Consider the following 144,179-nt stretch of genomic DNA (forward strand, 5'->3'; position numbering starts at 1 on the left):
CTCTCTGCTGGTAGTGAAAGGCCACAGTTAGGTAACACTGAAGTGTTCTCTTCTGCAGGCTGAACAGACCCCAGTCCTATCAGCCTTTTATTCTAGGAGAGGTGCTCCATCTCTCTAATTAGCTTGGTGGCCTCCTCTGGACTTGCTCCAGCAGGTCACTATCCTTCCTGCAGGGAGGTCCCCAGGGCTGGACACAGCACTCCTGGTGGGATCTCACCAGAGTGGAGCAGAGGGGCAGAATCACCTCCCTGAACCTGCTGGCCACACTTCCAGACAGGCAGGTGACACATTCTTAGAGAAGCACCAACAGAAGGGTTGCTTGGTTTCCAAGTCAGGCCATCGGAGTACTTGATGGACACTAGGGAGAGAGACATAGATTAAAATGGAATTACACATGGTGAAACAGAAGTAGTTTTTCATGAGTCTTTTGCTCACTAGTTAATTATTTTGTAATGTGGAGGAACTGACAGCTTTTGAGAAAGATGTCATCTGATTTGCAACTGCGAAACCCTGGCACTGCAGGCACCCTCTCACTCTGGAGCTGACCCTGTCCCACTGAATGCTGTGAGGCAGCCTCCTCTCCACTGCCTCCCGGTTGTTTCCACACCCTGCACCTTAAGAAGCTGCCTAAGCCTTTCTTTCTGTCAGTACAACTGGCAGTAAATATGCCAGGTGAACTGTGTACTGCAGATTTTTTTAGGCTGTATTTTTCCTTCAAAACTTCCAGACTTGTTGGGAGACCATTGCTATGGGGATGAACTTGGGCAGCAGCTCCTGTGATTTTCAGTGTCCTTGTACCTGGAGGAGCGGGGCTGCACAGGAGGGGCACTCGGTGGGGACGGTGTCTGTCACCTGTGGCACACGTGAGGAGGGAGCTGATGGTCCCCTGCACAGCCACATTAGTGCTCATCTGGGCAGGGCTCCTGGGGAGAGCAAGGAGCTGCCCCCACGCCTCACCTTCGCTCCGACACGATGGGAATCCTGAAACGGTCAAACCACTGCCAGGAGTGTTTGCATGCCATTTCAGAACTCCAGCATTCGGTGTTAAAAGGGTTAATTAAACACTGAAAGTGGTTTCTATTTCCTTCTTTGCTTTAGGTCAAAATGAGTCTGGAGTTGCTGTCCACAATGGCAGAATATATTTAGTTGGTGGCTATTCGATTTGGACAAATGAGCCTTTGGCATGTATCCAGGTGAGCGATTTAGGTGTCTTTTAAAGTCTTTTCCAATAATCTTGCAAGTATAAGTTCTGCACAGTTGTTATTAAAAAAGGAAAATACATGTGAAGAGGAGAGATTAAGGATATTTCTTATGCAGCCACTGAACCTGCATAAACAGAGAGGAAATACTGTAGAAACTAAAAATATTTCCAGATGAGCCAATAGATGCAATTTCTCTAAGATATTCCAGTAAATCAGGGTTGAATTGTCTTTCCTTTGGCAAGGTTTGGTAAAATAATGTGTATATATTCACCAGTTACACAATTAAGTCCAAAATTAAACGGGTTACAGAAATGGATGATGGGGCTAAGAATTTTTCAGCCCATATTGGGATTTTTCTTTTCTTTCCAAGTTGTGTTTCTGAGGGGCAGCCAGAGTTAACGAGTTCTTCATTGACCAGGTGCAGTCAGCCTGCTACCTGCCCTTCTGCTTACTGCCTTAAAGCTTCAATGGCAGTTTTTTGATCCCTGCCCTAGGCAATAGGTTCTTCTACAAACTCATCTGCTCTCATCTTCTATAAAAACAGCTCACCCACAGATCCATGGCTTTCAGGTATTTTGGTAAAGAAATTAGGAATTCTTATCTTTCTGCATGTTTCTGAGTGAAGCAGTTCTGCACCACAGCCACTGCTTTGTCACCAGCTGGGCAGTTAAAAGCAGAAATGTCTGTTTATATCTCAGTTTCTGCACTTTTGCTGATAAACAACATTTTTATTAGCTTCCAACTTTTTGGATTTTAGAATTTCACCTCCAAACTGTCCCATAAGACTAGAAGTTAGGCTTAGCATAAGAAGGGGGTGTATTGCGTTGCCAAGCTGCTGGTCTTACATTGAACACTTAGTAGCATGAATTTGTAAAGAGTAAGATAACACAAGATAAAAGTTAAAGGCATGTTCTGGTCACTAGTATAATTGTGTTTTAGCAAGTTGTTGGATACCACACAAAAAAAATTCTTGGAAAAAGTCATTTAGGCTGGCGTGGATATAGCTGACATATAATGTTTTGATGGAGTAATTGCACTGTGTAGAGGTAGCAGCTGTGCTCCACCAGTGGGCTCGTTTATAATCAACAGGTACTCTGCAGTATTGCGCCCGGGTTTTAATATGGCTTAGTGACAAGCAAAAATAATCCTGGGATCTTGCTTTCTTAAATGGACATTTGTCCACATCCCCAGACTGGTTGTGAACTGGCAGCCTGCCTGACACAGTCCCCACATAAAAGGGGAAAAGAAATATAATGAGTGATTTGGCAGAGCTGAGTGTGCTGTCCTTTCTCAGCTGTTGGCAGTGTGCCTGGCTTTAACCAGCAAAACTAGCCCTTTTATCTTCCAGTTGAGGAAATCTGAGGTTGCTCTCTCCTTTGGAAGAAAAAATTACATTTTTCCTTTAAATTTCTTTACGTACTTTAAGTCGCTTATTTATTTGGCATTCCCATCTTCCACAGACCTTCTGTGCCCCCTAAATACCTTGGGACTGACAAATGATTTGTGCTCTGTGCTAACAGGAGCCCTTCTGTGCAGAGTAACCCATGTGCACGGCTGCACTTTCTCCTGCCAGCAAGCAGGATCCAATGTCATTGTTTGCTCCTGAGTGCCTGAGCACTCAGGTTTTGGGTTGGGTCATGAGAACAGCAAATGGATCACCAGATCCTTAAATAATCTAAAAATTACCTGAAACTACCTTTACGCTGGGATTAATAGTAAATACATGCGGTGGGTGCCCGCAAATTTGTTTCAGATTTCTTCTGTGATCCCAAAAATATTTTGTATGCTTTGCCATGCAGGTGCTGGATGTTAGCAAGGAGGGGAAGGAAGAGGTGTTCTATGGGCCTACGCTCCCCTTTGCTTCCAATGGAATAGCAGCCTGCTTTCTTCCAGCTCCTTATTTCACATGCCCCAACCTTCAGACTCTGCAAGTGCCTCACCACAGGATCGGCACGATGTGACACATTCCTTGCGCTTCACGGAATCGGAAGTGGAGGAGGAAAACATCAAACCCCACAGGGTTTGACAGAAGGGTTTCCCTGGGTCAGTGGGAAGAGTCAATCCACTCGGGCTGCTGCTTTACCATCACACTTTTGTCTTAAGGCCAGATCCCAGCGGGCAGGCAGGGAGCCCCAAAGGCCGCGCGCGGTTTCTCTGCGGGGCTCAGCGGTGGCAGCGATGCGTGAGCGCCGTGTGCGCTTCTGCCGGCGGCCACTGGCTGCGTCTCCTTCATCTCCTTATGCAACCTCATCAGGCATTTGGATGCTCTCAGCTCTCCCTGGGCCGCTGCTCTTTGGAGTCTGCACATTCAGTTGTTCACCAGTGGCGCTTTCAAAGACAATAAAAAAGCTCTGTTTGTGTTGACAAAGATGATATAATACTGTGCTAATTATGCAACTTACTCAATACCTTTGGCAAAAAGAATAACAAATGTGTTGACTTCCAATTCCGAACTCCATCGTTTACAGTTTCTCATTTAATAATACTTCATTTGAAATTTAAATACTTCAAAACAGATTAAAACAAAAATAAAAAACAAACAAGCCCTATAGGATAAGAGGAACAGATAAAAATTGTCTCAGCTGAAAGGCAAAGAAAATGAAGCCTCACGGTTAAACTCAAGTCTGAACTGATTGTGTTTGTCTGAGACTCTAAAGATTGTTTGGGATGTCATTTACCAAGGTCTACTACCAAATAAATGTTACCTTCTGTCATATGATCAATTCTTCCTGACAGCTGCAGTCTTTTAATGGTGGAGATCAGGCTCTTTACTGCATAATTAAAATGTGCCATTTACTTAATATTTTTAATATCCAGTTTGCAAGGGGTCACCACATTTACAATTATCAATGAACAGTCTCATTTTGTCCAACATATGGTCCCACAAATCACTGGTCTCCAGAGGCTAAACAGGTGTGGAACAATGTCAATATTTATTTATTTATTCTTTCAGTTTATATAGCGTGTCTCCATTCCACTCTCCAGGCACATGCCAGCTCACAACAAATACTCTAACCTGGTGTATTTTGGCTTTGCTTGGCTACTGCAGTCCCTGTCTCTTATCTCTGTGTTTTATTTACATATTGAACAAAAATGTCAATGTTTGTAAATATTAACCAAGCATGTAATTAAATCTTTCTCTATTTCTGATTTATGGATACTCTGCACTTCTCTGCCTTACCTACTGATCAGCTCCCTGCCACTGTGCTGCCTGAGCAGACCTATCAAATTCCTGCTGATGCTCCTGCTATTCCACATGAGGAATGTGCTGCAGCAGTAGCCTGTGCCTGCTGGACAGGAACAGGTTTGACTTCATCCAGTGAGCAGCAGCACTTTCTAATCAAAACTATCTTTTAAGGGTCTGATTACAGGGAGGTAACTTTATTATCATTTCTGTCTCCCGCTGGGCAGTGTACTGGTGGAACATCCCCTTTCCTTTTCCATACTAATCAGTTTAGAATGTTTTATGGTTGGGTTTTTTGGGTTTTTTTTTGGTTTTTTTTTTTCTTTTTTTGCTGAGCTTCCTCACTTCCCCTGCCTCGAGCAGAGCTGCAGCTGCACAGTCTTTGCCTGGCACACTGACTCGAGTTGCTAACACCATCTCACTCCTGGGCACAAAGCACACCTTTATCTAAGCAGCACTTTTCTCTATGCTGTGTGGGAGCTGGATAGCCTGTACATTGAGACACATTTTAATTTCTTGGTTTAATTTGTTTCATGTCCTGGAGATCTGCATGCAAGGGACAGCTCTCTGAACAATACATTTACAGAAATTGTTTTCCTCTGTGGGCTGCAGGGCCCAAGCCAGGCAAGTATACAAACTTTGACTTAGGTGTGGCTTTCAGGGACACAAACGGAGTGCATGTCTCATTTTCAAGAGGAGAGTGGCTAAAATAATCAAAACCTGTGCAGGGGCTTTGAGTCTCATCCCAGAGGTGCCACACCAGGTGAGTGATCCGCTTTTGTTTCGGGGGCAGAACCAACACTTCGGTTTGTAAAGCCCAGGGCACTTCTGGGCAATTGTGCCAAGTGTGTTTTCTGTGTCTCAGCTTAGTTTGGAGACTTTTATTCCTAGGTCTCATAGCTTACTACAGCTGTAGCTATGGAATAATTTCTAAACTGCTGCTTCTGGAGAGCAGGGGGAGGGATTAGGATGGATCAGGACAACTGCTGAGCAGCAGCAGAAAGTGGCAGCAGTGGCCTGGGTTTGAGAAGCAGAGGGGGGCAGCTTCCTTATGCAAAGCAGCATGTGCCTCTTGGTTCGAGGTCTGAAAGGCAAGAAAGTTGTTTATCATGTTTGTTCTGCCCTTTAGACACTTCTACTGCTCTGGTTGTTGTCACCAATTGTCTGCACTGTGAATGGCAGTTTCAAACAGCTGTGCAAGTGCATTATATTGGTTAGGGGTGCCTCTGCCACAGAGCCTCAGGACAGCACATATGCTCCTATTAGTGTCAGGATCCTGCTCTGGCTCTTAATCATCAGGCTCCACTGATTACAGAGGTCTTTCACAGCAGCCTCTTAGTCACTAAAGTTTTTGTCACACTTTCCTATCTGGGTCTTTCTGCTTTTGTTGCAGGACCTACAGGACAGATGGAGGGTGCTTTGCTGCACCTGAAGTCAGAAAATGCCTCATAGCCCTTGCCAGATGAGCAAAACCCAGTTAATTATTGCCAGGTAAGAAAAGAGTGTGGATGCAAAGAGCAGACAGAGAGCACCCTGCTGTGGCTGAGGGGTCTCAGCTGGAAGGAGCAAGGATGGGAGAGCCAGGCTGGCATCACCTGCCACCTGCAGCTGGGCAGGACTCCTGCAAAGGCTGCCTGCTGAGCTGAGGTTTCTGAATCATCACGTCCTCACTCTGCCAACCTTCCATTGAATGTCTCTGGCTTCTCAAACTGCCATGGCTGCAGAATCCTGTGCGTGACCTCCTGATCCACCTGTGATGTTTTAAATTTTGTACTATTTTGGGCAGGCATATGATTCTGAACCTAACCTTCATACCTACCCAGCCTGCTGGTTTTGGTATGTACCTCTGACACAGTTTAGCTCAGGTTTCCACACAGCCTTAAAGCTGTCCAGAACAAGAATATTATTCCATGCTTGCTGGTTCTGTTGCCAGAGTCTGATCATCACAGTGGGAGAGCAGATGCCAGCACAAGTCATTTATCCAGCTAGGAGTGTGCAAGGTAAAGGGACAAGTTGAAACCAGTGAGAACTCACTACGGCTTCAGGGAAAGAGGTGTTCTTACCAGTGAATAATGCAGCAGTCACTGACTGTCCTGTTTGAAAAAAAAGTGCAGTTCTGTGCCCTGAATTCCTTAGATTTACACATTAAGGCTATTTATATCTGCAGCTAAGACTTTTGGGACACAAGGTCTTGAAGAGCTGTACTGAAGAGCTATTCTCTGATCTTTTTCAGGCCACACCCATAAAGAATAATATTCCATCCTTTATATAGCTTTAATTAAAGTATATAAATATATACTTCACAAGCAGCAGCAGCACCATAAATATATATACTTCACAAGCAGCAGCAGCAGCACTAACAGCCTCTTCTGCCACTTTGGTGTCTCTTGAGCATTTCACACCCAAGTGCTGACTAAAGGAACACTCACATTTGATAAGCCAGTGTGCAGCAGTTCTGCTTCTGTACAGTAATGTTTTTGTAATCTTTTAACTTCTAGATGTAGTTTATGATTTTCTTCTTAGTTTAGCAGCTTTTGAGCCAAGCTACTGACTTTCAGAAGAGCTGAAACTTCTGTAACTCTTTTTCATCTAAATTTTGCCTTCCCCAGTTACCCTCCCCCAAACCTGTACAGACATTTAGTACATCAGTTGCAGAATGGTGGAGAAACAGATAATTGAATATTCACACATGCAGAAACAACCCAGGCAGAATGTGGAACAATGTGGAAACAGGCGCGAAAAGAGGCGGCATCTGTTTATTGAAAATTAAAATGTGGAATAAATTAAGAGGGCAAGGTTAAAACGCTTCATCTGCAGACAGTGTTTGTAAGGGAAGAAGACTGCAGGAAGTTTAGCACATAGATTGTGTAGAAAGGACTTAAGCAGTTCTATTTTTGCAAAATGAGGAGTTTTTTTCCCCTTCCAAGGACATGTTATAAAGGGATAAAGTGTCCACATAAAGAATGGTTTTCCAATAGAGATGATTATATATAGCAGTTTCACAGTAATGCCAGAATTAAAATGCTTAAAACGTTAATGTTGCAATGCTTCAAGCGCTGAAGAACAGAGTAAGTATTTTTAGCAATACTCTCAATTCATATAAGCAAATGCTGTGCTAATTTTTCCACCGGTGCCTCTGCAGGTCATGCTGGGCCTTTCTAAAACAAATAATGAATTTATCAAATTTGCATTTTTAATGCCTGTTTTGGTGTCATTCTGCAAGGAGAAGGGTAGAGCCAAGATAGTGTTTGATGGACTGGGAAATGCAGTGAATTTGGTTGTAATGTGGAATTACTCTGCTGGCATTTCCAAAGGCCTGTAAAGCTAGCACATCTATGCATAGAGGATCTGAGCTTTTGCTTTTTTTTGTTGTTGCTGTTTTTGTTCTGTTCATACCTTTGCACTTTGTACATTAGGCTTACAAAAGGTTTATCACTTTAAAGCTGCTCAAGTAGACAAAAGCCATATCCTAGTCATTCATCATAAAACAAGCTTAATTATGCTAGGACATATTGACACTGCATCAGATTTTTAATCTTCAACATAATTTTATAACCGTTGCTAACAGATGGGCTGATTACACTGAATTTGAGTTTTAAGTAATAGTTAAAAATTCTAAAATATGATTAAGCTGGAAATACCCATTGCATACCTAATTTTCAAAAAGCTTCTGAAAGAAGAAAAACCAGAGTGCAGTAAAGCCTCTTTTTTGTTTCCTGAGGGAACTATATTGCATTTAAGTGCAGAGTTATCAAAGTTCCTTAGATGAACAAGCAGTTAATGCTATTGGCAGCTCCTCTTCTGTCCAATTACAACCCATAGGCCAGGACCTTATTTTTTCCATGGGTCTGTTGCTCTATTCCAGCATAAAAGATGTGAACTTTTCTATTTCAGAACCTCTTTTTTATCAAAACACATATCCTCCCCCCTTTTTTTTTCATTGAAAATTAAAGCAAAGAGTAATTAAAAATAGGATGTTTCTGCTCTTCAATAACAATAACAAATGTAGAATTCTTATGAAACAGAAGGACAGCTTTGTGGGACTAATGGAAGTCACATGTGAATTCTGAACACAAGGTAATTTTTTTCATGCTATCTTTTTAAGGTTACTAAAGGAAAGATAAGCCAGTTTTCCCTCTGTCTGCCATTGTTCATCATGTGCTGGACATGTGTTTCATATCACAGGGGTGATAATGGGTCAGAGGTGATTGGTATCCTGAATTCTGGAATAGGGGAAATACAAAGATTAAATACTGTCTATTTAGATCTCAATTCTATACATTGCAGAAAAAAAAGGGTGCTTAGTATATATATACACACACATCACAAAAATGTGTCCTCTTATATTCTGGAACAGTCCTCTGGCCAAGGAGATAAGTGTGGAAAATTCTGGCAAGGCTCATGATGGCTCAGTTTCAGGCAGGTCTCCCGTCACCAGTATTAGCATTTCTAAATGAAAGGACACTGGTCACAGACCGAGGGCAAGAAAAATCATACTGAAATTAATTTTTATTTTAAAAACTCCACTGACAAACACTGATTCTATAGTTATGAGCAATTCATTATATGTCTACTAGTTTTGGCTGGAGTGGAGTTAATTTTCTTCACTCTATCTTCATATAGACGTTTTTGTTATTGCTGAGCAGGGCTTCCACAGAGCCAAGGCTTTTCTGCTTCTCATAGTGCCATGCTGGTGAGGGGGCTGGGAGGGGACACAGCTGGAGATGGACATGCTGTCCTGGAGATGGCTGAGCACCTGCCTGCTCTGGGGAAGCAGTGAATTTATTCCTTGCTTTGCTTTATTTTCATGCATTCCTATTTATCACTTTTGTACCCTCCCCATTAAATTGTCTTTTTCTCAACCAAGGAGTTTCATTCCTTTTACCCTTTGTCATCCCACTGGTGGGGGAGCAGCTGTGGGCCGGGGTTAAACCATCACAACATTCAAAACAGCTTAATACCATAAAATTTTCATCATATAGATGGGTTTGAATAATGAAATTTCTCTGAATTAGGTACTCTAGCTACAATTTTATTGTCAGGATCTTTTCACCACCCATTGCAGAATTTACAGCTGCAGGAAATGTTTGTCCATGCAAGCAGTGTTATTTTTAAACAACATACTGGGAGACACCCTTGCCATCCTCTGAGTAAAACACCCCTGCAATGAGTAGCAATCTTCAAATGAGTGAGGTTGCTTAGAACCTCATCTTACCTGACCTTCAATATTTCCAGGGATGGAGTGTCTACCAACCCTCTGCGAAACCTGTCCCAGTGTTTCACCATCCTCATAATAAAGAAAATTCTTTCATATATCCAGTCTGAATCTACCCTTTTTTAGACCAAACTCTTCAGTGTAAAATACTATAGTAAGATTTAATTTAAATAATGTTTATTGCCTTAAGCAGCCTCTATACAGACAGCATCTAATAAGATTTTTTTTTTTTTTAGCTTTTAGGTTTTTTCCTACATTTTAGTCAAAACCAGCATTTTCTTCATTCCTTCTCACTGGTTTTGGACTGCTGTTTGGTGTATGCTTGGTAGGTCAGCATAAACTAGTACTCTGCAAGTCGTCCTCTCATTAATATTATTGGAACTATCAGTGACATCTGCAAATGTCTGTACCACCCATCAGATCCCCCATTTGGCACTGGTTGATGACTATGATGCAAAATGTCTTGTTTCTGTTTGCTTTAACTTTGTGACAAAGAAGAATGATATTTTCCAAACTGTTTAAATTAGCTTCTCATGTGCCAGGAGCTGCTATGCATTTACATAAAGTCCTGTTGCTTTTTCAGAAACTTCCAGCCACTATTGATAGTATTAAATATGTCCTTAATAACCTACTAAACACATCATTAAGTGCTTCATTGTAATATCTGTTCTATCCTTTAAAATCACAGTTTTTACTTTCAGGAAGTAATACTACAGTCAGACATCTGTGTGGTAGGACTCAAATTTCAAAAGCATCTCAATTAATTTCTCTTGGAGAGGGGTGTTTTTAATTTTTTTCAAAAAAGCTTTTCAGAAGTAGAATCCCCCTGGGATGAATAAAACTCCCAGGTACATAAGCTTATGAGAAGCTACATGCAAGTTCAATAAGTTACTTTCATAATGAAAAGAACCTCCATGTTCTTCACTATTAAGTAGCCTAAAGAGGCTTTTAGTTACTGCATTATCTGAAGTACTGATAGCTGATTTAGGCAAGAAGATTATCTAGTTCGACTTGATAAGATTACTGTAACGAAAGGGAAGCTGCTCTGAACAAGATTTTAGGGATTTTTCTGGAGCTATTAGACATAAAAATAATTTTTTCCTTCCTGTTAACATTGTAAAATTAAAATATGAGTGACTTTAAAAGTAAGAGCCTGCTCACTGGTGTGGCCATTAATGGCAAACCTAACCCACTCCAAAGTCCAGTAAGTAGTTTCAGAAATTTTCAGAAAGCTTTGGATTATTGAGGGAAGTGAAGTGTGGATACCATAGCCATCAATGAAAGTTTCCTGAGGACTTTGAGAAAAAAAAATAGAAAAAGTTACAGAGCTAGATCCACCCTGCAAAGACCCATAACACAGCAAAATACTTGAAAGATCCAACTTTCTCAGCAAACAAGAATAATTACTAGCCTATCATCAAACGATGAGTATTTCAATTAGAACTCTGTCCTCTCTTCTTTTTCCCTCCCACCTTTCACACCTAGTATAAGTGTATAACTAATAATGTCATGACTAATTAAAAGACCATTGGGACCCCTGGAAATTATAAGGCAATTTTAAGAACATAGCATTGAAAAGGAAGGGAACAGGAAATCTAAACCTGCCTTTTCTTATATTACCCACAAAGAAAACAGAGAGGTTTTACAATGGAATATGAAATACTGAAATGTTTTAATAAAGGTGAAAGTTAAAGACAGCTATATACATTCTGTGCAACATAAACACATTAAAAAATACTCTCTCTTAACACAAGCTTTATCACACTGGCACAACCCCTGGTGAATGCACTGCATTCAACAAGTTGAATACTCAAGAGCACATGTTTTTCCCATTCTACTAAAATAATAAATTAGAAATTACAAAATTATGATTTTCTTAAGAACAGCCTGAATAAGATTTTCAAAAGTACACTATTTAAGAGGGACAGGTCTCATTCAATGGACTAAGTTGTGAAATTCTTTGAAATTCTGTCTTATATGTTAAATATATAGGCTCTGTTCTTACAGATACTGAATCTGTAAGAAATTAGCTTTCAATCTTTCTATTGCTATTCATCAGGATATCGAGTCAATCTTCAAATGCATTACAATAATAAAATACCAAAGGTTTTTTTTTTCAATTAATACATAAATTGGGGGGAAAATGGGGAACAACCACAAAAATTGATACATGTATTTCCATTGTAAAGATAAAGAGCTTGTCTAGTTCTTGTTGTAGTCTGCAGTTCTTGTTGTAGTCTGTAGTTTTAGGTACCAACAATGTCATAATGTCCAAGAGGAAAGGATTAATAACCAGCACATTACTGATCTGTCTCATTTTCCAGTTTTTGTATCTCATTTTGTCCAGCCTCTGCAAGGTGAGATAAGAGTCTCTTATACGCTTCTCTGTTGGGGGGAAAAAAACCAAAACATATAACATGTTACTTTAATAATCTCACACATCCTAGGAGTAAAAGTGTGTAATTCCCAAACACATTGTTTAGATATTGAGATATTAAAACAGTTTAATGTCCCCCCACCTATTCAGCTGCTTTTTTGCTGTGACTCTTTAGCATGGCCAGATCAGAGGAAGAATAGGGACTGCACTGTTTACAGCTAGAAGTGTAGTGGAGCTCCTTAGAAGCCTAATTGTTTAGTAAACTGCTCTGAAATACAAGTTCCTTATTTAAAAACGTGGAGTTTCCAAGGCCTGGATGATATTAGCATTCAGCTTTGATGATGTTTGCTCTCTCATTTCTGCCTAAGCAATCCCTGGGACTCTCACCACAGCGCAGTGATGGGAGCCCCTCACACTTGGGTGCAGCCCAAGCACTGAACCAGATTCCGACCACCATCCTCAACCAAGGACAATGACTGTTAAAATAAACCTGGAATTCAGAAGGGAACTGTCACTCAACTGGATTTGCCAGAAGAGTGCATATGTGTTGATGAGACTTTTCACCTTAAGTTCATTCTAATACTCTCCAACCCAAACAATGTAATTATTGTTAAAGTACTGCCTCTGACATTTAGGTCTTTTCTAATTATAGATTTTTGTCATGAAATATTAACTTGAGCAAACAAAACTGCAGTTCTCATACTAGTTCCTTGCAATTACAACACTGGACATCACCACTATAAGCATTTGATGCAAATTCTGAACACCTTACTTCTTTTATAGATACAGATTTGCACTTTATTGTCTACAGTAATTGCACTGAATATGTTAATATCATGTTATTTAGAGTCTAGGACCGAAGAGAGAAAATCAGGTGTTCTTGAAGAGAGAAAATTAGTGTTCTTACAATAAAATGTTTGTGGAACACCTCAGGCTGCTGGGTAATGCAGCACATTCTAAATACAAATTACTAATAGAAAACATTGACAACAGATTAGCTAATATGTATGGCTTAAGTGATGAGGATAAAGGAAATTGAGCTCTTCAGTAATCTCCAAGCATGTATTTCAGGAAGCTCCAACAACCTGCATGCTTTCAGCATTTTGTAGATAATGAGATGAATGTTACTATATTAATAGTATTTAGCAAAAGAAAAACAAGCAAAACTTTTAGCTATGAAACACATTATCAAAGGATGAAAAAAAGCAGGTTGTGTGGAAATCCTACATATAACAGTACTTCAGGCTGATCCTGGGCAAATTCTCTTAAATAAAAGCAAATGCAGTTGTTGGCAGTGGATAGTAAAAGGTGAATAATATAATTACAAATTAATTAAATACATTTTTCATTAAATGGAAGATGATACCCTGTGAGTACCCTTCAGTGTCTCATAAGTTATTCTTGCACAATTCTGTCTTTTGGACTTGTTATAGCCCAGGCCCTGCTGACACACACCTCAAAACTTGCCCAGTGTGAGGCATGAGTGGATTCTCCCCTTTGAGTAGTCCCAGGATGTGCAGCAATGCCAACACTGGGGCCAGTTCCTTGCCCAGACCACAGGAGAGTCATGGGCAGCCTTCCAGTGAGCAGCACTGACAGGAAGAGCCCTTTTGGCTCAGGTGCCCCACCAGGCAGAGCTTCCTGGAGTTCTGTAGCACTACTTGCATAGATGCTGAAAGGTCAGTGCAGCATCTGCACCCAGACACCACCATCCCTGCAGAGCTGCTCCCCTCCTCTGTCATTTTCTCCTAATGCCAGATGGATTCAAGTGTCAAATATTTCTGTCCTGAGTTCTTGGGGGGCAAACAGAGGAATCCTGAGCCTGCTGTGCCCATCAGAGCCAGCCTTTCCTGGACACCCACAACTCTTCTAATTTTAGATTATGAGAGAGCTCTTGATATTCAGTTGGGGGTATTTATTTTCCAAGCATCTCAGACCATACCTGATTATAGCATAATTTCACATATGACCCATAGTCCTCTAAAACAGGGACTAACAGGAAAATTGTTTGAGTAAGGAATTCTTAATTCTGTTTTGCAACATACATTGTAGAGACAACCTGGCTTGACAAAAATTCTACTCTGGTCTGTGGACCCTAGTATCAAAACATCTCTGGAAATATTTAGCAAATATAGATGGCTTTAAACCATGACAGGCTTGAGTTAAGGGAGATTTCTGGCTGAAAACACTTAAAAATAACTCATTTTTGGGTGTCTGTGCTGCTGTCTTACGACTGCTTTCTTTCAACAGAATAATCCTCTACTAGTCATTGTCAAAAATAGTATTAAATGAAAACCAAACCTCTGTGCAGCATTTCTTCCAAGGCCTTGTTTGTGCTCAGAATCCTTCAGAGACTGTGTGATTGTGGGAATCAGGCTGGTAACTAAAGTCTGATCCAAGACTGCCACTGTCTCCAGTATGCTGAGAACCCGGTGATCATAGACAGCAGTGTAGTCCTGGATGAACTGCCTGGGGTACACAGGGGCATTTAATGCAGGGTCAAAAGAGATGCAGAGAACATGCCAACAACAACTGTACAGCCTAATCAGAACAAACAATCTGGCTGCATAGCAGTTTTCACTTTGTTACACTGGAATACTCTACCTGGAATACTTTCTCTAAACAAAGGATGGTTTTGAAGCCTAATGCTAAAAATTCCACACATTTATTTTCAAGTAATTTGGCAGATTCTGCTGCTGTTTCACCAGGACTGCCTTGTTCCTAATGTGTGTGAATGCAAAACTAAACCATACATTTCTTATTTAGTAAATAATAATTGTAATAAAAAGACTAACAAAACAAGAGTTTTAGATTCAAATTTGCAGAAACAATGTTGGCATTTCTTATAAAGCTCCTCTGGATCTTAAATAGGGCACATCATTAGATGGAAGCACATCCATTTGCCATCCTGAGGACCTGAGGACTTCAAGGCTCACAGATTACATTCAAATCAAAATTAGCACCCTAGGGATGACACATCCCATGAAACTGATGTATCAGATATAGACTGGCATTCCCACAAACACCAATTCTTTTTTCAGTGAGTCTCTCTCAAGGCTTTCACCTAGACCTAGCCCGATACAGCAGCAGTGCTTAAGGTTTGCAGAATGTCTGTGAGTGCCAGGCCATGCAGCTCTGCTACTGTATCCATGCAAGACACAGGATTCATTTTGTACAGCTATGAAATAAGAATAATTTACATTATAATAATCTGTTATTGTCACAAAATCTAATAAAAAAAAGTTAAGCTTGTTATGTGAATTTTAGCTGCACTTCAAATTCAGAACACACATCTTTCACAGCACCATCAGCATTCCTGAGGAGTTTTTCCCATTGCAGGAAAAACTATATGCCTCTCAAAATAGTACCTCATCCATGAGGAAGCAGGTATGCCTCTCACTTCTCTTTTTCTGCTCTGGCTTTTTGGCAAAGCTGTGCTCAAATCCAGTGCCAAAAGTACCATTACTAAAATACCATAAACAAGCAACAATGCAGCATGTTAGGATAATTAGTTATTTTAAGAAAACATGTTTGCTGTCAATTGGCTTGCAGCAGCTTTGTTGCCAGTTGGCATATTTTCTGGTTACCTAAATACAGAAGTCAGCTGGGTGGCATGTTCTCCTCCTGACCCTGCTTGGCAGCCTTCTACCATGTACTGTACAATGTCTGTAGATATTTTTTTAACTGCAAAAGAAAAATCACAGGATTCACACAGAGCTCTTGAACTGGCCATCTGGAGGATGTCTTTCATGAAGACAAAACATTTTAAATGAGAAAAAAAAAGGTTTAATATTTCTTTGATGCAAGTGAAATGATTGTGAGAGCACTTAGTTAGATTGGCTATAAAGAACAGAATGAGTCACGGGTTTATGCAAAAGTCTTATTTTCACCACCATTATCCTTTAAACAGATTTTTAAATACACTATGGTTTTTTTAAGTTAAAGCCAAGAGATATACATTTAGAGGAAATAGAGGTTTTATTTAAATCTAAGTTCTGGTTATATTCTTTAAACACTCCTATTTGATTCAAAAGATAGGTAGTCACAGCATTATATTCTGCTCAAAGCTGTGTGGATCTACTCTGTAATTTCAGTGGTGCAGATTGTTCTGAAATGCACCCTAACTCTTTTTTTAAGGGAAAAAAACCCTAAAAACCCCAACAACCTCTCCCACTATTTTCTCAATAATTGTTTCCAAATAAACACCCAAGTTGCAAGATGCAGCTCTTCCTTTATAAAGGTGGAACTGGGCTGCAAGGACTTTTCTGGAAGGGAGTGGCAGAGCCCTGTCCAGGCAGGCAGGGAGCTGGTGGCTACAGCAGCCCAGGACTTCTAGCTCATTGCAAGGTGAGTGCTCAGCTTTTAGCAGATATGGCTTTGATGGCAAAAGGGGGAAGAAAATTGGTGATGGCTGAGTCAATTTCCTAAGCACATCTTGTCCCTGAAACTATTACAGACCAGAATCAAACAGTACTTTATCAGAGAAAATTCCCAGGAGAAGTCAGAGGTGAATCCAAATTTTGCTTAACGCCTCTCCAGCAGCAAGAAATGGAAATTTTGAGCTCAGGTACATTCATTATACAATGTGGGGTGAAAAGAGTGCTTCATTCTGTAAGTACCTAAAAATAAAGATGTTCTTGCTACAAAACAAAGCATGCTAAAAGAAGAAAGAAGACTCAAAGATAACTTCAGAGAGCAACATGCTACTTTTAATCCATTTATAATGCCTCTAGGGGAGAACATAACTAGTCTTATTTGGTCTCAAAACTTTAGGTGGAAGAAAAGTTCCACAATTGCTAATGGAGGAGATTATATGGGAAGGATAGGGAAAACAGGAAATGCCTTCAGATTCCTGAGAAGCTGACTAGTTCATTAGAGAGTTAAATGAGGCAGGATTTCTCTGCCTGAGAGGCAGAAGTCCCAGACCAGTTAATGAAAAAAAAAGCCTCATCCAGTTTATCTGGCCAGATTGTTTTATTCACCTCATCTGAGAGTCTTAAATACCAGGATGAAGGATGCTCAGCAGTGCAGAAATCTTGCAGGCGTGGAGAGATGTACTTAAAGCAAACAAACAGCTCACCTTGCAGCTCATTAACCAACACCAAGCACTTCAACACAGCTGGGAGAACCAAGTCTGTGTCCCACAGTTCAGTGCTCTGGGTTCTCTGAAGTACTTCAAGAATGAAAGCAAGAACAGAGGCCAAGCGAGGAGGTGGAGCATGCCCTCTGAACTGCAGGTAGTATTCCCTGGGAAGACAAAGCAAGCCAGAACAAAGTCTATGATTTGGGGTTTTTTTCCATGTAATGCAAGCACCATATACCTTAAAATAACTGTGATATTTCAGCAGGAGGCCTATTACATAGATTTCTATCTTTATCTAGGCTTAAATAATGGCTTCTATTTATCTTAGTCGTAGCAATGACTCCCAGTTTGTCAGAGAACAGTGATATCTTCTGACTCTTCTGTTCAGAGAGGAGTGAGAAATAAGAGCCATCATAATTACAGTTTAAAACCCAAGTGTGACTATTAAAAGCTAAATACAAAGGTAGCTTCATAATATAATTGAATTCATGAAGGAATGAAGATTCTAAAATCCTAAATCAACATGCATAATACAGCTGTTATTTAATTACATTATTTAGCTTTATGTGCTTTTGCAAACTCACAAGCATACTTGTGGTAACAGCTCTGCTGTTACACTGGTACTGTTATTTGATTTTTATAAACAGTATGTTGTAACAGGACAGCCAGTGACTGATTTTGTTCTGTCAGAATTAACACAAACATCTCCAATATAAAATCTGGCACAAGGATAAAAGGTGACCTGTCAATCTGCAACAAGAGCAAATTTTAACATCACACACATGGAGTGTTCCAATTTTAACACATTGATTTGTTCATTTTCCACGAAAGAATACAAGAATATGAACTACTGTTGGTTTGGCACCACAAATTAATGGAATCTGAAGACAAAAGGTTTTGCAGGTGAAAGAGAACACGGCATTTATTCATCAGTCAGCAAGAGCACTCCCAGAACCTTCAAAAAACCATTTTAAGATATTTAATATTAGGTACTGTTACCTACTCAAACAAGGCACATATGTTGGCTGAACAATGCATCAGATAAAAACCAGCATCCTTATTAAAAGCTCAGTAAAGAGTGTTTCTACAACTTTCAAATGAAATGTGACTTTCAGAGCTCTGTGTACTTCATTGCACTGCTTCAGAGCACTGGTGTGACTTGGCCAATGAAAGCTGTGACACTCACAGTTCTTGTATCATGTGGTCTAACTTGATTATTAGCAACTCTGAAATCTTCTGTCTCATTAATTACTCTGAGAATTTCCCACAGGTTTTTTTTGTGTGTTCTTCCACTACAACAGCTCTGTGAGCTGGGTAATACAATCCTGATGGAGTTTCCCTTCCCCTCTGCAGCAGCAATACATTCATTGCTTTCATATGGCAAAGTGGTGAACAAACTGCACCTATTTGTGTACAGACCCCATGACTGCCTCATGACCACCCAGCACTTTGCAAACCAGAGTGCTGCTCAGTTCTAACACATTCTTCCCAGATCACTAAGGAATGTTTCACATCTTAAAGATCCCCAAGTGCCATTACACCTTCAGAACTTTCCACTCTTAATCCCCATGTTCACACATGCATGCACACATTCAAAAATAACTTTAATAAGATGACAAAGTTTGGGTATCCAAAAACATGTCAGAACTAAGATTGTGAAATCTTAATTGACTCCCTTAATAGGTGATAATACAAGCTTTACTTACAGGATTTCCTCTCATATTTACCCAAGATTAGCACTGACATTATTTTTCTGATCAACATGTATACCCACTCTTCAACAAATAAAGATCCAATTACCATGGATATAGGCCTGTATTTGAGGGGGTTTAAATCCTTTCCCAACACAGAAAAAAAGTACAGATTGTTCACTACTCTGCAGTACATAAAACCAAGTGTCAGCCTCTCAGCAGCAGGAACAGAGATTTGTAGCTGCTGTTGACATCATGCGAGTGGTGACAGTGCAGTGATCAATCACCGTCTCCTGCCTCTCTGTCTTCCTCTTCCCAGTTTTCCATGTCCCCTGGGCAGCTGGCACACCTGTGCATGCCCTGACACTTAGAGAGCAACAAGGTCTCCCATGCACAGCTAACTGTGGCAGCTCTCAGCACTACAACTCTGTACCCCTAAATACAGCTTGAGACACACGTGTGATGATGTCCATTGGAGCATAATTAGAAAAGGATTTGTATTTCACGTGACCTGCAATATTTTTTGTTGTGGTCTAGGACTTTTATCCTTAATTAATCTCTCATAAATCTTTCTGATTTTACTCTTCTGATATATAAACACTCTTCTTCCTTTGCTCCCTGCCCAGCAACTCCCAGGCTCTTCCAAGAGCCGCACCATCAGCTGAGAGGAAAGCAGAGGCCTGAGCTCATGAGCTGTTTGTGAAATGTGAATCTGAGGCCTGAGAGAGTGATGATTTATACCCACTGCTCCTCACCTGAGGACCTGCAGGGTGGTCCTGCGGAGGCGGAGCAGCTGGGGGGCGCTGATGGAGCTGCCCAAGGCAGTGAGCAGGGGATGCTGCCCAGCACCGGGCACGGCCGGGGACGAAGGCAGGAATCGTCCAAAGTAATGGCGAATGATGCTCCCAAGGAGTTGGTTTAAATAGGCACCCTGGGTTTGGGACTGACAACATATGAAGGACAGGCCCTGTGGAAGAAAATTTTAGAAAGTGAGGAATTAAATAAAATTTAGCAATACAGTTGAATAAATCTTTAACAACTGTATGGTAAACACTCACTACATGCTGTGTAAACTGCTGCACACAGTAACTATGCCAGACAAATAAGCATCGCTGATTTGCTGCAGACATGATGATCTGCAAATGAAGACAGAAGCAGGCCAGGCTTACAAAGCAGAGAAAAATCTTTCACTAGACTAATATATTGGAAGATAACCTTTGGGACATGCAAGCTCCCCTTCAAATTCAAAATAAAACTGTGGCACTTCTGCACCCAAAAGCTTCTCATTTCTGTTTTCCATCCTGTACATGATCTAACAAAGTATGTTAATCAGGTAAGATTTAAGATGGGACAGGAAGAATAAAAACCTCATCTGCTTGTAAAGGATTGTGTGAAATTTTTGTATAAATGCTACAGCAGAAAAATGAGCACTTAGAATTGAGCTCCAACAAGAAAAGATTTGCTCATAGTATGAACAAATTAGGGTAAATTAAGCACCATTTATAAGGGATTTAGAGGAGGTTTTAAACTCTGTTTAAGATAAGGCTAAAACTGCTGTGATTTATCCAATATAAGCTATATTGATCCAGAGAAAAATCTATAATGAAAGTACTTGCCCAGAAAGTGCTTATCTGAACTCCACCTGTAGTTTTAGAACATATATATGGTCCATCTCTGAAAAAAAGAGTATTCTTACTGGAATGGGTTCCCATAAGAGAAAGTTAAGATCTTGTTTCCTTCCCCCTCCTCTGATTACTGAGAGCAAGAACAAATCACTAAGAAAAAAATAAAAAGGTCCAGTGATCTCCTATCTCAAGGGTCACAGTCAGCAGCACAAACAGAAGCCTCTTGAGAACTCAGTTTTCACAATAGTTTTGTCCAACAAGAATAATTGTGTAAAACAAGGTCAAGCACAGAGCTCCCTAGACAGCAATTTCAACAGTACTTCAAATTTCCATTAGCATTGCAATCCAGACTCTGGTTTTGGTAGGAAGAGTATCTGTCTGAATATTTATGGTTGCTGAGGTAAACTAATGCCCCTGATATAGGAATGAACAGATCAAGTCAAGCTGTTTTTGCTCCCCAGCTATGGAAAAGGTGAATTTCTGTTGCTTTTTGTATTAAATTCAAAAAAACCCATTTCTTGACTCCCCAAAAACATTTTCATCTATACCTGTCTGTATGAACATGACAAAACATTCAGGGAAAAAAAAAAAAAGCAGACTGAGGCATAGCTGAGGGTCTTGAAATGCTGAGTTCCCACTTTTGGTTCCACAGTAAACAAATACAGGAAACATGAGATTTCAAGAAATGAGATGTCTGAAGACCTGGTGGCTCTCTTGAATGCAGATTTGGCTTAAGGGTTTTACCTCACATACTTTTGGGGTTCCTTGATAATTCTGGCGAATCTCAATGACAAAAAACCACACTTTCTGAACTGAGGCTTTGAGTAAAACTTCAGATTTTCTCCTCCTTTTGTGTACACAGAGTAAATTATTGTAGAAAAAAGCTGCTGCTGTATCAGAATTCTTAAAAAAAGAAGTCAAGTGATACTTCTTGGCAAGTAGCAGACTTAGAGACTGTTAGAGATGACAGATTATTTAGTGTATAAACTTGAGTGTTTGATGTTTTCAGTAAGATATTGCAGCAGGCATAAAGAAGAGTTGCCTGTGCTTTCTGCAGTAAAGCTCATACAGAAAGACAGAATGCACTCCATAATCCAAATATTAGAACTGGCACTCTTAAGACTCTAGACTGTTTTTAACACTAAAAGAACCCAGACATCTATGACAAAGTGTATTAACTTATTGGATAAAAGGGACACAAAGAACTTCACAACCTTAGAGAGGATACCTGCAGGAATACATGAAGGAGGCAGCACCTCTGAAGAACTAACAATGACAATTGCTAAAATGAGACAGAACTGAGGATCAACAAATGATACACAGTATCAAGAAGACATCAGTTATTAACTAGTAAGAGTTACTGTTTTTAAGAATGATTCTAGACTTATTAAATGGTTGCAATAAAAAGAGAATATTAGAATTCAGATATCTGAGGGAATGCTAATTTTTTGCAGGTCTAATAATTTAATTTCAAAGTGAACCAACAAACCTAGCCTGATCCTTCATAAAAGCATTTTCATTTTTTGGGTTGAAATAAATTGATTTGGAATCTGCATCCCAAAAGTTAGAAAAGAACATGGATTTCTCTCTTGGACAAAAAGGCCTACTGACTTTAGGTCAGCACTGTGTTCTTTATTTTGGACTCTTCCTTTTCCTTACAAAGTGCAGAGAGCAACAGAGCTGCACAAGGTCTGACAACACCATATCCCAAGAGGCACAAGGCATGAGTTACCAGCACTGCACAGTAGGTGCAAATCTCCAGCTACAATGGCAAAACACCCGAGGCAGTGCTGGCCAAGGATCTGATTGCAAGATAATCACACAGAAATTTCTTCTTTTAAATCCCACCAGTAATTAAGTGAGATAAAGGAAGCTGCTGTTCAAATGAGAGAAAAAAGAAACACACATGCAACTGGACTGCAGTTCTGGACCAGAGATTTGAAATCAATCACATCAGAGCCCCAGGACAATCCCTACAAAGCAGATGGACTTTAAAGGGTTGATAGAGTTGTTTTCTTTTCTTTAACTATGCTCTTCAGCCATCTTCTGAGGTTAAGATTAAAAAAAAAGGACATTTTAAGGGGAGCAGAGAAGCATGACATCATCTGCTCCTCATTTTAGCAGAAAGGCAATGGATTCCTGTGTGTGTTCCCTGCAGGAACCTTTTGTGGCCAGAGCTGCCTCTTCTGATTTATCTGTGTATCTGTAAATCACCTGTGGAGAGCAAAGAACCGATTAGTGTGGATTACTGGAACTATTCACTGCAGAAATGCCAAGCTATCTAATGATGACTTACACTGCAAGTCCCACTGTTGGAATAAATCTGCTGTCCACCAATTAATGTTGTACACTTCCTATTAAACACATATTATAATTCACAAAATGTACTAATAAGCTTGCTCAACTATCAGACCACAGATGTGGCTCATGGGAGGGCTTTCAAGGTTTGATCTCCCACAAATGCTGAGCCTGCACAGAGCCATTAAAATCACTGGGAAGTGCATGGGCCAAGCACTACTAGAATGAAGCTCTTTTGCCATTCTCAGTATTTAGACAGAAATCAACAAATCTTCTGTATTTGGACTAATACTGGATTAATACTGATAAATCAAACAGTAATTAATACTGATAAATCTTACCTTCCCTGTCATTATGTATACAGTGCTTATTCCATGCACCCACACTGTATTCTGCAAGATGGATTTAAACTAATATTTCTTCTCCAAAACAAGTTTCTTGCACTGCTTCAGTCTTTTCCCATATTACTGGTAAACATTTACTAAAATTCTTCCAAATCATTCTCCAAGAAATCCATCAAGAGCAATATCGGTCTGAAACTTTCTATGATAGATGTTAGCAATACACTACCACACAAATCAACACAACTTCTTTTTGCAGTAGTGAAATACCTACAGTTAAATTTTACATACCTCACTATTTGATAATTAGGAACAGTCCCATACAATTGTAAAATGGCTGCTCATTCACATTCTTTGTGCTTTACTTTCCCAAGTCAGTAATTCAAACAAATCTGAGGGCAATTTTTATATCTCAATAAAAATCTTTCTTAGGTCATCAAGTATTACCAAAACACATGTGCAGTGAAAGAAATAGTATCCAGACAGTAACCCTTTAGGCAAGATAAAAAACCAAAAAATAGCTTAAAAGTTGCTAGAGCTAAGCTATTTTAGCAAGGCAGTATCAGTGACTGAGTTTGAAAACAAAATCTTGATAAGCTCCCTGTACAGTAGAGACCAGACCAGCTGCCCAAAATCTGTCAAAAGGCAGAGATATAGCCCAAAGTTCTATATAAGCACAAACATAACAAGTAAACACAGTCAGTCTGAACTGATGAGAGAGAAATGCAACATCCAGTCTTAATTAGTGCCTTTGACAATTGTGTGTGCTTGTGTAAAATGAAGCAAATAAATTTGTTGGTTTGGGGTGGTGAAGGAGGGTGAAATACAGCCATTGGTTCTGATGAATTGTGTAGTAATAAACTACACAGTGTGGAGAGAAGGAGCTCTGTATGCTGTCCTAAAAGATTAAAATATTCAGGAATTCTATGGAATTTCATAAAATTGTTGCATCAGTGGATATGTAAAATAAACTGCTAGTAGGACTGACCTCAAAACCCTTTAAAACCCAATAAATGGATCAAGTAAACCAGATTAAGATTAGCTGTTAAATTACTCTGGAAAGAGGGATTTTTTTTCAGGTCATTTCTAGCAAAACTAAAATGTTTTCTGAGATCTGAAGCAGGTTTTTTGAGCAAAGCAGGAAAAGCCTACACTGTAGGAACTGAAGAAAAAAAATGGAGCCTGGAACTTTTCAGAAGACTAAAGAAACAAAAATTAAAAAGGAAAGGCTGCTGAGGAGAAATTCCACTCAAGGGCTTTTATACTTTGACTATGAATAAAGAACTCACATGTATAAGAGAATGCTTTGCATGGTCTCCAAATTCCTGTTTCTTTATTTTCACATAACTGTGAAAGGATTAAGTTGTAAGCTGGAGTATGAACAGGGACAGATCCACAGAACAATGCTTGTCTAACATTAGGGTGAATTAAGGCTCCTGCCCTAAAATAGCAGTGCTCTACCCCCACAAATGAGCACCAGGCACAGGGCAGCTCCCCAAGAGTGGCCTCATCACACATTGCACCTGCAGTTTAGTTAAGTCAAGGTGAGGTTATTCCCAAAGAATTCTGTTTCTCCATCTTCCCTTCCACATACACTGTTTTATCACTTTCTGATACACCCCTTTGGGTTTCTGGGTTTTGTTTGCTTTGTGAGGCAAGTTACTATTTGGCTCAAGTCACAAATTGCTATTCACAGAATCATTAAAGCAAATTAAATGAGAATGTGTATTGGGGTGAAAGGGAATGAATGCAACTTTAACCCAACTGTGAAAAAATAACTTCAGATGTCTGAGAGTGCCGAGAATCCATTCAATCTCAAATGATCTCAGAAGAGGTTTTTTGTTGTTGTTTTTAAACTGATCTTGAAATATTTTGTTTTGAGTTGATTCGAAATTGTAATTTTCCCACTTTTCCACATAAAAGAGGAGGAAGTATTTTTGAATAAATGAAGCATTTTCAAACACTTAAAAATATTGGAACCTTGCAAAGACGAACAAAAAATTAATAAAATACAAAAAGTGTCATATTGAAACAGGAACAATAACTCCCCAGAAGTGTTTATCAAATTAAAGAATTACTTGTTTTCTAGAAGCAGTGTTTGTCTAAAATATTTTGTCACACAAGATCATCTAGCATAGCTGGAAAGCACATGGACAATGCAGCAGACTGATGAAGAGTACAAAAGTGAGGTCTGGAAGTCAGAAACTGGCAAATAAAACAGGAAACAAGGGTACACAACACTCAAGACTTCAAAACCAACTCAAGTGGTTTCATCTGAAGGCTACATCTGTCTCTGCAGGCTCCAGAGAAACTGGCTCTACAAGAGAAATACCAAATTAGCAAACAGACACTCACAGTCCATGCTAATACCATTGTCCAGATGGCCCTACATGTACACAGCTTATGAAAATACCTACAAAGCAATAAAGCAAAACACTGTGCAGAGCATTGCACAACCATATTCACTTCCCTATGACATGCCTTTGATCACAATGAGCTGCTTTTGAAACTAATAAATTCCAGTGATGTTTACAATGTCACCACTGCATTGTTTCACAATGCAATCCTGCAAAGTAGTGAGTTAAGACTTCAGTCAAAATGAAGACTGAGAGAGAAGGGAAAATGGTAAGCAAAATAGACACAAAGATTTACAAGGGAAACATGTCAACTTATTTATTTTCAAAATATAGTCTTTTCTCTTTCTCACCAGCAGAAATTAGTGTCTTCCTACAGCATCAACAAGCCTTACAGAGTTTCAAGTGTGACAGGGTAACTGAGAGAGGAGTAGGACAAATAATAGGGAAGAAGGCTTTAGTCATGCAATCCAAAGCAGCAGGAACCTGATTTAGCAAAACATATTCTCCGAGTATTAAGACAAACCAGTGGCATGATACACCAAGGATTTTCTTTTGTTCCCAAGAGCAACAAAAAAAGGGGTAAGTCATTTATAACTATCTACAGTTAGCCAAGTCAAGGATGATTTAAAATATTTGTTCTGTCATCTTAACAATTTTCTCACTCCATATTATGATTACTTGATGCACTGTTTGAGAAATCTGTCACACTGGAGACCAGTGTAACCAGCAGGTTGGCTAAATGTTTTCCATATGCAGTGATGAGACCAGAAGCTCTAAAATGTACCACAGCACAGCTGCCTGCAATGAGGAAAGCCAAATGGGGGCAATTTTCCTTTCACTTCTATAAGAAGAAAAAAATTTCTCTTACTGCTTCAGTAAATTCAGTCAATGCTTGTTGACTAAGGAAAAAGAAAAAATCCTCTGCAAAATTAATATTTTCCTGAAGATTCATTTGTGTGCTGATAATAGAACTGAGATATTTACCTGGAGATAGAGAGGCAGGCTTTCCTGAATGGCAGACAGCAAGGCCACAGGCAGCTCCTTGTCCTGCTGGAGCACAGAGTGTGGCAGCAGTAAGCAATCCACAATGCGAAACAAGAGTTGCTGTGCCTTGGAAGTAGCCAGTATTGGTGCACAGAACTTTACCAGACATCCTGTTGAAAAAAGTTAAAAAAAATCCCAAACCAATTTACAGTTAGTAAAAAAAAATTAAGAAAGCCTTAAGAAGCAATTATGTTAAATTAGATAATCTGAGAGTAGCAAAAGCAACTGAATTGTCTCACTCCTATGTACTCATTCCATGGCATCCTGCTAAAAAATCCCAGTCAAAACAACTCAAAAGTCCATTTACAGTTCAAAATAAAATACTATATTGATTCAACACAACACAGTTACAAGTTTGTAGGCAATTGAAGATGTTTTAGGAAAAGTACAGCAATGCTAAAGATAGGATGAGTCTCTTAGATCCCTGCAGAAAACTTAATTAAACTTGATCCATAACCCTACTGCAATCAGCACACGTGCACTTGAACATTTACCTTGCTGTGTGCATTCATCCCTCTTGCAGGGAAATGCTGCCTTTGCCTTCCCTTTATATTTGTCTAATACCACTGGGGCAACACGACATCAGCAACTACTCACACAGCAATTTAATGTTAGCAAAACCTTAAATATCCTTCAAATTGCATTTCATTTCAGCAGATTAAGAAGAACAAGGGGCAGCCAACTCCATTAAGTCTTGCTAGTTTTTTGTGAGCTCTCAGTTCACAAACTGAGAGCCTCAGAGAACATCTTTCTTGTTTTCAGCACAATAATGCATCACTTGCTCAGCTTTCAGCCAGTTTTTGATTGTTCTTTTGACTTTCAGAAAAAAGAAGTAAAAAGGTGTTGATATGTAAATACCCCAACTTTGAAAAACATCTTTATTGCAGGTGAGGTGTATTTTTTCTTGAAAAACTAACTCCCTACTCAGAAGTGTTAATACTCAAAACACATTAAATAAAACAAGATTCTTATGTAGACATTTTCAACTTTATATATTATTAGAGGCAGGAAGAAGTTTTCTGGGTTGAAAATACAGGAATATCCTGAGGAAACATGTTTAAGACTTTGAAAATAATGGAACATCAAAGTAGGCTGTTACAAGATATTATTCATCTATAAAAGTCATTCATTATCATCTCTAAAAACAATGCAAAACAACATTAATCTTATGGAGTGAAAGAAAACACAATGATCAATCATAGAGAAAGAGAACGATCACCTAACAATACTTCTAATAATGTTGTCTAAGCTTCCTGCTTTGAAAGAAACATGGTAATTCCAGCTCAAAGTACTCCTTCTATTATCACTGCTGTGATGTATGGGACAGTACAAGACACAATCTGACTACGGACAGGAGGTGTTTAGATTTGTTAAGTTTTGTGCTTTGTCCTTATAATTTAACAAGCCCACAGAATGTGAAGCAGTGATTGAAATATACTTGATTTTTTTTTTTCCTTTTAAACCTTCTTTACGTTTTCTTAAATAAAAAGGACATTTTCTTGCACACAACAGCATGATTGAAGATTAGTCGTTTCCTACAGCAAAGAACAAAAAGGACAATACCAAACTAAAAAAAGGAAAATACCAATCTAAAATTACTTTCTAAGGCTCCAACCCACATTTGGGTATCTAAGAATGTTTAATTTTATATACATCCCGTGTATCAAAGTATGCTGATCTCACAATATAAAAATTGAGTATTTTTTAAAACTCTAATTCCAGTACATTTGGTGCACTTTCTGCATCTTGGTCATGCTTTCCCTGTGCTCCTTAGAATCATGATGTAAACTGTGTGTGCATGCAAATCATTATCTCTGTTTTAAGATACATAAGGTTTACTCTGTTTTTAAAAGTAAGTGGGTCAGACTGGCACATTTTAAAGCACTCTTCTTTTGCACCCTATTAGTGATTCCACGTTTAATGAATAAATGCTAGAATTGCATTTTAGTAAAGTACAGAGTGCTTGTCAAAGAAGGAGTTCCAAAAAAGAAGTGAAGTACATACCTAAGCCTACTTGGCCACTAACATAACTCCACTACATAGGATGTAGCCTGTAATCATACTGCTTATCACAGAATATCCTCAGATGAAAGGGATCCACAAGCATCACCAACTCCACCTCCCAGCCCTGCACAGGACACCCACCAAAGGTCCCACCATGTGCCCGAGAGCATTGTCCAAGCTGTGACCACTTCCCTGGGGTCGATCCCCCAGTGCACTTTTCCAGTGCTCAATCCCCCTCTGGGTGAACCTTTTCCTAAACTCCCTAAAAACATAGTTTTAAACACATTACTCCTCCACATTGGCCCTAACAAAATCTGCCTGCAATTTGCTGAACTCTACAACTCCTTGGCTGCACTTCCACTTCTACCATAACTATACAATGATTGAAAAAACCCATTCAAATCAGTGACTACTACAGTGTTTTCTTTGGTGAGTCAGGCTATGCCCCATAGTGTGGATACCTAACACCAAAGCTGCACGTTGTCTCAATCCACATGGCTCAAAACTTGGAATTCTTTCAGAAGGGTGTACACCTACTTTTATGTTCCATAGGAAGAACTCAGAGTTCATCACTTCTGTTTAAAATGAGTGGGCAGAGGAAGGAAACAATAAGAGACCTCACACAAAAAGATTTCATGACCCTCTCTGGGAAGATCAGATCCACTGTGGGTATAAATTGCTGTAACTTCAGGAACTGCTACGACTTACAACAATCCTCACTACAGCTAAAGAGCCAGAAACCAGCTCTTGTCACTGTTTCTGGGTTTGTTTAGGTAAAACAGGTGGTTTTCAGTAATGAAAGATACAAAAGCATTTTACTTTTGAAAATACTGATTTGCAGGGGTAATTAAAAAAAACCCCATAAACAAAAACCACAAGGAGGTTAGACATCAGGATCTAGAGAAAATCTAACTGTAGCACTGGTAACTTTGTTTTTTCGAACATTAAACAGTATAGAGAAAAAAAAAATGCGGATAGCATAGAGGGGAAAAAAGTATCATAAGTTTATTTTACTGATTCTTTAAAACTATTTCCTAGAAGAAAAGAGGTGTAAAATAATTACCTATGATCCAGTATGTAAGCTGCAGACCTTCTGGAGGTCCTTTTGCCTTCAGATAGGGTTTTACGTACTTTAACACATCACCCAAATACTCCAGAGTCTTTGCTACCATGGCAGATTTCTCAGGGAGAGTCTGAAGACCACTGTAAGTTCTACCAACAGCCTGAGAAAACACAAACATTGAAATAAATATAAATCAGTCTCTCATGAGACTTTTGTGAGTAATTTCTTTTATAGCACACTAAATCTGATACTTAGTCTCTTTGCACTGAAATTGTCTTATGAAAATAACATGGGGTAGATGTACAGTACCTTAATGAACTGGACAAGAGCATTTTTTGGGTCTTGCTTGAAAACTGACTGTCCAACATTAGCCTTTAAAAGAATGTTTTCTACTTCTGAGAGTTTAAAAATCAGTCTTGTCATTTCCGTCAGCTGCTCCATGTAGGCTTTTCCTGATTATTACAAGAGAGCAATCAATAAATACAGTATACACTATTTAATTTAGTCCCAAAATAATGAAGTGAAGCATTATTTTAAAATATCTAAAACACAAGTATTTGGCAGCCAACTGCATCTCTCCAGATAAATAAAACAATTCCAAACCAGTTATTTTTCTGATATAATTTATAAGAAAATACAGAGTTTTAAGTATGGCTTAAGGTGATGTTTGTTTTTTTTTGAAATCCACAAAATGTGTATGAGAAATAGTGACTGGAAGACAAGTTCTACAGATAATTAGAACTGCATTGGTTTTAGAAGAAGGGATAAAGTATTGCTCTAAGAAAGCAAAGTATCCAGTGTAAAAAAATGGGAGAATTAATTGCAGCTAGATTCCCCCATCCCTCCCTTTTTTTTTTCCTTTTAGGCCATTCACAGCATGATTTCTGACTATTTACTTCAGATTTTCATTTTTTTTTGGAGCAGTTTCTCCATGGGGGAAAAATAACTTGTCTCCTTGGGAGCAAGTTTTTATTCTTTGCTTCCAAGGAAACAAGCTCTTTTATCTTTGTTTGTGATAAATTTGTCATATGCAGAGCAGGCAAACTATCAATAAATAGCACAAGCAGTGTAAAGAAACACATTTTGTAATTAGGTAAAAGTAAAGGAATACAAACAAAAATACATTTTGTAATTAGCTGAAAATGTTTGCCAGCTTTGCAATATAGCCCCGTTACTGCAAACATGAGGGAAATGTGAGCACTTACCAACTGTTCTCTCAGCATCTGTCTTGGCCCAGGCGCCACTTGGTTGATCGAGGAACATTTGCAAAACGCAGCGAAACCACGAACGCACTGTCAAAGCTTCATAGGATGTATAGCCCATGCTAGAAAAAGCCTCACACAGTGAACTGTGGAGGTGGAAGAGAAAGAAAAAAGGTACAGAGATCTAATAAAAGTAGGCAGAAAGGTGACAGAGTGTGTCACTTGGCTGTAGATGACATATACTCTTGTATATATGTTTTGGCTACAAAAAAACAGAGGGATGAAAATCCACACAATGGGAAATGCCTTACTGTAACAATGGATGATTTGACTGTGTTATCTAAACTGACAATGTACAGTGGTGGAAATAGTTTATCTGAATCAGCTGGGAACTTCATATTGACACTGCTCACGCTGCTCCAGCCTTTCATATAAAGCCAGCCCAGGTGTCCCATGCTACTCTGAAGTCTGCTTAGTTCTAACTAAGTCTGCTTAGTTCTAACTACATTAAAGATGGAGAAGAGAAAGCCTCCTTTAGCAAATAAAGATATGCCATGCTCTAAACAGATGCAAAAGGGAAACATAAAAGGGCACCTTGGAGATGAGAAAGGAAACTGCTGTACTTGGCAGTACACTTACAGACATATTCATTTAGGTATGTATACACACACAGGTATATCCATTTCCACATAAACATGCTATATATACTTTCAAGGAGAGGAAGGTTTAGGCTCTACTGCAGAAGAAATTCCAAAGCCCATGTGCATGTTGCCAGAGCTTGCACGGTGTAACAGTATTGGAAACAAAATAATCTTTTTACTTTTTAACTGAGAATATTTGATGGGAAAATTATCAGAGCACAGTAACCATGAAGCCTTAAGACCACAGCACTTAGATACTTTGATAACTTTTGCTATAGAACTGCCTAAGGTAAGTAAGCACATGAATCACGCTACAAAAGTCCTTTCAAGACAACAGTGATACCTCCACATTCTACTAAAAATATCTTACCTTAGGTACTCGCTGTCATTTCACAAGGAAGCTGAGCAAGGATAACAATGTATCTATGTATGCATTGATAACAATATGTCAGGTGCTTAATGAATGTTGGTGACAAATACTTAAATAACTGCTTTCAAACACCTACTTGAGTGAAGAGAATTGGTAATTAACCTTAAGACCTAAATAATACCAAAATTCAAGTTCAGGAGTCAAAATTTTTTTCTTTTCATCTCACACAAAGAGCAACAAAACTCAAAATTATAAAATTCAAATTATAAAAGGAATTTAATGTGCCTAACTCATACTTCATTCAGCACATGTTAGGTATGTGCAGCCTTGAATGAAACTCACTCTTTAAAAAACATAAAGGAGAAATTTAGCAGAAGATTGAACACTCCTTTCCCAAGTTCCAAACTGAAACACAAGGAACTAAATTCAACCTTTTCTAACACCTCCCTGCAAGAAGGCCATAGCCTCATCTTTGTCAATCACACTTAAATAATCTTTACCATATCCTGATTTACAGTTACTGTCCTTAGTACACTACGTACCCTAAAAATGTGCAACATTTTTCACTTTCAAATACAGCCCAACACAGAAATATTCCCTCTTTCTCTCTCATTTCTCACCTCCCCTGCTTCCAAAACCTGATTCAGAAGCGGGCATGGCAGGCAAAAAAAAAGCACACAACAAAAACAACCACCACCCATCCATCTTAGATTCACAGAGGCTTACTTAGTGAAAATAAAATTTCTCAGGTATATAAAAATGTTACTGGATTGTCTTGGGCAATCTGCACTAGCTGATCCTCTTTTGAGAGGATGCAAAGAATCTGCACTGTTTTAATCAAACATTACATTCTGAAGCAAAATTTTCCTCCTAATGAAGGATGAAAAGGTGATGGAAGAACAAATAGTCACAACTTTTCACCTGTTTTCAATTAGATGACTTAGATATCTTGACACCAGCTGAGGCCACACCATGTCATCCCACCCAAAGAGCCGCATCATCGACAGAACAGGCTGTGGCTGCAGATCTGACAGGGCTTTGCTGGGTATATCCAAAGCCAAGAGAGTAAAACCTGTTTTTAAAGAGAGAAAAACATGGCACCATTTTAATAATTTCTCAGTAAAATCTCTGTTCCACAAAGAGCACTGAAAATTAATTACAATTACTAATGTGCAGTCTGGAAGTACCAGAAATCTCAGTTAGAACAGGGCAACTGTTCTTACAGTGATTGTTTGTATCCACGTTAAAAATGTAGTCTCTATCCCAAGCAGTTTGTAAATCATCAAGACACATGGGTGGCAAAGGAGGAAAAATAGATCCTAACACATGCAATTTTAAACAGATTCACAAAACCACAGTTTATAAATCCTGAAGGCATAGTTTTACCACCTCTGCAATGTCTTAAAACCTCCTTTTTCATCTTCTTGACTTCCTTTTCTTACCTCCATCCACTATATCTTGCCCTGTATACTTAAGTATTACTGTGTTTTACAGGGTTGAGTTTTATTTATTTGTTTTGTTGTTTTTACACACTTCTCACAGTGAAAAACTGGATCTGCAAAGAATTCACTCAGTAAAAGCTGGTACCTCTCTATTTTTAGAAGACTTTCATGTATCAAAAGTTACCATATAAATAAAGCACTACAGAAAAAATTTACTCTTGCCAAGGATCTCCATAAAACTGCTGCAGATCTAGAAACTGGGGCAGTACTTTGTGCAGAATTTTGGTAATGAAGCATAACCTTTTGCTGTTTCTGTTAATTCCACTGTAGATTCTGTATCCAACAGTACCAGAATAAAAATATAATGCCTTATTAATACTGCAAATGATAAGTGCATAAAAACTCAGAAATTTGATGTAATCTTAAATGCTCAGCAGTTATTAGGTTACAGGAAATGAGAAACATCAAATGAGTCAGGAAAACTCACTTTGGAGGGCAATGAAAAAGGGGCTTATTAGTTCCCAAAATCTCCAATTCAAATAAATATAAACTTGCATGCATTGACAAACTGACTTTAAATTAGACAGAAAAGGCTAGTTTTATTGTTGTTCAGAAACAACAATAAAGTTGTTTTAATTAACAGTACAGGGACAGACTACCTTTAGCCATGAAGGACTTCCCATTTCCTTATGTGCCTCAGAATAAACGATAAGGTCATACAGAGTCCCCATTCTGCCTTAGGTGAGGAAACAATTTGTGCCAGCCTTCTTCCAGATTATCACCTCGTTTCTGCAGCATCAGCCTTAGGAGAGGCTGGGGAGAGACGGGAGGCAGAGCAGAGCTGTGAGGCCCGGGCTGTTTGCCTGGCAGGGGGAGCAGGAGAGCTGTGACAGCTGCTCTCCCTCTCCTCTGGGCTGCAACCTTAAGGCAAGAAGCTCAAACAGCATGGGAAAGGTTTGCCTGTCTCTGTAGTGCTACCTTACACATCTCTATAAAGCAGGTCACAACTGCACTCCTCTCCTTCCCAGAGGAGTTTATAATAGCTTGCTGCTCTTGCTATTTCACTGTGCTAATATAAAATAGAAAAAAATCTATGTCACTGTAGGAAATGAATGAAAGTTTTGACATTAACAACCTTCTCCTTTGATTTGTATTGCTGTTTCTCACACATGTTTCAGCAGTGTGAGACCACTACTGTTGCACACTGCCTCTTTCATTAATGCTGCCTCCTAACTACCACAGAGCTGCTTCAAATGAAGGGTCTTTTAGGTTTTCTATTACCATCTCAGTACTCCTGAGCTTGTAACTTTATCTAATTCATATCATGATGGGAAAAAATATTTTATGTTTCACTCTTCTGAATTTTAGTTAACTGGATACAAGATTTCATTGTAACTGCAGAATGCCATGTTAGCTACTGATGTGAAAGATCAAACTGGGATATCTTTCTATTCACTGCCAAGCTGACTCGTTGCATGTGGAGTTCACACACATATGGAATGTTGTACTTCAAGATTAAAAGCCTTCAGTGCAAAGCATGACAAATAATTAGAATGAATCATTAATAGTTTTATGACCACAAACATAAAGATTTGTCAAGAAGCAACAGTCAAGTAAGCAACCTTTTAAAAATTGCTTTCAAATGAAAAATATTTTAGAAAATTTAGTTTGAATCTCAACCATTATGAACAGTTCAATACAAATAAACGTCTACAAAAACAAGTAAATTCTGAATATAGTGAAAAACAGTATCCTTATTTATACTGTATAACACTTGCATGTTGATTATAATTTGTGACTAGTAGTGAAAAAGAAGTCAGGCTTGTGTAGCTTCAAACCCCTTTGGCATTCTCAATGTGTTTGTACCCTATTAAGGAACTCAACACTACAATACTTCCTTCTGTCAAAACATTTAGCACAGATTCTTCTTTTTTCATTTATACACACTTAAGTTACTACATGGAAGGAGAAATATCCCAAAGTACAAACTCCTTGAAAGTTTGTGACCCAGAGAATAGCACCAAACCCAGCAGGTCGCAGGCAGGGTCAGTGCTAACCTGCAGCAGTATCAGCAAGCTGTGGGGAAGGTGGCGTCTGTGACATTCTCTGGCTCTTCAAGTAGGGAAAGAAATTTCTCCAGAGAGCACTGGCGACAGCAAGGTGGTGCTCTTTAGCCACTAATGGAAGCTGTGCATCTGGGGCTGTGTTTCCCAGCTGAGGTCCCTGGCTTACACGTTCGTGCAGGCTCCTAGGGAGAAACAAAAACAATGTTTCCGTACAATAAATGAAAAATTCACATCTTTTTAAACAGTATTTACAGCTACTTTAAACTGTAGAGTCTGAGAACGGAAGGATCATTTTGAGCAATTAAAGCCTTTACGCAAAGACATTATGCATCCTAGTTATTTGATGGATGAATGATGGCATATTAAGCACCATAAAGTTAATGTTAATTACTAATGTCAACCATTAATTATATGCTTTTTAATATGTCAGATCAAAATGAGAAATTGGCAGCTTTAAAATTAATATCTGCATTTTGCAACCGTTAGCATGACAAGCAAGTCTGCTTCCAATCGAAAGGCAGGTGCTTCTTTAAAATTTCTGTCACTAGGATTCTTAGGATTGAGTTGTGTACAGCCAATAATGGCAAATGATTTTGATCAATTGTAAAGCTTCCTTCTGAAATCTACTTCTCACTTGTACAATCTCACTAGGTACGAGGTTAGATAAAAGATTCATTTTATCCTGATGCACTGCAGACAATTAGGTTTGACAGCAATGCCCACAGCTTTGTTAGTACAGTAAAGACAAAAGTTACCACTACACATAACTCCCATCTCTTCCTCAGACAATGTGGCATGAATTCAATAACACACTCAATTTTCTTTGATTCTACTAGTACAATTCCTGCTACTTAATCTAATTTGGAAGTTGTGACTTTCTAGAGGTTTAATAGAGATATGTCTTCGGGGAATCAATGTTCTCTGAGAAATGGGGAGGGGGACATTAATAAATTTGTCTGGTAGAGCAGGAAAGGAGGCATTATAGTAGCAGGCTGATCAACTAAATAACATGCTTATTAAAAACAATCTGTAGGAACGCACTATCATTCCTGTTCCTATTTATCTTCTGGTCAACCCAATTGAGATTGTACATTAAAGCACAAGCAGCATTATTACATTTGCTTTATTAAATTCTATAAACAGCACTGTAAAGTCAGAGTCAAGATATTTATAAGATAATGGCAAACTGCAGAGGCATCGAGAATTGCCTTAACACTAACATTTCTAGACTACAATGTTTTTTTCTTAACTGCCATTCTCACAATAGCAACTGTTTCACAAAAATCTTCCCCTGGATCTTTATTTTATGCTTACCCTAATTTGAAATAGACCAAAACAAAAATAGAAAAAACTCCAGCTTCTAGTTCCCTTCTGGGAACGGAGGAAAATTATGAAAGAATTACACAACTCACAGCACTCATTAGGACATCTGAAATGGAATAATTTTAAATAAAGAGTAGGTTGGCTGCAAGGCCTTCCCGTACTACAGTTGATATTAGAAGCGCATCTCATTATATCAAATTAGTATCCAAAAATTCTGCCCAACACATAATGTAAAACATAAAACATAGTGGCTGTCAAAGGTAACGATACCTTATGCCTGCCTGCAGGCATTCATTAGTTTCAATAGGACAGACAGAGAGAATTGAGTACCAGATACTTTTCGAATGGCTACATTTAACAGACAAGGAAAGGTATGCAGCATTAGGAGGAATCAAGGATTTCTTTGAGAGATGGCATGAGTCCAAACACAGGAGCAGAAGCCAGGAATTCTAAACCCAACATTTATTCCCTCTGTGGCTTCACATAAATCATACAGCCTTTGTTAGCCTCAGTTTCCCAGCCATGATATTTGGATAGTGAGACAGCTTACCCTTTAAGGATGCTGTGAAAACAATCAATGCTTAGAAACTGAGGATTATATTCAGTATGCCAGTTGGTATTCCTATTTACAAGGCATATTCTCCAAGTCAACATGAACTGAAATAGAAGCAAGATTAGCATAAAGAGTCAAGCAGCACTTCTTTGGGAACATCCCCTCATGAAAACAGGGCAAAGAAAAGGGTGTAGAAACCGTCAGGTGTAGAGGTCAAATGATGAGATGGTAAAAGCAAGGGATAATACAATAGTTTAAAAAAATTATTTTTGTCTATTGCAAAAAGAAAAAGTTTAACAGTAAAAACAAAGGGCTTTTCTGTTCTATTTTGTTAGGAAAGGAAACATGATGCCTCATAATGCAGAGAATAAAACTTCTGGGACCAAATTCTGCCCTACTTACACCCAGACTACACTGTAAAACTGCACAAAGACCTTTTTCTCTCCTCTAAATTGCCTCTCCAAAGACGGGTGCCTTGCATCTCCTTTAGCCATCTATGCAAAGTAGAAGGGTGTACAGACTTCCAAAGTAAGGTAATATATCTCTGTGTCAGTGGAAGGGCAACACGTACAAATCACTATTTATGTTTATTCATAGTAACCTACACAAATGCTGGCAATAAGGTAAATGCTTGGAATAGATGGAGCATCAATATATGCTGCAGCTGAAGTAGCCAGCTATTTCTACAAACTAGCACATTTTTAACCCGACTAAAATATGAATAAATGCAATTTTAATTTTTATACAGATTTCTACTTTTTTCTAACACTAGACAAGCATACCATCAAACATTACTCAATTTCTAAAACTTTATACATTTGATTTTCTATTCTGCTAAGAACTCAGGAACCACCAGTTGCCTTATTACATTGGTAATAATTTGGTGTGGTTTTTACTTCTTTTAAATAATGAATTTTCTATTTCTTAAAAAAAGGGAAAAAAAAGCGTTTTGTTTTTTTTTTGTTTTTTTTTTTTTTTTTTTTTGTTTTTTGTTTTTTTGTTTTTTATTTTTCATTTTGCAATCAGATCAAATAAACCCTGGGTTTATTAAAGAAGGGAATGCTTGTGCTACCTGAATGAGGATTGTGCTGGATGTGTAGGTATAATAGTAGCATACAGGATTATTTTCTATATCCTACACCTAGAGTAAAGAATTGCAGCCATTTATCTGGATGTAGACACTGTAATCATAAAATATGCCCTTGCAAGCCTGCATTACTAAAACAGAGCCGAAGTTTGTCAAGCCAGAAGAGTAAACCACAAAACTCATCAGCCTGCCTGTATAATGGAAACTTTCAAGTCACTACTAGTCTGTAATCTGCAATGGATACATAATAACATCCAGACTTAATGAAATGTCATTTAATTTGATCTAGAAGGGTTCAGAACTCCCCAACATGAGAGAAGACCTCTCTCCTACCAGCACTGCCAGGGGCTACCACCCTCAGGGTTTCACAGGCTGTGAATACAGACATTGGTTTCTTCACAGACAGTATTCCCAGCTCCTCAACTCCCAGTCCAAGGCAGGCCAGCCACAGCATCTACAAATCTCAGCTGCCCAGTACAGCCTACATTAAGCTCAAGAAAGTCTTCTTAAAGGACCTGAATGACCTTTTGATGTTGAAACAAATTAATAATGAAAACCCACCACCTGAAGGATCAACACGCTTGGATAAAACTAGGGAATTGGGAAGAGATATATGAGTATTTCTAAAATGGTGAATGGTTTTGATGCATAGAATTTCAACTACAGTCATCAGTTATTTCCAGAAAAACTCAGGCAATGTGAAAGGAAGCAAAGAACCATCACAATCAGATTCAAAGAGAGGTAGTAAGTGCTTTGTGCCCTTTGCAAATCAATGGAACTTGCACAATATTTAAATTTTGAAATTTCCCTTCCAAACATTCTCCCTCTTTTATATCAGTATAAGATTACCAACACAGTTCATGGAATCACAGAATTGTTTCAGTTGGCTGGGACATTAAAGATGATCTATTTCCCACACTACTCCATGGACAGGGACATCTCCCACTAGACCAGGTTGCCCAAAGCCCCATCCAACCTTGCCTTGAATACTTCTGGGGCATCCACAACTTTTCCGAGCAACTCCTTTCAGTGTCTCACCACCCGCACAGTAATTTCTTCCTAATAGGTAAGTTAAATTTCCCCTCTTTTAGTTTGTACCCATTACTCCTCGTCCTACCACAACAGTTCCTGATGCAGAGTCCCTCTCTGGCTTCCCTGTCGGCCCCTTCAGACACTGGAAGGTTTCCATGAGGTCACCACACAACCTTCTCTTCTCCAGGCTGAACAGCTCCAACCTTCTCAGCCTTTGTACAGGAGGTGCTCCAGTCCTCTTGTCAACTTGGTGGCCTCCTCTGCCTTTGCTCCCACAGGTCAGTATCTATTCTCTGCCCAGATCCCCAGATGATGCCATGATTGACAGCTCAACCAGGGCTTGGGCATGGCCTGGGGGTGGAGGAGGGCACTGCCTCACCTTTAGCAAAGCCTGGCCTGCCCCTCCCACCAGACACAGACACTGGGATTCCAAGGTGTTTCAAAACATCCAATTTCTGACAAACAGTGTGACTGTGTTCACAGGGGTCTTAGGATGAGGGAAGAGATGAGGATCTCACTCCATGTTTCAGAAGGCTTGATTTATTATTTTATTATATATATTGTATTAAAACTATACTAAAAGAATAGAAGGAAGGATTTCATCACAAGGCCAGCTAAGAATAGAAAAAGAAGGAATGATAACAAAGGCTTGTGGCTCGGACAGAGAGTCCCAGCCAGCTGACTGTGATTGGCCATTAATTAGAAACAACTCCATGAGACCAATCCCAGATGCACCTGTTGCATTCCACAGCAGCAGATAATCAATGTTTACATTTTGTTCCTGAGGCCTCTCTCAGCTTCTCAGGAGAAAAAATCCTAAGGAAAGGATTTTTCATAAAAGATGTCTGTGACAAAGCAGTACACTCAGCTTTTAGCAATCAAACAATATTTATCAAACAGCATTGCAGAATTACTTAAAAACTACTCATTCAATTTCACTTTCTTCAAATGCCATAAAACACCAATACTTCTTTAATACTTCTACTGACTTCTTCCTGTCATACCACCAGAACTGCTATTTACAGTGACCAGAATTGCAAGCAAGGTTTCAGCAGAAGCCACACACATTTTCAGTAATTAAATCTATCCAAGATGAAGTTGAAAAAGTTCATGTGCCCTCCATACACCTTTGAATATTGAGTATGAGTATTCAACTAGTTGACTATTATGTCATTTAATTGCATGTTATAGAAAATTGCAACTATAGCACCTGTTTCATCGATGCCTGTGGATATCAACCCTCATGTTAACAAACTCACTGTTCAACTTCCACTCAGTAATTTGTTCACAGGCATTTATTTTTTTGTTTGTGCTTCAAATATGCAGTTGACACCAAATACATGTAACACTTCTGAACCACAACCATTTCCGATACCATAAAATATCATACAAAGTGTAAGGAAAAACACACTTTTAGAGTGAGTAAAATACTTTTATACAGGACTTTTTAAAACATTAAAAAATAAAAACTAGTTTCAATCTGAAGTATAGTACTGGCACTCAAAAAGGCAAAACCAAAATGGCTGCATCTAGGTTCAAGTCTGCTTTCAATGCAGTATCCTAGCACTGTGCCAAAATACAAGTAACAAACTGCAGGATCCTACCTCTTACAAATGCAGATTCATGCAAAAGAAATGGATCTGGATTCACAAAAAAGGCACACTAACTGCATGGTGGTGCAGCTCAAAGAGTGGTGGCAAGTCACAGATTTGGGTTTCAGGCATCTCATGATAAAGGCTTTTGGCTCTCTTTTCACTGAATGACTGTGGCCATCTGACCTCATGTGTGAAGAGGTGAAGCTCCTTTCTCTTGGCCCCAGCTATGAATGCAGGTGTGCCAAGTGGCAGAGCTCCGCACTGAACTCCTGGTTATCAGCATGTTTAGTAAGGGCACTGACAGCATGCTTACAAGAATTTTAAGTGCTAGAACATCTACTTTATGGTCTCAAAGTGCCTAAGCTGGATGCTAAACAGCTAAGATCTATGAAAACAGCCTTAATGCCTCTGGGCACACGTTTTGGTACCCATGGAAGCTGGGTGCTTAAAACAGAGTGACCTACACGCTGTCAGACACTTCCATATTTAGTCTGTTTCAGTGAGACATGCATGAAGGAAGGTGACTAAATTCTACCCAAGTCTGATTCAAACATCCAAGCCTTCTTTTAAATCTGTTTCTAAGCTCTCTGGGATACAGTTTATTTTTTATAGCCTTTTATATAGCACCCAGTATACTGAGTCTGGTATGACTGCAGTAGGAGCTCTTAAAGTGCACAGAATTTTCACCCACCTTTGTGGAATTAAAAACTACATTTCAAAAAGCTAAGCAAAACAAGAAACTTAAGACCAAACCCACATTTTCCCATCCATTAAAAGAAACATTTGGAAAAAGATCTCACAGTTTATATAATGTGTCAGCACTGTGGAAGCCATAACAATAGCACCACCACCACAGAGCTGTACTGCTGTACAGCAGAGTGTATAAGCAGAAGTGGAAAAATCATGACACAATATCATCAAAGATCAACATACCCCTATCAGTTTAGTACTTATTAAATTATCTTTTATTGTTCACCTTTCATTTTAATTTGCTTCAAGAAACCATTTGTTTAAATGTTTACTCAAAAAAGGAAGTCCAAATAACATGCCTGGTTATGAATGTGTATGATGATTACTGACTTATGTGATGGAGTAGGGAGGGCTAACTAGGGAAGTGGGATGTTTCTCAGAACTCTCTATAAATAGGAATTTTATCAAATGCTTAAATTCCCTCACGGTGCTCAAGTTCTTTATAGTGGATTTGCTCAAGTTCTTTATAGTGGTGTTGTATAGTAATACAACACCATTAGTATCAGCATTACAGCACACCTTCATCAGGAACAGGAAGCACACACAACGTGATGTCTCTTAGATGTTGGATGAGATCCAAAGGGATACAAGGATGTAATGGTTAAAAAGCAGGGCACAAACAGATATCAGACTCCTGAATAATAATTCCCAAACTGATCACTTAGTCAGATCACCCTATTTTGACCAGAAAGTTCCCTAGATGCCTGCAACTAATCTACACAAAAGCCTTGAGCTGAGCATCTGATTCAATCTCTGTCTACTGGGGCCCAAAAATTTGATCACGACTAATCCAAACCAAAAAAACCAGGCAGCTTGCATAAGGTGCAGCAGTAGCTACTTGTATTTTCAAACACAGAATACACTTTTCTTTATGTAGCAACCAGTGAATCACAGCATCAGGGTGGAGGGAAGCTGGGTCCAGTTTTGGTGCTATTTTGGGCTCTGCTTTTGATTGAGTTCTATGTTACTAGATAAAAATGTGAAACCAATTACTGGATAAAAATGCGAAATCCTAGAACAAGGCATGGACACTCTTCTCTCCCAGTATTACATACTAATCACTAGAGAGCAGATATCATCACTGCAGCTGCTGCCTGTGATTTAAATGACAAACAAACAACATAACTAAACAAAACCCCAAGACACTTAAGCACATATCTTCAGCAGCTGGGCTCTGCAAGTGGTTCCCAACACACAGATTTCTGTTTTCATGACACTAAATCAGATGTCTGTGGGCCCACCACACACGCTGGATTCAATCCTTTACATTTTCTGTAGGTCAACAGGAAACAAAATCCCAGAGAGGAGGCAAGAGTGGTTTGTTGCACAAGATACATATACTACACGTGTCAAATGTGTTGCTGGTGAGCTGGACCTGTTACTGTAGGTCGTTAACCATTGTATCTTGGAAGACCCCTACATCATTTGAGAGCAGGGTTCTTCCAAGTGCTGGCAACCTTTAAGCTCACCTGAACAGAGCTGTCAGGCAGACAGATACCCAAGAATAAAAGGTCAAAAGATGCCAACATCACCACAACACTGTAGAAAGAAACTGATGCACAGAAAATTCCACCTGAACAGGAGGAAGAACTTTCTTATTGTATAGGTGACTAAGCACTGGATCAGGTTACCCAGAGAGGTTGTGGAATCTCCCTCACTGGGGATACTGAAGAACTGCTTGCACACAATCCTGTGCCATAAGCTCTACAATGATCCTGCCTGAGCAGGGAGGTTGGACCAGATGACCCCACTGTGGTCCCTTCCAACCTGACCCAGTCTATGATTTCAATTACCACTGCTTCCCTGTAAAACCTCAGCTAAAAGACACTCTACCTTTCTCCACCCAAACCTCTCACTCACACTGTGCTTGTTTGGTTTTTTGCCACACACACATTAGGAATACATCACCCCCAAACATCTTAAAACATATTTTGCATTGTGTTGCCTTAATTGAAAAAATGTCTTTTAACAAAATAAAAAAGGCTACAGATCTTTTCAATTTACCACACATCAATCATTGCCTATGTAGAAGCAGATCACATACTCTTTCTTACTGAAGATACAGCAGGTTTAAATAGAGCCATTCCACTTCTTCATTGGTGGTATAAATCTTCAAACCTCAGTGGAAGAGCCTAGTATATTCCTACTGTTAGTGAATCATTGACAGAACAGACTCAACAGTTAAGAAGATTCTAATGTGACAATTTATATAAGCAGAGTAATTAAAGTATATTAGAAATCCAGATAATCTCTCCCAATCAAGCCAATGAAGGGCAGCCCATGGGCATTCAAATTACACATTGCAATTTAGCTCAGGGTCACCTTCCCAAGTTAAATAATGCCAACAGAAAATGCCTGCAACAAAATGATTCTTACTCATAACTAAACCTATTCAGGAAATGACGTAAAGCCTTTTGAAGATATACACATTTTAAGAAGTTTAAACCACTTTAAACCACTACTTTTTTCCTTCTGCTGATTGGAAGACTAGGGCCAAATTTAATTTCTCAGACATTACTTGAAATATTCACTAAAACATAGGGAAGAGAGTAGAAAATGTTTCAGATCCCTTTACATGTTATAGTGAAGTAATATTTTCTTATATTACCTGAGAGGGTGTGAAAACAGATGATGCAAGATGTAGTAATTAATGAATCACTCTACCAAAAGATAAGGAATTTAGTGCTTATGATTTTTTAAATATTCTCATAAGCAGTTTTTTTTACTGCTTTTAATTTTTTTTTGTTTCATGCATCTTCTGCAAATCAGTCTATAGATTACACAATTAAAATTAATCAATTACATTTTGACATAAAATTAAATCAAAACCAGTATATATAGTTTTCCAACTTTAAGGTTACAAAAACAAAGCAAACAAAAAACTCCCCCACAAAACATAACCATTGCAACTGATCCCATAATACACAAAAAATAGCAAACATACACTATTCAAATTTTAAGTCCAAGTTTCTAAATTTTTCAACACACAACTGCTACTTCTTTACAGAAATACAATTCAAGAAATGGGTCTCTGTCTGAAACTAATACAGGGGAATTTGCTAGATTTATGTTCTTCACTGAATTATTTATATTTGGACGTAACAGAGCAAACAGTATGTACCACAGAAAAAAAAACTGAACTGGAAGTCTCAGGCTTCTAAGACAGCCATTTTTTCTCAGCAATATGAAAACAATAATGTGCTATGATACATAACCAGCAAAGTTCTCATTGATTAAAGGATCTTCCCAATCAAGGAGTCACTAAAACTGGCAAAAGCAGCCATGACCTAATCCTCTTCAAAATTTTCAAACCAAGCATTCAGAGTAAGGGATGTTAGTTTGTCAAACTGAAACATTTCTGAACACAGTAATCCCTTGAAACTTCAAATATTCCTTGGGAATTCACCTTCTGGACTTTTAGAAAGAAACTGCACATTGGTGTGACAAAGACTCAAAATCTAGGTGTCATTCATATAGACTCCTTTACTTTTTTTCCTACTGGATGGCAGAAGTTGCACAAAGGCCAAAGTGGTACTAGCCCAAATATTCCTGCCCTTCACTGAAAAGCAGTGAAAGTTCCCAAGATACCACCTACAGACTTGGCAGAGATAAGAGAATAAAAGAAGACAGTATTTTTGAACCCATGAAATTGCAGGAAGAAATGTGGTTATTCTTCAAAGAGGAAAATGGGTACACAACAAATTCAGTAGAATTTAACTAAGAAAGAAAAAATAAATAAAACACACAAATGAAGTGTCAAGCAGAGACAGTTCTCCCTACTACATTACACCACTTTTATCCCATTCTTCCTGCAGTGACCTTTACCTCATGCACTTAAAACAGAAGAGAGACTTGGATCCTCAGTGAGACTTGCAATGATGCAGGCCAGAGAGATGACATAATCATGAGATGCAGATGTATACTCCGTATAAACACTAAGAAGAACTTTCCACTGATTGCTTGATCAAAGTCTTACAAAAATGGAGAAATGGGTCAGCAGTCTACCTGAAGCAACTCCTACTAAATTACAAGAAACAGCAAGGATTTGGAGAAGAACTACCATAATATAATCAGGGACAAACTAAAGGAAATCAACCTTGGAATTCTTTTCTACTGACTGGATTCTCTTTACTTTAAAGACATGAAGTACAAGTGTCACCAAAATTCTGATTTTATAATGTGTAATATTAAAGATGGGGCAATAAGTTCCAATGATTTTCCTATGCATTTAACATCAGATTTTAGAGGAAAGCTATTCATTAATGTATTAATACAGAAAATGTCAACAAATCTTGTGTTGCTCCTTCAATCCACTGATTCATAGATAATTTGTGGATGAGGAACACTAGAAAATGTTTTTCTTAGTTACTCCAAAATGTTCTTGTGTATTTCTTTTAGAACACATATTTTTCCAAAAGCATCCACTATTTTGTAAACAATTAAACAGCATAATAACCTCATAGTTAACCACTAATTCATTCATCAATAAATTGTTTTACCCATTTTTTGAATGGCTAGGCTTGATGATTATTCCCTCTATATGCCTAAGTGAAGAAATGTCTGAGGCAACAGTTGCAAGACCACACTAATAAATAAAAAAAATTTTAAAATTAGAAAAATTATTTGCCCATCAAGGGACTCATCTCCTGATATAAAAGATTCTAATCTTCACTGGGATTGAAAGTGTTAATGCTGTGAATAAAATATTTTCAACTGCAAGTGAATCATGTGAAGATTATCAATATAGCAGCAATGTAGAGAGGTGCTCCAGCAAGGTTACAGAGTTTAATATAATCCTCTCTATAGCTAAGCACAGTAATAGAGAACCCTGCGAGCACTGTGACAGCATGTTGTGTGTGCTCAGTAATACTTTTAAAACACATGGGGAGAACAAGAAATCCCCAACATCCTTACCATTCTCAAAGACAAAGTAAAGATATTAACAAGAACAGACACACAACTCTAAAACACAAAGGTACAGAAAAGCCAAACATTCAAAGCTGCAGAATATTACTTAGCACTTTCTCCTTAACCCTTCTCAGAGGGTTTAACTGCAGCACAGAAAAGACAAGTTGTTATGACCGTAATTTAAATGCAAGCAACAGAGCCTGAGCTTGCTTTGTCTAGGTCTGCTGTGGGGGAATATTACATCTACCACAGCCACCCTAGCAAATTTGTGTTAGGGAGCTGTTTCCTTTTCCTAATCACATTTAGAAAAGATAAGGTTGCAAGAGCAGCAAAGACAACGCAACCTGTGTTAATTCAGTGCAACTAGTTCACATTTCAGATTGTGGAATATTGTTGGGAAAAACAGACACCAGATTTGAGCCCAACTGCAATTTTCCTTAATTACCTTCACTGGTGTTCAGCCATGCCAGCTTCTCCCCTGTACTATGCAGGCACATGCTAAGATTGCAGTTTCCTGTGTCTGCAATGCAAAATACAAACTGGAAGGGACAAGCACACAAAGTGACCCTCTGCTGCCCCAAAATCTGAAGTCCCAGGAGAGAGTGTCCAGGTACTCATTTTAGCATAAGGGCTTAGCCATTCACGGATCTCAGCCAAGTAGTCTCTCCTAGATTCTGCACTATTCAAGGCACTGGGAGTCATCTTGTTGCTTTAAACAGGTGCTTGCTCAGTTCTTTTGAATAAACAACAGAAAAAGTAGAGATAAAAAGACATTTAGTTTCCCTAAGCAGACTTTCAGTATAGGTCAGACATAGAATTTTTTAATCCACTGAAAGAGCAAAGAACAATAAAGAAAAAAAAATGTAACAAGCTGCATTGAAATCGATACTATTCTAGGCTGTTGCATTCCCTTTTTTTAGTTCACGTATATGCAAAAATCCCCACCTAAACAAAATTTAGTATCTATAAGTCATTGCCATACCACAGAACTTAAAATAGCTGCAATTCAATTTTTAAAAGCCTTATTTTGAATAGAAATCTTTTGCAACACTGCAATTAGTTTTATTAAGACAAAATTCCCCAATAAATTCCCTGTCACCTCACAAAATTAGAGTTCACAAGAAATACTCATTCACCACTGATGGGAAGGAGAAGACTTACAGAAATCATTTGAAGTTCTGTGATCTGCCCTGACCATGAGACACTTCAGCCTTTGGTTTTGAAGATTTTGTTAATTTCTTTGTTAAAAAAACACTAGTAATCTTTTATTGAAAATATTTCTTAGAGAACTGAAAAACTGTCATTACACTTCTGTAACTTGAAGTTACCAGGGACAAAAGTTTTTTCTTTTATTTTTTTGTTTTTTACACAGGATATTTTGTTTCCAAGCTATTTTATATCTTAAAGTACTGGGAGCCCAGATCACTTCAGGTTATATTTATTAAAGTTCAGACTTTATTAGGAACATAAATGCTAATATCTGCCACAAAGGGAACAGAAAGTGTTAACTGTTAGGTGTTTATATGAAAAAACACATCACTGCTGGTACCATGATTCTTCCTCCTTGCCATCAGAGCAGAACAGCAAAACAATGAAAGACTCAAGGGTCACAGCTAATAAATTTAGCACCATTTGTTCCTTGTTAAAGAGTAATAAAATAATTATTTCAAAATAATTAAAGAAAGACACACTTCAAAATAATCAAAAGAAAGGTCCACTCAACTACATCAAGACCTTCTGAGTGAACTCCTTGCTTGCAGAAGCTGACTGCCCACAACCACGTCCAGATGGCTTTTGAATATTTCCTAGTATGGAGACCCCACAATGTCCCTAGACAACCTGTGCCAGTGCTCAGTCACAATGAAAATAAAAGTGTTTGCTGATGTTCAGAAGGACTCATCAGTGACTCTGGTCTTGTCGCTGGGCACCAGTAACAGCCTGGCTCCGTCCCCTTCACACCCTCCCCTCACATAGTTCCATTTATTGATAAAATTCCCATTCACCAGTCCAGGCTCTCTCAGTCTTTCCTCACAAAAGAGATGCTCCAGTCCCAAAAACCTCTCTGCAGCCCTTCACTGGACCCTATCCAATATATCCATGTCTCTCTTGTATTGAACAGCCCAGAACTTCACACAGCACTCCCAGCTGTGGCCTCGCCATGAGCAGAGGGGAAGGGTTCACCCCTGCAGCAGCTGGTAATGCTCTGCCTGCTGCAGCACAGAATGCCACCAGGATTCTTGGTGGCAAGGGCACATTTCCTGCTGAAATCCCCAGTGAAGGCATATGGAAACTTCCACATCACTATAAAATGACTCATATATGAATATAATTTATAGTGAGAATCAGAATGCCAGATTATCTGAGAAACTGAAATGCTGAACCGAGGAGCAAATGTTTTTATAAACCATGTCACTTAATAAACAGACAAACTGCAGGCTGCAAATAGGTATCTTTCATAAAACTCTTCCATTTAAGCAGTACTTGTAAAGTTCATCATACTTTAAACATTATGTTAAACAGAATTTCCATTTGTATTTTGTCATTTGTTGGGGTTTTTTGTGCATTTTTTATTAAAAGCTAAAGTCACAGAAAAAACCCTTTTTGGAAGGGACCCCCGGAGGTACAACCCCTGGCTCAACGCAATGTCAATCTTCAATAAACCAAGGAGGGAAATTCTAAAACCTGTCTTAGAAATTTGTTCCAATGCCTGTGAAAATGTTATTTCTAACAAAAACTTCTTTCCTCACAATCTCAGTCCATTGATTCCTACAACCTTTGTGATGAATCTGATTCCATCTTACCTACTACTCTCCTTTCCTAAGGATGAAAAACTCATCTTTCTCTGTCTCTCCTTGTAAGAGCATTTGCTCCTGCCCCTTAATGATCTTGTTCATCCTCTGCTCAACTAAAATTGGTATGTCAATGCTTTTCTTTTACTGGGAACACAATATGCTGCTTACTTATACAACATCATTTATTTGAACTGTATTCCTGCAGAACACCAGGAGGGCAATGAAATGTAGCGGTCTATAGCTACACAACAGCCCAGACTCAGATACAACATATTTTCTGAATTTTTACAAGCTAAGTCTTTTTTACCAATTCCTTACTGTCTTTTTTTCTCAGAAAAAAATTTCATGAGAAACAATAACTATATAGTGTGATTGGAATGCCAAGAAATGGTGCTGAAAGGCCAGCACTGAAATCCAGTTTTAGGTAATTTCCAAAATCCTGCCTTTAGCTCTTCTGTGGGACTCTGAGATCAGCAGCAGCTGACAGAGAATTATAATATTGGGACAGGTTCATCTCTTCTCTAAACTATTGTTTACACTTTAAAAAGTAATTTGTTACACAGTACAGATGGCTGAAATAAAAATTGATGCCTAAAGGTTGAGCCTAAACAAATAATTTCTTAAAATTCAGACCCCAGTAGTTAATCAGACTCTCAGTGTTGGATGGACTCCCCACACTGGGGAAGAGACACCCACACTGTACTAAAGTGGAACTTTCTTTCAGCTAACAGTGTTTCATTCAAATATATTGAAAGAAAACAGATAATTTTGAAAGTTTACAATCTTAGAAATGTGATGGTAAAATTTGGCTATGCAAAGGTCATTAAAATTCTTTTTAGCCATGCTATAAAACATTTTAAAAAAATAAAATCCAAAGTTCAACAAATTGTGAGAAACATTCATTTAGGACAACTTCTCCAACGTCTTCCATTATCTAGCACAGCTTTAGAAATGCAGTTTCCCTCACTGAGCATGTCCTCACCCAGGCTCAAGTACAAAGAAGCAAAGACAAACTGGTAAAATTGTTATGCTGGCTGCAGATATTCATATGCTGAGTTGGTGCCACCTCAGTTTAAATTTTCTGATGGGATCAGAGATGTGAAATGGACTCTGAGGATAACTGCACAAAGTCCTGAGGAGAGTATTAAAATATTAAACATTAAACCAAACACTGAAAACAAACCAACTAAAAGTACTACTACCCACAGTTCTCTCTTCAGATATTCTGAAATAATTTCCAGTAACAGACCTATCTTACCATTACACCTGTAACACTAACAGTATTATCACACACCTCATTTTTAAGGCAGGAAGCTTGAAAAATACTTCAAAAATACTCTTAATTTAAAACAAGACTGTAACAGAGAGAGGAACTGTAGTTCAAATGAAGTTTTTCTTTTCTAAAATGAAACTCTCTTGCTCCAGCTTCTCTAGCTGTCTTTGCAAAAAACCAAAACCCATATGCATATGGATGCCCTCTAACAAGTTGCTCGGAGTCATACACTGTAAGTGGTTTAGGAAAGTCTTCCTCTCAAGAGAGAAAACAAATTTTGGAAGGCAGGGAAACTTGTACTTGAGATAATGAACTAACTTGTTTCCAAATTCCAAAACAAAGTATTTCATTTCCTTCTTGCAAAATCAATTTTGTTCCTTATGAAGTATCTATTGCAGGAAAGGATGCTGTTTGTGTAATACATCTTTTTAGTGGAGGTGATTACTATGGGTACAAAACATCCCATAGTAACATTGTTCCCAACACTGCATAATACAGAGCTAATCAGGAGCTAATCAGTCATCCAGGAAGAATGGCAGGCTTGCTAAACTTACCTCATCATCCCCTCTGAAACACAGTAAAAATCACCGTTAAAACTGATCATTTATTAGATCAAAGGTACCATCAACAACATCAATTCTGCCCGGTAGTGTTAACAGGAAAATGTTTTACAAGTTCTACCACTGGGCATCCCTTTAACTTCCAGCACCAGCTAGGCTGTAAAACTGTGCACATAATTTATCTTGCGACCTGTGTGTGTGGGAAGCATTATCCAGGCAAAACTTCTCACAGTCTGACAAAATGCTGTGATTTGCACTGTTCAGATGATTGAACAGACTTTAAGCAATCACCGACAATACTTTCTATCTTCAAACATGCTAAAGTGTAACACTTCATGAGAGCAACCTATAGCTTTAAGACCAGATTTGATAGAATACAAGTAAATGAACAATTACCACATTTGAACCTTGTCCACACCTTATCCATTAGGCTTAAGTATTATTAAAGTTCACATTTATATTTCACATTATTAGCAATTTCTCCACAGGACACCCCTAATGCTTCTATGGTGTCCATGGTAACGTCTTTGCTTACATATAGCTTAAATAGGCATTCATTCCAATCAGGTGAAGTAAACAGAAAAGAGCCATTCATAATTCCTCAAGTTATTGTCATCTTTTCTTTTACATGGCAATCAACAGCCTTCCAGTTTAAGTCTGTCACATGTAGGTGATGACAGAGAGGTGTGCCAACAAATTCTCTTTTCCACATTGTGGCAAAAGCAATTTAATTAGTCCCAATAATATGCACAATACAAAAAAAAAAGTATTTAGCAATAATTCCAACAATGTAGATTTGATAACTTACCATGTTTCTTTTCAGTGTAAATGTATTGCTAGTACTGTGCAAGGCTTCCTGAAGCTTAATCTAATATTTTTCTTTACTATAAAAAACATTTGATTATAACAACACATGCCGTAATGCCTTCCAAAAGACTCCCCTCAGATAGAAAATAAGCACAATAAAATAGGATTGTATGAAATTGTGCTGGTTTTGCAATATTGTATTGTATTTAGTATCAAAACAGACAGGGATGCTGTTTGAAAACTTGCAGCACATAAGTTTTTAAAGCATTCTGATTTTATGTGCCTGTTTGTTTCTTAATTTCTTAAGATGCATTTGCCTAGTTTGCAGTGTTTGTTTTTTCACTGAGAAAGTAGCTGATGAAGGTGTTTTATGATGTTTTTTTTACATAAAAGCCACTATAGCGGAAAACAGCACGAGCCCTGGAACACCTTTCAGCTCCTACTACTCTGCCTATGTTCAGCATGTCATGCCTTGCCATGCAGCATCACCTACCACAGGTACACAACACATTGTTAATAATGTCACAGATAACTTCAGAAGTTTTCTATGCAGTTGCTGAAAGAATTCAGAGACAATTTCAAGACACAGAGTTAAATGCTGCAGCTGTTTTCCTTATTTTGCTCTTCAAAGCCCTAAACCAAAAAATCCCTTGAGTGAAAAGTCAGAGAAAGGCTACCATCCCTTCTAGGGTTAAAAGATGCTTTTGTAAGATTTTTAGCTCAGATTAACCTTTTGCTCACAATAGGGCTGGTTATTGGTTTTATTTTTTACTGTCTTTAACACAGGTAAAAAAATCAATATGAAGCGAGACAAAGGGCTCTGGAGGCCCTGGCTGCACCAGCTTTTGGTTTGGCTCATACACAATCCTACAACATGCTGAGGCTGGGAAGGATTAGCCTGCTTGTGTTGAGTAAACCGATGATACTCAATAAACAGTTTCTGTTGTAAACCCCTTAGGACGTGCAAAGCCACACTAGTTGGCATTAGACCAGATAAGCTGCCGAACCAGCTGTAATCTCATTTAGACCTGAGCTGATCCTCCTGTCCTTTCATTCCACAGGATCAAAGCAAACCACTGAGGAGGCAGCTGTATTATAGCAGCAGTGCTTGCTGGATGCGGCAAACATTTCATAAATTCCTCTCCTTGAAGCAAGCCTGCACATAATCTACCCAGAGCCAGTTCAATCAATGGATTTCTGAATTCATTAGTCTTATTATTACAGGATAACTGTTTTCTCCACATAGTGTTGTAGCTGTTGCAAGTCAACTTTGCAAAACAGCTCTTATTGCTGACCATTTCTTTCTGGAAATGTGCCTTTGCATTTTTGCAGTGCCACATGAAAATGATTTAAATCGCTTCAATGCAGTATTTTTTTTAAAGACTAGAAATAAAACCAATTCACGAATATTCAAGTAGGGAGCCTTGAAATATAGTACACTCTTCCAAGCATAATTACTGGCTACCTGTTTGAATGCTTCTATGCATCAGTAATAATGACCAATGTTTTCTGAGCTCAATGATAACAGCAAAAGTAGAGATTATATCACTGTAGCAGCATAAATACAGACAAAAAAATACAGATGCGAAAGGCAGTAATTCCAAGAAAAATATTTCTATTTATCTTTTACTCTATGTGTTCTCTGGAATTAAAAAGAAGAAATATTTTCATTGCTGAAGAAATGAATAGCACAACTTAGGAAAACTGGAAAACCATACAAGCAACAAGTCTTTTTAAACTAAGCAAAAATGAAAACCAAGGCACTGGATCAAATAAGACTAGAAGGTGCCACATTTGATTTCTGTATCACATTTGGAGTTTTCACTCCAGTTGCAATTATAGATAAAAAATATTATACTATAACCTTAGAGCTTTAGAAGAACAGAATGTGTAATTCAGAAAATGCATCAGCTGATCCATTTCCCACCAGTGAACTCTGCAATATATCACATATTCATCGATAAACAAAGTAAAATTAGGTTTTTTTACTTACAATGGAATAAGGAAAATATTATTTAAAATATTTTTCAGTCCTTTTAATTGCTAATTATAGTAATCATTAATGTAAAGACTTAAGTTTTCTGAAACAGGTGCATTCAAAAAAAAAAAAGAAAATTGATGTAATAATAATTAAGCACCACAGCACCCATTTTTTAAGGTCATATTGAAGTAACATTACTGATTCTTGAATCACTCCTTGAGTAATGAGTAGTAGTCAGAGAAAAAAAGTTTGGTCTGAAAAATAAGGACAGCCAGATAACCGTTAAGGTAAAAATAGCAGTGTTTGTGACTTATTGCTATTTGCAGCCAGTATAAATATGCAGCACATTCATGCACAAACTGAAAAGTCAGGAAGATCCTCACAGAGAACTGGTTTGGGTTTACAGAGCACAAGAGAAACATCTGTATCATCTTTGCAGACACACCCTACCCTACACTGCATAGATCTATTGAACATCTGTATCTGGCTGCTCATGTTTTTATAAAAATATGAAAAAAAGTTATTGTAATAAAAAGATTCAATGAAGTGGAATAAAATCAAAGTTTAACACACACAACTGATTTTTAACAGATTACAGAGATGTTTAGTATTAAACTTTTTCAAGCACTACAGCACAGATGTGCTAAAGCATGTCATAGGCAGCTGGCAAAGATGAACAAAAGGTATTTGCATCTATCATGTACAGATGTATAAAAAACTCACCACACATCTCTTCCTCAATCACTTAGAAACCATCTGATGTGCTAGTTAATGATTCCCCTCTCTCCACTTCATTCTTCAGACATAAAGGGGTCCCATTTAACATAATCACTTAATAACAGCAAAGTGATGGGTATCAGAACTCTAATTCTTCTAATATTTGCAAAATCCAGCTCTTTGTAATAATAATAACACCATGATAGCAAACTGTAAAACTGTGTAATTATACTTTAATTGTATTGTGAGGCATGCATTAATCACAAAGTTTAAGTACCAAGGATGGAATTATAATAATTCTGTAAAACAAATTTAAGCTAGCTAAGTAGGTCAGAACCACTAGCATGCAACAGGAGACCTCTGGGAATTTATCAGTTAATGGCTATTTATGTGCAAATGAGTGCCCTCCAACCCTCCCAAATCCTGTGTAGCTGAAGGGTATTTCTGTTAACCAGGAGCATGCTTAACTGCTGAGGCATAAATTAAACCATTTATTGGAATGATTTTAATTCTTCTCTCCCCCCACCCACTCTTACTACTCCCCTCCACCCTCACTAGTAGCACAATTTACAGTATTAATTTACATGGAGATAGGATTGCTGAAGAGTTTTCAGAAATTACTCTGCTTCAAGAAAGAGCAGGAAAAAGAGAACGGGGAAGAAAAAAGAGCGAGAGACAAACTTTTAGTAAGAGACAGTAGCAATGCTGCACCTAATCTTCAAATCTTGGCAGGTTGAGCTGTTAGAAATTCCAGAGGTTCAGTATCACAGCAGTGCAGCGGAAGCACTTTCATAATGAACTTTAATGAAATGAAATTCTGTTTTCATCCTCATGAATCATAGAACCTTTCAGGTCAGAAAGACCTTTAAGATCATCAAGTCCAAACATTAACCCAGCACTGCCAGGTCCACCAGTAAACCATTTCCCCAAGTGCCACATCTCCTTTCTCTAAATACCTCCTGGGCAGCCTGTTCCAGCGCTTGACAACCCTTTCCATGAAGAACTTTTTCCTAATGCCCAATCAAAACTTTCCCTGGTGCAACTTGATGCCATTTTCTTATCTCACATTCTAAATTTGGAGAAGACAATGAAGCTCAAGGGGGACTGCATCCACTGTATTTTCTGTCGTAACATTCAGACTGTACACATATCAAAGGTTTTCTTTCAGGAGAGAAAACAATAAAAATTTCTTGGCTGCAAGAAAAGAACACCTTCAATTTTTGAGTTTGACTTGGAAAAAGATAGTCATTTTTCATGTCTTGGGAAAATAGATACCTTTACAAACTACTCGGAATCAAGATGTATTGAATTTTCACTGTGATGTAAAATGGGGATGATTTACAGACAATATAAATGATTTCTCAACACTTATAATCATAGCAGTAATTCAGTACAGCAAGGCAAGATAATGTAAGCATAACTTCAAGGTTCAGTTTTAGGCTTATAATTTCATATGCTTGGTGTTTCTTTCTTTTCCTAAGTGCATGCACACACATTCTTGTAAAGCCTAGGGTCTCAGGACAATAAAACAGCAAAAATCTGATTATCCTAGCATCAATTAACCACAGCTCCCTGTTACCCTAAACAGGGTCACAACTCCCAGTGCCTAATAATTATATTAGAAAATCCCTTGATTGTCTGAATATATTCACTCTCCCCTATGATATTTGGATGATCATGGTTGTGTTACAGTTAATTATTATTTAAGACATGATTGCAGTACATCTTTCTGATGTCATCTTTGCACCCAATACAAAAGTCCACATAAATGTAACACACTGGACAAATACACACAGTTTTTCCTCACCAGTTCAAGCTGTTGTAGAATATCCCTTCAATATAAATAGGTATGGTGTGAATCAGAGGAATTCCCTGGGAGCAAATCTTTAGCAGCTCTAAAATATTTTTAATTGGCAGACATGTGGAACACTTATTGAGGTATTTCCAAAGGCACATCCCCAATAGCTAAACAATATATTCACATCCAGAAAAACAAAAGAATATCAATGAAAATATTGTTCTATTCTTATGGTTGACTTTTTGTAAGGAAAACAAGACTGCAAAAAGCAGTAGAAGGAAACCTCATTGTCCTGACAAGCACATCTGTACTTGCCTGTTCTTCCCTTCTCCTGCCCTCAGTGAAGGCTGACACATCCCTGGCAGCAGGATGCTCCTGCTGTGTGCATAATGGCTGCTGTGGCTGCCTGTGCACCACCACAGAGAGAGCCAGGAGCTTTCTGCCTCTTAACACAGATTTACAAGCATGCACGTTAAACCAGACACTTCATACAACTCTTTGATAACAGCCAGAAATTAATGAATGAACAGAACTATCTGAACAAAAATAAGTTCATGCCTGTGTTTTCAGAAGCATTAGCACATGTGCATTATCAGAGCCTGTGACAAGCCCATGGTTACCTCCCCTTCCCTACAGTGAGGGGCTGCAGCCTGGAGTGTGCCTGTACCTTACAGTCATTGGCAGGGCCTCAGTATTGCCCTCAGGCTTTAATTAACCCCAATTAGAGATAAACAGGGCCTTCTGCTTGTGAAAGAGGGACTAGACAGCACCTTCAGCTGATCAGGCAACTATGTAAACCACAAACTGCTTTTACCTTTCTCTACTTGCTTCTCCCAAAAACAGACATGTTACAAGTGGTCCCCACAAGATCCTGAGATGATGCACAACGAACATGTTGCAGAGCATGCCTTCCTCTTTCCAGTTTTGTTTTTAGGGAGGATATATATGGTGGCCTACTATTTTGGGCTCATTTCCCATTAAACACATTTTCATTGTCCCTGCTTTAGTGCCACTGTAAAGAAAGCTGGAGCATTTAGCCACAGGCAATTAGTGACACTTGGACTTGCTCCAAGCCAAATAGAACATGGCAATGCACATCTACATGTCCTGTATCAATGCCTAAAAAAGCATTTGCAAAGTGATTTTCTAGACAGATTTCAAGACAAAACCACCAAAAACCCATCACACTTTTCAGCAGGGCCACTGTCCAATGCATACAGTAGAAGCCATCTTTACACTCTCACCCCAGAAATTCCAAGAACAAGTAGGCTACAGTAGCACTAAACAGGTTCAATTTTTCTCCTCCAACAGAACAGGGAAATTTTAAAAAGATCTAAAAAAAGAAAATAAGTAAGTTTGGTTCCACAAGTCTCTCTTGAAGCCTGCAAGAGTGCTACATTTGCAACCTACTCTAAATAACCACTTTGAACTTCTGTCCAAAATTAACCAATTCTGTCTTCAGTAGCATGAAGAACAGCAGAAAACCTGTAACATTCTTTTCCGTACTGGCTGAGTTCAAGCATGTCTCCCCTCAACTCTTCCTAGCTGAAATCACTTCCAAACTTACACAAACTGCCTACTCTAGTCATTCATTTCTGTGACTCTCTCCAATTCTCAATTTATTCATAAATATTTTGTAAAAATGACATATCCAGAACTACATAGAGAACAAAGCAGCTAAAGACAGAATAAGCAGCTCTTCTCACCTGCAGGAGTTTTATTAATACAGTTCACAATAATATTTTATTTTCTTTTTTGTTTTTTCCTAAAGCAGAGTCATATTAGGCCCTGCTTTGTAATATCACACAGGCTGTGTGCATAAAAATGTCACTGTTAAAAGTTAGTTGGCCAATAGCTATCAGTCAAATTGGAGATTTTCTTGCAGATACTATGGTCTTAGAAACTCACATAAATAAACATCCTGTAAACAGAGGTGAAAGCAGAACTACCAGGTACACTTCACACTCCTTGCAAGATAGGAGGGAATCAATCCACTTCACAAACAATTCCAATTCACAAACAATTCCAGCTTTTCCCCCTGCACTAGGTGGCAACTGTGCTAGTGCAGGGACAATACTGGACCTTGCAGGAATCTGTGCTGAGCAGGCAGGCAGCAAAGTCTACAAGCAAAGGCAAAAATGGGGTTAAGAGCAATGGCAGCTACCTCACTTCAAACAACCCCAGATGTGGAGAAACCCTGTTTCTCTCACCTCCCCATTTTGACAATATAGCTGCAAGTCAAGCATTCCATGTTCTATTTCTGTGTGTTCTTCCTAATTTCAGTACTTGACCTTCCCTATTTCCTCTTGTTGATGGTAATTTATTTCAAAATATCAAAGTAATTTTAAATTCTGGCTTTACTTTCCATTTGAACACAGAAATACTCTCCAATTTCTGACCACATACAAACACAAATCCTAATTTTTTGCGTCTAGTACAACTACTTGTGCTAAACAGGTCTTCATTTTCAGTGATCTGAACAAATGCCATTAAATACTAATTATAATAATACTAAGATTACAAAACTAACACTGGAGTCTTACACTACTGATAATTTTTGTGAAAATTTTCTCATTCCCATAGTCACACCATTTTACAGAAAAATTGTTTGTAGTTTTAAGGCTGCTGTTTTCTTTTTTCTGCCTTTTTTTTTTTTTTGCTTAGAATACTCAGGAATGAGTACACTAGAAATTGTTTATGTCCAAGAAGAAATTAAATCATAAGCAAAAGCATCCTAGGGGACAAAGAATCAAACAGTATACACCCAGAAAAACACCAAAGAGTAAACAGAAAACACAATGTATTGAGATTAATCCATTCTCTTCACTTGGTCGTTGCTTTCAAGAAAACACACCAAATTGTTTTTGCTGATTAGACAGTCCTAGAAGTTGGTAGCAAGAGTTGATGCTGGTAGGCTACAGCTGTCAGTAAGTGAATCTGAAACAAATTTGGAAAAAAACGAAGCAAGTGGCTATTTCTCATCACTGTAGCTATTACCCAGTTGCCAAAGTATGAGTGATGGTGGGGGAGAACAAAACCCAAAAGCTTGTTCTACTGAACCACTGAACTGAATCTTTCAGAACTGCACCAAGTGCTTCAATCTATGTTGTCTTGTCCAGCACCCAGCAGGTGCTTTCCTTGCTTTTCATTTTCCTCCATTAAGACAAGTACATTTATCTGTTTGGTTAGCATAAGGATTCTCCTTGGAGCTGGTTCAGATTTTTTCCTTCACTTTAAAGGTCAACTTTCTTTAAAACACATAGGCACAAATTAATTCTCCTCTCCAGAGATATCAACTCCCATCTCAGGGGCTAGCAATGGAGAGAAGAGCACAAAGGGAAATATTCTGGGTGAAGCAGAGCCAGATGTGTCTGGTTCAGTGCACATAATTGACTCGTCTAAACATTCTTGACGCATCCAAGACAGGGGTTTGCCGTTGTCCCAAAATGTACACTTGCTCTTTAATCAGTCAGGTCTCTGATTAGAGAATCAGAAGAGGCCGAGAGCCCAGGAAGCCCGGGCACAGCTGGGCACAGCTGGGCAGGCAGGCTGATCCTCCGGCGCAGGCTGGCAGTAGGAGGCAGCATCGGCTCTGCCAGCAGCGGCTCCGCACAGCAAAGTACTTGGGAGCGAGCTTCATTCTTCTGTCATTATATAAGCAAGATGACACTGTTCTCTAATCCAGCCAAAGCTGATAAGTACCATCAACCTGTCACTTCCTACATTTCAAATTCTAACATTGCAGCATCAAAGAGTTTTTACATTTCGATTTCTTTTGCTGGCAGCGGTCGGTAGCCTCTCATTCTCCCACGGTGTTCTAATGCAGCATTTGCACACCGGGGTTACTCCCAGCCTGAATAGCAGGTCATCCCCTACTCACTGAGCTCATCTGCGGCCCATGTGCTAGGCAATTTAGATCCAATCAGCCCTTATTTAGCTCAAGAGTAATGAGCAGCATAGTGACACAGACTTAAGCCTGACCCTCAGGACACTGCTCATCAAGCAGTAAAACTGTGACAAAATCATTCATCTTCCACCCGCTGGCAAGAAATAATACTCGCACTCACTGTATTACTTTTTCAAGACATAGAAAAAAAAAAGGTCCTGAATTTTCATGATGTGAGACATTAATTTGCAGAAAGCTGAATTCCCTTAAACCCCCCTGTTGCTATGAGCTCACCAGGGGGAAATAGGCCTTAGGAGACTGAAATGGAATAAAGAAAATTGCTTCAGCTTTCTGTTCATTTTAAATAAGCCTTAAATCTGACATGAGATATCCTAAAGAGAGAAGAAATATAGATCTTGTAAGGTAATGAAGAAACAATCAAAATTAAGAGATTAGAAGGCTACTTGCATATAATGATTTTATTGGCAAAAATATTTCTTTTGTTTAACATCCACAACAAAAAAAAAAAAAAAAAAAACAACCACTCCATATGAAAAGCCATTTTCACACCTCATGTGAAGAATAAAAGGAAAACCGAGATGAAAGTTAATTTAGGGAAAATAGTTTCAGAAGTGAGACACTTCCATCAGAAAACAAATCTGTGCTTTATGTCCTTCAGGGAGCACATATTTCTCTAAACAACTGCAGGGTCCCAAGCAGCAGGCTCTCAGTACACCTGGATATGGTTTTACTCTTTTTTTCATGGATTTACTCTTTCACAACAGAAGTCTTGTACTGTTGTCAGGTAGGCTACAGAAAGCTTATGTGGATTAATTTTTGGAAGATAAAATGGATACAATGGAATAAAAAAGTGTTTCCATCTGTAGCACAGGGGATTGAACTGTGTATCTTTATGATTCATGTCTGAGTACTAGACTTCAATTTCTTTAGCTTTGGGTGTGCACCGAGACTGACATTTTTGGGGTATCAACAAATAGAAGGTTTTTTGATAGCTTTTAATGTTTCAGTTCATTCCAAAGTGATTCTAGAATAGAACAGTAGAACGGAATATTCTATTACAATACAATATTCTAATATAATACAAGGGATGTAAAATGACTGTCTAGTCCAGCTGCCTAAGTAATTCAGAGCTGATCAAGAGCTAAAGCAAATTATTAAGGGTATTGTCCAATTGCCTCCTAAACACCGACAGGCTTGGAGTAACAACCACTTATTTAGGTTTGTTCCAGTGCCTGACCATTCTCTCAGTAAAGAAATGCTTCCTAATGTGCAGTCTAAGCCCTCCCCTGGTGCAGCTTTGAACCACTGCCACATGTCCTGTCAGTGGAGCCCAGGAAGAAGAGCTCAGCACGTCCCACTCCACTTGCCCTTCTCAGGAATCTGTAGAGGGCAAGGGGGTCATGCCCCAGCCTTCTTTTCTCCAAACCAGACAAGCCCCAAAACCTCAGGCACTCCTCACAGGACATGCCTTCCAGCCTTGCTGCCCTCCTTCTAAGGCAGATGCTCTCTATTACATCCTAAACATCAATGTGAAATTAATGTTAATCAACTGTTCAACTTCCACGTGTCCACCTACTGATTCAAGAAAACGGGCACTGAGAAGGGGAGGTGAAAATTCTTGCAAACCTGAACCAGTGACAGACATATACAGGAACTTTCTATATGCAAAGTATTTAGGGACACATTTCCAGTGCATGCTGCTGTCCCATTTCATTTCTTTACATGCCAATACTCTCAGAGCAGAAGAGAAACAATCAAAACACACATTAGTTTTAGCTAGTCAGCTTTGAAGGTCAGAATACAAGGGACAAATTTGTAAAACATTATTTTTGTCTCCAATAAAAACCTGAAAAAACCCTCAAATCCCTTAAAGTAAGAAGAAAAGAAAATTCAGTGTTAATTACCAGAGCCACACCTTAAGGCAACAACTGCAGCTAAGAACACACACTATTTGCTCAGAAGGTGGTTACAGATTATTTTTAAGGATTTAGACATAGGAAATCTCTCAAAATGCTGCTGTTTTCTAAATCTTTGCTTGCTTCTCATGCATGAGAGCATTTAGAGACTAGATTTTCATTACACTCATTTAAACACCAGTTTTGTTAATGGAATACCTGACCTTCAAAAACAACCAGTAGAAATACTTTAACAGATGGTTCAAGATAGCAAGGCATCCTTGCTCCCCAGGCATAGGATATTTGCTGCAAAGTGAAAAAGGAAGGATTTATGTCCTTTTTTTCACACAGGTGAACAAAGTTCACAGCAACTTTTAGTAGTCATTCATTAAGAGTGGGAGATCTTAGAGCTAAACTAACATCTTCTGACTCCCAGTTCAGTGCCTTAGTCACAGAGTTGCCTTCACTGCTTATCAGGACATCACAGCTGGCAGCTCTAAATATCCTCACAGGATGGGATGGGTAAGTGAAGACTCGTGATCTTCCAAACTCTTCTGAATACAGTTTTCAGAAGCTCAACATCAGAAAAAAGATTTTACAAAGACTAACACTATAACCCCTGAGGGGGAAGAAAAGAAGGAGGGTGGACCTTTCTATTCTCCTCCTGAGCTTATCTACTGACTTACACAGTAACAGAGAGGGGGAGAGATGCTTCTGTTGGTCTCAAAAAAGCTTCCCACAGGCTGTTTTGATGGCAAGTATAACTCAAAAAAAAAATTACAAATGACTGTACATTTCCATAGCAAAGATATACTGGATAATCCATTCCTATTGTGGTTTCTCTCACAACCTCAAGGCTAAACACACTCAAACAGATAGAAAGATTCAGTTCTCCTGTTACCCATGGCCCAATTATTAATGTAACTTTCTACTAGAGACAGTTTACCTGGGCAATATTGCTGTAAGAGCTTATAAAATTTATACATTGAAATTTTCAAAAATTAGCAAGAAAGTATCAATGGGCACAAATGCACAAAAATGGTTTTCAAAGTAAAATTACCACTTATTATGGTATTAGGTTAGTGATACTTCTCATTTCTCCTACAGGAATCTCAATTCTCCTACAGGAATCTCCCTGAAACTAGGCAAAGATGTTTGGAGCACAGCAGGATATCTACTCACATTTTATAGTCTGTAACTCTGTGCTAACACCCCAAAAAACACAAATGCCAGGATGACAATAATAAGAGAAAGCTCATGTCAAAGCAATACCCCATTACAATACAAGACATTTTAGCATGTTTCAAACACTTCTTTTAAGTATAACATATTGCAGTGCCAGCACCTACAGCCAATTTCTCTGAGCCTTGTATCCATTTTTACAGCAAGTTCTGTCAAATCTATTTAATGCCTGTATTTTTATTAACCTAGGGCTTCTTTTTGTGCCATGAGGCACTGAGATGACAGATAGTGCTAGAGATCGGGAACAAATGAAAGCACACATGGGCAAACATCCTGCATTTACCTTTCAGTAAAAAAAAAGAAAATAAAACCAAAAGAAAACAATAAGAATTTTAAACCATTGTCTAAAAACAGGGGGGAAAAAAAGCAAAAAAATTATGTCTGAGCTAGAAGCAGAATAAGTAAACATAGGAAGGAAGCACTTCATGTTTTGTTTAGGGGAGTTTCTTAACTATTTACTGTTTATTTTATATGCTTTTTAAAAGGAGACTGTATTAAAACACAAATCTTACACTTCACAGTGAATCTTACTATGAAGATCAAATACTTGCAAGTGCCAGCAAGTAGCATTTGATTCCAATTACCCACTCACCATGTATCAAAAACTGATAAAATGAATTCTCCTGCCAAGACATAGTTCTATTTAAATATATAGATCACAAAATAATCAATGTGATAACAGTCAATTTAAAAAATTGGTTTAAGAAATCTTATTTAAAATAGTCTAAATATAGGTAAACACAACAATGAAAAGCTACCTGTACTTTTCTAGAAGACAAGAAAAACACAAGAAAGAGCTGGAAAGGGTTATTTTAAAACACTGTGGTGTAAAAATAGTGAAGGTAGGGGTCTCTTTTCAGATGTCTTTTAAGAAAAAAGAAAGAAAGAAAACAAGTGCACTTTCAAATCCTTGTATGCTGAGTTTTAGCCCAGAGCAAGTTTTCACTGCTATGTTACAAACCCTTGAAAATAAAGGTTTATAATGGAAATGCTGACAGACCCTTAACCACAGCAGCATGAATAGCTATAATTAAAGAAGAGCTTTTGGCTACACCTCACTCTGACAATGAAAGACTGGAATTTTTACAGTCTCCTCAAATAAAAACAATTGGGAAACCTGGAATGAGATTCCAGCAATCCAACAAGATATGTTAAAAGGGACTGCTAAAACTATTTGACATTTAAAGCTTTAAATATTGAGGCACTTAGTTAACACAACCAAGTCAGTATTTTCATAATGCTACTTAATCAGCAATAAAGAATGCTCCTGTGAGCCATCATCTGGGGTTAACAGAAAGTAACATATGAAGTTATTATTTCCTAACAGCCTAGAGGGAGCTGCTTGTCTCTTTAATCAGTGATCTCACTTCCTTCCCACCTGTAAATTCCCTGTCATACAGTTATAAAATTATTGAGAGTACAGTGTACAGAAAAATTACATTTATGAAAGTATAAGTATATACATATTATGAAAGTATGTATGATATACTATATTATACAAGCCTGGATTTTAAAAACAAGCATCTCATCTTTTTCTGAGTTTGAAAATAGACCAGGCCTAATCAGTCTGGTCAATTCAGTAACATTTTAGCATCTGGTTAGCACAAATCCATCCATATCTTCTGAACAAAAAAAAATGTTTTTAGTGCTGTTTTATTTGCATGGCAACAGGGGATTGACTGATTCACTTCAGTGAGTCTGTCAAAGCAGGAAAATCACTAACATTTTCCTGTTCCAAACAACCTGAAGATCAAAGTGTTTCATAAGTGTTAAGGAATTTAATTCCTCTGAAGATAGGATAAACAGGGTGGTAGCAGTAACAAAATGTATAAATAAAGAAACTGAAATACCTGTTAAAAGCAAGGTTCTAAAAATCTCTCTCATACCAATTACTATTTGAGCATGTTGGTAATTCAAATATTTCAGCAGAACTACTTTTTGCAAAAGAAGGTACTAATACTGTCCTGTACCTTGTCTGTGATGACCTTAGAAGTCTAGATTGAACTTCCATGCCCTCTTCTCTGTGTTACAAGAGGGCCACATAATCCCCAGTCCTGGAAAGCTTAAAAATAATGCCAAGTTATAAAAATAGGCAATTTTTTCACCACTCTGAAATTTCTCTCTATTTCATCTTTAAAAACAACACAACAAATGCTGTCTATTAGCTAATAGAGAAAATGTCAAAGTATTTTTGAAGTCTCCAATTTATTCCAGGAAATACATTCAGTTGAACTGAAATAATAAATAATAAATCAACTAAACTTAGTTTTGTGCTTCATCTTTTTTCAGAAGACTGCCTGAAAAACAGTTGTCTTTGGATCTATAAGCTATTGACAGCTGCAGTCAAACTACTAGACAATAACAAAGAACCTGCTTAAAGAGAGATCTTGCATATGGGCCTCAGAATTCCTATTATGTACTCTTCCACAGCTCTTTACACATATTTCAGTCTTGCACATTTGAAGTAATGGCAGATCAATAGCTACCTCTTAATATCCTATAAAAAAAAAACAGTTTGGGCTTCAAACTGGAGGACTGCTTCTCAAAGGCATCAGTAGAAAAAAAAATATGCTTATTGAAGGGCACTGTGGATGTTGAAGAATGAACTAGTACATCAAAGCAAAATTGCTTGAAAGTGGTAAAATATGATTTCCTTCTTTCCTATCGAACCCCAGACATGTATTCAAATCTCCATAACTGTAGAATTTGAATGCAACCTTGGTAAAAGAGAAAAAAAATAGAATGAAAAGTCTGAAAAACAGAACACATTCAATGAAGAAACAAAAACAAAAAAAACAACACACTCCAATTAATGTAATTAGCAGAGACAATAATTTCCAATTTTCCTTTACCAAAGAAAAGATGATATTTTCTGAAATAGAAGCAACTGGATGACTTTCTAAAGAGACACTAATTCATAACAAAACATCTGGATGTCAAACCTAATCTCCTGAAATAATAAGGAAACATTTCAAAGATTCTGTATGCACTGAAGTATTGGTGAATTTTGAAATTTAACATATCATTCATATCCCTTCAGAGATTTCTCTTTCCGTTTATACGATTTTGGTAAAAAAATTAATAGGAACTACAGTATAACCCTAAAAACAAAATGCTAGTCTAAATCCGCAACTTAACCAAATAACTTACCGAAGTCTGGCTAGAACAACCTGAAGAAAATTCAGCACCATGCTCAGCTCAGCTCCTCGACATGCAGGCAGCAGCATAGTAAAGCCATCATTTAGCAACTTCTCCTCAGAAAGGCTCAAGTAGCAGCTGGTCTCAAACACTTCCTGGACCCCATCAATGTAGGTTGATAGCAGAGTCCAGAGATTTTGTCTTTGTGTGTGGTCATTTTTGGTCACTAAAAACTCCTTTGCCTTCTCACGGAAAGCATTTGAGACTTTCTCAGCCAGGGCACTGATGTCCATACTCTTCTCAACATAAATTAAAAGAAAAGCAAAATGACCTCTCCAGATGAGAGCTCTCCTAGCTGTGGTGATGGAGGATGGAGTCAGGAAATCCAAAAGATCCAGCACCCGACTCACGATATCTTCTGTCTCCACAATAATTGCCAGCATGAGGAACAGGCTAAAGAAGTTCTGCAGCCCCACCTCTGTCAGCTCCTGCATTCTTTTCCGATGGAACTTGGAATAAATTCTACATTAGAAAAAAAAAAAAAAAAACAGGAAAGAGAAAGTTTCTTAAAGTATGCAATTTTCTATCTTCTCGAGTGACTAAAATTGCACTTTCATGCTTTTAGTTTATGGTTACCCTCTTCCAGTAACCCTTAAATTTTAAATACTCTTTATTTCTTGTTACTCTTATGATTACTGGAACAAACATGCTCTCAGTTTTTGCTTTTGATTTAAAGAACACATTGTTTCCAATTGGAGGTGCAGCCAAGCCCTTCCCCCTTATCCAACCTCTAGTACCAAGCTGAGCACAATGTTACTACTCTACAATGTTACTACTACGACTCTCTCTGCCATGGATGTCCTCCCTTGATACCTTCAAATCAATCAATCAAGTTTAGCCCATGAGGGCTCCTAGGAAAGGGAGCTGTCAAGTGGCATCTCTTTGCAGCAGCAAACCATTCCTGTACACCAACTTCTTTCCTGGAAACTTCATTTCCACCTGGAAATCAGCTACTGGTTTCTGCTATTATGTTATAGTGCTGCAGTGATCAAAGTCTCACCTACCAAACCATCACTGCAGTAAAAAGAAGACTTCTGTTGGAAAATCCCTTTTCTCCACAGTGCTTTGCCAAAGTCTATATCAACTTTTACTGCTCACCTATGGTATGGACAGGTTTGAAAGAAAACAGAGAAACTGAGGCATTTGGAAGAGAAAGCTCTCTCCAGGTAGGAAGATGTTATGAAACTTTATCTGCATTACTGACAGGACAATGCTCAAGTCATAAACAGCTGATGGTGACAAGCATTGCAACTTTGAAACTTTAAAGTGGTTGCCAAAAAGGAAAAAGCTTACACAAAGAGATCTTTCCTGGGACCTTTGCTTGGATGTGGACTTTTATTTAAAAATCACCATTCCTACAACAGAGGAGTAAGATGATAATGGCATAACTTTTTGTGTTTAAAACTTTAGGTATATCCTTCACCTTTAATTTAAAATAATTTCCACCTACAGTAGTTAAACATCCATAAATGCTGTTTTCCTATTCTGTCACCTAGAAAATAGTTGGAAGTGGTGTTGAGGTTATGAAATTTAGCCACCAAAAATTACAGCAAATCCAATTAATGTTGTTTAGTAGTAAATTACTACTGACAGGCATTTATGTTTTTCATGCATCAATTAATGCTTGGTTAGCTACTGAAAACAGAGTTCATCCAAAAATCATAGCTGTAGGCTGTTAAATTTTGCTACTTGTGTAATTGATTTTTTCAAGGTAGAAATGAAGAAAACTGGTTCAGCAGACTGATGCACTGTGTGTTGTATGTTATTACTCCCCCTCTTAAATTAGGCAAAGTAACAAGCTATAAGAGCACAAAAATGTAAGTGTAATTTTATTTCAGTAAGAACAGAGCAGGCTAATTAAAATTTAAAAAAAAAGCAAGACATTGACACAGAATCCAGCAACATATTTGTTTCTACATAGTTGCAGTGATTCATAAAGCCAAACTTTAGTGACTAAACTTCTGAAGTGTACATAGACATTAGGCATACTGGTCTTTTCTGACAGCCAAGATAACTCTTCTTTTCTGGAAGAAGAACACCACAACTTTGTAAGGTGTGTATACACGTGGGCATTTTTTAATGTTCATTACTTGTGTACATGAAGATCTTACTAATGCTTAATAAAATTTTAATTAATTATATTAGTACTTAACAAAATCTTTTAAAAGCCTAAACCAGAACTATTTTTGTTTTCTCTATCTAATGAAAAAAAATTTAACAAGTCTGTGTTAATCATTACAATTGCTATCTCATTACTATAAGAAAAATCTTACAGATTAGTACACATCTAAAACATCAATTTCATTTAGAGCTTATATATTTTATGTTTTTTTATATCATGACTGACTGTACTTAATTAGTATGTTCCAAGATTAAGTGAAATATTAAAATCCTCACAAAAATATTATGAGAAATTTTGAAAACTACTGAAAAGAAAATATTTAAATGAAAATGCAGGTGTAGCAAGTGTCAGTCTGCATGCTCTTGAACAACACATGGCTTACATGGAGCTCAAACACAATTTCTGTGCTTTAATTACATTATCTGTCTGGCAACTGGGTTGTACCACTGCACTGGTTGCCAGTCTACCAAATTCCTGGCCAGTGGGACGAGGTAAATCATCCCACTCTATGGATGCCAAGGTGATTCTTGGACCCAGTTACAGCCTCAGCTGGCAACAGAAACTTCAGGGAACAACTGCTTCCTCAAATTATGAGTCACCCTGGATCCCTCACCCCCTTTATTTTGTCATGAGCAGAGTGCCCTCTGCTTCACGTGTGGCTGGAAGGGCCCCTAACCCCCCACACTTGTTACAAAATGAGACAAACTAAAAACCATCCATACCGTCCTTTAATTTGTTTCCAAGGATGCACACCATTGTTTTCTTCTCTCATAATCTGTGCCAAGATGCTGAGGAAAATGAAGTAACTGTTGCTAGAGTTGTACAGAGAAGGGACCTGCTGTTCACAGCAGCAGCGTTTCACCAACTCAAGCATCGACAAAGAAGTCTTACTAATATTTGCCAGATCCTTCAGACCAAGCCAAGGAACAGTAAAGCAGCTGTTCTAAAAGAACAGATGAAAACAGAAAATATTATAAATAACAATAAATGCCAATATTACAAAGGCAGTAAGATGCACTCCTTCACAGGAACAAAAGGATATATTCCTACCATGGCTAAAACAATAAAAATGCCTTGTAACTGTGTGCAAAGTGTTTTTACAAGACCTTAAACTGTGTAGTCCTGATGAAAAATAGGACTTAAAATATATTATCATATTCTATAATTTCATAATGTAATGGACCATAACAAATTTACACATGATTTCATTACACAAACATAGCAAATTTAAGGATACTGTCATTGATTAGGTAGTTTTACACAAGTATAGCAATCAAGCTCAGCTACAGGAAAATCAGAATTAATCGGCAAAAATCAAGGACTGACTACATGCAATTCTACATTTTTATATATTCAGCTACTTACCAGATTCTTGCTGTAATAATCCCAGAGTATGGTGACAACAGATAGGTTCAAACCCCAGAAACTACACAAAGTCAAACAGCACTGAAGGTGCATTCGTAAGTGCTCCTCCAACACACCAGCCTTAAACAGGAGGTAAAAAATTAATTGTAGGATACATAAAACCAGTACTAACAGACTATAAGTAATCTCCTAATATAAAATATAATTTTAATTATATACTGTTGAGTAAATGTATCTTCTAATACAAACAACAAACTTGAAGATAAAAGCTGACAATTGCACCCTGCAAACCAGCCAATGCTGGTTCATCCCAGAATCATAGAATCACAGAATCATTTAGGCTGGAAAAGACTTCTGAAAAGGTTCATAGGAAAGGAAATAGGAAATACCAAACAATTTGAACACAGTGAAGCATTCGGGTAGTAATTGTGGGATAATGAAAGTGGAATTATTCTCATCCAGCTTTTGGTAACAACAAAACAGAACTTTTATGGGAGGTAGGATATTAAGAGCTCCATGCTCTGAACTAAAACCATGTGTTTAACCCAGCCTATTTTTGGCATCTACTTTAGGGTGATAATTCCCATAAGGGCTTTATTGTCTCCACTGCCTGCAAAAGTGGTTTAATGAACCAACTTGTGTGCAGTTGTCTGAAGAGTAGATTTTTACATGTGTGAGTCAGTCTAACACCTGTACCCCATGGCAGGGGTGTGGGAAGTAGATGACCTTGAAGGTCCTTTCAAAACCAAACCATTACATGATTCTATGACTTACTCACAGTGCTACTTCTTATGACTTACTGTGTCTTTGAGTGGTTTTTTCCCTGTTTTCAATGCCACACAAATGAGTCTAACTCATGAACTTGTCTCTACCTGGCCATACATTCGTGTGGAAAACTTGACTTGCTACACTTTATCACAACATTGCAAACAAGTATACAATCACCCACAGGAACTTCTAACCACGTCTGCCTTCTCTTCTCATGAACAATTAATGTAGGGCATATGGCTTCTAAAGTGGTGCATTCCTTAAACAACTTGAAAATTGAAAAGACATTTTCAACTGTCACAGAAAATTATACATTCAAGACATTACATGTAAGATATAAAACCAATGAAATAGGAAAGTAACTTTCCAGTAAAGACTCATTAAAAATATCCAGAATAGTAATTCAAATGTAATAAATATGCCTAAAAATGAAAGGTGATACTCAAGTATTTTTTAAATATATGATGTAACTATTAATTAAACAGACTTCCCAAAAAAAACCTCAATCTTGCACAAAAAACAAGGGACAGAACAGCTGCTCTTTTTTTAATGAATAAAAGCAAGAGTCTTGATGTAAAACAAGAAATCCTGCAGCTGAACAGACCTATTTCTCTAGAGGGATCTACCCAGTTACAAGGTTGCAAAAAAACCAACCAAACAAAAATGAAACAAAAAACCCAAAACACACACCATTCAAAAATTCACAGAAAGGGAATGCTTAGTCTTGAAGTTGTATTTTGAATCTAGAGTTATGTTTAGGTTCTAATTCAACAAACAATGATTCCTTCAGTTAAATTAATTCAACAATAAACACAGAAGTTGAGCATCTTCAATTTGAATATTATTTATCGGTCCAACTACAGTTTTAGAACAGTTTCCAAAACCATGATAGCACTGAAGGCTTTATCTCAAATTTAATATAAAAGAGTATCGAGACTTCAAATATCCCTGGGATTAATGGATTCTCTCATTGCTCTTTTGCTTAAAATGGTCTCTTGCACTGCTGGAAATACTATCAGAACTCTTGAGGTAGTCAGCTTTTAATTTATCACAGAAGGGAGGAACACCTGATACTATCAAAATGATAGTACTATCTAAACACAACATTTTTCTCTTATGACCTCCTACTGTAGTAACAAAATTGGTTTTCCTAGAAACCCAAGAAATACTTCTCTATCTCTCTTAAGGCAGAATTAAACAAAAAATACAGTGAAGGTATAACAAAATTGAGGCAGAAATGAAACAGCACAAAGCATTTATTTTCTAAAATAAGAAGTCTAAGACAGACTGCTATTAGTTCTTGCAAACCAAAAAGCTTTTGATTCTCACAATAAAACTTCATAAACACAAATTCCTCCTATACTGACAACCCATAAATCTAGTCAGTTTGATGTTGCCTAGTAGACAAACACAATTATGATAATATTACTACTATAACAATTTTCATTTTGCAGTACAAAAAGAATTGTAAACTAGCTTTTGTTCTTCTTTTGGAAGAGAATTCCAAATTACAGAAAAGGTAGGAAACACCTTGTACAACTAGTTTCCCCAAAAATGCCCTTTTTTTGTGATAGACCTGGGAGTTTTTTCACATGAGCAATTTTCTTCAACTCTTATCTACTTGGAACTTTAAAAGAGAGCAATTTGTGGCTGAAGAACTCAGCTGTTGGTCAACTGTTTGAAGCTGAAAGGATATATCCAAGGCAGAAGCCCACTACACTTGGCCAGGTATCCATGACTGCTCCTATCTTCTCACAGGGTGCTTTTGGGTCCCATCACTACTGATCCCATAGGATGAACAGCACCTTCACATCTTTCCCTTGCTCAGCAGCAGGCTGACTGAATCTTAAAGCAGCTCCTGTTGGGAACAGGGCATTATTGGGGCACCCCTCAACCATCTTCACTTGGACACACAAAACAATCTTCTGGAGGTGCTCATCACACCCAAAATCCAGCGTACCCTGGATTACCATGCCTTAGGCTCTCTGCTGCCTGCATGTGGACCACCTAAACACAACAGAACTACTGAAACTACCAAAACGCTGCAGATTTAACACTGGTTAGGCATTTTTGTATCCAAATACTTAGCTGTCCTAAGGATGGTAAAGCTAACTCCAGCTTCTGCTGCTTCATGATGCTCTGGTACCCTCAGTGGCTGCAACAACACCTACTGTACCATCTTTTCACAGCATAGAATTTGAAGCTCACATGAAGAGACTTTAACAGTCATTGTTAGGAGATTATCAATTTACCTTACAAATGTATGTTCTGCACCTTTTTCAGATGCTTTTGAACACACAAAACTACACAGACTTGATTTCTTCTTCATTTCCCCCCCATTCAGTGTAAATTGCCATTCTTCTGAGCATGCAGTTTACAAGCTATAGGGAAATTAAGGAGCAACAAGCACAAGATTATGAGGCTGATGAACATAGTACTAAATGTGGTTAGTTTTTAAGTTGCCATATACCTAAAAATGAAGTTTTTTAACTACCAACTCCTGCCCTCTCTAGCAAATGGATAATCAGCACTATTATTTCTTTTAATTTATGTTGCACAGCTATTGCTGTGCATCTTTAGTAGATAACAGGCTATATGCTGAAAAGGATGGCTCAGAGAGGATTAAGTAACAAAGTCATGCCAAGTGTTAATAGGCAGTATCATCAATTCTGTCCTGCTGTTCATTCAAAGAATACTATTATCAGTTTTGCTTTTTCCCACTTTTCAATGCTCCGTTTCACTACTGACTTTGATATCTCATTGTGCTTCTCATTACTACATTTTCTGGACTCAAAAATACTTAAGAGATGCAAAAGGATAAGATAAAAGGTAGGAGTGGCCACTTGAAGCTGACAGATCAACAGAGGAGATGGACATATCTACTGGCAAAAGCATTCTCCTTCCTAGACACTGTCAGGAAGGCTGCTGTGCAGGGATAGGGAGCAGGATGTGTGTTTTAATAAAGTACTCTGTTCACTCGTGCATGCACATAGAGGAATTAATGTTCCCCAAGGAGCACTTCCCTTGGGCAGCTAACTCCATAATGCAAGAAAAAATAATGAACAAATAAAAAAAGGAAATAAACTAGATGGCTCCTTAGATGGTTGGTAATAGTTACAACCATGTCTTTGGCAAATGAGGGTTTGTTTTAATTCCAACAGTGGTTGCTGTTGAAAATTAAAACACATATTTGCTTCATATTACTGTCATGACTGACCCAAAATGCAAGTCTTCTGAACTTGGCCACTTAGCTGCCTTTCTAAACTATCTACAGTTCAATACTTCCTTTTTATTGAAAGCATCAAAAACTGCATATTTTATGTATGTTCTGTTTCAAAGTAATCTTTATTTAAAACAATAAACACTCACAAGAAAAGGGGATTATTTTGAAGAAAAGAACATTAACTACAAATGTGTGTCTCAGGTTGCTGCCACACAGAAGATGCAAACAGGAAGGTGGCTAATAAGCCACTCAGTTTTATGCATCTTATCTAAATCTCTCCAATTTCTCTCACAGAATGGTAAGCACATCCAATAAGTAATGTCATCACTTGGGGTTTTAATGTATATGCACAATTTGTATTTTGTCATATACCATAAAATCATTCAAAAAGACTTAATCTTTTAAGCTGATAAAGTACAACTACATAGCCAAACATTAGGGTTTATGTTTAGAAATCTGAAAATTCATGCTATCATTTCAACTCTCCTAACAGCCACAATTATTTTCTTGTCAAAAAGTTGTAACAAGTATTGTTCTGCATTCCAGTTTTAAGTACAATTGTTGCTACTCCATGAGCAAGACAGTTATATAATTTAAAAAACTGAAAGAACTGATTCACCTTCTGCTTTCAAAAACAGAATTTTGCAGGATTTTTCTTAATTTCATATACCAAATGAAAAAATAAACATGTGTATTCTTTTGTTAAACATATATAAATAAAGAAATTATTTTTACAGGCATTGCTGATACAACGATTGCAATTTGTGCCATGCAACTTCAGAACAAATTTACAGAGCTACAATGTAACTTATTTTTAAAACTTGATGAACAGCATATTTAAAAGCATATTAAAAGGAGGTCAATTCTGACCTCTGGGCCATGAAGCATTGCATTAACAGTTCTGCAGAAAGAAAAATGATAAGGTATGAAATGAGTGCTCAGAAACTAGAACCTTATCAGTAAGAGTTTGATTCAAGCCTGTAAGACAAATTGCTCAGCAAGGCAAGTCACCTTCCCGCTGTGATGAGGATATAGCTGAATTTTCAATGCAACTGACTATCTCCTTCATCATGTCTCCTCAACTTGATATCCTTACATTCAGTATCTGATTTACATTTTCTAAGCATCCAGTTCTTATTCTGAATACATCTTGTCTAAGAAGCCATATACTACCCTTCCAGGATAATTATCTTTTTTCTTTATCTGACAATTTAGCATGAAGCACAGCACTTTAAAGCAAGTGGAACTGCTAACAAGGAGGGAACTGTACACTGTCATAGTTTAGCTATGTCAAGGTTGTTCATTTACCAGTGATAAAAACACTACAACTCCAAAAATACACTTGTTAGTTGGACTTTGTTTCATGCACTGTCTTTTCCTGAAAGCATCCCTGACACTTTCCTTGTTCATTATTCTTTTCTTTATACACTTACTTGAGCATCAGTGGATTTTTTAAGGAGCTCCTCCACAAATTTCCAATTGGATTCCTTCTGTTTCTGAAAAATAATTATCAACATGAAATAGCATTTGTATCCCTTACAGGAAACACTATGTAATAACACAAAAGTAAGCAGACAAAATATTTCCAGAAATATTTAATTTTATGACAGAATACAGTAGTCATCACCAAAAAGAGCTTTTTCTGTTATAGGAAGGTAATTGATATCTGTCCTAAAAATTAGCCCTCAGAAAGCAAATAAAAATAAGAAGCATACAACTTGAACAACTTTAGGTGACTCATTTGCAATCCCAACCTTCACTTTTAATGGAGATGCAAAACAATCAGGATTTATTAGCCCAAGCAGTATGACTTACAGTTTCTTTCTTTAATGTTCTGCAAAAAGGAAGCTATAAGGAGTAAGAAGGAAGAAAAGGTATAATCTCACAGTTTCTTGCTTTTTTCTTTTCCATCTATTTATGCAAAGCAGGAAAGGGTACAAGCTTTGCAACTAAGGCCATTTTCTCAGGAGAAAAAGAAGGCAACAAGGCCAATATACTCACATTTCTAGGAGATTCAACAATCATCTCTTACATACAGCTACATATACAGCCTCTGCAGATAAGTAGATGTGTGAACATAGTACTTCCATCATTGTCCTGCCTTACTTGCTCCCTCCAGTACCACAGCTGTTTAGCCTTGTACATTATTTTGCAGATAGCTGTCCTTTAAACATCAGCTTAGAATTTAAAATAAAGAGCATTTTATGCTTTGGTAATTGAAATATAACTACTTTCCAGGAGCAACACCATTGTGCTCCATCCTCCTCTGCTACTGATAAACTGGTTAATGGTGTGGCTTAATGACAGTTTCACACAGAACTCCAGAAAGTATCAAAATAATTTTAAAAATTAATTATTTAAAAAAATGCACTAATACTCATCCAACACTATTTGACTACTTGGTGACTTTACATTTACACCACAAGAAAAAGAGAATCCTGAAAACAGACCATGATAGCAAGTCATAGCCCATAGACTATTTATGGAACAAATATAAATGAAAGGACAGATCTACAGAAAGTTACATTAAAGCTGTGATTTCCTGAGATTCAGGAACGTGACACGTATCAGTTAAGAAATTCCCACTGCTTCTTCCTCACCCTGAGCTCCTCTTTCTGCCCTCACAGCTATGGCATGCCACTGCTCAGTTGTTCTGGTACTTCTGTTTGTGGGACTCTGAGCCAGAATAGGGAATCAACAGAGAGCTTTAGGAGAGGAAGAAAGAATGAAAAAGGGAATAGGGCCTGACTTGGGTCACAGGAAATGGAGACCACAAATTGTGCCAGAACAGCAGAGGGCATGTCATGCCTAGGGTGGTGAACAGGATTTAAGCTGTTACTGATGCCAAAGGCTCTGTATCATGAAACCAGAGCTGGCATCGTGTCAGGAGGACATTGCACCAACAGACAGTCAAGGAGTAAAGGCAGCACTTCAATAACAGGTAAACCCAGGGTTAGGAACAATCAGCATTTCCAGACAAATCTTGCCATTATGTACATTCAATTTTTGACTGTGTTTTAGAGCCTGATGTTATGTGAATACCTACACACGGGCAACATCCTACTGCAGAGTTCCTGGAAAGCTAAGGAACTGCTAAAAGGCCAGTTTTGGCAGCAATAAGTAGATATTAGAGTTAAATGTCTATGAGAGCACTGAATGTTTGAATCAGCCTGCTTAGAACATGTTTTTAGCAGTACCATAGACCAAGGACACATGTTTTATACAACAGGTGTTTACTGCCAAAGTTCCAGCTCATCTGCAGTATGCAGATCACCTTACAAGATCTTGGAATAATCTAGCGCAAACTCCTGACACCAGCTGGGATTGATTACAAGAGTGCACCCAAGTTCAGTCCAAACTCAGGAAAGGACACTAACCACCTGCTGCACTCTTTTTAGTTACAACTGTATCTATATTTTAACAGACTTGCTGCATTCAAATCCCAATAGATTTATATCCAAACATTATTCCCTATTGCACTGGCAATATGGCACAGCACCTGTTTACCATTGTTTCCAATCTGTCCCTGTCAAAACATACACAGAACCTACATCTTTGACTCCAAACCACATGACTTAAAACATCCTCCCTTCACCCCAAGAGAGTCCTAGAAATCAACAGAGCCCAGAGAATTCACAGAGCATAGAAGTGCTGCTAAAACCAAAAACTTGAGCTGAGTTTGCAGGAAGAAACTTTTGCAAGGACTAACAGCTGAGTGCCTGGAAAAGCTATATTAGGCTTCTTAGCTGGAAGTCCATGTTTGCATATCTTGCCACATAGTCATTTCAGATTATTCTATTCAAAGGCAAGAATTCTTAGCCCCAAGTAACTCTGCCTATATTACCTTAGCCTACAGGATATTAAAATTGACCCCTGCAATGTTCAGAAGTGGCAAATTTTCTCATCAGGTCCCATCTGAGTTTTAAATATACAAATTCTACTTTTCAGAAGAGTGAAGTGGGACCTGAACAGGGGAATATTGAAAGAGACACGTACTGTACATCCCTCAGAACAGTCTGTAAGAAACCTGTCCAAAAGTTTCTAGTTTAAAACTGTGTTTTCATGTATGTGAAATATATATTCAATATATATGAATCATTGCATATTTGAAATCACTTTTTATGAGCTAAAGGGGGAAAAAATAAAAAGAAGCAAGGCTGAAACCTATTTGGAATTTTAAAAGCTTTCATAACAACCTTACAGCCATGCAGTCCACATTAAAAAATTGAAAATCTTCCACAGATGACATAGGCTTAGAGGCAATTTTTGCTACAGAGCACATGAATAACCATCATTATGACACATCACACTCCCACCTCTGATCAGAGTTAATTAAAAGAAAGCATGTGTCACAAAGCCATTGCATCATATGTTTAATCAACAAAACAGGACAACAGAGTCCTCATGTAATTGTACTGATTTCACAAATTCATATCAGAGATTGTTTTACCTTATAATGTTCAAAAAATATTTTGAGGTTGCAATTGAAGGAGGGGAACAGGACCTCAAGGGATGGTTACCATTAACCTGTCCATGACAGATTATATTACTGTGGTGGGTGAAAAGGCCCTGATGTTACTGATAAGATTTTTTTTGTACGAGAACAGGGATCCCTGGACAAACTCACAGTAACTCAGAAATGCAAAGCAGAGCTAACAGTTTGAACATGAAGACTACTGGAAACATCAAGAGAAGCATGCACAGGATGGTCTCATGATTTACAAATCAAGACTTGGAAATTCTGTTCTCCCAGGTGGGGTCTAAAGGAAAAGTATTATTTAATCTTGGGCAAGTCACTTCCTGTCACTGTGTCTCAGATTCCTATTTTAAAATAAGAACAACAGGAATCCTTATTCTCATTCTACCTTTTTTTTGGCTTATGTAAATAATACAGTGCCTGGGGCAAAAAAATAATCTCTCATGAGGCTAAATACAGAGTATATATCAGAGTGAGATACAGGAAAAAAGCCCCAATGATAAAAGTAATCAGTATCACTGTATTTGGATTAGGGCATTAAATATAAGAAACCCAGTATAAATGTGTGCTTCACAGAGATTTCTGTATTCCACCTGGGAATAACCTTTTCTCACTTTCTAAATTCTGCTAAGAAGCAGCAGTGTAGTAATTTTGTCTTGCAAGGTCCCTCTATAATCCACTCTGGACTGTGTCCCTCTCCCCCACCAGGCAGCAACATGCAAAGCCAAGGGAGGCTTGGGACAACCCTCAGTTGTCCTCAGACAACCAGAACTGGTCTGCAACTTCACACTGTATGAATGTGCAAGAGGTTGCTTCACTTGGCCACATGATAACAAGCAGCCTGCCATGGCCTCCTGAAGGATCTGGAAACTGGCAAACAGAAGAAGCTTAAGCATCCCACATCCCCAGTGAACAGACATGGTCATGAGTTTTTCACTGAAATATTCAAGGACTGAATTAACACACCTTTGCTACATGTAATTTTCTTAAAATAAATTTGCAGATTAGAAAATCCAAGTAATTCTTAATTTTTTTGGAAAGTCTAATTTTACTTAGGATTGTAAGCATTCTCAAAATTTCAACACTTTTCTTTCATTTTCTATTTACAGACTTACTGCTTTTAAAGACAAAGAAAGGGATTTTAAGTTATCAAAATTGCTCAACCTGCGCGATCACTCTTCCCTTCTTACAGATTTGCAGTTCACAAACACATTTCCAGGTTTTAAACTTTCATCCTAAATCAGGAATGGAAATCACAGTACCAATTTTAACATAAAGAAGGTATGGCCTTTCCAGTTTTAATATGCATTGTCAATTTACAAATAGTTAAAGACAATTCACAAAAAAGGGCAATTAAGCCCAGTTTGTGGAAGATGCCACACAGTTTATGCTTGGAAAATTAGGGAATACGGGCAATGCAGCCGGAAGGTTAAAAAAGCCACCATACTAAAAAACCGCAAAAATCAAACAGAGACCTCCAACACCCCCCACCCCAAAATAAAAGAAAAACCACAACAAAAAAAACCCCCAAACAAACAGAAATATAGATTAACAGTAACAGCATAAAAGAACAGAAGGAGAAATGACAGAGGATGGCATGACCAGAGTCTCCCTAGTGCAAAAAACACTGTTGGGGGAAAAAAAACCAAGCAAAACACACTACACCAAAAACATCCCAAACCCCACAGTTTCTGGGTCCTCATCCACCTCATTGGCTTCTAACAAGCCTCCTCTATAGACAATTAAGAAAAATTGTCCACTTTTATACATCTCAAAATGGATGAATTGCCTCAGCATGTGCAAGTTTCCTAACCAAAACTTGAATTCAAGTCATTAGACAGTGTCTATTGGTAGCATACCAACATAAAAATGAAGCTGGATAGACAAATATATATACATCTTGTGATGCAAAGCTAATGCAATTAGAGTTAAATTTATCCAGAGCAGAGCTATTACTTTAGAAAAATAAGTGGCATTAATAATTACACAGTCAGCATTTAAGGTTTATACTTCATAAACCACAAACTCATGTGCTCAATTCCTAAAACAAGAAATCCAGTGAAGCATTTATGCTGCAGGCAGACAATCTTAAAACATATGCTACGTCATTAAGTATATGTGCTACTGACTAGTTGGGATATTTCAAGTTTACTTCATACAGTTCACTACTGAATATCTGGTATGTAACATGAATATGGAGTCTGGGACTCCTGGAACATTTACCAACTTGTACAAAGCACATCTTAACACTTCCAAAATAAAAACAACTTCTTTTAAGGAGTATGTAAATTCCTGCATTACAAAATAAATTGTTTTCTGTCAACAAAAATAACCAAAGAGATCAAAATCAATTACAACAACTCTTAGGTATTCAGAAAAAGGCATACTCACCTTTTCATCTAGATTGCCATTACGGTCAAACTGGTAGAGTGGTGCCAGATGATTCATCATCCACCAGCTAAAACTCAGTGGGTCTTTACATTGAACTGTGTCAAACCCAGACACACTTTCAGAAGTACTAGGCTGTTCAAGGATATTCTTCAGGGTTGTGTTCACCAAGCTCCAGAAACACTGCAGAAAATGTAAAAGGTAATTTGAACTGTCTCCAATAACAAAACCTATGTTAATTTTCTCTACAACACTGTCCATTGATAAATTTGCTTTTACATAGAATGCAAGATGACAGTCATTTAAAGAAAATAAAAAAAGCAGTTACGAGTATTACCACAGAAAACTCAAGGCTACCTTAGAAAGTCCTCTCTCAAATGTCAGCAGAAAGCAATGTGAAAGGACAAGCTTGGGCCACCAGTGCAATACTTGACAGGCAAAACTACAAGCTGATGGATTGATGACATGCAGACAGGATGGTGCCCCAACACTCACAATAGAAAGATTAGAGTTCCTTAATGAAGAATTGTTATAACATATTTCTGAAAAACTTCTAGCGCCAGAATATCCTAACCAAGAGGAATACAGTAGGTGGTAGAGAATCAATCTGAAAGACAGCAAACAGATTCCAGTTCCCTGTTTTGTCACAGTCTGTTCCAGCACTGACAAACTGATTAATTCTCATTGACTCAGACCCATGCCTATATCACAATATTACTACTTCTTACAGCCTGTGCCTATCTTTCCTTTTTTTAAGGAAACTCTCTGGGACTTCTTTGCATGTGCGTTTCACCCACCTTAGCTGGGTCCTGGTAACAAAGACAAACATGAGCTAGCTAGATCACTGTTCTGACTGTACCCATGTTTCTAATGCCTGGAGATGACTCACTGCATGACATATCACAGAAACTGCAAATAATTTTTTTTAAAAACAGGTAAACATGACTTTTTGTATTAGAACTTCCACAGTATATTCCTTTGCTTTGATTTCTTTAGCACTAAGAGTGCTCTTTATCAATGCTCTAGGTCATAATCCAACAGCACACTGCAAACCTAGAGTCAGGATTTCATGCACTTTCCAGACAGTGACCCAAGGTATCACAGTTGGCATGCAGTTCTCCTGGAGGAAATATGAGTTCAGTTCTACCATCAGATCTGTGCATTCATGGCCATATGGGAACATCTGGTGACTGCACGTGTAACATTACTCTTCCTTTACCTCTGTATTAGACCCTTTATTTCTGTGGTCCAGCAATTGAATAAGTAGAATCCATAGCTCCTTAATGCAGGTACAGGAATAGTGGCTACTGGTAAGAGCCTCAGAAGGTCGTACCTGAAAGAGAATATAGAATAAAATTATTCACAGAAGTGTAATTTTTGAAGTGATGTTTTATATATCAATATTTCTTTTTGTCTTGGTTGTTTGGTTTGAGAGGTGTTTTTTCAGGTAAATAATATAGTTAGAATTACCCATTCAAAAGTGCATTATTTCACTAACATCCCAAATATCTCACTCATACAATATAGACTCTCTCCTAATTCTACATAAATTATAGGTGGTGATATTTCCTAGTTTCTTCTGATCCACACTCAGACATTATTTAATTGCACAAAAATGGCATTCTGTGTCCTAAATGAAAAGAAGCTACAATAAATACTTATTCATTGTCTGATAGTAGGGAAAAGAAAATGATTGATTACATTTTCTTGATGTTCTTGAGAAGAAAAAGATTTCAAATTATTTACCAGCTATTATTGTTATTTTTAACTGAAAAATCCTTAATGACTAGGCATAGTGCAAGTAGAATATGTTGTTGTTGGCATGATGAGGATGTTAATGTTCCCACAACATTTCACAAAATCTGCTTTTCGGTAAATTTACTGCAAGGCATTCTTTTAATATGCAGAAAACAGCATATTTCAAGTCATGTACATTACTTGATTACTATTCCATATTTAACAAAATTCACTCAGACTGATGCATTTCAAATGCAAAATAGTGTTCTTGTGATTCATCTTTCAATTTTATATTCTCTCAATTGTGGAACAAAACAAAACAGCAAAAAGAAGTGCTAAATACATAAAGAAACTCTGTATGCTTTAATGATTTTAAGATCTACCAGACCTGTATTGGAAATAATCATACTATAGATAAAACTTCACTTACTCTGTCCTTAGACACATGAACCCACTGAACAGTATTCAGAAGTGGCAAAAATTGGGAGAAAAGTTTTGCTTAAATAGCTCAGTTCAGCACTTTTTACCTTCAAGCAAGGACACAATGGTAGAAATGTAGAAAGAAAAGAGGGAAAACAAAGCAGCTTATACTCATTTTATCCCTAAACAATGAGTAGTCCTAGTTTGAATAATCAACCTACACCTCTCTAGAGCAAACAGAGGGGAATCCTTCCATGACAATAAAAAGTACCCCAGGTGACTAGTTTAGCCAACTAACTCCTAGCCATCCACATCTGATGAGGTGGAGCCTGAATTTTTATATCCTCATGTTTTTTCTGATCCATTCACACACAGCTATTCTCAAATCACACTGGGACTTAAAATAATTTCTGAATTTGGAAACCTAACAGTGCAAATTAAAAATTAAATCAAAATATGCAATGCCAGTGACAGAAGTGGCTGTGTGAGACATTATAGAAGTGGGAGTGAATGACTAAAAACCTACACTTTCACAGTTGGAACAACAAGTATATCACCAGTAATTTCAAATCTGTATAATATTCTATTAGGATGCAAACTTCTTATTTATTATCCACCTTTAGAATATGTTTACAACTACAGTTTCATACAGGTTTAAATCATTTCAATTATAAATATGAATTATAAATATGAACATATGAAATATGAAAATGTGCATATCCATTCAGGACAGAGTCTGGCTACTAGTATCAAAGCAAGACACCATAAGACACCATACAGATATTGCTTAGACTAAGGACAGCCATGATACTGCTTTCTTCAGAGATACTCCCCATTTCCTCTCACAACACCCTTGTTTCAGTGTCTTGGTAAGACTGTTTAATACCCAAAATTGTGGTGCTGTTGGGACAATGCAGTTCTGGTGCCAGAGGTGTGACTGCTAAAGACAGAAGAAAGATATCCACAGATATATATTTCTCTGCCAAACATGTCTCAGAGCACACTGGAGTCAATACATGATCCAAGTCAAGCACCTTGATATCAGAGCTGCCCAAGAAACCAATCTGAAAGTATGAGTCTGGAACACTGCAGTTCATGTCCCTCCTTCCAAGGATATCCACAAATGTTAAGAGCTGCACTCATGAATGTTTCTCAGCCAAAAGCCCAAGGACATGTTTTAGTGATGAGCTGATGGTGCCACCTACTAGGGGTATTAGTTGCATTTTGAACAATTTAGAGGGATGCTATTTCCATTATGGGATGACAGAAAGGTTGCATACTATAGGAGGCATCAGCTCAAGTGTAAGCTTCACTTCAGAAATTCATCTCAAATAGAACTAATTCAAGCAATGCGGCCCAAGCCTAGAGAAAGCTTAAGAAAAACCAGTTGCAAAACAATCTTCTCTTTGTAACATGGCTCTGTGAAAGGATGTAGAATCTGTCATTTTATTGTCTGAAATTTTCAAGCCTACCATCAAGCACTGTGTTCAACAGATAGATACTACTTGAATTTTCTGTTATAAAAATATTACTCTCATCTATTTGCCTTTTGTCAGGGGAGAAGCTTGCAGTATTATCTGAATTTAATAGATCAAAACATTTTAAAAGGTAACAGTTTTCTACAGGAAGGTATTTTATAAGTTATCAAAGGCTGGTACAGTCATTTCCCCCATCCTCAAAAGTAACATGAAGAAGAGGGACTCTATTTCTTATGCTTTTGTACTAGGAAAACAAATTATACAGTGATCACTGCTGTTTTTTCTCAGAGTTCAGTCCTGAATTCATGGATCACACACGTCCATCTAAAGCAGGTTTCACAATGACACAAAGATTACACAGCTCTTTTACTAGCTGCTATATGGGGCTATTATGACCTTCTAGCTCTGGAGTGCTCAAAACAAGTGAGAAAAATACTATACTGCAGCTATAGAAGGAAAGAAAAAGGAAAAGAGAAGACACAGAAAAGCTTTCCCACGGCAAATGCAGAAGTGCTCTAACAGAAAGATGAGGTGGTAGAAATAGGCACACTGCAACAATAAACTGTAATATGACATTCTCTAAGTGTCCAGTTAGCTTACTGCCAGGATTAGAGTTATCCTCTTTTTGTTCCTGTTCAGAGAGTTTGAAAAGACGGGGGTTTTTTTGCATTTATCTAAACCTTTTAGACTGTGCCATGTTTGGCATTAAACCTGGAACACTGAACTTAGAAAATGTGGCACTCACTTCTGCTCTGTACACAGTGCATTTCAATATTACTGTCTCATTCAACTGCCAGATGGTCATGAATAAATATAACACAATTTGAGCTCCTAACAAATAACACTCTTTAAAACATGGAAATACAAAGCCATACGTAACATTTACAACTAAGCACTAAGAAGTCATCCATGCACTGGTGCAATACCCAATTCATATGGCTCCCAGTAAAAGCATCTAACTGCCCATGGCCTGTATAAGGAAAAAGAGTTACCTTTGTATATTTGTTGATGGCCAACCTTATTAAATCAGATATGAGATTTCCAGAGTGTTTTTCAAATAAACTGATATTGGTTAGATTCTCTCCAGTTAGATTAATGAAATGGTTAGCATATACAACTTGTCCTAAAATACAAAAGAAAAGTAGAATTGTTTAGTTCTAGGTTTGGTTCTAGCAACATAAAACAGACAGGTTTCTCTTCTAAGACATACATATATTTTAGAATGGGCCTGTTGACCTGTATGTAATTTTAATTTATAAATTCATGAGAGAAAGCTCATCCTAAATTCAAACTAATCTCCATCATTGCACTGAAATCTGGTATTATTCAGGTTGACAGTAAAAAAGCTTGGCACTTTCCAGCCTTTTACTGGCACAGATTTTGCAGAGGAATAAAGATTTATTTATCTGCAAGTTCCTCTTTGTCACATGGCAGTGCGCATGTTCTGGAATCATGACATGTTTTGCAGATCTGCAAGTTGATGACAAACAATTCTGGAGAGGTCTAACACTTTCTTTTGGATGTGTTGATGTAGAAAGCTGGCGTGATCATGTTCCAACTTGAGCATTTGTAGGCATTAACAGATAAAATGGTGAAGTTAAGAGGCTGTAAGATCTTATCCCACAAGCTTTTCAACAGCACATCTCCCTTGACATCAGTGGAGCAGACAATACATAGAGTGTGCCTGTATTTTATTCCTGGAAATATATGTAATGAGCCCCGAATCCACTATCCTGACACTGGTCTCAGCAGTGTGAAATTTCCACTCAGAACACTTTACAGAATGAGATAAAAACCTAGGAAATTCTAAGCACATAAGAATGCAAGATAATGTATGTAGAGATATGACTGTCTTGACTAGTAAATTTTGTTGTTAAAAATCACGAGCTTTCTCTTACAAAGATAGATGACTGCATTATAACTCAGAACATTATCTAGAAATAAATATTAAATTCTGGAAAATAAATTGCCTCCAACAGTTTCACTATCCTTTATCCAAAATGCTCTAAAAAAGGCAAACACACTATCCCACAATGGATCATAAGAGAAACTTAGAATTATGGAACAAAAAGCCAACCTACACACTATACAGTAATGTAGAAACAGAGAAAATGTGTTAATGGGAGCAAGGCTGTGTTGTGACAGCACTTGGAGCAGGCAAAAGCTAATCCAAGAGTTCACATTCAACACAGTTACTGGGGCAAGCATATAGTGCCTTCTTTCTATACCTCAACATTACTTCAACTGTTGCAATTCCTATATGGAATTTATATTCACAACTTATAATCACGAGATGTGAGGGAAGGTATGGTTGCAGTGACACACCAATTGTAAAAGAAAACACAATTCTGTGATTTATTTTGGTAGAATGGACATGGAAAACAGATATAAGCCTCACAAAGCAAATAAAGTTCTCTTCTGTATTTTAACAATTTTTCAGCAAACTGAACTACTCTGAAAATGAGTTTTTCAATTGTATTCTATGACCTTTTTAATCTAACTTCTATGAACAGCTCACTCTTATCAACTTACTTTTTGCCCTTTTAAAGCCTTATAATTTTTTTTTAAAAAGATATTGCCTTGCCCTTTTCTTTCTGTACTTTTATAAGCTCTCCTGATTGAGGCTTCTTCTCCTGCCCAATATTTTCTTAGTGTCACACATGGTTAGCAATACAAATTTACAAATTCTCTCCCCTGAGAATCCTTTTTCTGATCCATGCCTGGACACTTTTCCTACATTGTTGTCATCAAATTGCCATTCATTGTTATGCATTCTGGATATCTGTAAATGCATTTTTTTATGTGATGTCAGGAAGTGCATTGTTATTAAATATTTAGTATGGTGCATCAGTTGAGTATCAACTCTGTGATCTTTGTTTTTACAGAGCAAATTCCTAATACAATTTTATTTAATTTGAGCTGCACAATGATTCACAAAGAACCTACCTTTACCAAATCTGACTTTACCCCATTAAATACAGACAGCTATGCTTAAAAAGTACCAACAGTAGTTTTTATTCTAGACAAATCAAGATGGGAAAATTAGGTAAGTCATATGCAAAAGAATAAGTTCAAGAAAAAGGCCTGCATACTTACTCTTCAGTTTTTCACCTAGTACATGAAGAACTTCTAATACCAGCCAGTTAATATCCAAATGGAGATGTAGTAAGTGCCATGATGGAGGAAAGACCTGTGATTAGAAATATATTTACTTATATTTAACATTTCTCCAGTGAATTCTGGATACAGTGCTAAGGCTTTGGAACAAGCTGCCCAGGTTAATGGTGGAATCACTATTCCTGGAAGTGCTCAAAAACATGTGGATGTGGCATTTGGGGACATGGCTGAGTGGAGAATGTGGAGATGCTGGAGTAATGGTTGGACTTGACATTCTAAGATGGACTGCAATGAACATTATGAATATCTATGATCAAATACAACATAACATACAAATGCCATTCAGATCAAGAAAAGAAATAAAAAGTTTCATTACAATTCTGTCTGTAAGAGGCTGTTTATGAAGTTTTGATTTGAGCTTGACAAATTACAACATCCTTAGTTAACCTTTTCTTTACAGAGAAGCATTAGCAATTGCACACAAAAGTTGCTAAAATGAGCTCTTAAAATAACTCCAAAATTTTAGTATTCTCTTCCCTAAATTTTACTTGAAATTACTGTTTTTAATCAGCTCAACCACTTGTGACAAGCTAAATAAATGTCCGAAATGCTGCTTCTCAGCAGATTATTCCTCTCCAGATACTAGTTTATACAACATAAGCCTGAAATTCCTTTTCTAGCTTTATAAAAGATTTGAAAGCATTAGCTATGTGTATGCACAAATCCTAATGGTGCACACTTCAGTAGTACTTCCACATCCGCACTTTTCTTTTATAAGAATCTTTTCCCATTCTGAATCAGATTTCAGAATGTATTTTTAAAGAAATGCCCCTCCTGCTGGGATGCTCAGAAATTTTAAACATTACTACAGACAAACACCAAGGAATTTTTTAAACAAGCTATGCTAATTCAAGCCTACTTATCTACCTGTAATTGGTACAATCATTTGTATACTATAGGAAGAATTCTAAAGCTACAGAACGAAAATAGGTAAATAAAACAACAACAGAAAATACAGATCTAATTAGTTGTGTTTACCAAATACAGGATGGCACTTAAAAAACAAAACAAAACAAAAAAGATTAACTTATATAAAGCCAAAACTTTTCAAGCTGAATACATAATGCCACATAAAAAAATAAAATTATAAAAAGACACCAACCTTTGCCTGATTTTGAATAGTAAATGCTGCCAGGACATTACTAGGAAGTTCACAAAGGTGACCAACATGCACAGTCAAAGCATGAAGCTCTTCCACCAACACTGAGGGTAACTGAGCTTCTAGTTCTTCATAAGGATGTAGCACTCTATCATTTTCCACCTTAGGGGGTTCCAGATACCTGAATGTACAGAAAAATACAATACACACAATCAGAAAACAGGTAAGTAGCAGCTACACAAAGCTCAGTACCCAATTCAGTAAAATGTGTGTAAATCTCACCTGAAGATGAAAGCTTTCACATAATGCAAAAACTTAAGACATTGATGCCTGATGCTCTCTGCTTCAGAGTGCAAGTGTGCAGCTTGACCTGAGGTAAAAGAGACCAGCAGCTTAAAGCAGATGACAAGCACACCATGACTTGTTTAACATTTGCATTCTCCACAGTAATTAGACCAGACCACTGGAAAGACAACCTCTGAGGACAAGCTGGGAGGTGACTGATGGTAAACACTCACTTTTAAATGTCATTTTGCCAGAGAGATCCATTCTTTGTCTTATCATCTCAGGCACATGTCCAGATACAGACAGAAGACACTCAGGAAAGGTGAAGGTAAGTACCCTCAGTGCTAGAAGAAATCACTCAGCCCTACTGTCCTGTTTCCTGACTGCTTCCAAGACACCTTCAGTAAAGACATGGGTAAAACAATTTGTCAGTACCCTTTTCTCCTGACAGACTTAAACTGTGATAAGGTTCAATAATAAGGTACAAATAAGCTCAATAAGGTGAACTTATTTGTAAATATGCTTTGTAACTTTTCCTTGGAAGCATCACTGTTGCACAGAACCTTCAGCTGTATAATGCTAAGAGCCATCCATTCACAATCCTGCCTTTCACTTGCAGCTCTGTATGCTTTCAGGCAGCTATTCTGGCTGTATGTCTCCTTTCCTTTGTTCTCTGAAGCTATTGCTCTCATGGTGTTACCATCTTCACCTTGCACCTACAAGCTCAAACACCCCCATTAGAGCAGAGATTCACTGGAAGTTATTGCCACTGTGCGAGAATCACTCCTTATTTATTCCTATACCTCGCCTTGTAGCTTTTAGCTTGTATTAGTGCATAATAAACAAAGTAACTACTGCCCAACAATATATATACACACAAGCTTAACAAGCAGTCAGCCTGCAACATGATTACAACACATGCTGATTATTCAGAGCATTTTCAATGCATGCATCAAATGAGGGCCTTGAGCAGGACCAAGTCAAAGTGCATCACCCTAGAGGAGATGCATGGCGAAAACTCTTGGTCACCTACTACACTGGACTGCAGAGCCAGGGAAAGACAGTTCTTGCTCCTCTCCCCAGCTGACCACTGGGGAGTCTTCCCATTTTTTTGATCTTGCTCTCACTCTCCCTTTTGTTCTCCCCCATCTCCTCCAATTAACCTGGAAGTTCTGGAAGTTCATACATGACACTGTTACAGATGCCAAAAATAAAGCTTTGTGCATACAAGCCTATCTCAACATCTTTTGAGCAACAACACTCAGTGGGCAAAGCAAACCAACTGGTACAAGCACCAGAATATTCCAGTGTACAGCCTACCTGCACCTCACCAGAAGCCATAGTATCTGCCATGGTAATGAACCAAAAGTTTGGAACAGAGTGAATTGATCCTCTTAAAGTAATTATTTATAGATATTACAGTTGATTTGTACAAATAACAAATACTGTATCCTAAATTCTCAGAAGAACTGTGTAAATGCAATTTTATATTACAGTATTTTCACATGCCTTCTTCATTACACAGCTCTCAGTACAAAGTCTCCAAAGCTCATCAAGACTGATAGGAAATGAAATTTAAAGTAAAATATTGATCTCTATATAAACACACAGTACAACATAGATTTACTGAGCCAAAACTCTTAAATGGTGTATCAACAGTGGTGACAGCACATTTTTTTAAGACATCAATAATAACTAACATTACCCTCTGATCATTTAAAACACTTCAATCCTCACAACACTCTTCTACTACTAGCCCACTTCTATAAAGGGGGAACTGAGTCACAGCTGAATCAGTGACTTGCTTCTGATTCAGAAAGAAAGCCTGGTGCAAAGCACAAAATTCAAGTTCTTCATTTTACTAGCTTAACTGACAAGTGGAAGAATGGGATACAAAGAAAAGGATGCAACCAAGCAGGTGCTTAAATTTAAGTGAATAAAACCCCACAGAAGAGTTTCTTGACGTTGAAACATACAGTTCTGTAGTTGAAACCTACAGAACAGTTTCTTGATGATGAACTGCATATGAAAGAAGCTTGATGATAAATTCACATCAATTATTTAAATGGCAGAACATCACAATATTAAAAAAACAATAGTAATGTGTAAAAATATTCACTCATAGAATACTACCATGTTATCGGTAATAAGACACTATAGACAGTTTATTTCTGAGTAATTACTGAACTTCTCAACTTGCTAAGTAATTCAGCCTTCAACTTACAATAAGCCCAGAGCTGCAATAATCCTTCAGAAACATGCTGCTTCTCATGCCCCAGTATTTAATTGAAAGAAAGCATTTTGTAGTGATCCCATTTTATCGATCCTACTGCAAAGATAAACTAAGTTTGTAAATAACTCAAAACTAACCAAATCTAACTTGTTTAAATGTCAGCCAATGAAACACTGAAAAAAGATCCAAGCCACTACCTTTGTAGTTAAAATAATTGTTGGGATGATCAATGAAATTTTCCGGTTTTAACTGAAAGAGTAAATTGTTTTGCTGAATTCTGCTCTAGGGGTGACACCTTAAGTCAAATTAATGCAAAATGCCTCCCTAAGGATTGCTCTGTCCATCTACCTCTACAGGCAAATCTGGTTTCAAACTGACTCCCAGCATTTCCACTCTATTTCCCTGCTATTTTACCTCACTTGGTTGCCTATATTTCTACCCTAACTGCAGGTTTATGCTGCTTATAAAGGAGCTGTTCTGAGGCACACTCCAAAATCCCTTGGTCAAGAGTCAAAGCACAAGCATGAACTGTGAGAATTTACTTCTCTAATGAAAGGTAGTCAGTTGCCTATTGCAATATCAAATTAAATTCGTAAAACTTACCAAAATCAGATGAACTCATTTGTACTAGGTTTTCCAGTCTGTATATCTGTTGCCTAATTAAAGGAATACAAAGATTTAGGGTATTTATATAGATATAAGTTGTTTAACTCCACTTCAGTAAACATAAAATAGAACAGAGAAAGGTAAGAGTTGTTTCTTGCCTTGTAGCTCTGAAAAAGCTTACGGAAATGTAACTCAGTAAACAGTTTTAGTCAAATGGACATATCCAAGTTTGAAGGGATGACATTGAGTAGACTTTGTGCGTGTTTATAAATCATTAAACACAGTAAAAAAATCCCCAAACAATTGTCTGAATATTGGGGAAGGCAAAAAACAACAATACAGACAAAAACCCCCAAAAGCCATTCCCTGCAAGTGATCTTACCACAAGCATAACTCAGCTTCATATTAAACCTAAAAGTTAGTTCTCATGGCATACTCAGTACACACTAAATTAATCCACTTGTGAATGTGCCTTAGTGCATCCTGCCTGCAGCTTCTCTCATTCCTGCTCAGGGTGATCAGCTCCTGAACGCCAGGACAAAGCATAAACAGCAACACAAAGAGCAGAGTAAAAGGAGAAGTCTTTAGAAAAGTTAAAGCTCAGTTCAGCTTTGGAGAGGAAAGAGAACATTTTTAAAGAAGCCCAGTGCCACTGTAAATGAATATTTTTTAAAAAAGCTGTAACATAGGTAAATACTTGGCCATATTCTGTAACAACTGTTATTTGCAAGTGGTCTTCCAGTAGAATCTCCACAGAGATAAAGCAGTACTAAACTGAATATATGAAAAGCACAACTGTGTCAGACAGACTTTAGAAAGAAAATGCTGCATAAATTGAGGAGAGAGCTCTGTCTCATTTCTTATACAGTCAAAGCAATAACTACTGAAGGATTCTAAAATAGGCTACTTGGATCTAACACAAATCAAATGTTCTTATGAAAAAAACCCTGAAAACAAGGAAGCATTTAAAAGACACAAGAAGCATCTAAAAGACAAAACTACAGGCTGTAACTTGCATATTAAAGTGCATACAGACAGTAAAATGATCTCCCTTCACTCTATCTTGTTTTCTTGGATAAAGCCATGTCAGATACCCTTCCATCATTTAGGTGGGTTGTAGAGTTTTTTGTCTGTTTTGAAATCAAAGTTGAATTTCTGCCTGGATTTTTCAAGGCTTTAAACCACGAAAAAAGGAAGGAAGTCTGAAGCAGGAGGGCTTTATGAAACAGGGGTGTTGAGACTGGTGTTTAGAGAAGGAAGGTATGAGAAAGGAGTGACAGAAAAAAAAAAAAGAAAAATACTCTCCAGTGAATTGACAAAGACAGAACACAAGGAGCTGATAAATTTAAAGCACAAACTTGGCACAAGAACATAACAAAAATACCATTATTTAAATAAATCATTTTAGTTTCAATTTGCATTTGTGCCTCAAGGATTGATCCTCATGGCTGTTAATCATTAAATCATTTGATTTGCAAATACACATTCTGACAGATAAACTGGTACTCCTGGTACTTTTTTTAATCAAAGCTATATTATATTAATATACCCACTTAAATGGTTACATAGTCTCATTCACTTTGACTCACACTTCTCTCACATGAAAACCCGTAAGTAAAATTTTTACTACACAATTACTATTTTAACTTGCAGTTCTGCAGTATACTGTTATTTATTACAATATTTAAAAACTGCAAATAATTTTTAATTACAATATTAAGTATAATCTCAGACATTAAGAGAGACTAATTTTCTGTAGGCATATATTTAAACATAGATATTACCTTTACTTCATAAACATAACTATTTACAGCCACCCTATCTTCAAAAACTACTATAACTTGTACTTAACACATTCAATTTCCACAGTGGAAAAAGGAGAAAAAGCAGTTTTTCTACTTTTAGTTGTCAACTGGTCTATAAATGAAAGTGCTCCATTTTATGACTGAAACAAATGAACTGAATGTCTTTGCAGACATTCCCCTTTGCAGAGGAACGTGTCACACCAAAAGACAACTTAGCAACCAAACACTTGGCCAAGAGTTAGCTGAAATCCATTATTCCTACCAGGTCAGTAGGTTTTAAAGAATGTACAGCTTGAATAACTTAACCACATTATACCTTATGTTCATCTCTATTACAATTACAGAGCAATTTACATTACAGGAAAAAAACTTTAAGAATAGCCATTTAATTCAACATTCCTGTGTCACTGCCCAGTGATTTTATGTTAATGAACAGTTAAAAAAATCAGACTAAATATTGAAACTTTTAACTAAATTATACTCCCATCTCCCACTTTATCACTTTGGGGGTCTTTTAAAAAACACAGTGAGGTCAAAGCTTGCATTAAGCAAGCAAAGCTAAATAATAGTGCTTTTAATACACTTTCAGTCATCTATGTCACCATGTTCCCACAAGCCAGACCCTATTAATCATGTTGCACACCATGCCCTTGGTCATACCCTAAAGGGATGGAAGAATCCCCTGCAAAGAAAGGGACGATGGAATACACCACATATATCTGTGAAATCATACAAAAGCTCCACTCCCATCCACTCTGTATGTGCTGTACATCCTGAGATTATCAGTAGAAAAGAGGATTATCAGTGATCTGTGTATTTGCATTGACCAGATTAAGCATCTACATTGAATTAGTCAAACACTGAGTAACTGTATCTGAAGAGATTGCTGAAGCTATCCTAATCCAAACAATTGAAGAAAGCACTGCATCCAGCATTTATAGTATTTGATTTTTAACCTCCACTTTCCTTTATGCACAAAAAAGGACTAAAAATCTTCAAAAGACAACTTCAATTATATGGGCAGCACAATCTCATTCAAGGAAATCCTATATAGTCTATTCATATAATTCTGAAGATAGAGCCTTCTAAATTAACCCCAACACTCTGTTTAATAACTATACTTAATTTTTTTTAATCTGGTGGTGCCTCAGATATGCACCACACTACTTAGAAACTTAATAATAAGTCACATAATATTAAGAACCTGTGACACAATGTACTTCTTCCTGCAATTCCATCTGTGTCCTATCCATCACTTACTGGAGCACTAAACAGACAGCATTAATCATTTTTAGATGCATTGCACAGCCCAGTCTTTCATGATGTTTTAAATGTGAAGTTTGTAACACCCTTACAGAAGGTATAATTACAGATGTGGATTAATTATAAAATACAATGTTATCATACCTAAGTAATCCAAAGAGAAATCCACAGGATTCAACTAATGCCATTTCAGTAACCCACTGAAAGCCAAACAATTCCACTGTATTTTCTTCATAGTCATTTGGAGAAGGATCTAGTCTCAGCAAAACCCTGCAAAATAGAGCCAACAATATTGATACATTTGCCAGTAATAAACCTATGGAGTACAATATCTACAGCTGGCTTATGTACCATCAATACTTTCTGAATGTATCAGCAACATGGACATGACAGATGTCTCAAAGACAGTTGTACCTTTTAGAGCAATATGATCTATAGAAATACAACTCCTAGCTTCAAAAGTAAAAGCAGGATATAGCCACAGGTGACAAGCAGATTTTGGAAATAAAAATTAACAAGTTACCCTCTTGAAGTATTTTCATATTTACAAAGGGGCGGAGACATAAGACACAGACTGTGAAGAGAAGATGCTGCTGTGTAAGATAATCCACTGCTCTGTATGCTTGAGATCTGTCTCAAGGCACACTATATACCTAGTAACTAATGCTAGAACATACATTTATTCATTTAATAATATTTATACTGAACACACTGCTAAAAGCACACTTTTAGGCAGGTGAACAGATGAGGCTCAAAATGGTACCTTGTCACTATAACTCAAGCTAACACTAGGCCATAATTACCCTTTGCTCTTGTTAAGAAAAATTAAATAACACCAGAATTATCATTTTACTCAAAGTGGAGAAAATCAGACACTTGTGTTGTTAAAACATTATAATTGTGCAAATAAAAAAATGTTTCATTAACATGAATTAAAAAAAAATCACAGCAAACTGCATGACAGCATGGTAAATTATTTCAGGATTTTCCAACTGCCTTTCATAAAATAATCCCACATAGAGGCAGCTCAATTCTCTAATATGTAAAAACTATTTTTATTTTAAAAATTAAAAATATATACCAGGCAAGCACTTAGTTTCCATTATATTACACACCAAGTTCTTATTCTGCTTGAACTATGCACTAGTTCCAATTTCGTTCTCAGAGGCAAAAAGAGAATCTGCTGAATAATTGGCCCAACCTTCCATAACACTTTAATTCACTTGGTAACTTTCTGAACACTGGACTGTTTTGAAGCCTCCAGCAACTAAATCCAGCTACCCCAGTTCCAAGCAACAATGACAGAAGAGTCCCTGACATGGAGGCTTTTCCAGGACTTTGCAATCCAGGTAGACAACATGAACAAACAGTGGAAGAACAGTGTTATCACAACTATAGTGACTGGGAAACCTGTCTACATACAAGCTCCTCAGTGAGTTTTAATGACAGAAACAACTTCAGGTGAAACGTTTCCTTGTCAATGTGGAATCCACTACTGATATATTCATGCAGACACAGGATCTCTCAATCATCTACTTGATGTAAATTTGAATGAACATGCTCTAATGCAACTAAAAGATATGATAGATAAGGCAGAGAAAGGGGGAGGTGCAGTGGACCCCGCCTTAAGCCTTTACAGAAAACACTGTGGGGAAAAAAAGTAACAACACAAACTACAAAGCCTGGCAGGAAGACAGACAGACTGAAAGATTAAGCTTTTGTAAAGAAAACAAGACAACACCTGCAAGATGAGCAAACAGCACAGAAAACTAGGGTGAATGACAGACAGCAAGGCAGATAACAATTAAACTAAAGTGACATTTTAAAATCTCACAGAAAATGCTTATTTGCTATGCCTATGACATCAGAACCTTAAATCCAGAACACATGCAAGGGTAAAGCTTTGAGAAAGATGGTCTTGAAGCTACTAGGGCCAGCTCCAGAAAGTTGTGGAAGCCAGGCAGAGTGGAAAAGAGAGAAAAATGGCCAGCATTTATTAGAGCAGATGACTAGGAAAAGCAGCACTGAAGCTCCACAAAAATTCAAGTGATCTCAGATGCTGCTGCCCAACAGGCCAGTTTTGAATTATCCTAACAGGCTTGTAAATGTCCATTACAGTATCTTAAAAGTAAGTTCAGAAAGCTAAGAACTGCATCTAGAGCACCGTTCAAAGCTGGTTATCAACACAACAGCGCTTCCCACTTTGATATCACCAAGCTGATTTCAGGACCGGAAGAACAAACTGATTTGGAAACCTGTCAGCACCAAACATGAGAGGAAAGAACATCTAAAAAGGCTTTTATATTTGTAATTCAAAAAAATCCCTTACCTCTTAAGAGACCCACTTGCTAAATAAGACTCTGCAGAGAACCCTCTCCCTCCATTTTGGCTGTCAAAGGCACAAGAAAAGAAAGCCGGCCTTGAGTTCTCATGCTCCACTTCCATCGCCAGCTCCAAGCTGTCAGTGAGAAATGGGGATGTGGAGGAAGCACCACAGTCATCCTCCATTGTTTTCACCTGGCCCAGAAAAAAATAGTTAAATACAAAAATACTCATAGCATTTCTTCAAATGAACATCTCATTGTTACAACTCCACATCATCCTTCAGCTCAAGTGAGGACACAGATCTGGCCAACTGCAACACTGAAGTAAAAGCCACCAAGAAGGGCAATCATGGTCAAATGCCCTGTCACACAATTCTGCACCTTTGTGCAACCACATCTTCCTCATTGAACAGAGCCTACTCAAGAAGAAACATCAGTGACTTAAAAAAAACCCCAAACATTTTCTTCTGGTTTGGCTCTCTAAATTAATTAGTGATGAGGTTAGACTAGCAGTAGGTTATAACATGAGGCAGCAATGCATTACAAAGCAACACTGCATTTTATGACCAGAGTAGCTATGCTATGGAAGTACATCATGTACTAGAGGCTCACAATATTAAAAACAAAAATCTAACTACCTAGTAATCTGAAAAAAAAAGAGAAACAAAACCAAAAAAGGATTACCATGTCCAACAGAAGTTCACTGTACAGATAATATTAGTATATTCATACTTTATACAATATACTGAAAGAGTAGAACTAGGCAACAGGTGTCAGAGTCCAATAAAAATGCGCAAACAATATAACTAAAATGCTAAATTAAAGTTTTCAAATTCTTTGCTGGTAGATTTTGATATGGTTCTTGCTGGATCTAGTCAACACAATGGCTGAAGGTTGGTAATACAGAAGCTTAACTAAAATATATGCTCAAGGGGAAAAAAAACGAAGAAAACAGTTTACGTTCTACTTTCTCACGTTCTCTATTAACAGTTTCCATTTCTCACTTTCTCTATTCACATTCCTGTGGAGCAGGCGGCTGGGAAAGCAGGAAAAGAATGATTTGTGCTCCAGTTTACAGCCAGACCCTGTGCAGGGGTGTTGGGACAGCTGAAGGGAATGCTCTCAGCCACAAGGGCTCCAAGGAAAGCCTGTGCAGTTCGGGGAACCAAAATCGCCCCACAGGACACAAACCCCTGGGGGAACAGTTACATAAGAGGGCAGCTCTTCCCGGCCATAGCTCCCATCCGTTCCATACCTGTCTACCACATCCCTGACGCAGCAGAAACAAATGAACACTTTAAGCACCTCCTGGTCCTCCAAGCAGAACCTTCCAGGCGGCTGCAATCCGCGGGCAGCAGCTGCAAAGCGGCGGGAACAGCGCTGTGGGCCGCCGGGACGCGCCCACGAACACGACCCGCACGTGGAATGCCTGGGCCCCGCACCGCCGCCCTCTGCCCAGTGGCACTTCCCGGCCGGGCCAGCCCCGGGCGGGCGCCACAGGGACTCGGGCGGTTCCCGCGCGCCGCCCGCGCCGCTGCCGCTGCCGCTGCCCCTCCGCGCCCGGGCCCGCTCCCGTTCCGTACAGCCCGCGCGCCGCCGCCAGCCGCGCACTGCGCAGGCGCCAAGGCGCCCATTGGCCGCCGGCCGCTCCTCCCCGGCCGCGCTTCCTCCGCCCGCTCCGCCTCCTCCCGCCCCGGTTCCTCCCGCCCCGCCTCCTCTCCGGCACGGCAGCGCCTGCCCCGGCTCCCGCCCGCTCCGCCTCCTCTCCGGCACGGCAGCGCCTGCCCCGGCTCCCGCCCGCTCCGCCTCCTCTCCGGCACGGCAGCGCCTGCCCCGGCTCCCGCCCGCTCCGCCTCCTCTCCGGCACGGCAGCGCCTGCCCCGGCTCCCGCCCGCTCCGCCTCCTCTCCGGCACGGCAGCGCCTGCCCCGGCTCCCGCCCGCTCCGCCTCCTCTCCGGCACGGCAGCGCCTGCCCCGGCTCCCGCCCGCTCCGCCTCCTCTCCGGCATGGCAGCGCCTGCCCCGGCTCCCGCCCTCTCTCTCCCGCCCTTCCTCTCCCGCTTCCTGTCCCCGTCCAGTCCCGCCCCGCCCAGCCCAAGGCGAAGCGCCGCCCGCCGCTCCTCCCAGGACTGACGGGCCGGCGGGTTTCTTTCGGCTGGGTGTGCTTTGGCGGGCTCGCCACCACAGGTGGTTTCTGGCCACCTCGCACATGAACGCCACCGTGTTGCCGCTGGTGTTCGGCTGTCTCCCTTGTGCCCACATTATCGTGGAACCATAGAATGGCTTGGCTTGGAAGGGGCATTAAAGATCATCTACTTCCAACCCTGCTGTGGTGACTTCAAATACACCAGGGTGTTCAGAGCCTCATCCAGCCTGGGATAAAACCCCTCTAGGGATGGGACATCCACAGCATCGCTGTTCAACCTGTTCCAGTGCCAAACCACCCTTACTGTAAAGAATTTCTTCCTAACACCTAATATAAACCAACTCTCAAACCCATTCCCCCAGTCCTGTCTCTACATGCTGTTGTAAATTAGTCTTGGCCCATCTTTCCTGTAAGTTCCCTTGTACTGCAACTGTCCCCTACCTTTCTCTGGTGTCTTTCTTGTCTAGACTTTACTTGAACCTCATTTCCCTTCTTCTCCTCAGCTTTCTCAGTTCACTCATTCCCATGTTCCCTCACAGAGATGGGCATGAGGCTCTCCTGGTCTTTTCTGATGTCTTACATGTGGAGATCCAGCTTTCCTATGTCTGCAGTGTAATGCTCATATCCCCAAACACACACAATTGCCATCAAGCTTGGGAAGTGGTGTTCAGAGCATTTGAAATTCAAGCTGAGTATCACTCCTACCATTTACTGCAGCATCTCCATTGGGTGTCACAGCCACCACAGAATGGGCACCAGGGCAAAAGTCCTAAACCCTGTGCCTGGCATAGCTTAGCTTAAAGTGCCTGCTGTGCACCTAGAGGCTTCTGGGTCTTTTTTTTTTTTTTTTTTTTTTTTTTAATGTTGTATTATTTTGGATTGTTGTGGTTTGATTTTATTTCAAAATGAATGCTTTTCCATTTCTGCCTGGATTTTGGGTGCAAAATAGCAGCAGTGCACTAAACTTCCTTCTAGTAAGAAAGTTGCTATAAAAAGTTTTGCTGCTGCTGCTACAGCTTGCTCTGAAAGCTTTGCTGTGATTTAAAATGCTTCATTTGCTCCTGTGTCTGTAAGAATCTCTCATTTCCTTCTTTAAATTCCTGTCTAATTAAAAAAACAGTACATCATGGTTAAATAAAACTGTACCCAGGATAACCCTGATTTCCATATGCAGATTTATCTGCACTGACAGCCCCCTCTCCCTCTCTTAGTCTTTCTGTTTCCTCTCCCTCCCTCACTCTCCCTCTTTCTCTTCCCCTCTCTTTCTCTCCTTGTCTTTTTGTCTCTTTATGTCTATTGCATTATGCCTGAATAATTTTCAGTCTTTTTTTTCCTCCCCTCTTGCACGCACATGCTAAAATAACTAGACAAAGATGCAAGGTGGTTGCTGCAGTCCCTGTCTCTAGGACAAAACCAAGAAAGCTTGTGATTGCAATGCCACCTTTCCTTTTTTTTTTCTCTTCTTTTTTTCTTCCCCAGCCATGCTTGGTGATTAAACTTCCTCAGGATGGGGAAGAAAAAGGAGCTGAAAATGAAATAGGGTTGAGGAAAAATCCCATTGCAGCAGCTGCAGCCAGTGGTGTCTGCTGCCAGATGTGCGAAGGTTCCTGGGGTCCTTGTCACTAAAAGGCAGTATTCAAATATTTGGAGACAAAAGCTGCATCCTCAGTGATCATTTTCTTTATTTAACATGGCAGCAGGCATCGTGTGGGGAAAAAATCAACATGCTGGATGTTGAATCGGACTTTTCTCCTTTCTGGGATGAAAGGATGTTATCTATCCCATGCCAAGAGGGAACTGAGGTAAGAGAGCTGATCCAGCTTGTTTTTTTTCCTAGTATATTTCCTAAGCATCTTTTCTGAAACAACCTATATATATATATGAGTGTGTCTGTGTGTGTGTATAGATGTTTCTATGTTTGTATATTTGTGTATTCGATTTCAAGGCAGTGAGCGGTAATGCTTTTTTTTTCTCTGCCTTCACATCAACCCAGAGAAAGTTAATTCACAATATATATTCAGAGCTTGTTCAGAAGGGTCGTTTTGTGGGATTTTTTTTTTAATACCTTTTTGTTTCCAGAGAAGACTTCAGCAGTGACATCATGGTCGGCTGCTGATATTAAACCCTATTTTCAAAGTCTGTAAAAAAAAAAAGCCAGTAACTTTGTGATAAGAAATTGTGCAGGAGATTCATATGCTCTATTTTTCGGTTGCACTCTAAATATTGGAAGTCTTATTAAAGCGATAGTGAGAATTTTTTATTATTATTATTTCTAGCACAGAAGCGATGAATGCTGCATAATTAAGTACAGTATTTAATTTGGCTGTTGTGAAGCAAAAGAATAAGGTAATAATTTTTATTGTACTAATCAGACTCAAGATGTTCTCTGTGTTAATTGGGTTAAAAAAATTGCAGTACTTATTAGAAATTCTAATTTCACAATGCAGCACTGACAATAAGCTCAGCCAGTGAATTATTCACATCTTTAATTTGCTCTCTTAATGACAGTGTTCTGTAATCAGAGTGCAGCGACTGCTTCCTATGCATTATGTATGATGTTCAGGACTTAAATGCAGGACATTATGAAGCCTCTCAGTGGCTCAGTAATTAGTTTTCCACAAGACAGGGCTTAGATATTCACAGATAAAAGTCTACAGCTGAGATAATGTTAAGGTGGTGACTCATGCTAACAATAGCAGGGAAGTTCAAATGTAATGCTGAAACTGCTCTCCATTCTCCCTCGTTGTGCGCAGGGGCAGGGGGAGGGGAGGGAAGTCTCCCAAAGTAGCCCGGCACGGTGAGCGCGCCATGGGCACGGCCCGCGGGGGCAGCCCGGGCTCCTTCCGCTCCGGGCCGGGCTTTTGGCAACTTGGCTGACGGGAGGGTGGAGGCGGAGCTGCCTTTGGTGCCTCCTTGTAGTTGTTGTGTGAAGGGCAGTAGTGTACACGCAGTCAGAGAGCAGTCGTGTATAGGTGAGATGTACTTTAAAGGATTTCATTTGAAGCACTGACGTTGGTAGCTTTGTCAAATTATGGTGTTTTGAGTGGGAGCTACTTTGTTATGTGTAGGAACTTTGAGAACACCTGATACTCGCTATATTGCAGTTGTACCTACTTCAGCTGTCATGGTCCTTATACATTTTAGAAACTTTTTTTTCTCGTAGTTTAGTTCTCACTATCCAAAAGATGAACTGTGATGCAGGTTTTTTCTTTTTGTCTTGGATCAGTACCTGGTGTTAGATCAAGTGGTTTAAATGTAGGGAATAAGTATGGCTATGTAACTTTCCTACTTCTACACGCTTCTTATTGTAGAATATTAGGCAAGAATATTGAAATGAAGCTGGAAAATGATAGGTTTTCTGAACTTAGTTGCTAATCAGGCTGGGAGCTGTACGTTTGTCCTGTGTTCTCCCTCACATTAATCAGACATTTTTATTGGAAGCAAAATAACTGAGTAGAGAAGGTTCTTTACTTTGCGTTAACTCTTCAACGGCTCCAAAGACTTGTGGCCTTGTACAGCATTGTGATTCTAATTATTAAATTTGATCTGCCTTTAAAAAGTTTAGGCTTAAATCAAAAACAAACAAACAAAACACTAAAGATCCCAACCTAACAGTAGAGATATGATAATAAGAACTTGGAATACATCCAGATTTTTAAAGCATAATATCGTAAAACTAATTCCTTTAAATTTTTCAGCAGAGTCTACATCTGGAATTCAGTGTTACTAGCAGCTGTTGCTAATGTTGTTTGGCCTCAAGGCCATGGGACGTGTTACTAAGTAATTGCTTTCAGCAAGCAAAATCTTATAACCTATGGCTGGATCAGATATTGGTTGTAAATAGTTCAGCCCTGAAAGTCATTATCATTAAACTGTTGAATAAAGAAGCTGCAGATTGGATCAATGTAGCTAGGTGATTCATAGATTATATCAGAATCCAAGTGATTGTGTATATGAAGAACCTGATTTGGTCTTTTCCAGAAAAAATACTTTCCTTCCAAGTCAAGATCCCCCAGCAAGGGGGGTCACTCACTACATGGCTACAATTCTTCAGTCACTTCAGCATGGAATCATACAATTGAAACTTATTCCCTAAAGGTGTCATACCTGCCCCCCCTCTTCCTCCAAAGCCACAATCAATCAAAATTGCCTGTCTGCCTGAAGATTTGTTATGATTACTTACCTAAGTGAGTTATCTATTCCAGCATTTCACTAGTCTTCCCATTAGAATGTTTTTTGTGCTTGCTGATCTTAAACTTAACCTGCTAAAAGTAAATTACTTCAACCCATTAGTTTTTGTTAGTCAGTAGTTACAGGGATTTTTATTTTCCTCTTTGCCCCAGACTCACATATTTGAGATTCTCAGTCATGTTTCCACTGTGTTATTCTTTTAAACAATCCCTGGTTTTTGTTTTCTTCTTTATAGAAAAAAGCCCCCAATATTATTCTTGTATTTCTTTATTTTTTGTTGCTGTGATCTGGACTCTCATTATTTCTACTTCCTTGAAATGCAGTGTTCTAGACTTAGATGTAATTTCATATGCCATATAAGTTCTATATTTTCACTTAATGAAATGGGGTTGTCATTTCTTAAGAAAATCTATTTTCCCTGAGAAAATGACTTGCACATGGTGAGTACAAAGACATCTATTAACCCAGGCTACAGTCTAGGGTATCTACAGTACAATTGGAAAAGGTGCAGCATGTGTTTGAACATGTTTTTAATTCAAGGATTTATGCTTCTAGCAGGAGTCTTTATGGATATTGTTTCCAATATCCTTGTCTCACAGGATAAGTACCTGTGACTGACCTGATTAGTGATGCCCAGATATGAGCTATCCAGCTGTGAAGAATATCTGAAGTGTTCAATCCTCAGTATTGTTTCAAGTTGAACTATTGCAGAATTAAACTTTTGTAACAGTGCCCATGTTATAAAGTAGGTGGGGGGTTAGCAGTTAAAATCTGAACTTTTCCAGTCAGATTAGACAATCCGAATTTGAGGCACTAATACAAGCAGGTGAGAATACTGTTTTACAAAAGTGGCAAGTGTTTTACTAGCCATCAAAAATATCAGTCCATGGTTAACTGTGCAGTGTGTTTTAGGCAAAAAAAAACCCCAAACATTTAGAAAGTTATCACATTCTAACTAGCCTAGAAGTTTGACTCTACATCTGAGCTATGCATGTGGGAAAGAGCCAATTGCTGTCTACACAATCTGTTGGGGTAAAGTGGAGGTCCATTCAGTTTTAGCTCAGAGAAGGGAAGGGCCCAATATCTTTCCTGGGTCAGAGGAAGAGAGTTCATACTATCCTTTAATTGTCATGGCATGGGAGGAGAATTGCATTTATGAAGTCCAAATGGAAATCATATGTCTGAACAGTTAAAGATGACTGGCTATGCTTCCAGAAGATCAGGTTTAATAAGTTAAAAAAGATATAGGGATACAAAGAAAAGTTTTGAGGACCTTTACATGGTTACACAGACATCTAGTTCATATATCTGCAATGTATTTTTAACTTTTACTGTCCTCTTACTGATATGTGGCTTCTCTTGTTTAGGAATGTTGCAAGTCTTTTGGAGTGATCTGATTCATATTTCTTTATTTGTTCATATATCAAAAAGCAAGAAAAATAGTTTCAACTCTGTTCAGTTTTATTGAAAAAAGTTATGAAAAATCCATCCATAGTATATTTCCAGGAGTTGTATTTTGTACTTTTGTTTATATTGCTCCAGGCTTAAGTACCATGATAAATATTAGGTTCTGAAGTGGTATGATGAGTTAAGTATTTCTAAATGCCTTATCTTAATCTGGCCTAATAATGCAGTCTTTTCACATGCATAATTCCCATGAAAGCCAGTGGGAGTACTACATTATAGAAGGAATGGTAGATACACATGCCAAGATGTCTTCATTTTGAGTCATTGTTTTAACTTGATTGACAAAGAAGAAAGTTGACTAAAGGAAATATATACTGAGAGTGGGAAGAAGGTTAGAAGGTTATTGATAATACTTTTAATTCTAAATTTATCTGTTTCGCCACTGAAATATATGTGCCAATAGAATTACAGTAGTCAGAATATCTGATGGAAATCTCAAATGAATTTATATTCACTAATGCTTTCTAGGAAACATTTCACAAGTAGAACATATGCATTCTAGTCTGTAAAATTCTATAATTGACTCACTAAGAAGAATTCCAACCTATATATAAACCTATGTATATATTATGTAAAATAAAATAGTGATAAATATTCATAATATAAACCAGTGTGGCTTTTTTTTTTTTTACAAAGTCAAGCTGGGAATAACATAATATACTGGATGAGTTCAAATACTCAATTTTCTGTAAAATGTAAATCCATAAAACTTAGTAGTTCTTACCTGTATCTGTAGTAGGCCAGAAAAAACAGTAGTAGGAATACTTAATACTGTACAAAAGCATCTCACTGCTTCCAAGTGGCTTTTCTTCTGTGTTATCATCTATACTTATTTTCTGTACTGACTCTCATCCAAGGAACTACTTCATACCCTCATCAAACCTGAGTTTTCATTTCTTGTGTGCTAATTTTTCTGCCTTTCTTTTTAAGCTTTTCTCCATACTCTTTTTGAAGCTCATGAGGCTTTTGCTATTCCCAAAGCATGCCTCCTGAAAATTCTTGTTTTGTTTCAAGATGTGTTTGCAACAATCCTTGAAATCTTCATATCACACTGTCTTTTTTTCATTGTTTTCTTAAGTATCCCCTTTCTTGTCTCTTGCAGTCTTTAGATTGCAAGATCATTGATGAAAACAAGGGTTTTTTTCTGTGCTTCGAGAGAGAACAAAATAAAGGGGTTGAGACTCTAATAGTAGGAATACAAAAAGTATGTGAAGTTAATTTTAACTGCAACCCTTCTAATCCCTAGTAACACAGGCTTTTCAACTTGTAACAACTTCTTTGCCCCTTCATCTGGATTCTGGGAAGTTGACAGGTTAGGGCACAAGAAAACTGAGAAATAAAGGGGCCAACTACAAGCAGAGCAGAACTTATCCTCAAAATATTCCTGTTCAGTGCCCTCTGTTTATTATTTTTGCTTCTCAATATAATACTTTGTCAGAGAGACCCTAGGTCCAATAAAATTATTCAGGAAGCTTTTTGTCTCTCAGGTACATAAATTCTTTCTGGTGTGTGGTGCACAGAGACATTACAGACTGTTGGTCCAGATGAAGGATTGTGTCAGTCCAGCTGTAGACTGAGGGGTTTGGGGTTTTTTTTCCAGAAGGAATAGCTTTAACTGGGTGGTTGTGGTGCAGGTGTCTGTCAGCATTTTGGTGTACTGTGTTGGTAATATCAAATATGAAGGTGTACTTGGAGAAGCTGAAGTCACAACTGTGCAGTCCAATATGAAGCTTAGCAGAAAGCTCTGACTTTATCACAGAAAGATATTTTGTCCATATGACAAACTTTTTGATGCAGAATTTTTTAAACCAGAATGTTTGCTTTGCCAGCACTGCATGGATTTTTAGTTGACAGTATTTGAATGAAGGCAGTTAATTTCAAAGTGGTGCAGTTCTCTGACTCCAACTATCACTCTCCACCTCATACTGTCTAGTGCTGGGACAAAAGCCTGGGCTCCCACTTTGCCAGTCAGCAAAGCTCTTTCTCCTGACTTGGCCAGAGGCTGTAAGTTTAGAAAGCAGATTAATGTTTTGTGTGGATGTGAATGTGGATGTTACACAGTGTAAACCATATTTTCAAAGATGTGTATAAAAAGCAAAATAGCTAGCTTGCACCAGCATAATTTCAGAATTACAGAAATCATTCAAGAAAGTGGATCTCCAATAAGCTTCAGCTGTGGTTTTCAGCACCACGCTATTTTGTCCATTCTTGTGCATCCCAGAAATATTCCCTTTTCCTTTTCTCAGTGCTTTATACTCTTTGCCTCAATGTAACCTGACAAAAAAAATTCAGATGACTATTGGATATTTAGCATAATTTCAAAGATTTTGTATTTTAAAATATGTTGATTTTTTTTTTTGCCTCTCTGAAGATTACAATAATATTTTTATAGTGGAAGGAAGGAAGTGCTCTGCATACCTCAGGTCCTCCTTTATCAACTTATTAAACAGATACAATTAGCAAAAATGATAGAAATGAGATGGCTCATATTCAGTTTCTCATTCTACATAGTTCATCTGCATGATTTCAGGAATTCACTTCATTCTTGCATCTCCATTCCTCAGCTGCGTAATAGAAAAGAAACCTTCCTACTATTCACAGAATCTGAAGTTCAAATCTCTTTGGACAGTATGAATTTTCATGCAGATTTTGTCTCTTAGTGTGTCATTAAAGCACGCCAGTGACATCTTAGGATTGTTAAAGGCTCCTAGATACTCTGGGACTTGAGCAAATGTATAAAAACAGGTTGGTATGAGCAAGCATGTTTCTAATGGTTATCATAAGGAGTTCTGATGAGCATCTGTGTAGTGAGATTCTTGAAAGAGGTGGGGGAAGAATTGATTTTTAAAATGATAAACACTTTGCAGAAGGGGTCATTTAATATGCTGCCTGTGAAACATCTTTTACATAAAACATCTTTTTATAACTTTATTTCAAGATTTGCAAGAGAAATTTGTCAAAATACTAATTATTAGAAGGAGCTCTGCATTGAAGCCTTCAAATTCAAATTATGTTCTCTACTTTTATTTTGCTTTTTGTCATGTTTTTGTGATCATGCAAAGGCTTTGCACATTTTTAATATGATTTCCCATTGCTTTGTTTCTTAGAGCTTGGTAGGAACACCATCATATTGCCCTGAAGCTTTTCCTCACCCATTTAGATTTCATTAACTATGGTACTTACTTCAGTGAGTGGGATAAGGCTGTCTGAGCTGTGCCATAAAACTATTTTTTAGCTACTTATACTAAAAATATATTTATAAAATTATTTCCTATTAAGTTTGTGGAGTTTGTGTTGTTTTTTTTTCCTCTCAGAAAAAGTGATTAGTGAAGAAAGGATGACCTTTCTCTTTAAAGGCATTACAAAACACAACAGGAACCAGTAAAAACAAAAGCTTTAAAAATGTAGCTAGAAATCAGTCCAGGTTGTCCAAATATGAGCTGTTAGCCACTACACTAAGGACACTGGATACAGATACTATTTTATCAGTTGTTATCAAAGCCTTTGCCAAAGTAAATGAACTTACCCTTCATTTTGCAGATGTCCTGGCTACCTAATTTGTAAAACATGGGTGTAAAGTGATGTAATCTTTGTTTTGACAGCAACAACTCAAATAAATATAGCTGAAACAGGCATTCTGGCTGAAGAGTTCACAATAACAAACTTTAACATGACTGAACAAAGGAGCTATTCTGCAATGTCTGTCAGTCATGGATAAAAACCAGAAGAGTTTTGTTCCTCTATCTGGTATCTAACCTTGGAAGGCCTCAGTCTGTATGATAACTGCAAATAATGCTATTGTGATGATCCTATCTCCAGATATCCATGGTAGTGTGTGAATAGGAGCTGTATTATCCTTTGGCAGAGAAAGGTTACACTAGATAGAAGGGTGAGGATGATGTTGTATGACTAGATCTGAAATCTCGAGGGAAATTTCTTTCTGGCAAGAGAGAAGAGGAAGTTTGTCTGTCTGAACTAGTTTTCCATTCTGGAAAATCTCTTAAATTTTATTATGTCTCCACTATTTTTAATAAACACACACGCAGAAGCTGATAGGAATTATATATATATATATATATATATATATATATATTTAGAGACTTCCCAGGTTTCCTGATGAGAGTTTTGTGTTGCTATTTTCCAGGTATCCTTGCAAGACTTAGAAGTACATTAAACTTTCCTTGTTGTCACGCTGACATATGCAGTTTAAACTTGGAGCAGTAAAAGTAGAGAGCAATGAGAATAAATTGACAGCTGTCTCACAGCAAGCTAAAACTAGAGAAATGAAAGTACCTTATCATGAAAACTGTATTGGAAAATCCATCTCAACTACTGGACATAGGTAATGAATCATACCTAATTGCATGTTGCATATTCTAATAGATTTAACAATACTTACCAAAATAAGGAAGCCACTCTATTTGAAAAATGAAAATTATGCAATGGTGTCATATAACAGATTAGACCTAATAATTTCAAGTACGTTGGTAAAAGCTGTAAAATTGTGCTGTAATTACATTTAGAGCTAGATGCTTTTAGTCAACCTTTTCCAGTAAAACAACACTCCAAAGATATTGTAATTTATCCCCTGCTCAGACTGATGTGGTTCTCAATATATGGCTATCCTTTGTGGACTAAATTAAAAAAAATAACCTCTTCCACCTCCACACTGAGTACAAATTCAAGCTGAACATTCCAAGAGATTCTGAAGGCCCATCTTAGAGGAAGAGCTGAGTCAATGGACCTCTCTTATCACTTTTTCTTTGGGGAAAAAACCCCAGGTTTTCAGAGGTGCATTGAATGAATGGTATTTGTGTTTCACCGAGGGATGAATTATAAGCAGCCCTCACCACTCTGAGCACATCCCCACTTTGATGGGAGAAGTTTTGATGGGAAAAGCATAGTCCCTTGTCCTGGTGCATGAACAAATATGGTTCTTAGTAAAAAAACCCAAACAAACCCTAAGAATTTACCATTTGCAATAGTGGTGAAAATTTACAGTTTTATTTCAGTGTGATGCACAGCTGCTCACTGAGGCAGACATTTGAATAGACAGATATTTGAGAAGAAATTCTTCATACACTAATAAAAGGAAAAATATTTTTGTTTGTTTGTTTGGCATAATGAACACAACAGACAATATTGTTGGTTGAAATGATTAAAATAGTTTTGACCTCATCTAGAGTCTAATTAAGCTGAATTTTAATTGTTTAATGGAGGGTATGATATCATAAATCGTGCAGAAGCAATTAAAAAGAAAGCCAACAGGGAGCTCACCAAGAAACTTGAAAAAGAGAATGAATGTCACAGTTTGACTGCCATTCAACTTTTTGGGTATTTACCAAGAGAGAACACCTTTGTACTGCTCAGTAAAGCAGCTGGATGACAAAAACTTGCCAGGTTTGTGGAACAGAATGTGTTGGAGAACTTACAGTGAAAATCTGGCAATTTAATTCAAAATAGATTTATTTTAGAGTTTTTAAAAAATAGCAGCTGGTTATTTAGTAACAGCAGTTTCAGATACTTCAAGATCAGGTTTTCTGAATCTTTATTTTGTGGAAATTGTTTCTTGTTCCTGACATTTTAGAATTCACATTTTTGACTGCTTTTGAGTATTTTAATTTTGATTTTATGTATTTAGCTAAGTTATACTTTAGATATTCACCATAGAGCAGGGAGCATTTTTAGATAAATGTTGCCAGTCATCTTTACTAGTTGAATAATCTCTTGTATATTAGCACAGTGGTTTAATCTTTTTGAAATCAATACTGTATCTTAATACTTCTTAGAGCGAGCTATTATTAGCAGGGAATCAGCTAGATATATGAGATAATCACAGCTACACAAAAGCCACCTATCCATTATAAATAAACAGTATGATAATTAACCCACAAGATTCTTCCTGACCCTAAACTGAGGATCAATCAAGCTGGTTCTGTTATATTTGAAGTGCAAGTACACTGGCTAGGATCTCAAAAATAATAGCACTGAACTAGCATAGTATTTTTTCTGAGCTGCTGTATGGTACATCTTAACACAGCAGCTAAATTGAACCAGATTTGTGCTGGTGCTGCCTACTTCTGCTTCGGGACTTGTCTTGATCTGAATGAATATTTGGGATGTCTTCCCAGTATACAGTGTTGCAAATACAAATTGCAATCTCTCTCCATATTCATTTTGAATAGTAGATTTTTGAAACTTGAGGTTTAAAATGTTAATGCTTCTCAAAATATTATTAGTTGACAAGACAAAGCAGTATTCTATTTTACGAGTGTTAACACTGTTTATGAACTCTCTCTCATTCCAGCTCAACTGTAAACATTGTTAATAAAGCCAAGTAAGTTGTTGTGAGAGTCTCACTATCATACAACAGTCTGATATGAGATTTTTTTCCTATTTAAATTCTGCATAGTTAAGTTACAGTAATAACAGAAGTGATATCATCCATGTCTTGTTACTAACAGTGTTCTCCAACTGCTGCTTTCAACCTATATTGGATGCTGAGCCAGTTGGACTTTTGATCTGATCCCATTCAAATGTTCTTAAAGCAACTGTTATACTAAAATCTGATCCAAAGAATAGATGAGCTTCCTATTGCAAAGAAAACAGTGTGGCATAGTAGCAAAATGCACATTTTCTTACACGTTGCACATTTCCCTAGTTATCTGCAGCATTTTTTGGCAGAATGTTAGAAAAAGTAGAAGCTATTAAAGATACTTCAATTCCATACCACTTTGGACATTTTTTATGGGCACAATTCTTGATGATCAAGAGCAGTGAGAACTAGATTGCCTGTTTTGGTTATTAAAACAAGATTTGTGGAAGTTTGGTGAATAAATGCTAGATTATAGCAGTCAGTGGAAATCAGTGCTCTTACAAGTGCCTAAACCAGCACATCCCTTAAACTCAGTACATTTATGTTACTATGATCTTAATTTCCCCTTAAATTCAGGTCCTTGTATTTAGCTACCTGGTGCAACCACTGCATTCTTGCTTCTCTTCAATGTCTGTTAAAATCTAGTGATAAAAAGGGTGGCACTGAAATGCTGCCTTCATCTTTGGAGGTGTCTGATATGTTTTGGGAGAGGTACTTGGTACGCTCTCAGTGCAGATGGGCAGCACTAAGATCTGCAGAAATCCCTAAGTGTGATCACATCTGTGTTTTCATGTAGCACGTTTTAACTACCAGGTTTTTCAATAGTCTGAGAGGGATGATGGGGGAGCCAGTGGGTGCTGAGCCACACTGCAGGCAGGAATGCCAGATTCTGAGTGCAAGGCAGAAGAAGAAAGAGTGGTGGGCTGCATGCCAAAGAGAAGGAGAGAGTGGAATGAGCAGCATATTGGTTGGTTTTATGCTTTGAATTAGAGAGTTTTGGTTTAAGAAATAGTCCTGTAAGACTAAATTAATCCATATTGCCTATGGGTTTGGATTTGTGAGTTGATATTTTAATTGAGTAATACTCAGGTTGCAATATGAACTTAATCTGTATTAAACAAAAGAGAATCCATTTGAAAAGGGTGCCTTTAATGAGAAGTGAGGTTTATACTACTAAGTAAAAGTTGCATTCATGTTGCATTTTCTTTTTCTTGTAGCTAGCAGACAATCAATACAGCTATCTGCTTTCACAAAGTTTGTAGGAATGTTAAATCTTTGAGACCTTTTCCCATGTATTGGACTTTGATGGAATTGGTTACTGGAAGTGATCAAGAGGAGCTGAGCAAAGCAGCTCATTTTTTTCAGGAAACCATGTAAAAAGGAACAATAGTCTTTGGTTCAAGGAGCTTTTTGTTCTCTCTGAGTCTACAAAAAATGCTGCCAAGCTTGGTGTCTTAGTAAAGATATGGTGTTTCTTTCATTTAAACTAATTTAAATATACTCATTATTTCTTATTCATAGAAACCTGATCCATATCCTGAAGAATCAGGTCAGATGCCAGGCTTTTAGGAGTAAGAGCTTCTGATGGGAAGCTATTACTGATGTTTCTTTCTACTCTTACCCTAGAAAACTGAGCCACATGCCCTGCATTCCTATTTCCTTACTGTCCTCTGCTCTTCATGTCTCTATTATGTTGTGGTCTACAGTATTCACTGTTTTATTTTTCCAAGTGATTATTTTATTATTTTGCAATGGATTGTTCACTTTCCTGACCCCAAATAATCAATTCCTTTTCCTCAATTCTTTCATCATCATTAGCAAAAAAAAAAAAAAAAAAAAAAAATTAACAATTATTGCCAAGTAGACATTATCTGAGCTTTTAAAAAGCATCAGGTTTCTTTCTTAATGGTTTAAAAATATTTAGAAATTTTACCTATAATTATGCCATTTTAGGTTTTCTCTGTGTCATCAATTTTCTTAATCTAGGAAAAGAAAAAATATTAGAATATATCTACAAACATGAAGTGATAAATAGTAAAAAGTTGACAGTTGGTGGTAGTACTTTAATAGAATCATCTTCGATAACAACTCCTCTGGTACCTGTTATATGTGCTCATGAATGGCCAGTGAACTAACACAAAACATCTGCTGCTTTGGCTGAATTTAAATGCCCCAGTCTGATAACCTTATTGAGAAATTTAGCAGTCGTCTAGAATAGAAATTCACGTACCAGTCGTGATCTATCAAAGAGCATGAGACTCCACACACACAGAAATGAATGTTAGCAGATCCAAAGATTTTGTGTTGAGCATAATTTTGTATTGCTATGTTTTACATTGTGGTTAATGGTTCTGAGTTAGGGAGTATTGTAATTATACAGGTAAATATGCAGGCACTACCTACAGTGTAGCCCTGAAAAAATAGACAGAAAAATGTGTTTATTTAAATTGGATTCACTGATGCATGCGTGCACAGATTTTATAGAGTAATAAAACTCTACATGCAAGACCTGTTCATATTCCAGATTCTTAAAATTTTCTAGGATTCTTCACCTAAAGAACACTAAAGTAAATAATTTTACAGTATCACAGGCATTTGCAGCGTATTTTGGGGGAGTGTTTTATGTGATGCATGTTAAAATTAATTTTCCAATGAAAAAAGCACTCTTACATACTTATACATTTCTGTGACTTTTCTCACAATATCCCTTTTTTTTTTGATCGTGTCAGTTATGTGACTTAAGCTTCTTATTCTTTTATCAATGAAAGTGACTGATACATGTTTTATATTTAGAAATCACTGAGTGGAATTACTGCTTTCTCAATGCTTTTTAAAAACTGAGTGTAATGGAGGTTCTGTTTTATGTATTGAAATCTAAGCTTTCTGATATTTCCATCTTATGCCTTTTAACTTTCCCAGTTATTTTTTAGAAAAAATCTTGATGGTATGACTTAAGAAATCTTAAGGTGGCCACAGTTACTCTTTTTAATCTTCAAGTGCCTTTTTTCCTAGCTCTTCCATCCTAGCTTCTTGTCGTGGGCTTGAAAATCAAATATACTGGAAAGTAAAATAAATAAGTCTTTTAATGTTACCTGTTTCAAATCCTTCAACACTTAGAAATAATTGTTTAAACACCTTTAGTCTGTCAAAGTCTGTTTTTTTAAATCAAAAGGAACAGCAAGGAGAAAAAGAAAGTATATAAATTGTGTACTAAGGGGAAATATTCAAATCCAGTTTTGAGATTTCATTCTTGAATCTCAATAGCGCATATGTGTGATGTGGTTCTGCAAATCCAGACAAGGTAATCTGTAGAAAAGTGATGCAGAGTCCTGCACCTGGCAATGAATAACCCCAGTACCAGCACAGGCTGGGGGCTGACCTGCTGGAAAGGACTTGCTGGCTGCTGGACAGCAAACCAATGGGCACAAACTGATGCACAGGGAATTCCATCTGAGTTTGAGGAAGAACTTCTCTGTGCAGGTGACTGAGCACTGGAACAGACTGCTCAGAGAGGTTGTGGAGTCTCCCTGACTGGAGATATTCAAGAACTGTCTGGGCAAAACGCTGTGCCATGTGCTCTGGGGTGACCCTGCTTGGGCGGGCAGGCTGGAGCAGATGACCCGCTGTGGTACCTTCCAGCCTCACCCATCTGTGATTCTGCAATTCTATAAAGCACAGCTTGTTAAATTCCAAGTTGTCTTAATACCATGACAACTGGAACAGACTTGACACTGGATGTAGAAGTTCCTGGGGCTTCTTCTCGAAGGTCCTTAGCTATTTTTCTGTGAATTTACATAAGTACTTTAAGTACAAAATTTCTGTATTTGATACAATGTTGGCGAAAATGTAGCCCATGAAGGAGAAACAATTTAAAGAGCAACTTGAAAGTTGTTTGTTGTACCAGTTCCCTGGACATAGACTCATTGCTATGATCTTGTGGAAAAGTAGCAGGACCTATTTCTTACCATATATATGTATATGCAGAAGTATAGGATAAGTGTACATATTTGTAGAAGTGTATGTGATTGTGTATAGTTGGCTATACACAACATTATTGTTCTCTAGAGAGCTCTGATCCCCTTCAATGTCATCCTAATTACATAATAGATAAGTAATTAAGACTTTTAAACTTACGTTCAGTGATCAAATTGCTCTTTTTTAACCTTTTTCTTTTTGTCTGTGTGTGTTTAGGTGACCAAAAATCAGAAGAATTCTCAAAGACAGGATTAAGATTTATAGTAAAACTGCACATATTTTTTTCTATTGTCATCTGCACATCTTTCTACATTATCAAACATGGGCACTCTAAGCTAATTTTGCACAAATTAATAATTCTAAAAAAAATGAAGTAATTCAATAATATTTTACTAGAAAATTCTTCTCCTTCTTCTTATGTAATTAGTAGCTGTATTACCTAGAAGTAAAATCTAAAGTAATCTCAGGAGTTTCTTGATCAGTGGAGAATACTCTTAATTAAAAAAAGAAAACAACCCAGACCAAATGTATAATTGCTAAAAAGTTACAAAAGATAGGGAGTGTGCTGAAGAGGCTATATTGAAAGATCCTATAAACTTCCTTGAACATTTTCTCTCTAAAATTCACAGATTTGTGAGGAAACAAAACAATGGAACTGAAGGAAATGACTGATTTTCTTAGAAATACGTAAGAAAAATAACAATGAAGTGGAGTCTGTTTCATTTTTGCTTGGGGATTTTTGGGGGTTTAGTCTCTCCAACTGTGCATTTAAAAAAGATTTGGCAGCAAATGAAATATTTGAGTCCCAACATAGGGACATGACAAAATGCAAGAATAACCCAAAGTTGCCAGTGACTCCACGTCCTGACAGATGTTGGTGACTAGAGGTGTCCCTCAGGGGTCTGACTGGGCCAGTGCTATTCAATGTCCCCATCAGTGGCACAGACAATGGAATTGAGTTCATCCTCAGCAAGTCTGCAATTGACACCGTGCTGTGTGGTACTGCTGACATCCCCGAAGGATGGGATGCATTGCCCTCCAGAGGGATCTGGACAAGCTTGAGGAGTGAGCCCATGGGAATATCATAGGGTTCAATTGTGCCAAGTGTCCTGGGTCCAGACTACATGCGATGGAGATGAACCTAAAATTTGTAGGATATTTCTACACTGGTTTGTGCAGTATTAAAATGCATTAAACTAACAAAATATTAGCCTCAGCAGGTAATACTACAAACTCCAATGAGACCCTGATGTTCTTAAATACTGTATTAGACAGACTGGAACATCTGAAAAAAAAAGGCACAAAAAGTGACTTTATGAATAAAGTTGTTATCTATGTAAAGAGGAACAAAAAGTACAAAACTGGGGAACTGAGGTCAGTACTATTTTCATTTATCTCTTCTCTTTTGACGTTTTTGTTAGTGAGCTAGGAAATCAATAAAGACTAATTTCATTGGCAAGGATTAGAGAGTACATAGGAAGGAACACTATAGACTCAGAATGTGTATAGTTGCTTTCAAGGACATTTTGAATAAAATGTATTTGTTATAAAGTAAATTGAATGGTTCTTTTTGTCTAATTGGCTCATATATCAAACATTATTCTTTGGAAGACCCACTACACAAAACTAAGTTTGCAATATTGAATATACTTGAAGTATTTTGTTTATTTCAGTTATTTTTACACCCTCATAATAAATGCTTGTCTGGTAACGAAAGCCCTTTCATAGAAATAATAAATCATGTAACTCAGAGTATCAGTATAATATAGGAAGTGTCCTTTTAACACCCTCTTAATCAATAACGTTCAAAAATTGAATATATTCCATGTGCATAATCTGTGATGTAGTTTCTCTGAAAGAAAAATGCAGGGATTTGTGCTTTCTGTAGGAGATTAACCCATCAGTGTCTGGAAAGTTGGAACTGTTGTTTCTGGAGTTAACAATGTGGTTGCACACTGGTTACCCAGCAACAGAAAATAGGCTTTGGCAGGAGTCGAAAAAGATTCTTCAAAGCTGAGGAGGATCCAGATGTGCTTTCCAGCAAAGTTTCTGGGCCAGCTGACCCCGAGCTATGAAAGGCTGATAGGAAGAAATGGGGAGTGATAGAAGTAGGAACCTCCATGCAGCAGGGGCTGGAGACAACTGTTTGCCAACCCAACCTGTCATCTAGAGAAAGTTTCTGCTTACCTGAGATCTGGATCCAGGGCTGTGCTGCCAAAGCTTGTCCAGACCTGTGGCTGTTGTTCTTCCATGTGGGTACCAGTGATACTGCTGGTGGCAACCTGGGGAGTATCAAAACTGACCAGAGCTCTGGAGGATATATTCAGTGGTGTTGGGGCCCAGCTCTTGTTTTCATTCTTGCAAGGAAAGGGAGGGCTGCAAGGATACTGCACATAGGGTTTGGTTATAGATCTGGTGGTGGCAACTGAGATTGGGTTCCTATGACCAAGGGACCCTGCTTGAGGACCAACACCTACTTGGAAGAGGTTGGAATCCAGCCCCATAAGCAGGCCACTGGTGTCTTTGCCAGCAGAATGTCTGACCTGATAAGTAGGGCATTCAAATACTGATGTCAACAAGCACAAGAGTTACCACCAGCCCTCTGAGAGAGCAATTATCAGGGTTAACAGCAAAAAGTTTGGGATGATGCGAAGGAAAGGGAGCACAAAATTAACAAAAAAAGGCTGAAGTGGGGACATTTCAAGAATTTGTGTGTAAACAAGGAACTGCCTTATGGAAAAGTGGCATTATGGAAAAAAAAAAAAAAACAACCCAGACTCTTTCTGAGAAATCAGCATGCTGGCATGTCTCTATGATGGTCTGTGCACTAGTGTGGATAATAAATGTGAGGAAAATTAGAGATTTATTTGCAGTTGCAGGGACATTGTCTTGTTGGGATCATTGAGATGTGGGATGGGTGCATGACTGCAGTAGGAGAACAGATGGCCCTGCTTAAGCTGGGGAGTTGGACCAGATGACCTCCAGAAGCCCATTTCAACCTCAGACATTCTCTGATCCTGTAAATTCAGCTAAAATTAGTACATGTTCCATTAAACTTGCTATTTATGACTATATATTCCTAATAATCTTGGGTAACAAACACTGGCAATGAAGGGCATTGTAACTTGTGTTTTCCAGTGAAGTAATGGTGTCTTAGCTTATAGAAGAAATGTCTCCTAATGGTTTCCTTTGGAAGAAATAATCAGAGAAAAAGCTCCAGTGTCATGCATACTGAAAGTTTGATGCAATGCATTCCAAGGTGTGTTTGTTCTTTACTTAACGTCTTAGCTAAGCATTGCTGAGAGGAGAATTATGTTCTTCACATCTACTTTGAAAAGACTTCTGTAGAAGCAATAAGTCTGCTTCATACTTCTGGTCAGATTTATTTCAGAAAAAATTAAGTGTGCAGTTTACTTCCAATGCATACTTTCCACAAAATCAAGATGATTTTATCATTGCTATAAGTCAGTATAGCTTGTAGTCATGCATAAAAGCATGAGTACTTAATTCATTTGTTGCTGCTGCTGCATAATTTGTGGTGCTCAGCTGACACAGAAGACAATAAGAGCACCAAGATGTTTTAAGTGATGATTTACATGTTTCTCATATGGCCTCACCCTAGCCTTAGAATTAATCTGTAAAGGCAAAACATTCAAACATGAAAGATCTAATTCTGTACTTTAAGGTGTGCTGTGATTTCTGCTGCAATTGTGAAGGGGCAGACAAGGGAAAAATCCTAAAACATCCTTACTGTGCTTAACAAATTCAAAAGGAAATTTTAGCAAAAAGGACTTATTATCACTTACCAGTGCAATACACCCCCTTGCATCACATGACTTGATCACACTTTTGGAGTTGCATAACTTTTCTATTCTTTCCATTCAAAATATTGAATAGAGTATGTATGCTGCCAGGTAGTTTTGTTATGTGCTTCTAAAGAATGCTGGAAAAGATAATGTAAAGAAATCTTTATTCCCTTCACAGTATCAGCACCCTGCTGAGCAAGTACCTCTTCTTATTCTGGAATATCTGCATTACATTAAGTGTTTCTGAAGGAATTTTCTAATGTAATTTCAACAGAAATCTAACAAATAAATGACTTAGATAATATTTTTTCTGCTTTAGAAAGAGTTTTAAAAACCTAATAATTATCATTTAGAGAAGATATTATATTTTTATACCCGATTAACAGTATTATACAATGCAAACATACTTTACTCTTGTTTTGTTTAGTTTGTTAAACTATTGAATTAAGCTTATAATTGCATCAATGTCCCACACTAAATCACTACTTTACTCTAGATGTTTATATAAAGATGTGAAATGATGATTCCTTTAGAGAGACTGCATGCTAAAGACACCCATATACCAAACACCTAATTGTGACTTCATTGGAGCTACACACACATTAAAATTAAGCATGTGTTCACAGTGAGCTTGAGACCCAAACAGAAGAGTGTCAGGAAAATGAGATACAATCGAAATACATAGAGTTACAGGCATATATATTTCCCTGTGTACTGTGTAGATATATAAAACTTGAAATCATTACATTTAGTACAAGCAAGAAATTTTAGAGGTATTGTTGTTTTAGTCTTTTTTGTCTCTAAATCCTAAATATTTTTTCTCTTTGGTTTGTGTTGTCATTTTTTAGATCTTTCCTAGTCTGTGATATGTATTCACTTACACATAGCACTGAGACTGTCAGTGGTTACATTGTCAGCCAAATAGCTCTAAACATTGGGATTCTGTTGGTTGACTGTCACTTTACAATAACTGAAACAACAGGTAGATTCAAGAAACATGTTTTATATGCTACACATTTATTATGCTACATGATTTAATGATAATGATACCTTTATACCTAGATTTTCTGTCATCAGAATGCTCTTTTTTTGTTTTTAATACATGGAAGGGACTGAGCAAAGAGTTAATCTGGCAGTTAATTATACACTGAATTATTATAATGACAAGACTTAAACCCTGTTGTATGGAGTCCAAACAAATTTGGTTAATGCACATCATAATTCTAAACCTGGAACTTGGACTGAGCAGAGCTTGTAGCTCTTATCGCTTAATCTCTGTAAAGCTTCATGGGTTACTTATAATAGTGTGTTTAGCATGGTGTCAAGCTTCATTAGTTGATGTCTGCCTGTTGAGACATGCATCTTTGTTACCAATAGTTCTTAGCTAGGAAAAAACCCAGATACCTTTTGACAAGTTTTCGAATTTATCAATCTGAATGTCATTGCAACAGGAAAGTAGATGGCACAATTTTATGAGCAACTGTGGGTTGATATTGAACAATTTTGGGGGGGAAATTCCATCAGGAGACTGCAATGTTCTCATGAGACTGATGATGTTGAATCTGCCATTTTTGATGCCCTAAAATCTGCTGCCACCAGAATTTCTTTTCTTAATGTCAAGGTCTGCTTTGGCAGTGAAACAGGGGTCATGTTGTAGAGCTGAAGAAAAAACAGTTTCAGTGCCAAAAGACATGGAACAATTGGTGCATAAGGTCAACTGATGTTCTTGCCAAATGCTTCATGGCATTAGACCCTTCTAAATCTTTCTTTAAAAATCTTCCATCAAAAGATTAGAATACATTAATCTTGTCCTTTAGTGCTCCACAGAAAGGATGAATAGTCCAGTATTAAATTTGAAAGTAATTTTCTAATGAAAAAGAATCTAAAATTTTTTAGAATGGCATTTGCATCTTTGAATAAAGCAATACTTTTTTATGCTTTCTAACTCAAGCTGATAGCTTTTTCATGAGTTTCTTCTCATTTTACTACAAAAAATTGAGAACTATTGTTTTTGTTGTTAAAAATGTCTAGTTATGGAGAATGAATAAAATATGATACTTTTAGTGTAAGAGAAATCAAACTATAGAATAATTCCTTTCATACAGTTTTATCTAGCACTTGCTAAAAATGGCAAACAGTGATTCCTATTTACATCCCCAAGATACATTATTTTTGTAATTGGTGTTATATGGCTACTTTCCATGCAAAGCTCTCTCTAAATAGATTTCATTATGTTTCTGTTTCTTTTACATGCAATTCTTCTAAGACAATACCTGACTAAATTCTTCAACCCTTGTGTGCCTAGTATGGGTCTTAATCAAACCTGTAAAACCTGTAACACTGTGTTAATTAATTTATTTTTAGGTTAATATTTCTTATCAGTTTCAATGGTAAATTTAGTAGGATTGAAGGTGGAAAATTGGTGATATGTAATTTTATGCTTCTTAATATACACTAGAAATTGTTAGAGAATTGTCTTCATATCAACGTCCTGTAGAACTTTTTTAAGGTAAAATCTGTACAGAAGGTCATTTCAGGGCACTAGTTTAACTCTCTGAATTTAAACATTCTGCAAAAACACAGAGTTGAGTACAAAGGGAAAAAACAGTATTGGCAATATTTCAGTTGCTTTGATTGCCATTTTATACTGGCAGAATTTACTCAATGGCTTTGCTTTCCTTAGCTGTGGGTGCAAAACTGAGCCAGAATCAAGCACTCATCTGGAAGCTGGCAATGGATTTGGTTGGTGGCCCGTTTCTTTTGATAGGAAGTGTGTTTTCCCTTAGCATAAGATATAGTTGACCTTGAGTTGTCTGGAACGTTGTTAATGCTGAAGAAATGGCTGACAAACAGCAATTATGGAGAAACATGTGGTTTGTTGCTATTCTTATGCTCTCATCGGGTATTGTTACACAGTTGAGGTCAGGCTGTGAGAGGTAACATTTTGGGTGAAACAGTGAAAAAGAAATAGTGTTATTTTCAAACTCTCTATTCACGACTACAGATATTTTCTATATGATTTTCCCTTTCTATCACAGTGACCTCTACAGATATGATGATGAAAAATATTAACAAAAAGATAACGACTAATAGCTGGCATAAGAAGTTATTCACAAACACTAATCTAAAAGCAGACACATAATTTCATGAGTTGTTGTTGGCATCACAGGAAGTAAAAAGTCAGATCTGGTTTTTCAGACTTACTAGTGCAAGTACTCCCTGCTGGAAGCATGTAACAGATGCAGGATTTTCTCAAGGTTAAATGTGATTATGGTGCATGCACACATACAAATTGCAGTCAGAGATTGACTCACAAAATAATGAGATCTTTTCAGAAGGTAGTAAACTATTCTGATTATCCTTTCTACCTTTAAGATATGCTTGCGTGTTAAGTCTTTATACAATGTGTTTATTGGGTAACTGCATTTAAGCTGCTATTATATCATTGAACTTGAAGGTTTCTGCACTTCGTTGTATTATCCACAGAAAAAAATTAATGTAATGCAAAGGATCTACAGTTTTACTTCTGTGTGTCAGCAGTCAGAATTATCTTCATATTTATTTTTTTATTTTTTGTCTGATTCCTTACACATCTGAAATGGGATAATAAAAATCACAAGAACATATTAATGAAATGGAAACTGCTGTAAGTAAATAAAATAGATACGAATAAGTAACATTCTGTGCTTTGTACTGAAAACAGATTAGTTTAAATTTATTACTAACTGTCAAAATAAGTGACTTCAAAACTCCAAAATCCTATAGTGAGGTGGATTAAAAAAAAATCTTTTATTATCTAATATTATAAAGTGATGGTTTAACTCAAATAGAAAATAATGAACTGGTTGGATTGCCATAACCAGAGGGTCTCTGAATGCTCTGTCTGCCCTAGTGATTTGTCTTGGTGCAATAAAAAATATTCTGTGTGAACTACACAATGTTATCCATTTGTCTTTTCTGGTTCAGGTTTCTGTGTAGTTTGATGCACAAAAATAGAATTCCTTTTTTGAAGAAATAAAATCGGAAGTCCCGATCCAAATGTATTCCAGCGTAATACTTTGACATTAGACCCCCCCCATTCTATGGTGATTTAAGAGAAAGTATCTGCTAAACACAACAAAAAAATTAGGTTATGCCAAGTGATTGCGAAAGTCATAAAATAATGGTGAAGCTGAGGGCTTAAACTGATTCAGTGTGATGCTGCAAAGAGTTAATTTTCAAATTAATATGTTAAACAAAGCAGTTTCTACTGTATTCTGTACTTGGTCCCAGCTCTGCCTCAGAAAGGACTGAATGCTTCCTCCATTCAGAGTAACACCATATTGTGCTATCCAGAAGTTTTTCACAAGCCTCCACCAAAAGAGTGCTATGCCTTCAAGGCATAACTAGAGCTCACTGGAAAGCTGTTCCTTTAAAAAATGCTCATTGAAAGATGCAGTTTCATTGAAATGGAAATGTACACAGTTTCATGGATTAAAAAGCCAGAAGGGAGTACTGTGATCATCTAGCCTGGCATACTGTACAACAGAGACCTCATGGCTGTCTTAGTTTCTTCCCATTTGAACTAGGTCATGTCTCTCTAAAGATAAAAAACCTCTCTACCTTTCTTTTTAAAAAACATACTTCAAGGATGGGAGTGTCTGTCACAATTTTCAATGAGGTACTCATCATTGGTAATTAAGATGTTAACTCTAAGTTTGTCTGTCTTCAGTTTGTAGCCCCTGGGTCTTGTTATGCTTCCGTCTGTGAGATTGAAATGAATTTTGTCTTCCTGTGTATATATTTATAGACTGTAATATAGCTATCCATTATACTAAGAAGGTGAAATTTCTTGATTCTCTCACTTTAGGTCATGTTTTTGAGTACTTTGATGGCTATATTGTGAATACTTGGCTACTTACTGACATTATTTTTGATTTGAGGATGCAGAAATTGGATGTGTTACTTGAATACCTAAGTAGCTGATGCTAAGCAGTGTCTCCATTCCTGTTTGAGATTCCACTGTTAATACATCCATGTTCATGTTCTTTTTTAACTGAGATTAAGAAAAGTTTGGAGCTATCCAGATGGTCTAAACCTGCAGGGAGTTCTTTGCTTGACAGCTTGTATTGTAAGCTTTTAGGTGTTTGTAGTTTACAGCTCTGTTGTCACCTCTAGTGACACTAAATCATACGTTTCATTCTTCCTTGATGCTAAGTCTTTTTTAGGCTACTAATTCTGGGAGGATCTTTCTTTTAAAAAATCAGAGACCTACTGCATTTTTTGTTCACTTAAATGCAGTCTAGGTCTCTGCTTTTGGTTTACTTAAAGCAAATCACAGTTTAGGATGGACTTCTCCAAATAAAAGCCTTCAGAAAAAGTAGAAAAAATGAAAAAGAAGGGTAAGGACTGGACTGATGATGTAAATGATAGTTGTGTTGCCCTATCCACTTTGTGTGAGAGTTCACATGCTAGAGTCTTAAGCTCAGATGTGGGAGACCTTAGTGCACTTTCTTCCTTCGTGTCAAGAATAACAAATTTTCTTTTCCTCGTCTCCCTGAGAATACTTTTGCTACATAGAAAGAAAGTGATTTTTTTCTGTCTGCCAGAATGAATGTGTAAGTATTTCATATAACGCTGAGTAGTGGTATGAGTTCATTAGTGTGCTTCAGAGTATCTTCTTTTATTTCTTAACTAAAGCAAAGAATCACTTTGACCTCTCAATGGCACCTCTTGACCACCAAGACAATAATGATGCAAGTTTTTTCCAAGCAAGTTTTGCTAATTGCCATTTTAAAAAACAAAATTCCTTATTTCTTGAAAAAAAATCTTAAATTTGTGGTCTTTCTTCTGGTGAATAATGAATATTTAAGAATGTTTCAAATTTTTCAAATTTTCATTATGTTTATTCTTAAACATAATGAATATTTAAGAATTTTTCAAAAGGTAGACTGTAAAGGATTTCTAGAATATGATTAAATTACTTTTAAACTTATTTTGGAGTACAAATATGCCATCTCTGGGATCTTCATTGTAGCTTATGCCAATGTTACAGACAGGCAATGAGGTGAAGTTAAAAAATGAATGGCATTAAGGATAAAGTTATTACATATCGTGGTAAAATGTTTCTAAAACATTTTCTTTCTAAAAGACAGAATCATATGATAATTACAAGTCATTTGATCTTTGCAAAGGAACAGTATTTCCCAAGGAAGAGCGTAACAGATGTGGATATAGGATCAGTAGTATTACATACCCATTTTCATTTATTTGAAACTTGCATAAGTTTAAAAATTTGAAGCAAAAATTTTCATGCTGATGTCGGCTTTAGCTAGTTTGTTATGGTCATTAGAGCAAAATGGCCCAGTCATTGAATAAAAAGAAATGAAAAAGAAACTAAAAAGAAGGGGGACAAAAAAGGAAACAAATCCTATTTTTAATTTAAATACTTTGTGGCTCTAGTGCTTTGACATGGGACTAGCTGCTACATCAGGATATGCCTTGGTTTACCGGTTGCAGAAGTCTCTACCCAAACCTTCCACACTTGGTTTTTCCTTCTCGCTTCCCTTCCATCAAGATTTAGTATCTTTTGAAAAACTACAGTTTGCGTGCTCAGTGTATGAATAGTCAGCAGGGACTGCCTGGAACTTAATTTCTAATTCTCTATCATAATCACTAAGCATGCTGTATACTTTCACAGTTTGTAATTGTAAGAAATGGCAGCTGAATATACTTCTCCCCTTTGCATCTCCCACCCCAGATATCCTGTTGTCTCATCAGTTTGTACCTGGGCCATTCCTACTGAACTAGTTCTACCTCAGAATAAATTTCTTTCTTAGAGCAGTTCTGAGTCAGAATAGCAATGAGGCATCAGCTCTGTGATTTGCAATGCAATTCTTTTCAGCCGGGCCCCTTGGAGCCCTGGCCTGGCCTGGCTGCTGGTGCTTGGATCAGCTTGAGGTTGAAAACAACACGTCTGCTGAGTGTTAAAAGATTGAGAGAGAAACTGAATGGAGACTGGAGGATAAAGTAGAAAGTAATTTACTTTTTGGAAGGTAGCTTTAAGCTGAGAAGCTGAAACTGAGAGATGAGAAGTGTAAGAGTTTTATTTGCCTGTATCCACTGTCTTCGTCAAATCTCCTTTCTGCTTTGCATGTACACTTCCACATTTCCTATGCAGCCACTCTAGTTCTTACTCCAAGTACTTGTCCCATTTTTCAGTCTCATTCACAGCCATGTCCAGTCTCACCTTTTGCTAGCATCTTAGCAAATTTTCCTCTCTACTCTCCATATGGCTTTCTGCTATAGTACAGGTATTAAAATATGAGTGTTTATCTCATTTCTCCTTGTGACTTCTTTTTTCCAGTTTTTGCCCAGCTACGCTTAGGTTTCTCCTCATTCTTTGTCAGAATGCTCTTTCCAGACTCCTTTTCATGCCCATCCACTACTTTTTCCATGACCAGACTTGAACTCTTTTCTTCCTGAGAGTTAAGTGAATTCCAGTGCTCACTCCCTGACTGCAATCTGTGCAATGGAGATTAAATATGTGGATATTAAATACAGGTCTCAGTTACAACTGTATTTCAGCTTTGTTGGCCTGTTATTTGACATGTAACCTTCCACGTTCTGTGTTGCTCATTTTTGCTCTGAAGTCTGAATTACTGCATTTTCATGCTGCTCAATGTCTGAGTCTTCATAATCTTAATTATTTTATTTCTATAATCTTCTAGTGAAATGAGGGAGGAAAGAAAGTGGTTTTATCCATATGAAATAATCCAGGATATACAAATTGAAAAAAAAAATAAACCATATAACCTAATTTTTCAAAGTACTTAACATTATATATTGTATATTAACTTCTGTATGTTGAAAGCAGAACTCCTGTGGATTACATTTACAACTATGTTATCAGCATTTTTGCAAAAGATATTTAAGGAATAGGTTGGAATGGGATATGTGTGGGCACAATTAATGATGCCTCAGAAAGGCTCTGTTTAAGTGCCTTATCAATGTTACTGAGGCATGCAGCAGGGGAACACAATCCAAGTTTCCCAGGGAAGCTATCACTTGTTTTGATCATGATACCTTCTTTTCAATTGTGCAGTTGTTTATTACACAATTTCCAGGTGCTGCAGCAAATGAAATAAAAATTCTACTTACAATCATGGTTTTCTATGAGAGCAGATTCCTCCTGAGCATCAATTGAACCTGGAGTTTTCTGGGAAGGAATAGTGGTTGTTCATGAAGTACCATAGTGTTGTTAGTCAATGGTACAGGGAGGCAGAATTACTTCTGGATTGATGCTATAAGCCTGTGTTGAATGTATGATGTGTAATCCCAATAGCGTTGTATTAATTTATCAAGGTAACTATGGCAGCTGAGGTTGAAATGTTCATCTGTGATAAACATTTGGAAAAGTTTGGAAAAGTATTAAATGCTAAGAGGAATTTAAAAAAATAAGTATAGTGCTACACAGTGCAAATGGATGTAGTTTGGATGTAATTGTTATAAAAAAAAATCAGCTGCTATAATTTGCTGATAAGCAGGGCTTAGACAATAAACATTAATTATCGGAGGTTCTTTGACTGACAAGGGCACCAACAGCATGCTTTGACATACAAGGTGTGTTTGTTTACTGGCTACCAAACTCTTATCAATGGAAATGTGCTTAACTGACATTTCAGACTCTGTAAACCCAGGCTACTTCTTTCAACATTTAAGGCAGGATTTAATAATCAAAATAGAAGTGTCTAGTGCTATTTGAAATGCCCTACCACATTTAAGCTAGCCTCCAGCTGTCACTCCAGAAGGACTCATTTCCTCTAGTCTCATGTCTGCTAGCCCCAGGTGGCAGATACTCTAGGTGTCTGAAATATCTGTGTTAGAGCCACTGAGTCAAAGTTCTCTATTTCAAATGTACATTCTTAATCTAAGTTGTATAGACCTTGGTCTAGGAATCAGAGCTTAGAGATTTCCTGAATTAGGAAGATATTTTTCTTAGAGATTTTTAATTTTCATAGCCCTTGGTAGAATTTTGTTTTCCCATGAATAATTTGATAGTGTTTGAGTGAAATTTAACATCCCTGGTTCTATAGATGTGTTTGAAGGATTATCTTCTTCTGTTTGTTTTGAATCTTCTGTTAGCTATTTTCCCTTATGCTTTTCCGGCTGCTTCTATGGGGAGGGACAGTAAAAACTTTCACACGCTTAATGACAGTTTTAATGCAAGGACTTTGGTATGTCCCTATTTCTTTTCTGGGCTAAAGAATTCTGGTCATTCTTTGTACAGAAATTGTGTCAACTTTGATCCATTCTTTTTCCTTTTCTGTACCTTATCCAATTATATTTCATTATTTTTGTGGTAAGAAGGACCACCAGATTTACACACCTCATTTAGATGGAGCTGTGCTTTTTATGTAAAAGTAATCATAATAATTTTTCTCTTTGCTTTTTTTAACTACTATTAAACGTATTCCTGATATTTCCAGAGAGTGATCTAACTCCAAAGATCTTGCTGTTTAAGAGTATATACTTCAGAGTCTATCACTGTGTATGTAAAGCCAGGATTTCTTTTCATTTGGTCTGTGCATTTATATCTGTTTATATTGAATTTTTGTCTGCTTCTTAATTGCCATAGTCAGACAATATAGTGATATTTGAAACAACCATTATTTTACCATCTAAAGTGAGTAAACTCTATAAACCTCCAGCTTTCACATAATTTATGAATATGTTTAGCAGCACAGGCTGCAATATGGATTCCAGGAAGATGCTACAATTTTTACAGTAAAAACTGTCAAAGTATTCCTACATAGCTGTCCAATGGACCCAGAGCTGGCCAAAGCTCAACTATCCAGACAAGTGTCGTGGTTTGACACTGGCCAAAAGCCAGGCACCCATGAAAGCTTCTCTCTCACTCCCCCCTGCTACAGCTGGGCAGAGGAGAGAAAATTTAATGAAAGGTTCATGAGCTGGGATACGGACGAGGAGAAAATACTCCCAGGGCAAAACAGGCTCAGTTTAGAGATATTAAGTAAATTTATTACTAACAAAATCAGAGGAGGATAATGAGAAGTAAAATAAGCCCTTGAAAACACGTTTTCCTACCCAACTGCTCCCTCCTTCCCACTGATAGCGCAGGAAGACAGGGAGTGGGGGTTTTGGTCAATATATCACCTGTGGCTTCTCATGCTGCTCAGGGAGAGGAGTCCTTCCCCTGCTGCACCACGGGGTCCCTCCCACAGGAGACAGTTCTCTGGAACTTCTCCAGCATGGCTCCAATCTCAGAAGGAACAGCCCTCCCAAAACTGCTGCAACAGAAGTCCAGCCCATGAACAGCAGTCCCCTCAAACTCCTGCAGCGTGGGTCACTCTTCCATGGAGTGCAGTCTTTCAAGAATAGGTTGCTCCAGCCAGGGAGCATTGCCTTCCTCTCTCTCCATGGGTCTCCCACTGGATCACAGCCTCATCCAGGCATCCACCCATTCCAGCATGGGCACCTCCCCCACATGCCTGTGGATCTCTGCATCCCCTGTGGATTCCCAAGGGCTGCAGGGGCACAGCTGCCTCACCATGGTCTCACCAAGGCCTGCAGGGAAATCTCAGCTCCGGCTCCTGGATCTCCTCCTGCCCCTCCTTCTCCACTGACCTTGGTGGCAGCATGCTGCTCTCCTCTCACAAATTCTCATTCCTACTCAGGCGGGACTTAAAACTGGGGCCCAAACTTTGTTTTGATTTCTTCTAAAATGTATTACCACAGAGGCATGACCACCATCTCCAACTGGGCCAGCCTTGGCCAGCAGCATGTCCATCTTCAGAGCCAGCAGGGATTGGCTCTGCCAGGCATGGTGGAAGCTTCCAGCAGCTTCTCACAGAAGCCCCTTCTGTGGCATCCCCACTACCAAGGACCAGGCCATGCAAAACCAACACAACTTGTGTTTGGCAACTCCCCAAATGTGCAAACATATTTAAGAAAGGGCAGAAAATACCAAACAGAAAGAGGAGGAGGAAGAAGAAACAGTGAAACAGTGAGAGAAACAGTAGAGGCTACATCAAGGAGGAGGAGGAAGAGATGTTCCAGGTGCTGGAGCATATAATTATATAAATATTTTGTCTGACTAAATCTGTATCACTACAGATGATCAAACACAACAATATTCCAAACATGGCTGCTGATGATCCATCAACAATTCTTCCCTGGTTGTCGTGTAGTAGAATCCTCTTTAATTTAAATATTTTCGTAATGCAGCAAATGATACTCTAAACATAAGTGCCTAGTTCTCTTTTTTTTGTTGCTCTTTTCCCTCCCACTCACTTTAACTTGTAAGAGTCTGTGAAAATTAAAAATATTTTAGAGTGTAAATATTTTATTATTAATCTAACAGAGGTATAATTGCTGAATTTCTCACAGTAACTTTGAAATATGTATGCACCAATTAGAAACCACAGAGGGAACAGGGTAAAAAAAAACACTCAGAAAGACTCTCCTCATTACATTATAATGTCTTTAAAGTATGTCACATGTTAGATCTAAATGGCCTGACAGGTAGCCATTTTAAGGACTTTTATGAATATAATCAATGTAATTCTCAATAGTTATATTTCTAATAACCAATTTGCTGACTTCGTGTTCTTGTCAGGATAATTTATATATATATACACCATATGTTCTGTGAAATTTTTCTTTGCCCAGGTGAGCATTTAATCTTCCTTTCTCCCTAAAGGAATTATCCACATCCCTGAAATCAGAGGATCCTCTGCTTATTTTTCCCGTCTGTCAGACCTTCCAGCCATAAGACCTCAAGTCATAATGATCATCTTTTCAGCAGAGGGCAGCATATGGCATTCTCAGAGTCCATCAATTCCACTGTTTAATTGGCTGCAGAAATCACTGTTGAGCTAAAGCTGATTCTGAAGCCCTTCCAACTCTTCTTGACTCTTAGGCAAGATTCAGATTTTGGTATCCTTTGTGATTGTGTGGAATATTTCTCAGGGGAATGATTTGTAGTAATAATCTATTGAAGAAAATGAAAGTTGTTTTTCCTTTTTCTTTATAGTTACAAGAAAGGAATATTCATCTGGTTGAAATTTTCTTAGTAATGATAGTAAAGATTACATTGTTCCAATAAATTGAATAGGTGCTAAATATTTGCATATCAGATAATTTTCATCATTGGTTATCTTAAACCCTTGTCTTCATAATAATGGTAAATCTGTTATGGGGAGAAAAGCTTGGCAAACCATTTGATATTGGGAATCAGACTGCTTAACACTCTGAGCTACTAATTCTGTTGTACAATAATTTCAAAAAAAGAAATGTTCCATTTCTTTAACAAAACTTTTCCTCCATCCATTCTGTGTAGAAAGAAGAATGTTTTCATCATGTTTTGTTTTTCATATTTTGATTTTTTAATTTTATCACATTTTATTATTTTTCTTTCCTTTTTTTAACTAACAACAAATGCTTTCTGATTTACATATGTTCAAAAGTTCTCAAAATGGCAGTTCTTTCTTTTCGCATGCTGCAAAGGCTTCTGGAGAGATTATGAAGTTTAACACAGTTTTTACAATATCACATAGTTTCTGTTTTTTGTTAGCCATAAAATCATAGAGTATTTTGGATTGTAAAGAACTTTTTATGGTCATCCTTTCCAACCCATCTGTGATGAGCAGGTACATCTTCAACTGGATTAGATTGCTCAAAGCCATGACCAGCCTGGCCTTCAGTGTTTCAATGGATGGGGCATATACACAAACCTGTGTGGAATGACTGATTCTTGTAACCTTGATGGTTGAATAAAATAAAAGAAATAAATGTTTTAAGAACTGCTCCACATTTTTTGTTCAGCAACTCTGGGAGAATATATTTTTGTATGAGTCATCCTGAATTTCTGTTTTGCTGTTGCTTTAAGTATCTGTTGTTTTTCACAGAAGAGCAGAAAATTTGTAAGTGTCTTGGCAGTGACAATGAATGCCCAAAATTCAAATGTAGAAATATTTTGTTGCTCCATAAGCATTACCATAATACCATAAGCATTAGCACAAAAGAGGTATTTCTGAATCACTTTAAGGGGGGAAAAATCCAAACCTAGTAATTTGCAGCTTTTAACTAGTTAATAGGTGGTGCTGTGTTGATTGAGTCTTACTATAAAGGAGACCAAAAACCTGTTGACTTTGCAGAAAGGAAAACCTATTCTACACATAGGTTGACATTTAATCATGGTTGACATTAAAGACAATACCTTGAAAGAGGCTTGGATTAGCTCACACTGTTTGTAGGGCCAGGTAGAGGTTTGTTGGTCTAGCAGCAAAAGGGTTTTATTCAAAGTGCTTAAGTTGTTCATCTTTGGCTGGGTATTAAGACTGCTGGTCTTCATGAAAATATATTTTTTGGATATGATGGTTAACTGTCTTGGGAAGTTTCATTCTAGGCCCTTAGAAACTTTTGAAGTGTTTGAGTCAGTCACTTAAGCATTTTCCCACTGTTAGTATAATGCACTTGTACAGTTCCACTATGCCTCCTGTTTATTCTATTTTAATTGTCATATTTATTTAAAAACCTTCAAATTTATTTTATATACATTAAATGTGTAACATTAATTTGTCTGCCCCCACCTTTCTCAATTTTGTTTCTTCTCATTTCTTGAAGTAGCATAGCTGAGGATCTTTCTCCTCTTTGATATTCTCAGATATCTGTATCCTTTCCATAGGAATTTTTCCAACCTTATTACTGACTAGAAAAGAAGCACACAGAAGTGAGTATGACAGCCTATGTAATTTAGAACACTTAATTTATCTATTATATCATCCATGGAGTGATAGCATAATTTGGGCAATTTTAAGTGTGGCATTACCACCCAGTGAGTGGTTAAACTTCTACAGTGTAGCATGTCTGACATACGGTTTAGCAGCTGAAATTTACTCTCTAAAAAACCCTAAAAGATCCCTCGAAGAACCTCAGCTTGGAATGCTTCCTGAGTACAAACACTGCTTGTGGTGTTTCAGTAAAGAAATCTTGGAGCCTTCAACTATTGTTTCAAAATGTTTGAAATTGTTGTGGCACTGCATACACTGGGAAAATATACTTCTAAACAAAGAGTTTTGAGCCATTCCTCATTTTTCCTGACCCTGAGGTTAATATGTATTCTGAAAGTCCTTTAAAACAAGCTGAGAAGGTTATTGAACTTATGCTAGGGAAAATACTGTCTCAAGACTTTTTCTGAGTTTTCTATTTTGTCACAGCAGAGGACAAGTTCTCAATATTGGGTATAAGCTTTCCATTTTCTATACTGGTTATATCATCATCATAGTTAAATCATTTTCTGCTATCATTTAAGACTTGCTTAAGGCTATTTCACACTGTTTTAACTGTTGAAAATTACTTAAGCAGGATCTTTGCATCACTTTTGTTTCTCGGAATGCCCACTTTTGGCAATTAAATAGAACCTTGAAGTAGTATAGCTATACAAACCTTATAGGATTTTGAATTCCAGCTTGCATAGCTTTGTCACATTTGCTTTAATCCAGAACAGCCACTTCATCTTCAACCTCTCAGCACTGCTGCTCAAGGGAAACATACAAAATACCTTCAAAAGATAATTCTGGAACTAAAATTCATAACTCTGCTGGGCACTAAAAACCATGGACTCAACAGAGACATTGGTTTTATGGCACGTTATATTTTTTGCCACCCTAGGATAACCTTTCCATGCTGCACAGACAATAAATTACTTGTGACTCTTTTCCTCTCCATCGCTCTGTCCCATAGGACCAAACAAATGTATTGTGTTTCCCTCTGTAATATTTCTCTGCCTCATATTTATGAGCTATATTATCTTTTAGTAAATCCAATTGGTTTGATTAAATTAAAAACCAAAGCACTTGTTCTTAACTTTTATTTAATTTGAAAGTTTGGTATTTCTACTTTGGGCTGGAGGAAAGTTTTGAATACCTGAAAGCTTATAATTTTTCCCTCAAATATCAAATTTAGTCTACTAGAAGATAGCAACACTTATTATAAACTGCACATATTTGTACTGTTAGAACACATGGCTAGAGTAGTACCACTTAATGCACATTAACGTGATGATTACATACAACTAATTTCTCCCATTTTTTCCCAAGAGTTCTATTGTATTTCAGTCTTTGAATAAACTATTTCACTTGTTCAAACTCCTAGGTAGCTATGTTTTTGTATTTTTAATATTTTCCATTTATTATTCTTGTGTAATTGTGCATGTGGTTTATAAAGCATTTTGAGACTGAATTGGCTGAGGATTGGTATGTGTTTGTCCCGTGTCTTATTTTCCAACAAAAATGAAAGCAACTAAAGAAACAAAATGCACTTGATCACCAATGCCCCTGTTTCCAAGATTAAACACTCTCTACAGAATTTGTTAATTTCTTGGTGCTCAGTGACCTTCTGAAAAGGTGGTAAACTTCAAGCTGTATCATCAGTAACACAACTCTATCCAGTTTCTAATACAGTCAGTAGTGTTTGATAAAGCTGGAAAATGCTGAAATGCTGACAGTTCTAAGATAATCCTTTAAATTTAAATGGTAGTTGCCAGTACCAATAAATTTTAAAACAAAACCAAATTGCTCAAAAAATGCAATAAAATGATGTGTGCATTATTACATACTCTTCACATCAGAGATTTCTCAGTGAAAAAAACCCCAAAATAAATAGCATATGCTGTCTCTGCAGGTCTCAGACATCACAGGAGATTCTTCTGAATACACCCTCATGGTTTAGTGCTTATTCTTAGATGGGAGAAACAATGCCATAAATTCGAATCTTGTGCCTGTCTCTGGTTTTATAAAACTTCAGTAAAACAAATGAAAGAAAACAAAGAAGGGACAGTATTTGGGCTCATGGCATTATGACATACCATCTGAGTAGAGAACACAAATAGCCTGCGGCATAGATCAACTTTATCTGTGGTCTTGTCATGTTTCATAAACTGGAGCAAAGTTGGGCTTGGTCAGCATAAGATACAAAGCCTGTAAGAAAACTGTTCATAATTCACAGAGTGGTGCATGTGGTTCTGCTGTTTTGCAGTGTTTTTTTCAAGATCTATACAATGTCTTCTTACAATTAAAGAGGATTTTTTTTTTCTCAATGGAGGATGATAGGAGAAGAAACCCAGATTTTGAATTAACACCCTCCCCCTTTTTCTCTCTTTCCTCCCCTTTTTTTTCTTTATTCTCTTTTCTTTTTTTTTTTTTTATTTTTATATTTTGTTGGTTTTTCAACATTTTTGCAAATGCATCTGGTGATATTCACTGGTTTTTACTATTAAATATGATTGAACTGTATTTAGCTCCAATCACCTTAAGAAATTTAGATTTTCTTCTGGTTATTTTTCTTTATGTGACTAAACACAAGTACTGTCTTTTTTTTGTGTGTATGGGCCCAACTAACAAAATTAAAATCAAAGGCATAGGCGTGTGTTTTGTAATAACATCAAGAAGCTATTAATTTCTTGTAGGGCTTATTATATAATATTTAAAATGTAAACATAAATCTCTGTTACAACAAATCCAGAACACTCTCAAGACTAGTAATTTTTGAACATGCCGCTCATCTGCTACTGACCCTGTAGAAGAGCTTCAGTGTTATTTCAAAATGCTCTTTGTTGTGACAAGCACTTAATGAGAGAAACTACTGTTAGAAAGCACTTAATGATAGAAACTTCCTGGCAGCAACTACTGTCATAGCATTGGTCCTAGCTGGTCTACTGAGTAAAGACCTGTTAAAAATCCAGCCTCAGTCCTCTCTCTACCCTTTTGTTTATTTCAGAAACTGTGTATCATTTTTATGATATGATAGTATCTCATATTCCTAACCTAGATGCTAAATAACAATGGAGTTGGATTTTTAAATTATTTTTCTATTTTATAATTAGATTCTGCTAATGGAACACAAATTTTTTGCTTATTTTTTATATTTTCTGTATAATTTATATTTTTATTTTGCTCTTAAAGACATCATGCTATTAAAAATAAACCTATTCCGTTCTTGCATATGTGCAGTTGGAAAATTCTGATGTTTTCATTCATTTTGTGAAATTTCAGTTGCAAAATACTGCAATATTTGTTGCTCCAAAAGAAAGAATTTGAATACATCATTGCCCTCCCTCCAGTAGAATTTATTAAAATTATGAATCTTCTTTCTTGATAGGTTTGTGAAATTAAATTGTGTTCCAGTGTATATAAGCAAAGTTTAATCTTTGCTAGTGAAACCAAAGCATTTTCTTAAAAATCCATTGCTGTAGGAAGAGAGGATTAAGGCAGGTTGGAGCACTGACCTGTACAGGATCTCTCACCCTGTACAACATTAATAATGGATGTCACTATTTACTAGCCCTCAAGAGCCCACTTTAGAATATATCATATTTACTGTGAAACTTGAATAAAGGCAGATGCTGAAGAAAATGTGTTGTATAAAATCATCCATGGGTGAGTTTATTTCTATAAATCCTGAATGAATCCTGACTACTTCCAGGACTTCTACTGTCCTTCTTCCTAGCCTTTAAAAATACCTCTTACCTTCTATTTACAGTTTAGACAAGTAGTCTCAATTTGGAATTTTGTAGTGCCAGATTTAACAATTTTTTCTTAACGTGATGTGTTTTATGTATGATTAATTAATGCTGGTAGTTCTCTTAACAGGGTGATTTGAGTGGAAGTGCCATCCTTTGGCACTTGCTAATGTCCTCATGGAATAGGGTTGGCATTCCTTACCTCCCAAGAAGACAATGTTGCTCTTTGAAGAAGCAAACTCACATCCTTCCAAAAACAAAGCTTGAACTATCCCTGCAGCCCAGCAGGTGAAATTAAGACATGTGGTCCCATTGTGCTTTCCAGTTTCAGTGGAATGGTGAGATTGGGAACTAAGGATTTGGTTCCAGGCTGTAAAGAGCAGCTAGTCTGAAGGTTATGGAGTCTTCAGGTTGGGTCTGTACAGCCTGGTTGAGTTTAACTTATCGTTTGTTCTTCCTCCTTTTCTCTTTCCCCAGGTCTCTTTACCTCAATAATCTTGATTACACATTCCCTGCATTTGTTCAGCTCTTCCCTTCTCTGACCTGTCCCTTCCCAAGTCATCTAATGGTGGACTTTTCCAGACTCACTATCATTCCTGACACTTCTTTTTTCCTTCTGTTTAACCAATTGTGCTTCGAATCACTTGAACCAGCTGACTTTTTCTCAGCTGAGATCCCACTCAATCCACCTATGCAAATAATTTTTTTACTTCAATCTCTCACTCAGCTCATGGCATGGTAGTTCTTCTGTACCCTCTTTTGCTTTCATGCAATAGTCCCACTGCTCTGGTGCTTAGTTCTCAGTCTTAGCCATTCTAATCAGTCAGTCTAAGGCCTCTAACATAAATCAGGAGTTTTACTTATGCCTTTTCTGGTCTTTCTTCCATTCTACTGACACACAGATCCTTCTCTTTCCAACTTAGCCTCTGTTAGTACTGCCTTTGGAGAGTATAGTCAAGACAATCTCTTTGTTCTCCCAAAATATGGATTGGAATATAGCAAAAAAAGTGCATTTTTTGAGAAATATAGGGAAAGTCTTGGGATGGTGATTACTTTGTGCGGGTGGAATTGTTCGTGATTTCGGTTTTCAACATGTCTCTCCTGCCCTTGTTGTGATTACAGTTTTCAAAACCTTATTGTCTTATGTCCAAGTTTGGGTAAATTTTCATATCATGCTGACATGGTTCTGAGATTAGTTCAATTGGTTAGTGCCAAGATTGTGAGTTCAATTCCCATATGGGCCATTTGTTTAGAAGTTGGACTTGATCTTTGTATGTCCTGTCCTACTCAGATGTCGTGGGTTGACATATGCAGTGATTCTGTGGTTATGATTGAGATCCAAAAATTTCTGCAAAGGAAGTAGGCAGAATTCTTTTAAAGGTGAAATAATGTAGTCGTGTCCCCCCCACTTTCTTTTTAGGAGCAAATTATTGGTGTAGATGAAACTACACTTGTTATAGTTTGTTTCAGTGCTGTTTGAAGTTGTCAGATTATTACTTGTACCTGTGAAATATTCTTTGAATTGCTGAGTTTGCCTTTGAAGTTGTTTGAGTGGATTTACCAACTCTACTTTCTAGGATGGATTTATACTTTTTTGGAAAGCAAGAATCTATTGAGTTAGTATTTTTATGGAAATTTTCACCTTGAAAAAATTAGTAAGTTCTGCAGATCTCTAATTTAGTACTAGCAAAATAGTTTGATTTGAAAAAAAGCAAAGAGAATGTTGAGGAACATAGTTTCAGAGGATAGAAATATCTCCAAAACACTTTTACCAATACCTCAGTGGTGTCAGTTGCTTCCTGAAAAATATGGGTTTCTACCTTATGTCTGTCTCCCTGCAGGAGAATGAGCCTGTATTTTCCTTTTTCTAAAAGAAAGCTCTGCCGATCTAGGTTGTTCTAGGTAGACTGATTTTGATTTTTTGTCATGGAAATGTTTTATACTGGATGAATTATACAGGGTGGATATACATCATCAATTTGTTGGGTTTTTTCTTAATTCTCTCTGCAGTCTCAATTCCTCTCCATCGTCCTCAGTCTCTGACTTACTCTAAATACAGACCAACTACAATGCCCTAACCTGGCTGTGGAGATCAAAATGGCTTTAGGCTGCATTTGAATTGGTAGGAAAAGATTTTGGTTGAAAACCAGCATGAATTATGTTTAGAGTAGGTTGAGCAGTAATGTCTTTTTTGTTTTGTTTTGTTCTTATTCAATCACAATTTAGCTAAATAGCACATACAAAGTAGACTGGCATAAGCGGAAGAAATACCAAGCTGAAAACCCTTTAGCCTCAGGCATTGTCCTGGATAACACTTGATGAAATTTTCATCTTCTTAAAGGTGGGAGCTGAAACTTAATCTTTCATGATCTTCATGGCTTCCTTTCCACTGATTACTGAAGTTCATTTCATAAAGCTGTAATCTGATTGCTTAGCTAGCCAACAAAAATAAATTTCAGTTCCCATCATCACAATCCTTAGCCCCAAAAACACCATGTGGAAAATTCCTAGTGTCCATACTGCATAATTAAGATTTGAGGAGAGATTTTAGAAATTTAGATTGCTTATGTCCACCTATAAAAATGCCTTGTAAGGCTTTGTCTGTGCTTTTGATAATAATCAGCATCCAGAAATAGTCCAATGTAGTTAGTAAGGATTCCAAATGATAGGTTTTACCTGACCTTATCAGAAGTATCTAGCTGGTAGGATCCCATTCAAGATCTGTTTTTTGGATCTAACTGTGCAGATACCTTCAGTATATTTTCAGCATGACAGTGTTTATTAAAGATCATAGGTTTATATTATTGTGGACTGCAAGATATGAGATTAACTTTTTTTATCTGTTGCACCTTAATTTGCACCTAATGTTAAAAAGAGATACTCTTTAGTGTGGACTGGAGTTCACTCTCCGGCTGCTTGTCCTTATTCTTGGACTTTCAAGAAGGATGCAACTGAAAGATGTGGCTGAGGAAAGACAGAAGTATATATATTCAAATTTAATCTAACTGCTGTTTCAAAAGACTGTTTGAATTATAAGTGCTGCAAACACTACAAGAATATAAATGAACATGGCCACCCAAAATGTGCAAAACTATATTGTCCCATACATTTCAAAATTAATTTTTAAATTCTGATGTTGTACAGCTCTTAACAGGTACCTAAACAAAGGGGAATGTAGGTGGAAAAGTAAATTGGATCTCTACCATTGTTTACGCCTAATATCACATCTACTTAAAATATATCCTTCTTGCTGTTTTGTCACAGATGCAACACAAGCGTATTACTCAGGATGATTTTGTTATTTGCTACTGCCATATTTTTAAAACCAGGATCTAGGGCCTAAGAGTTAGCATGTACAGACTAAACTTTCAACCAGATATTAATATTGCTTAATTAAGATACCTGTAGTATTTCTCATATGCATAATCTTGATTTTGTCATCTTTTCTGTAATTAATTTCTCTAGGCAATTTATGATCATAACATAAGACTCTATTTTAAACCGGTATTTCATAGAATATATTACAAAGGACTTAGACCAGGTATTCAGATATTTAGATTAGTCATTGTTATTAAAATTGCTATACATTCAAGTGGTCATCTTCCATTTTGATATCAAACACTGAAATTTTTCAGAAAATGCCATTTGACCTTCAGATCTAGTGATCAACTTGAGATTGGCAAACCACTGGATAAAACTAGTAAAACTTGTATAATAAAACAGGAGTGGAAAAAGAAAATAGTCATGTAAGTAAAGCTGCAAAGTAGTTTATGTTTTAATTTTTGAATTTGTGTGAATAAAAAAAATCATATGACCCAATATCACTTTGCTTTTAGATGCTGTCAAACAGCATAAGCCTCTTAGATTCTCAAAATAATGTTTTGTTTGGCTTTTATCTTTTTGGTATAATATTGAAACTAAATTTGAAAAAATCTAGGACTTAATTTTTTTTTTTTAAATCCAAAGAAGAGGAAAATAAAGTCTAGTCACCTCTGGGTAAATCCTCACTGTGAACAACAACAACAAAAGAAGATGCTTACACTTTTATCCCTTGTGGATTTCTTTTTAATATTTCAGAGCAATGAACATATGGCTGTTACTATCAGCACTGGTGTATTTGCGGCGATGCCTATCAACATCCACCAGAGAGCAGGGCAGCTCCAAAACCCACATCTTTTATGCTGTGGAAATTGATGGAGACAGCAACACAGCCAGCTTCTTGGCCAAACAACATGGAATGCAGTTCATTTCAAAGGTCAGCGCATATTTAAACTTGCTTCATTACTCCCACCTTTATGCTTGAGATTTTCATTTTTTTAAAATCAGTTTACCTAGAGGTTCCTTTAGAGACAGAAAAATGAAAGTGCTGAATCCTATTTTCATTTGGGGATATCAAGCTTTTTATCAAATTATAGAGGTGGCGTTTCAGAATATTTCATATCTGATCAGAAGGAAAATCCAAAAATAATTTTCTCTTTATTCAGGAGTCTTTCAGCCACTGGGACTGTTTTATTTATTACTTAATATTGTGCTCCAGTCAATCATTTTGAATTCAGACAGGAAAATGGAATTTTTATTTTTAAAAGAAAAAAATCCAGAGGAAAAATGCTATTGGAATAAAGGAGATTTTATTATTTTAAAAAATAAAAATATGTCTTCTCTTCTTCTGCTAACTGTTTTATTTTCTTTTAATCACAGTGCATTAATATGAAGACATATATTAAACAAAGGATCTTACATAAAATCATATATTTGTTAATTACAAGCATTTTTTTTCCAGAGCATTTCTACAGCATTTATCACTGAGCTTGAGAAATTATGGTCTTTTAACACAATAAAGGAAAAATGTTTTTCTTCCTTTGGAATAGCATCTCAATGCACATATTTTCTGTATAGGTACTGCGTATATGTGTATCAGCATGAAGTGTGTATTTATATTGCATCTAGCTTTATTTTAACTTTCTGTTGAAAGAAGGTTATTCCTGAGCTGTGTGTTAGTACCTTGGGACACAGCCCAAATAGAAGAAACGCATCAATATCTTTCATTTACAGTTACTGGTCTGCAAAACTGGACATGTATACCAGTGACACAGTGTTAAATTTTCCTGTTGCTTCTAGTCTAGAAGCATATTGCATCAGTTGAAGTAGATCACAAATAAATTATTAAAACTTTTAATATGTTAATCTGTTGCAGCCTCCATTCATTGACCTGAAAGTTCTTTGCCAGTTTTAATTCATTAAGCCTTGAAGTGCTCCCTTTGCTTTTATCTCTGCTTCTCAGATGTGAAAAGCAGAGGTAGAGTAAGTAAAACAATTTGTTCAAGATCCACACAGGAAGTCTGAGGCCCAGTGAGAAATGGAAAAAACATTGTAAATTTTCATTTCTGTGCTGTAGCTGTAAGAAATTATCCTAAGAGAGAAAATGTAATGAGCTTATGAAGAGGAGGCAGGGCATTACATGTGCTTCAACAGCCACTATGGTCTACCCTAAGCGTGGAAATCACTGAAGGGCCCCCAGGAAAAACTGCACCCAGTTTTCTGTTAGAATGACACAATGACACAACCTTCCCAGTGTGTTCCCCTTAGTGTATAAATATCAAAATTGCCACAGGCTGTTGTATTGAGGATGCTAATAAAAAAAGCCTAACAAACAACACTGAGGTATTAGTATTTCTTTAAAGGGTGTCTTCAATGATAGGGTTGCAAAAAAGGATTTCTTCAGGGTTTGAGTAGCACAGAGGTACTTTGTACTAGGGGAACAGGTGACAGTCTCAGGAGCTATATAATCAGGGCACTATTTATAGCTAGGTTGATGGGAAGATATTTGGTAGTATAACAGAGGAAGTCACACTGTATTCTTCATTCAGTAATATTTATTTAGGAAAACACATTGTTTATTACAGTGATTATGAATAAGAAAAAGCAAAAGATGGAGAAAGAAATGCAGGAGACATAGGAAGGGTTTTCTCCTGTGTATTTCCATTTTACAACCTGTTCTATAAGCAGATACCTTTCTAAGCATTCTTATTTCATATGTGGGGGAAAAAAAGCTTCTGTGGTATTTAAAGCTTATGGTCTTTAAGCCATGAGGAGCACTGGTAAAGTATTAAAGATTCAAATATGATTAAGCTTAATATTTTTTCAAACTTTTTGTTGGCTTCTAATAAGCTTACAGCATGTGCTCTGTGATAAGATGATACTGAAGTATTATTTGAAAAATAAACCTCTAAAACATGATAAAATTTGTTGTGACTAAAATTCCTAGGTAGTCAGGAGTATTAGTACTGCGGTTAGGAGTTTGGCTCCTATTTTAGGTTCCCATATGACAAAGCATTTGAAGCACACACTTGAGTTCAATCCTTTTTCAGAAAAAAATTCCTAATTATGTACCTGAGTTAAATGGGATCTAGACATATCCTTAAGTGCTTTACTGGATAAGGCTGGACTGCTGAATAGGGCTCTTGGTGAAAAACCAGTTTTGTATGAGAAAAGTGACATCAAAGACTGAAAATGCTATCTTTTAAATATGCTGCTGTCACCACAGGAAACAGACTCCTGTAGAAATGGTAATTATGTGTAACTGTGACATCCTTGCTTCAGCATGTTAGCTGCAATTTAGAGCTGCAGTTTAAAGGCCTAACTTCCCTTTGGCATCAGAGTTCACTTTTACCATGATACAGTGGATAAATGCAGTGAGTTAAGTGTGTTGCATTGGATTTTTTTTCTCTCATTAAATGGTGTTACTTATTAATATGCGAGTGCTTGGCAACAAAGTAGGAAAATTGCAAGTGTGAAAAAGGCTACCAATTAGGTATCACACTGGAATACACTCTTGAATGGCATTTAGTGTATGAAATCCAAAGTGGTAAACTTTTGACATTGGTTGCAATAGTATTTCATTTCACATGCTGTACCAGCTCTAACTTACTAATGAAAACAGTGTAGTGTAGAGGTTTTTTAAAACTTGGTGTTATGATTTCTCTTAAACTTAAAACTACTGATTTAAAGTTTCTGTAAATCAAAACACTCATTAGAAACTGTGAAGATACCCCCAGCATGTAGGAGAGTCTCATCAGTTCTAACATAATCAAAATATTTTGCAAAGAAATGGTTACTTTGGTTGTAACTTTTGCATTTCTAGGTGATAGCAATACCCTTAGCAAAGATTAGAGAAGTCAGCAGATATTAAATATAGTTATATATCAGAGGTGTACATTAGAATTGAATGTATGTTAGTATTCTTTCACACTGTTGAGATTTGAGTAAATGAAATTTCTTTGTTTTTATCACTGTAGTAATGTAGAC

The 144,179-nt window shown here is 37.5% G+C and overlaps 2 protein-coding genes across 2 annotated transcripts in view; one reads left to right on the forward strand and one right to left on the reverse strand.

The window, feature by feature from the left end:
- Positions 1-4,249, forward strand: part of KLHL32 (kelch like family member 32) — a 118,881-nt gene extending 114,632 nt beyond the window's left edge. The window contains exons 10-11 of the mRNA XM_058802002.1: positions 1,099-1,193; positions 3,002-4,249. Of these exons, the coding sequence (XP_058657985.1) occupies positions 1,099-1,193; positions 3,002-3,163 (257 nt within the window). The 3' untranslated portion in view covers positions 3,164-4,249. The remainder of the gene's footprint in view (positions 1-1,098; positions 1,194-3,001) is intronic.
- Positions 4,250-11,348: 7,099 nt separating this feature from the next.
- Positions 11,349-98,798, reverse strand: MMS22L (MMS22 like, DNA repair protein). The gene is made up of 25 exons (XM_058802316.1): positions 98,649-98,798; positions 97,399-97,586; positions 95,214-95,339; positions 91,999-92,051; positions 89,160-89,247; positions 88,881-89,058; positions 87,698-87,791; positions 85,594-85,724; positions 82,186-82,299; positions 80,970-81,149; positions 75,535-75,597; positions 70,111-70,230; positions 69,468-69,688; positions 66,576-67,085; positions 35,197-35,387; positions 32,619-32,769; positions 30,690-30,832; positions 29,794-29,936; positions 29,485-29,644; positions 26,358-26,527; positions 19,508-19,719; positions 17,059-17,225; positions 15,566-15,662; positions 14,280-14,447; positions 11,349-11,986 (listed from the first exon to the last, which is right to left on the reverse strand). The coding sequence occupies exons 2-25, from the start codon at positions 97,575-97,577 to the stop codon at positions 11,902-11,904; spliced, it is 3,744 nt and encodes a 1,247-aa protein (XP_058658299.1). The 5' UTR covers positions 97,578-97,586; positions 98,649-98,798; the 3' UTR covers positions 11,349-11,901.
- Positions 98,799-144,179: the final 45,381 nt, after the last annotated feature.

Source organism: Ammospiza caudacuta, chromosome 3 (genome assembly GCF_027887145.1).
Source record: "Ammospiza caudacuta isolate bAmmCau1 chromosome 3, bAmmCau1.pri, whole genome shotgun sequence".
Lineage (NCBI taxonomy): Eukaryota > Metazoa > Chordata > Aves > Passeriformes > Passerellidae > Ammospiza > Ammospiza caudacuta.

What these genes read in the sequence shown, in the direction of transcription:
- MMS22L (XM_058802316.1), bottom strand. Translation starts at nt 97,577, where the DNA reads ATGGAGGATGACTGTGGTGCTTCCTCCACATCCCCATTTCTCACTGAC. An exon ending in ATTATTACAGCAAGAATCTG is followed by an intron (nt 69,689 to 70,110) that starts GTAAGTAGCTGA and finishes CTGTTCTTTTAG; the next exon opens with AACAGCTGCTTTACTGTTCC. An exon ending in GCTTGCTGATACTGCTGCAG is followed by an intron (nt 32,770 to 35,196) that starts GTTAGCACTGAC and finishes CTTTAAAAACAG; the next exon opens with GTTTTACTCTCTTGGCTTTG.